This window comes from Pristiophorus japonicus, chromosome 2 (assembly GCF_044704955.1).
Source record: "Pristiophorus japonicus isolate sPriJap1 chromosome 2, sPriJap1.hap1, whole genome shotgun sequence".
NCBI lineage: Eukaryota > Metazoa > Chordata > Chondrichthyes > Pristiophoridae > Pristiophorus > Pristiophorus japonicus.
Window position 1 is genome coordinate 169,890,386 of NC_091978.1, and position 144,179 is coordinate 170,034,564.

Sequence of the window (144,179 nt, forward strand, 5' to 3'; positions counted from 1 at the left end):
ATCCACCCGCAGCTCCAGTGCCGCAATGCGATCCGTCAGGAGCTGCAGCCGGATGCGCTTCCCGCACACGTAGTCGTCAGGGACACCGGAAGTGTTCCTGACTTCCCACATGGTACAGGAGGAGCATAACACGTGTCCGAGCTGTCCTGCCATGAATTAACCCTTAGATAAACTTAATTTGGCAACAAGGCTAAAAGGTTACTTACTGATATAGAAAAGAAAAAGAAAAACTAATTACCAATCACCAGCCAATCACTTACCCCGTTGGCTGTGACATCACCTTTCGATTTCTTTCTACTTCTTTTTTGCCTTCTCACGCAGCTGCACCAGGACGTCTCTTGTAGGCCGCTCGTCTCCCGAACTCCCGCCTCTCACGAACTCCCGCTGCTCACTGACGAGCCTCTTGTCGGCTGCTTGAGTCCCGAACTCCCGCCTCTCATGAACTCACACTGCTACAATATACATCAATGATTTGGATGAAGGAATTGAGTGTAATATCTCCAAGTTTGCAGACGACATTAAACTGGGTGGCGGTGTGAGCTGTGAGGGAGACGCTAAGAGGCTGCAGGGTGAGTTGGACAGGTTACGTGAGTGGGAAAATGCATGGCAGATGCAGTATAATGTGGATAAATGTGAGGTTATCCACTTTGGGGGCGAAAACGTGAAGACAAAATATTATCTGAATGGCGGCAGATTAGGAAAAGGGGAGGTGCAACGAGACTTGTGTGTCATGGTACATCAGTCATTGAAAGTTGGCATGCAGGTACAGCAGGCGGTGAAGGCGGCAAATGGTATGTTGGCCTTCATAGCTAGGGGATTTGAGTATAGGATCAGGGAGGTCTTACTGCAGTTGTACAGGCCCTTGGTGAGGCCACACCTGGAGTATTGTGTACAGCTTTGGTCTCCTAACTTGAGGAAGGACATTCTTGCTATTGAGGGAGTGCAGCGAAGGTTCACCAGACTGATTCCCGGGATGGCGGGACTGACATATCAAGAAAGACTGGATCAACTGGGCTTGTATTCACTGGAGTTCAGAAGAATGAGAGGGGAGCTCATAGAAACGTTTAAAATTCTGATGGGTTCAGACAGGTTAGATGCAGGAAGAATGTTCCCAATGTTGGGGAAGTCCAGAACCAGGGGTCACAGTCTAAGGATAAGGGGTAAGCCATTTAGGACCGAGATGAGGAGAAACTTCTTCACCCAGAGAGTGGTGAACCTGTGGAATTCTCTACCACAGAAAGTTGTTGAGACCAATTCACTAAATATATTCAAAAAGGAGTTAGATGTAGTCCTTACTACTAGGGGGATCAAGGGGTATGGAGAGAAAGCAGGAATGGGGTACTGAAGTTGCATGTTCAGCCATGAACTCATTGAATGGCGGTGCAGGCTCGAAGGGCCGAATGGCCTACTCCTGCACCTATTTTCTATGTTTTCTAATGCCTGCTGTTGTTGATAAGAGACTCCCGAGGTATGGGAAGTGGTCCATGTTGTCCAGGGCCATGCCGTGGAACTTGATGACTGAGGGGCAATGCTGTGCGGCGAGGACAGGCTGGTGGAGGACCTTTGTCTTACGGATGTTTAGCGTAGGCCCATGCTTTCGTACGCCTCAGTAAACACATTAACTATGTCCTGGAGTTCAGCCTCTGTATGTGCGCAGACACAGGCATCGTCCGCGTACTGTAGCTCGACGACAGAGGTTGGGGTGGTCTTGGACCTGACCTGGCGACGGCGAAGGTTGAACAGGTATCCACTGGTTCTGTAGTTTAGTTCCACTCCAACGGGGCATTGCAGCAAGGAAGATTGAGAAGAGGGTCGGGGCGATAATAGTCTGTCTCTCTGTTTTTACCACCAAAGTGGATAACCTCACATTTATCCATATTATACTTCATCTGCCATGCATTTGACCACTCACCTAACCTATCCAAGTCACTCTGCAGCCTCATAGCATCCTCCTCACAGCTCATACTGCCATCCAACTTAGTGTCATCCACAAATTTGGAGATACTACATTTAATCCCCTCATCTAAATCATTAATGTACAATGTAAACAGCATTGACGACGAGATTCAACAGTGGAGCAGTGTACCTTCGGCTGCCTGAGGAAAAGTGTTTGAAGACCAGGCTCTCAAAAATGCCACCAAGCTCATGGTCTACAGAGTTGTAGTAATACCCGCCCTCCTGTATGGCTCAGAGACAGGGACCATGTACAGTAGACACCTCAAGTCGCCGGAGAAATACCACCAACGATATCTCCGCAAGATCCTACAAATCCCCTGGGAGGACAGACACAGCAACATTAGCATCCTAGACCAGGCCAACATCCCCAGCATTGAAGCACTGACCACACTTGATCAGCTCCGCTGGGCAGGCCACATAGTTTGCATGCCAGATACGAGACTCCCAAAGCAAGCGCTCTACTCGAAACTCCTTCACGGCAAACGAACCAAAGGTGGGCAGTTGGAAATGTTAAAAGGACACCCTCAAAGCCTCCCTGATAAAGTGCAACATCACCACTGACACCTGGGAGTCCAAGGCCAAAGACCGCCCTAAGTGGAGGAAGTGCATCCAGGAGGATGCTGAGCACCTCGAGTCTCATCATCGAGAGCACGCAGAAATCAAGCGCAGGCAGCAGAAAGAGCGTGTGGCAAACCAGTCCCACCCACCCCTTCCCTCAACGACTATCTGTCCCACCTGTGACAGAGTCAATGGATCTCGTATTGGACTGTTCAGCCACCTAAGAACTTATTTTAAGAGTGTAAGCAAGTCTTTGAAGGTATGAGGCGTGAATTGGCTAGGATAGATTGGCGAATGATACTTAGGGGGTTGACTGTGGATGGGCAATGGCAGACATTTAGAGACCGCATGGATGAATTACAACAATTGTACATTCCTGTCTGGCATAAAAATAAAAAAGGGAAGGTGGCTCAACCGTGGCTATCTAGGGAAATCAGGGATAGTATTAAAGCCAAGGAAGTGGCATACAAATTGGCCAGAAATAGCAGCGAACCTGGGGACTGGGAGAAATTTAGAACTCAGCAGAGGAGGACAAAGGGTTTGATTAGGGCAGGGAAAATGGAGTACGAGAAGAAGCTTGCAGGGAACATTAAGGCGGATTGCAAAAGTTTCTATAGGTATGTAAAGAGAAAAAGGTTGGTGAAGACAAACGTCGGTCCCCTGCAGTCAGAATCAGGGGAAGTCATAACGGGGAACAAAGAAATGGCAGACCAATTGAACAAGTACTTTGGTTCAGTATTCACTAAGGAGGATACAAACAACCTTCCGGATATAAAAGGGGTCAGAGGGTCCAGTAAGGAGGGGGAACTGAGGGAAATCTTTATTAGTCGGGAAATTGTGTTGGGGAAATTGATGGGATTGAAGGCCGATAAATCCCCAGGGCCTGATGGACTGCATCCTAGAGTACTTAAGGAGGTGGCGTTGGAAATAGCGGATGCATTGACAGTCATTTTCCAACATTCCATTGACTCTGGATCAGTTCCTATGGAGTGGAGGGTAGCCAATGTAACCCCACTTTTTAAAAAAGGAGGGAGAGAGAAAACAGGGAATTATAGACCGGTCAGCCTGACCTCAGTAGTGGGTAAAATGATGGAATCGATTATTAAGGATGTCATAGCAGTGCATCTGGAAAATGGTGACATGATAGGTCCAAGTCAGCATGGATTTGTGAAAGGGAAATCATGCTTGACAAATCTTCTGGAATTTTTTGAGGATGTTTCCAGTAAAGTGGACAAAGGAGAACCAGTTGATGTGGTATATTTGGACTTTCAGAAGGCTTTCGACAAGGTCCCACACAAGAGATTAATGTGCAAAGTTAAAGCACATGGGATTGGGGGTAGTGTGCTGACGTGGATTGAGAACTGGTTGTCAGACAGGAAGCAAAGAGTAGGAGTAAACGGGTACTTTTCAGAATGGCAGGCAGTGACTAGTGGAGTGCCGCAAGGTTCTGTGCTGGGGCCCCAGCTGTTTACATTGTACATTAATGATTTAGACGAGGGGATTAAATGCAGTATCTCCAAATTTGCGGATGATACTAAGTTGGGTGGCAGTGTGAGCTGCGAGGAGGATGCTATTAGGCTGCAGAGTGACTTGGATAGGTTAGGTGAGTGGGCAAATACATGGCAGATGAAGTATAATGTGGATAAATGTGAGGTTATCCACTTTGGTGGTAAAAACAGAGAGACAGACTATTATCTGAATGGTGACAAATTAGGAAAAGGGAAGGTGCAACGAGACCTGGGTGTCATGGTACATCAGTCATTGAAGGTTAGCATGCAGGTACAGCAGGCGGTTAAGAAAGCAAATGGCATGTTGGCCTTCATAGCGAGGGGATTTGAATACAGGGGCAGGGAGGTGTTGCTACAGTTGTACAGGGCCTTGGTGAGGCCACACCTGGAGGATTGTGTACAGTTTTGGTCTCCTAACTTGAGGAAGGACATTCTTGCTATTGAGGGAGTGCAGCGAAGGTTCACCAGACTGATTCCCGGGATGGCGGGACTGACCTATCAAGAAAGATTGGATCAACTGGGCTTGTATTCACTGGAGTTCAGAAGAATGAGAGGGGACCTCATAGAAACGTTTAAAATTCTGACGGGTTTAGACAGGTTAGATGCAGAAAGAATGTTCCCAATGTTGGGGAAGTCCAGAACCAGGGGTCACAGTCTGAGGATAAGGGGTAAGCCATTTAGGACCGAGATGAGGAGAAACTTCTTCACCCAGAGAGTGGTGAACCTGTGGAATTCTCTACCACAGAAAGTAGTTGAGGCCAATTCACTAAATATATTCAAAAGGGAGTTAGATGAAGTCCTTACTACTCGGGGGATCAAGGGTTATGGCGAGAAAGCAGGAAGGGGGTACTGAAGTTTCATGTTCAGCCATGAACTCATTGAATGGCGGTGCAGGCTAGAAGGGCTGAATGGCCTGCTCCTGCACCTATTTTCTATGTTTCTATGTTTCTATGTTTCCTCAATTCCGAGGGATTACCTATGATGATGACTGTCTTACCTTTTAATCTATTTTGCCAGTCCACTTTAGCCAACTCTATCTTCATACCTTTTTAATTGACTTTATTTATGTTTAAAATACTAGTTTCCGACCCAAGTTTCTCACCCTCAAACTGAATGAGAAATTTTATCATGTTATGATCACTCTTCCCTGGACGATCCCTCATGACAATGTGGAGGAAAGTGGTCCAAGAGGTCTTAGCCAGCAATGTGGTTGTCAGGAGCCTCACTCAGTACCACAAAAAGTTCAATGACCTCACTCGAATAGTCAAGGTGAGTACATGCTTAAGCAGGTCCTACATACCAGCATCTGAACCTCAGTCTGTATACACTGCACAAACCAACACACCCCCACCACTCACCCACCAAGCATCTCCACCTACTAAAACGCACAGCCACACCTCATGCCTTGCTTACAATTACAGCTATTCAACTACGGCAGGCACCTCTCCCAAACACATAGCTGCACTCTCATTCATACACTTTCCTTTCTCTTGAAGGCCAAGTTGGCCCACAATAGGAGGGAGCAGCAAAGGCGAGGGTCAAGTGGACATCCTGCATCTTATAGATCTGTTGGAGCGAGTACTCAGAATCAGTAGACACCAGGTGGCGGGTGCTGTGGCTGTTGGCGATGTTGACCCCCCGGTGGTAAACAATAGTATGTTCAGCCTCTCTCCTCTCATCCCACTTCCTCCTCACACCACAAGCCTTTCCCACTTTCCAGCTCCTGATACTGTCTCCATTTCTTGCTCCGTTCCTTTTCCCTGCTCTCATGTTAACGTGAGCTTTGTGCCTTTATGCTTTCAGATAAAGAGCAACCAGATGATGAGCTTTTCCCTGAGCCTCCCAGTGAGAGTGAGCCAGAAGAAGAGGAGGAGGAACAAAGCACCCTGTCACCGCATGTCTCACCCTCAGGCACCAGCTCAGATATATGCACTACGCAATCTTTAGAGGCATGTACAGGGGTCTACACTGGGTGGTGCAACAGAGATGAGTGGGCTGCAGCAAGGCCAGGGGGAAAAGGTAGCTTGGAAGCCAGTTCCCTGGAGTTTGTGTGCGAGTTCTGCTGTACAGGAAGCAGAGGAGGACCTCAATGGGGAGGAGTTCACAAGAAGGGTGATGGGCTTGCACATGGAGATCATAGGTGCAATGGCGAGAGGCTCTCGGCAATGGTAAGGAGCGTGGAGCTGTCCGCCACCAACATTGCCCAGAGCTCTGCAGATACCATGGAGCTCAGCATTTCCACTCTGCAAAGGATGGTGGACTCCCATAGAGACCATGGAGATCCAGACCTCATAACACGTGTTATGGGTGATATTGCAGCATCCATTGCAGTACAGGCGGAAGCCATGCGACGTTTTAGTGCTGTAATACAGACAATGGTTGGTGGCATTTAGTCTCAGCTTGATGTCACACAAGTTCTGACTGTTGACTTGCTGATTCCATCACAGTCAACAAGGGATCTCACGGTGTCACAGCAGATTGGTAGGGATGCTGAGGTGCTGTCCCGGGGGAGTGGCAGTGGGTCAATCAAGCAGGAACCTGCTGTCTTCTCTCAGAATGAAAGCATTCCTGATCCCACCACTGCCACTCGGCCATTGCCCTTATTGCTGCCCGTCATTCTGTCAGCCCAGGCTGATGCCACCCATCCCGAGGTGGTGCATCCTGAGTGTATAACCAGGCCTTTCAGGCCCAGAGCTGATTTAGGGAGTCCTGCAAGGCTATCTGTAGTCTCTGGCACCAACATTCAGCAGCCTTCCACTTGCCCTGCTGCAGCCACAGGGGACACACGTAGAAGCAGTAGATTAGGAAAAGCTGGTTAGTAAGGGTTTGCACACAGGTTGATTAGTTAATATTGCTGTTTTGTATAAGTCTTTACTGAATTTTGATAAATTTATAAATGGCATGTTGCAGATTTTGGGCTGTCTCTGATTTCAGCTGTGTTGTGATATGGCATGCACAATGGAAGGAATGATGGGGAAACGGTGAGCAACTGGGATGTGGGGGCGAATTTATTCGAACCATAGTCTGATGAGGCAGTCACAGACCACCCTGCAAGAAGGCCAATTGAGTGGTGGCCTCCTCCCTCACTGCTGTTCCTCCTCCTCTCCCTGAGTTGGTGGAGTTATGCCAGGTGGCAATGACTGCGCCCTCATGATGGCCAAGTTGTGCAACTTGCAGCAGACGATAACAAAAAGGGACACCTAATCAGAGGATTACCGGAGGGTTCCACCCGAGCAAGTCAAGGCAGCGGAACCATTGCTTGAGCACTCCGATGGTCTGCTCAATGATGTACCTGGTGGCAGCATGGCTTTCATTATAGGAGTGCTGGGCACGAGTGTTGGGGTTGTGGAGGGGCGTCATGATCTACGTGGACAGCGGTTAGCCCTTGTCTCCAACAAGCCAGCCGTGGAATACCTCAGGATGGTTATGAGGTGCCTACAAAGCGACATGGGTGCAGTCAATGGCGCCCTGCACCATGGGGAAACCCGTTATCCTGGCAAAGCCACATGCACACTCGTCTATCTTCTCTCTAGTGATGGGGAAGGAAATGTAGTCCCTTCTCCTCTGTAGAGAGTCTCTGTGACCTCTTGGATGCAGCAATGGATGGCAAACTGCGATATGTTAGATATGTCTCCTGTTGCAGACTGGAAGGATCCGCTGGCGTAGAAATTGAGGGCCACAGTGACCTTGACTGCTACTGAGAGAGCCGTGGTCACCCTAGTCTGAGGTTGAAGATCTGGTTGTAGGAGGTGGCAGAGCTCTGTGGCCACATCCTTGGTGAAGTGGAACCTTCTAAAGATACTGCTCCCGAGTTAAATTGATGTAAGAGAACTGCTTCCAGAATACCCTGGGAGGGTAAGACCTCCTCTTGAGAGCCTTGTTGGTCCTCCTCCCTCTGGTCACATTTTGCAATCTTTCTCTCTGCCTCCAATATTGATGCTCCAGTGCCAGTACAGCCCCCAGTAACGTATGCAAATGTAGGACTTTTGTGATGTCACACTTCACCACGTTGAACTCCATCTGCCACAGTTTTGCCCACTAACTTGTTGTTCTCACCCACATAATCTACTGTGCCACCAAACTTAGTGGCATCTGGAAACTTGGATACACAACTCTCTGGGGATAAACTTGCCCCGCGGAAGCGCTAATAGGTAGATTCCTTCATCCAAGTCATTAATAGATATGGTGAAAACCTGTGGCTCCAGTCCACCTACTGTGCCACCAAACTTAGTGTCATCTAGAAACATGGATGCCCAGAAGACCACTTGTCATAGCCTGCCAATCAGAGAATGCTCTTTTTCTACCTACTCTCTGCTTTAAAAAAAGGCAGACAAAAAGCAGAAAACTATAGACCAGTTAGCTGAACATCTGTCATTGGAAAAATGTTGGAGTCCATTATTAAGGAAGCAGTAGCGGAACATTTGGAAAAGCATGATTCAATGAAGCAGAGTCAGCATGGTTTTATGAAAGGGAAATCATGTTTGACAAATTTGCTGGAGTTCTTTGAGGATGTAACGAGCAGGGTGAATAAGGGGGAACCAGTGGATGTGGTCTATTTGGATTTACAGAAGGCATTCGATAAGGTGGCACATAAGAGGTTACTGCACAAGATAAAAGCTCACGGGGTTTTGGGTAATATATTAGCATGGATAGAGGATTGGCTAACAGAAAACAGAGAGTTGGGATAAATGGGTCATTTTCCAATTGGCAAACAGTGACTAGTGGGGTTCTGCAGGGTCCTCAACTATTTACAATCTTTATTAATGACTTGGATGAAGGGTAATGTAGTCAAGTTTGCTGATGATACAAAGATGGGTGGGAAAGCAAATTGTGAGGAGGACACAAATAATCTGCAAAGGGATGTAGACAGGCTAAGTGAGTGGGCAAAAGTTTTGCAGATGGACTATAATGTGGAAAACGTGAGGTTTGGCAGAAATAAGAGAGAAAAATTGCAAAGTGCTGTACAGAGGGACCTGGGGGTCCTTGTGCATGAAACACAAAAAATCAGTATGCAGGTACAGCAAGTAATCAGGAAGGCAAATGGAATGTTGGCCTTTATTGTAAAGGGGATGGAGTATAAAAGCAGAGAAGTTCTGCTACAACTGTATAGAGTATTGGTAAGGCCACACGTGGAGTATTGCATACAATTTTGGTCTCCATATTTAAGGAAGGATATACTTGCATTGGAGGCTGTACAAAGAAGGTTCACTAGGTTGATTCTGGAGATAAGGGGGTTGACTTATGAAGATAGGTTGAGTAGGTTGGGCCTATACACATTGGAGTTCAGAAGAATGAGAGGTGATCTTATTGAAACATATAAGATAATGAGGGGGCTCGACAAGGTGGCTGTAGAGAGGATATTTCCACTCACAGGGGGAAACTAAAACTAGGAGACATAGGGCTAGATTTTCCAATCTTTTTGCATGCATAACACCCACTTAACGTCCATTTTACCACTGAAATGAGGTATAATGCCCAGATATCGCCCATTTAGCCACAAAATGGAAACTGACGCCCATTTTTCGGACACTTATCGCCGAGTGTTACTTTCGCCATGTACTTAACGCTGGAAAAAAATAATACCGCCCGCCCACTTTTTTTGGGCGGAATGATCAGAATGGGCGAAACCAACGGCCATAATATTGCCCAGCATTACTTTCCACGCGTAATTAATGCCAAAATTCAATTATATCGATTGTCCACTTTTTTTTGTCGTAAAGATTACATTTGCCGAAACTAACGCCCAGGAGATCGCCCAGCATCACTTTCACCACCTCGCACACATCTCGGCCATAATATCGCTCGCCCAAAACACCGCTCTGAAAAAATGGAACTATTCTGAACTAATCACAGTGGTGCGGGCGCCATTTTTCACATCGCAGGTCGCTTCATTGAAAAAGCTGCTTCAACTTTGGGGCAGTTTGGATTGACTCTGGAGTTCGTCTCAGGTGAAGTGGCCATCTCAGCAGACATCTTTTCAGACTCTGGATGATTTGGGTTTTACTGTAGGTGTCTTTTAGTGTGGAAATTATTGCTTCTGATCAATCGCTATTATACTTTCATTGGAATGGGGCCAGCCATTTCTCAGCCTGCATCAACTAATACACAGATGCTGCAGAGTGCAAATGGCACAATGTCTAATGCACATCATTATGTGCCCAATCTAAGACGTGCCAGAATGTGGTCCAGATCATACCCACCCCACACTTACAGGGAGAAGAGGTCTTACCACGATTTATCCGAGAACACCTGCCTTCAGAGACTGCGCCTCCACAAGGTGGTGATCACTGAAATATGCAAACTCATCAGGCCAGATATGCAGCCTGCCATCAGGACATCACTGTTGATCGAGGTCAAGGTCACCGCGGCAATGTCTTTCTACGCATCCGGTTCCTTTTGGGTCTCTGCGGTTGAGATTTCCCCTCTCACCATGCCACACATCGCTGCATTAGACAGGTCACGGAGGCCCTGCATGGTCGTAGGATGGACTTTATCAGCTTCCCTATGACCACGGAGGCTCAGACTGACAGGGCTGGAGCATTTACCGCATTGCTAAGTTCCCCAGGGTGCAGGGAGCAATACAGTGCACTCACATCGCCATGCGGGCACCTTCTCAGGACCCAGAGCTTTTTCGTAACAGAAAAGGATTTCACTCTCTGAAGGTCCAACTAGTTGTCGACCAAAACCAGATCATAATAGAGTGCCAAATGTCTGGGCAGCTTCGATTAGGCTCACATCCTGCATGAGAGCGCTGTCTCTGACATGTTTAAGAATCAGCCACAAGGACAATGCTGGATGCTTGGTAACAACTGATATAGCCTAACCACTTGGCTGATGACCCCACTATGTGACATCCACACCGAGGCCGAGAAACGATACAGCCAGAGCCACAGAGACACATGCAATGTGGTCCAGAAAACAATAACAGTGCTTCAGCAGCGCTTTAGATGCCTGTAGCACTCAGGAGGGGAGCTACAATACAACCCTGAGCAAGTAGCCAAATTTGTGGTTCTGTGCTCCATGCTGCACAATCTGGCTATCAGGAGAGGACAAGAATTGCCAGAAGGGACTGGTGCTCCACCTCAGAAGAGAGAGGAAGAGGAAAACGAGGGCTGGACGCTGAGCTAGGGCCAGACAATCAGGCTGATTATGCAACCATGGCCACGACCCCCTCCAGATCGCAGGAAAGGGCCCATGGTGGCTACATAGCTGCAAGACTCTTACGTCAGGAGCTCATAATGAGCGATTTGCCTGAAAGAACATTGCTGTGATTGACAACGCTGACACACTGCTGTTTGTGTGCAGCTCAGACATCAATGGTGGGCATCACCCTGGTGCCAGTTAAAGTTTAAGTTGATTCAAGTTAAGTTTTACTTAACCCTTTCGTGTTAAGGAATCACCAGTGTGTAATGGTCCAGCTATCTGAGACAATGCGCAACAAGGTTATGTTGAATAAAAAAACATTTAATGCGACCATTGATCTGAAATCATAAGTATCAGGGGCAAAAACACCCCACCCCCACCCCACTTTTCCAACCATTGACATCAATCAAATGGTCAACATGTCCAGCAACACAGAATACAAATGCAAAGCAGGAAAGGTGGCCCCCTCCACCCATGCATTACAACAAATTGCATACACCCAGATGGAGATATAACACAGCCATCACCTGCGGACATGCCCTGCACTTTCCTTCCCCCCCTCCCCTTTTTCTTTCCACTCTACCCCTTCCCTTCCTCGCTCCATGCCGCCTGGCTGAAGAGTTCCTCGGGTGGTGCCTCATTGAGGGGGATGAAGGCAGAGGCAATGGTTGCACATGTACGGTACTGGGGGTGCCGAGGTGGGAACGTTCTCGGATCCAGAAGGAGGATCATGGTCCTGCCTCTCATGGGTCGTTGGCACTGGTTGCCGTTGGCAGAACCTAAGGGTGGAGTGCCGCACTCCGGGACCATTTGGAGGCCTGTGCCAGCAGTGTTCCTGGCTATCGCCTCCAGGGCCTACGCCATCCGCGGAACGTATTCAGTCATGGTGGTCAGCTGTCGGGATATGCCCCCCCAATGCATCGAGGATCTGGTCACCATGTCTACAGTCCTCCTGGACAACTGTACCATCTCTCTGCTCTCATGTGGCACTCGTGGACCTGATCTGCTGCGTCCACGAAACCTCCGCGGAGTCAGCGCCGTCCTGGGGACAAATGGGGTGCCCTGTGGGGAGGTGCTTGGGCCCGGTACCTCCAGAGTAGAGGCGGAAATGGCCGGAGGAGCACTAGATGGCATTGGGGTGGAATGCCTTCGAAAACCTGGCGATGCAGGTTCCTCGATGTCCGCACTCTCATCCGTAGAGAACAGATCCAGCGGATTGACGGGCGAGAATCGGAACTCCTCAGCACCAGATGTAGGATCGTCCGGCGAGTCCGGCCCCGCGCCCCCACCTTCTCGCCTCTGTGGTCTTGCCTGGGGCGGTGCTGCTGGCTGAGCTGCAAAACACAAATGAGGTTATTAGAGGAGAAGGGGGTGCTAGGATCACAAGGTGATTCCAGCGCCACACACAGCATATGCATGACAAAAGCACCACCGCGATCAAGATCATCACAGTCATCACATTTCATGACCATCAACACATTCTGCATTGCAATGATTTTCATTAGGCCAGCATTATTTATTGGACAATTTTAGAAATCATCCATCATATTATTGTTCGGATAGGAGTGGGTGTGGCATCTATTGACTTTATATCACACAATGGTGTATAATTTACTCACGTGGCATCACTTCAGGGTCTGCAGCTGCCTGCGTGGCCATCCGGGGGTTGCTCCCCACGAGTGCGAGCACTCGCTCCTCAATGTCAGTGATGTCGCTGGGGTCTGGTGGCCCTCCCACTTGTTCGCCTCTGCACGGACCTCATCGTCGATAGCTTCTTCTGTAAAAGGTAATAAGACGACATGGCATGAGATCATTGCGTGATATCATTGCTAGGTACTGTCACAGAGACTGATACAACACATAACCGTCAGATGTAATCATGATTATGATGATAATTATCATTCTTTACCTAAAGACGTGCACCGTGACCGTAGGCTTTGAGTAAAACATTCCCGGTAAAAGTGAAAGACCTCACATCTGATGATAGTCACCCATGACTCTTACAAATCAAATTATATAAATACATAAGTACATTTAAATAAATGTAATACTTACTCTTGCTGATCCGACAAGGTTGTTCCATCGTTTGCGGCATTGGTTGCCCTCACGCACCTCGTTGGTCGCTGACGAGACCACCTCTGCTATCTCGGCCCATATCTTCTGGTAGGCCTTTGGGGTGGGCTTCCCACGTCCTCCAGGTGTCAAATCACCCCAGCGTAACTCGACCTCCTGCAGGAGGAAGGCATTTGCCTCGTCTGAGAACCTCCTCGCTCTTTTGTGCCTTCCAATGTGCTCCTCTCCCAGCTCACTGCTCTCGCCAGCATCAGTCTCCACAGCGTGCTGTGTGGTCTCCTTCTCTCTCTCCATTATAGGCACCAAATTCAGGGAACAGCTAATTTTTTTTCCCCAATTTGCTCTAAACTCTCCCTCCTTCCTCCCAAAGCAGCCACACCACACCCACTTCACTCCCTCTCTCTCTGTCTCTCTATGCACATTTAATGATGACCCTGAATCGCGGGAATCATAGAAACATAGAAAACAGGTGCAAGAATAGGACATTCGGCCCTTCGAGCTTGCACCACCATTCAATATCATGGCTGATCATTCACCTCTACACCTTTCCTGCTTTCTCTCTATACCCCTTGATCCCTTTACCATAAGGGCCATATCTAACTCCCTCTTGAATATATCCAATGAACTGGCATCAACAACTCTCTGCGGTAGGGAATTCCACAGGTTAACAACTCTCTGAGTGAAGAAGTTTCTCCTCATCTCAGTCCTAAATGGCTTACCCCTCATCCTTCGAATGTGTCCTCTGGTTCTGGACTTCCCCAACATCGGGAACATTCTTCCTGAATCTAATCTGTCCAGTTCCGTCAGAATTTTATATGTTTGTATGAGATCCCCTCTTATCCTTCTAAATTCCAGTGAATGCAGGCCCAGTTGATCCAATCTCTCCTCATATGTCAGTCCAGCCATCCCAGGAATCAGTCTGGTGAATCTTCGCTGCACTCCCTTAATAGCAAGAATGTCCTTCCTCAGATTAGGAGAACAAAACTGAACACAATATTCCAGGTGAGGCCTCACCAAGGCCCTGTACAACTGCAGCAAGATCTCCCTGCTCTTATACTCAAATCCCCTAGCTATGAAGGCCAACATACCATTTGCCTTCTTCACCGCTGTACCTGTACCTGCATGCCAAATTTCAATGACTGATGTACCATGACACTCAGGTCTTGTTGCACCTCCCCTTTTCCTAATCTGTCGCCATTCAGATAATATTCTGCCTTCGTGTTTTTGCCCCCAGAGTGGATAACCGCACATTTATCCACATTATACTACATCTGCCATGCATTTGCCCACTCACCTAACCTGTCCAAGTCACCCTACAGCCTTTTAGTGTCCTCCTCACAGCTTACACCGTCACCCAGCTTAGTGTCATCTGCAAACTTGGAGATATTACACTCAATTCCTTTATCCAAATTATTGATGTATATTGTAAATAGCTGGGGTCCAAGCACTGAACCCTGCGGCACCCCACTAGTCACTACCTGCCATTCTGAAAAGGTCCCGTTTATCCCGACTCTCTGCTTCCTGTCTGCCAACCAGTTCTCTATCCATGTCAGTACATCACCTCCAATACCATGTGCTTTAATTTTGCACACCAATCTCTTGTGTAGGACCTTGTCAAAAGCCTTTTGAAAGTCCAAATACACCACATCCACTGGTTCTCCCTTGTCCACTCTACTAGTTACATCCTCAAAAATTTCCAGAAGACTTGTCAAGCATGATTTCCCTTTCATAAATCCATGCTGACTTGGACCGATCCTGTCACTGCTTTCCAAATGTGCTGCTATTTCATCTTTAATAATTGATTCCAACATTTTCCCCACCACTGATGTCAGGCTAACCGATCTATAATTACACGCTTTCTCGTTTTTTAAAAAGTGGTGTTATATTATCTACCCTCCAGTCCATAGGAAGCGATCCAGATTCGATAGACTGCTGGAAAATTATCACCAATGCATCCACTATTTCTAGGGCCACTTCCTTAAGTGCTCTGGGATGCAGATTATCAGGCCCAAGGAATTTATCAGCCTTCAATCCCATCAATTTCCCTAACACAATTTCCCACCTAATAAGGATTTCCTTCAGTTCCTCCTTCTCACTAGACCCTCAGTCCCCTAGTATTTCCGGAAGGTTATTTGTGTCTTCGTTCGTGAAGACAGAACCAAAGTATTTGTTCAACTAGTCTGCCATTTCTTTGTTCCCCATTATAAATTCACCTGAATCCGACTGCAAGGGACCTATGTTTGTCTTCACTGATCTTTTTCTCTTCATATATCTATAGAAGCTTTTGCAGTCAGTTTTTATGTTCCCGGCAAGCTTCCTCTCATACTCCATTTTCCCCCTTTTAATTAAACCCTTTGTCCTCCTCTGCTGTGATATAAATTTCTCCCAGTCCTCAGGTTTGCTGCTTTTTCTGGCCAATTTATATGCCACTTCCTTGCATTTAACACTATCCTTAATTTCCCTTGTTAGCCACGGTTGAGCCACTATCCCCGTTTTCTGTTTACCCCAGACAGAGATGTACAATTGTTGAAGTTCATCCATGTGATCTACAACATATTCATGATTCTGTAGGGGAAAATTTTGGAATTTCATGTCTTCCTTCAGAGCAAAGACAGATAAATGTATTTATGGTACAAATCAGCCATGACCTAATTAAATGGTGGAACAGGCTTGAGGGGCTGAATGGTCTACTACTGTTCCACTGCTCCTTTTCCAATGCAGGAGTGCTGCTGGAGCTGAGGAATTTCAGCTCCAATAATTGGCCATTTTTCTGGAGACCATTTTCAATACTGTAATCTGTGACTCTGTGACTGACTGGAATCAGTAAACTGGGGACTTTTAAAATGCAAGTGCCTCCGCCCTTGAACTCCAGAAAAGTGCAGATGTCTATTGCAACCAGTAACTGTGCATTATGTATCCACCCCCAAATGGGTCTGAAATTCTGAAGGGTAGAAAAGGGGTGAGAGCATTGTGGGTCTGGGTGTCTTTTTTCTGTTGGCCAATTAAAAGCCGTGAAGAAATGTACCAGGTATGGAAGTATTTGGCCTGGTAAAGAATTATTGCTAAAATAACAAGCAAATTTTCTGTTTGTCCCAATATCCATTAAAGTAGAATGTGAATTGCACCATCAAGCTGATGAGTGGTTCATGCCAGCAGCAGGTTGGTTGGTTAGAAAAGAACTGCGCTGTTTGTTTTCATTCTGAATTCCCATTGGTAAAATCAAATAACAGCGATGTGAGTGCAGAACAGCCCAAGTTTTCATCAATTTCACTGATTTCATTGATTACATTGATTGCTGGCTATGGGTGGGTGTCCACAGCACAGCCAGTGTTGGAGCAATGAATGACTGATCTCAACTTCACGATTTCCGTGTTTAGATGTGAATGCACTAAATCCTGAAGCTGCGGTCAGATTCAGAGAGGAACTGATGGCGAACACTGACAGTTCGTTATAATTATCCACCGCAAAATCCGGACCTCAAATGAGGACCAAGATGTTCAGTAATTGCAATAGTAGCAGCATCAGTCTGCCGCTCACAGACCTGTAGCTCCACAGGATGGGGGAACATGTAGGATGATGATTTTGTCCCGGATTAATTTGTAACGGGCAAGAACAATCAGTTAACACTACTTCTCAGAGTTCGACTCTTGGAAAATAATGATAAGACACCAATAAGTTTAGTTCCCACTGTGCGTGGCAGTCTTTACTGAATACTGATCAATCTGTTTTCAACATTACACCTATCCCTTGAGTTGCTAAGCTACGTTATAGTTACCAGTTCCTCAGTTCCCCGCGAGCTGACGATTGTCCCAGTGGTCCGCTGACATGTCGTGATGCGCATCTACTGATGTCTGACCGGGTCACCCTTCCTTGACGGCAGCCGTGTTCCCACTTGTCTTTACGGAGTCTCTGCCTCAATTTCCCTACACACTCACCGGTGATCAACCCAGTGATCTGACGGGTTCGTGGAGTACAACTTCTGATGACTGACCAGGTCATCCTTCTCTGACTACTGCGGGCTGTTTGTCCGTCTGTGAGATTTGTCCCTGTGTTTTCTCATGTGTTGTTTCCATGGCTACCTGCCACATCATCAAATTCTTCTTTTGATTCATCGATGATCTATATCTTCCTTGAGCACACATTAGCACTTCGGAAACTGGTCTATTGTCTATAGTCTGGCACTATCATGGACCTCACTGAGTCTCATTGATTTATAGTTACATAGTCAGTATCGGTGTTTACACTTCTACAAAAGATTTCTTACAGTCAGTATCACTTCTATTGTGTTGGGGTTTCTCTTAATCTTTGTGCTAATTACAGCCTTTTGTGCTTCGCATTAAGCATTTGAAACAGAAGTCTCCAGAAGTTCTTACAGATTACAGGAAGTCAGTATTACAACTTCCGTGTTTTTCATGTGCATTTATACAGAATGTTTAAAAAGATTAATCACAGAGTTCAGTTTCCTGGGCCTTACACTGGGTGCTTTATATAGAAGTTTCTTTTGAAAGTTATTACTGATTTTCAAGTCCTACAAGCAGCAGAGGGATGCAGCTCGCAGGAGGCCTTACCTAAACACAGATTCTACAAGCAGAGGATCAGCTTCCTCGACATGTATGAACACCAGTGTATTCGGAGGCTTAGAGTGTCGCGTGAGATGGTGGCAGACATTTGGAGCCTGCTGGAGAAAGACCTGCTGCCACTGATCCTGGTGGCCATGGTTTACCAGTGGCTGTCAAAATTACCACCTCCCTCAACATTTTTGCCTCTGGATCTTTCCAGGGCTCTGCTGGAGATATTTGCAGGATCTCACCGTCAGTGGCACACAAATACATAATTTAGGGGACTGATGGCTTATTTGCTAGGGCCACCAATTATGCCAACTTTGCCAGTGCTTATGCCAGAGGGAGTGGGTGCTCGGGTTTACAACTCTGGCTGGTTTCCCACAGGTGTAGGACATCATAGACTGCACATATGTGGCAATTAAATTACCCATAGATCACCCAAAAGTGTTTGTCAACAACAAGGGTTTCCCTCCATCAATGTGCAGCTGGTATGCAACCCCAAAAAGATCTTTATGGAAGTGTGCGTAAGATTTCTGGACAGCTGCCAAGATGCTTTTGTCCTGCGGTAGTGCACCTTCCCAGACGTCTCCATACCGGGAAGCAGAGTTACCAGCTGGCTGCTTGGAGACAAGGGCTACCCAATTAAAACATGGCTGATGACACCTTTCAGAATCCTATGGAATGAGGCCCGGGAGCGCGACAATGAATGCCATATGACCACCAGATGTATCACTGAACATGCCATCACTATGCTGAAGATACACTTCAGTGCTTGGACAGATCTAGAGGCGCCCTTCAGAACGCCAAGGTCTCCAGAATGGTCGTGGTGTGTTGCGCGCAGCACAACATTGCCCAGCAGCAAGGTTTGGAACTGCAAGAGGATTAAGACGCATAGCCCAGAGCCTCTTCGGAGCATTCTGAGGAGGAGGGGCAGGAAGACAAGGCAAAGGAGGAAGATGAGGAGAGGAAAGGTGTTGCGGGCAATGCATCACCAGCAGTGTACATTGCTGCCCGGGATGCCCTGACTATTGCGAGGTTCACTTAGGTTCCACCAGTGCACTGGTGCATGTACAAATCTTTACTCTTCCTTTCCTAGCGCTTCTATATGGTTCAACCACTGTGGCTTCAGCAGAGATAAAGGCAGTCTGCTCATGTCCCTACTCTGACTGTTGATTTGCTCTTGGCCAGTGTCCTCAGGGTTTTGGAACCTGTGAGGGCTCTGCCAAAGACTGCTCAACTGGCATCTGTGCAGGGGCAGTCTCTGCAATCGGGACACGTGGAAGCATGTCAGGTACTTACTGTGGGGGTGGGGGGGCCACCAACGGGTGAAAGGTGGAAACGCTTTGAGCGGAGTCTCCACTTCCATGTCCCCTTTCACCATCATCTCTCTCATGGCCCAGCTGCACTTCCCTGCTGCGCTGGAGAACACTTGGCTGCAGATTAGTGGGGCGCTGAAAGGCCAAGGCTAGGGTATTGTTCAGCCTATTTATGGTAGCATCCAGAGCGTGCAAACCCTTGTTGAAGGCCTGCATGCATTTGTTCGATTGCCGCATTTGATGCTCCATGCAGTTGGCCACCTTTCCATGGAAGACATCATCACAATGGCCTGTGACAGTTTGCACTCATGCTTGAGGCAGACTCCTTCAATCTCTCTTCAATCATGCACAGTGCACCTGGAACGCCTGTTAGTACATCACACATTCTCTTTTGCTGCTCAATAAGTATCCTCTTCATTGATGGCTCGTGGGATACAGCATCTATGCCCAGCTGAGCAGAGCTTGGAGCATCCTGTGCCCTCCGATGCGGACTCTCCACCGCTGTCCCTGACTCCACCATCTGCTCTTTCTCACTTGTGATGTGCGAGTCACCATGTGAAAACCCAACTATCTCTGTATCTACTGCCACTGAAGTGCGAGTATCTGAGCTGGTGCATGCTCTGCACAATTCCTGTGATGGTGCACCCGCAGAGGGAGTTGAAGTGGGACATTGCGTCCTTCAGGAATTAAGGGGTCAACAATGCAACCTGCACACTAGCTGAAACAGCATGTATGCATCCACTTCAGGAGTGACTCCTCTGAGGAGTTGTCATTGTCGTGGGCAACCTCGACCACCTCCTGTTGGATGCATGAAGGCCCTGTGGGAGATAAAAAACATGAATGAGTACTGTGAAGGTAAGAATGCTTGAAATTATCGCTGTGCACATGATCATATTTCACTCGTTGTAAACAAGTCAACATGATATGCCATGTGGTTGTATAATATTTAATTTTGTCACCAGCTGGCAGACCCCCATCTCCACCTCCGATGGCCAGGCATGCCGAGACTCCGCTCATCTCCAGTACCTTCTCTTCTGTAGCTGTTAATTGTGGGATCTGTGGTGGGCCCCCTTCGGTTATCTCCCTCTCCCTGGTGTTCTGTGCTCTCTTCTCCCACAAGCCGGGAAAGAAGGGACCATTGAGTGAGAGTAATGGCATGTGTTTACCTGATGAATGGAGAGTATTTGTTGAGGGTGACTATGAGGGTAGGCCTGGCAGTGCATAAGGATGAGGATGAACGTCAGTGGTGAATGGCTAGATGGGGATGTGAAGATATGCATAGACGGAGATAAATGAGTGCACCTGCAAGGTAAGTTGGTGTGAGGAGTGATGTGCTGGAATAAGCTTGAAAATGCAGAGTGAGGTTGTTGGGGTGATACACACATCAAGATGTAGGGCAATGTGTCATTGCTCTCACCTTTCCTGGCCTACTTACGTCATTGAAGTGCTTCCTGCATTGGATCCAGGAGCATAGCACCACAATCCTCCTGCTGATTGACCTCCTCAGCAACCTCCAACTACGCCTTCTTTCTCTCACCAGCAGGCTTCTTCCTCCCTTTGCTAGGGAAGAGTATTTCCCTCCAGGTACTCACAGCCACCAGCATCACACCCAGAAAGGCATTGATGAAGCATGGCACAGCCTTTGGCTGTCTTGACTCTATTGCAAAACTTCCACTTTTTTCCATGACATCTCCAACTGCTTCAGCTGGCATGATTGGAGTATTCCTTTAAATACTGGAGCGGAGATTGAGTCATATAGGTCGTCATCAGAATCGCTGATGCTAATTGGATGGGAAACCCGGAAATCAGATGTTAATGAAGCGGCTGCGTTAAAATGCCACTGAGACATGCTGCACATGTTCCCGGGTTACCCCTGTGCTATCGGTCTTCCCGTTCCCAGCGCTTCTGCGCATTAAAATCCAGCCACATGTAACCCAAATGATACAATGTTGTTTTGTACTAATTGTCAAATCAGACTTATCAAGATTGTGTTTAAGTCTACTGCCATGAACAAAGCAAATTCTTTATAATGCAATAGATGTTCCTAATATAGTTTATAGGACAATAGTACCTGAATAGACATCTTATAAGTACACTGTGCTGGAATTTCAGTGGGTACTTCATGAACCAGTCCCAATAATTGCTGAAATGTGACTGGTATTTTATTGAGCTCTGCTTTTGATACAAGGCTGCCTTTTCACCCATCACCCCTATGCTTTCTAACCTACATTGGCTCCCGGTTAAACAACGCCTCGATTTCAAAATTCTCATCCTTGTTTACAAATCGCTCCATGGACTTGCCCCTCCCTATCTCTGTAATCTTTTTCAGCTTCACAAGATGTCTGCGCTTCTCAAATTCTCTTGAACATCCCTCATTATAACTGCTCAACCATCGGTGGCCGTGCCTTCAGCTGTTTGGGCCCTAAGCTCTGGAACTCCCTCCCTATACCTCTCCGCCTCTCTTTCCTCCTTTAAGACGCTCCTTAAAACCTACCTCTTTAGCAAGCTTTCGATCATCTGCCTTAATTTCTTTTGTGGCTCGGTGTTAAATTTATCTGATTTGTCTTGTAACACTGCTGTGAAGCGCCTTGGGAGGTTTTACTACGTTAAAAGCGCTACAAAAATAAAAGTTATTATTAATTTTCCTAATCCTTTTTATTTGCCTGAACCTGACAATAAATGCTGAAAATATCCATCGTGGAATATCAACATATCCAGATTTATGGCATCTATTACAGTTTAGTCAACATACAACCTCCAAATATTTTATACAAACAATTGATATCGTGGAGGGATTTATCTTATTCTACGACACTTTATAAGAAATTGTCAATCTGATCCTAACTGCCTATTTAGATACTTGGCAAGAAACATTTATTTGATTATCGCACCTCATCCTTGTATAATATTTGAAATACTGATATTTATACAAAGCATTGATACTGTGTACTAACACAAACAAATACTACATAATGTATCAATGTATCCAAATCAATACTAAAGATACCAACTTATATAACAAGAACGGATCCTAACATATTGCTTCAACAATATATGAGCTTTTATCGGCCAATTGGGGATATTAATATAAGGACATAAGAAATAGGAGCAGGAGTAGGCCATTTGGCCCCTCGAGCCTGCTCCCCCATTCATTAAGATCTGATGGCTGATTTTGTGGCTTAATAGTTGGCATTCCAGTTTATTGACCAAGGTAAAATATATGCTAGGAAACTTGATCAATTGCAGTTATAGTCATCATCATAGGCAGTGCCTCGTAACGAGGATGACTTGCTTCCATGCGAAAAAGAGATGAGTTCAGAGGTGTTTCAATGAAGGACTTCATATTCCAGGTCCCGAACTACATGTTGAAGGGTGGAAGATGCCTGTGCGGTGGCCAGAAAAAGCAACAAACCTGAGAACTGGGAGAAATTTAGAATTCAGCAGAGGAGGACAGAGGGTTTAATTAAGAGGGGGAAAATAGAGTACGAGAAGAAGCTTGCCAGGAACATAAAAACTGACTGCAAAAGCTTCTATAGATATGTGAAGAGAAAAAGATTAGTGAAGACAAATGTAGGTCCCTTGCAGTCGGATTCAGGTGAATTTAGGGGAACAAAGAAATGGCAGACCAATTGAACAAATACTTTGGTTCTGTCTTCACGAAGGAAGACACAAATAACCTTCCGGAAATACTAGGGGACTGAGGGTCGATTGAGAAGGAGGAACTGAAGGATATCCTTATTAGGTGGGGAATTGTGTTAGGGAAATTGATGGGATTGAAGGCCGATAAATTCCCAGAGCCTGATAGTCTGCATCCCAGTGTACTTCAGGTCGTGGCCCTAGAAATAGTGGATGCATTGGTGATCATTTTCCAACTGTCTATCGACTCTGGATCAGTTCCTATGGACTGGAGGGTCGCTAATGTAACTCCACTTTTTAAAAAGGGAGGGAGAGAGAAAGCGGGTAATTATAGACCGGTTAGCCTGACATCAGTAGTGGGGATAATGTTGGAATCAATTATTAAGGATGAAATTGCAGCACATTTGGAAAGCAGTGACAGGATCGGTCCAAGTCAGCATGGATTTATGAAAGGGAAATCATGCTTGACAAATCTTCTGGAATATTTTGAGGATGTAACTAGTAGAGTGGACAAGAGAGAACCAGTGGATGTGGTGTATTTGGACTTTCAAAAGGCTTTTGACAAGGTCCCACAGGAGGCTGTAGGGTGACTTGGACAGGTTAGGTGAATGGGAAAATGCATGGCAGATGCAGTATAATGTGGATAAATGTGATGTTATCCACTTTGGGGGCAAAAACACGAAGATGGAATATTATCTGAATGGCGGCAGATTAGGAAAAGGGGAGGTGTCACGGTTCATCAGTCATTGAAAGTTGGCATACAGGTACAGCAGCTGGTGAAGGAGGCAAATGGTATGTTGGCCTTCATGGCTGATCATTCTCTCAGTACCCCTTTCCTGCTTTCTCTCCATATCCCTTGGTCACTTTAGCCGCAAGGGCCATATCTAACTCCCTCTTGAATATATCCAATGAACTGGCATCAACAACTGCCTGCGGCAGGGAATTCCACAGGTTAACAACTCTGAGTGAAGAAGTTTCTCCTCATCTCAGTCCTAAATATCTTATCACTTATCCTAAGACTGTGTCCCCTGGTTCTGGACTTCCCCAACATCGGGAACATTCTTCCCGCATCTAACCTGTCCAGTCCCGTCAGTATCTTATACATTTCTATGAGATCCCCTCTCATCCTTCTAAACTCCAGTGTATAAAGGCCCAGTTCATCTAGTCTCTCCTCATAAGTCAGTCCGGCCATCTCTGGAATCAGTCTGGTGACCCTTCGCTGCACTCCCTCAATAGCAAGAACATCCTTCCTCAGATTAGGAGAACAAAACTGAACACAATATTCCAGGTGGGGCCTCACCAAGGCCCTGTACAATTGCAGTAAGACCTCCCTGCTCCTATACTCAAATCCCCTAGCTATGAAGTCCAACATACCATTTGCCTTCTTCACCGCCTGCTGTACCTGCATGCCAACTTTCAATGACTGATGAACCATGACACCCAGGTCTCGTTGCACCACCCCTTTTCCTAATCTGCTGCCATTCAGATAATATTCTGCCTTCGTGTTTTTGCCACCAAAGTGGATAACCTCACATTTATCTACATTATACTACATCTGCCATGCATTTGCCCACTCATCTAACCTGTCCAAATCACCCTGCAGCCTCTTAGCATCCTCCTTACAGCTCACACTGCCACCCAGTTTAGTGTTATCTGCAAACTTGGAGATATTACACTCAATTCCTTCATCCAAATCATTAATGTATATTGTAAAGAGCTGGGGTCCCAGCACTGAGCCCTGCAGCACTCCACTAGTCACTGCCTCCCATTCCGAAAAAGACCCATTTATCCCGACTCTCTGCTTCCTGTCTTCCAACCAGTTCTCTATCCACATCAGTATATTACCCCCAATACCATGTGCTTTGATTTTGCACACAAATCTCTTATGTGGGACCTTGTCAAAGGCCTTTTGAAAGTCCAAATACACCACATCCACTGGTTCTCCCTTGTCCACTCTACTAGTTACATCCTCAAAAAATTCCAAAAGATTTGTCAAGCATGATTTCCCTTTCATAAATCCATGCTGACTTGGACTGATCCGGTCACTGCTTTCCAAATGCACTGCTATTTCATCCTTAATAATTTGCTTCCAACATTTTCCCCACTACTGATGTCAGGCTAACCGGTTTATAATTACCTGTTTTCTCTCTCCCTCCTTTTTTAAAAAGTGGTGTTACATTAGCTACCCTCCAGTCCATAGGAACTGATCCAGAGTCGATAGACTATTGGAAAATGATCACCAATGCATCCACTATTTCTACGGCCACTTCCTTAAGTACTCTGGGATGCAGACAATCAGGCCCTGGGGATTTATCAGCCTTCAATCTCATCAATTTCCCCCACACAATTCCCCACCTAATAAGGATATCCTTCAGTTCCTCCTTCTCACTAGACCCTCAGTCCCCTAGTACATCCGGAAGGTTATTTGTGTCTTCCTTCGTGAAGACAGAACCAAAGTATTTGTTCAATTCGTCTGCCATTTCTTTGTTCCCCATTATAAATTCACCTGAGTCCGACTGCAAGGGACCTACATTTGTCTTTACTAATCATTTTCTCTTCACATATCTATGGAAGCTTTTGCAGTCAATTTTTATGTTCCCGGTGAGCTTCCTCTCGAACTCTATTTTCCCCTTCCTAATTAAATCCTTTGTCCTCCTCTGCTGAATTCTAAATTTCTCCCAGTCCTCAGGTTTGCTGCTTTTTTTGGCCAATTTAGATGCCTCTTCCTTGGATCTAACACTATCCTTAATTTACCTTGTTAATCACGGTTGAGCCACCTTCCCTGTTTTATTTTTACTCCAGAGAGGGATGTATAATTTTTGAAGTTCATCCATGTGATCTTTAAATGTTTGCCATTGACTATCCACCGTCAGCCCTTTAAGTATCATTTGCCAGTCTATGCTAGCCAATTCACTCCTCATGCCGTCAAAGTTAGCTTCCCTCAAGTTCAGGACCCTAGTTTCTGAATTAACTGTGTCACTCTCCATCTTAATAAAGAATTCTACCATATTATGGTCACTTTTCCCCAAGGGGCCTCGCACAACAAGATTGCTAATTAGTCCCTTCTCATTACGTATCACCCAGTCTAGGATGGCCAGCTCTCTGGTTGGTTCCTCGACATATTGGTCAAGAAAACCATCCCTAATACACTCATTTAGCTTTATCTTGTTTAACCTTGTCCATTGTTTTGTCACACAGCTGTTGTCCAAGATATCACTGATTTCTTGCCAGACAAGCTATTGCCTGAGCTATTGTCTCTGTCTCCCTCGTGCTCCCCTTTCATAACAGACACAGCTTGCCACTTTGTCATATTTATATTTTTGGCAGAATTAATGTATCAGGTGATTGAAAATCTCACACCTGGAATTCGTTCAGCCTTGACAGGCTAATAACAATACTTGAGAAGTCCAAGTGACTAAACAGCTCTGTTATTAAAAGTCAAAGTTGAACATTTTTAAAATACTTTATCTGTGGCTTATAATTTATTATAAAAATTATGTTGCTCCTTTCATTTAGAGGACTAATCGAAGAGTATCCAGTTGCACAAGGTAATACAGTATAAGGAACGTGGCTGAAATTCAACACAGCAATAGGACAGTCCTGGGCTAGACTTTCCCTAAAGCCCCTCAACGTCGATTGCTGCCCAGAAAAACAGGTAACATTCTGCAACTAACATTGGCGAAAATTTCCATAACTAAGCTGAAAAATATTGCCCGGTGAGAAAAATGGATCTTGCACTAATATTCTCGGTGGTTTCACAGCAGTTAAAGGCGAAACTAGGTGAAACGGGCGGTTCTTAAAATGTTTTTAAAAATTTGCTCTGAGGCTGCGGTTGGGCCTTGGGAGGGGGGTAAACGTAAAAAAAAAATTCACTAAAAATAAAAAGTTAAAACACATTCCCAAGATAGTTTTGCAGTTAATCACCATTTTACAATTAAAAAAAAAACTTTAACTTACCTACTCACCTACCACCCTGTTTAAGCAGCTCCCACAGGGCAGTTCCCTCGGCGATCTGGACGGGCTTCTGTTGAGACCAAACTTACGCCCTGGCGATTCTCTCAGCAGTGCACGTTGGCGGTTTGGTCCCAGCGGTCGTTTGGAGATGTGGGCAGTTCCATTTAAAAAGTAATCAGGAAACTTTCGCAGGCGGTTTCTCTCACAAAAACAGGTGTACCGCCGAGAAAACCGCCGAAGATGAAGGCGAAAGTCTCCCCAGGGAGACCAATGTGAACTGGACAATAGAATCAAAGATGCATTATCAGGGTATTAATCATTTAAGTACTTTATAATTTGAATAAAAGATCCTTCATTTGACAGAGATTTTAAATATCAACTGCAAATGTATTGCTTTATATTTTTGTCTTAGAAGCTTAGTTTAAATGTCAAAGAAGTAGAACGACAATTATATTTAGAATATGTTATACAATCAGAGTTCTGCCTAAAACCAGTTAATGCTCAGCTTCAATTTAGAGGAGCTGCGAGACAATTATTTTCTAAATAGTGCAGTTGTGGTTTTCAGCAATGACGATTACACGGTTTCGGTGCTGTGTCCGCACAGGGAAGTATTTCCTGTCGCTGATTTCAAACACGCTGACATTTAACAAGAAGCAGAGTTTGAGATAAAATTAACTTTTTCAAGATTTTGCGAAATTTGCGTAAATCATCCATAGCTGTTCAGCTTTACTTTGCCGGTGTGAATGATCTTCTCCTAAGTCTCGCCCCCAGCCCTTTCCATCTGCACATATCTCGCACGTATGCGACAACGGTGGAAATTGAAAGCTGGCTGGTTATTATTTTTCTGGCATTCGTTTGAATATTGAAATAATACAATATACGCTTGTTTTGCGATTATTCTGAAATTGTTTGAAGAATACTTCTAAACAAGATGCGAAGAAAGACTGCCTGTGTGTGTCTGTCAGTGTTGAACTCTTGCTGACAGGCCATTGTGTGTCAGTTTCAACTCATTGTAAATTCACACAAAAAGAGACACTGACAGAGAGGGACACACACACAGACAGATAGACAATTACAGACAGAGAGAGACAGAGAGATACACGCTGAGACATTGAGACACATATACTGAGACAGACACTGGAACAAGTGTATTGACAGCAGCCCAAGCTGCAAGCAGAAGTCCCGCCCTTGGGTCTTTCTCATTGGGTCGCTCCGGGGGCTGCGTGCCTGTTTGCAGGGATGTCTCCTGGGTGTAGGTCAGCGGCGCTGCCAATCACCGGTGGCCCTTCCGACTGCAAGCTCGGCTGAGTGGAAGCGTCAAACCAGAAGGGTAAAAAAAATCGCCCCTCCCCCTCGCATAAGCGATCTGCAATGGAGGAAATGAACCAGGCGGAAGATGAAGGACTGCGATCGGGCACCATCTGCAAGCAGCGGAACCCCTACAGTGTCCTCAAACCATTCCCTGGGAAGAAGGTAATGGTCAGGAGGTACGAGAGACCCACCATGGTCCAGATGCCGCAACTGGCCATTGGGACTGGAGGAGGAGGAGAGGCTCATCACCAGAATCATCATCATCCGCCGCTTGCCATCAACACCGAGCAGCAGCACCAACAGCAACATCACTGCCACCATCAGCACCCCCAACAGCAGCATTACCCATACCAGAGTGTCTCTAACAGCAGGATAGCCCCGGGAGCAGCAGCAGCATCAACGGCTACCTTCGCTTCAGCATCCCAATCCCACCTTGAAGCAACGGCTCCAGACCATTCTTCTGTCAGGTACAACAATATATCCGCACACCAATCAGGAGCTGTAAACAGCAACATCAACCTCAGTGCAGGTATTGGTAAACTAGTATCCCCATTCACAGTATCGATGTGTTGTGTTATATTTAACTCACTAACAGCCCAAAGTTTCTCTTTGAATACAGTAATTTTGTTCTTGGCAAGTTTTCCCAAGAATGGCTGAACTCCAAGTTAGTTTTTTTTTTGCAACCTGTATCTAGCTTGTGGAAGTACCATGGGTACAATGCAGAAATAATTTTAATCAATGAGTTGATAAATCTGCATTGCAGCAGGAAGGTAGGATTTACTCTCAATTAAAATTGTATTACTTGTTGGTATAGTTTGAACATCAATTTTAGCTGCTAAATTCAGTTTTATTATGATGAGTGGCAACTAAGCATAGATACAAATTGAAACTGAATACTGGAAACCTGAAATAAAAAGCAAAAATGCTTGAAATATAAAGCAGATCTGTTGGCATCTGAAAGACAAGAGAGGTTAACATTTCAGTGGAGACACTTCATCAGACTGGCAGCCTATGCATTTTATATAAATGCTACAGAATTAATACTGTATCACTGTTGCTTTGTTACTGTTTTTGGAGTTGATACTTGTACAGCATATTACAGCATAATTATAAAATGTCTACTCTCTATATAAATATTATAGATGATATATTAAAATCTGAGCATTATGGTAAGATTAAAAACCAGGGTTCGTCTTTTGAACTGTATCAATAAAACTGACTGTGAAGTGGGAATTCATCATGAGAATTTCCTTACCTTATTATATTGTTTCTTTCAGTTATTGTCTGAAAGGTTGTAAACCAGATGCACTGCATTATCTGGCACTGATTTCCACATTATTACTGCAGAGATGATAGGGAATGCAGGACATTAACAGCAGGTCGACCATACCTGAAGAAGAAAGGTAGCTGAATGTTTTGAGCTTAACCCATAATCTGAACTGACACCATTTGGTTGGAGAAACCCCTCTTTGGACGAACCAAGACAAGTCATGACATGGCGAAGAATACAAAGAAGGGACAGAATGGTCGAGCTCAAGAGTCAAAATCTTTCAAAAAGCAGCTGATGGATTTAACAGCCTATTTGCTGTCTATTAGTGAAAGTAATTTGATCTTAACTCTTTACCTCTGCATGTTGCCCTTCTGTTCCCCTTTGATAAGTCAGAGTACACCCAGAATGCAATCAGTTTCATAAAAGGGACATCTCTAGCTTGACTGTGTCATGTCTGATGAAAGGTTACATCTGAAGCATTGACATCTTTCTCTGTTAGATGCCGGTCAACCTGTCACTCCTGGACTCTGGAGTGAAGTTGACCCATCTCACAAGGAGTTATACTGTCACTTTTTGATGAAAAATTGGCAGTATAATTGCATTCCTTATGTAATTCTGTATGTTTCACCTCAATTTAATTTCATTACACTGGACCAGCTTATCGTCTGCTATGATTACTTCATAACAAATGGTTATCATTGTCTTCAGCGCAGAGTTAAATTACTCTACCATTACACACTACTAGTAGTAATAAAGATAGTTTAAACTTCAGACTGGCTACAATATCCTGGATACTGGGAGCTTCACAGCTTAGTTTTCACTAAACTCTTTAATTTAGATCTCAGATTTGTTCATAAATTATGACTGGTCAGTTAGCCTCATCTCTTGTAATGGTGTGCAGCATGTTACCATTATATTAATTGAATTTTTTCCTCACAAACTGGTGAAGTTCACTCTGGACTGTCTTCTTCCAACATTTTGAGGAGAGTCGAGGAATATATATTTTGAAAATATGTGATTGTGATTCCAAATGTTTTAGCTGTATTTCCTTGAACTCTTTTTTTTCTGTTGCAAGTAACACCACACTTACAATTCCAGCCATGAAGGTTTGATAATGTCTGGACTACTTACTTCTCTATGATTGCCTTTATTTGGAATCATTGAGAGTTAAAATGAGGAAAGTTACATATATTGGGGTAAGAGGAGCAAAGCAATTAATCCCCGAGACAGTTCCCTTCCCTTCTGTAAAATGTACCATTTAGTGGGGTCGCCAAGAACTAGCAAAACTCATCCAATTGAGGAAAGCCAGTTTGATTGGCAGCTTGCCTTGGGATGAGAACTGACAAACAATTGGCCAAGAGTCAAAAACTCACCTGCATACACCAAATTTTAAAGGACAAAATAAATCCAACAGTTAAAAAGAATTTTGATGATCTTTGTTAATTTTATGGGGGAACTGCATTGGAGGAAAAATTGAACCCAATTGTATGAGATAGTTGAAGTTGTATCAGTAGAGGTTCAATTATTAAGCAAGGGTAATCAGGTGATATTATTGTTTCAATTGTGCTCAGTTATGTGCTAACTCAGTTACAATTCACTATTGGTAGGAATGTTCCTCAGTTCATCCAAAGATGTCATCAGTACTCACTGTTAAAAAATCCATAATGCATAAGAGTTTTTTAATCTTTTATTTTGAAATGGTACAGATGGTGAAAATGCTTTCAATTTATTCCATATACAGTTAATGGCAAGGATTTGGCATCACAATGTTTGTTAAGTGCTCCCTTTTAACCTTCATGGACCACATTCAAAGTAAAGTTCAGAGAATACTGTTCCTAAACTTTTGGTGATATTTTAGTTCCCAACTAAAATGAGCTGTGCAGCCTCCAACTTGTACAAGTGCGTCCAGAGTAAGGATAAGCAAAGCTACCCAAATTTGGCATCAGACATTCAGCATTTTTTCAATTTGAATTTAATCACAATCTGAGTAGATTTGTATCTTTACACCCCCAGGTCTCTGTTCCTGCACCCACTTTAAAATTGTGCCATTTAGTTTATATTGCCTTGCCTCATTCTTCCTACCAAAATGAATCACTTCACATTTCTCTGCGTTAAATTTTATCTGCCCGTGTCTGACCATTTCACCAGCCTGTCTATGTCCTCCTGAAGTCCGTTAATATCCTCCTCACTATTTACTATATTTTTGAGTTTCATGTCATCCACAAACTTTGAAATTATACTCTGTATACCTAAGTTCAGGTCATTAATGTATATCAGAAAGAGCAGTGGTCCTAACACCGATCCCTGGGGGACACCACTGTATACTTCCTTCTAGTCTGAAAAACAACCCTTCACCACTACTTTATTTCGGCTAGCCAATTTCTTATCCACGCAGCCACTGCCCCTTTAATCATAGGGGCTTCAATTTTGCTAACAAATCTATTATGCGGTACTTTATCAAAAGCCTTTTGAAAGTCCAATATACACAACATTAACTGCACTACCCTCTTAAATGCTCTCCATTACTTCATCAAAGAACTCAATCAAGTTAGTCAAACATGATTTGCCTTTAACAAATCCGTGCTGGCTTTCATTTGTTAACCCATATTTTTCAAAGTGGCAATTAATTTTTTTCCGGATTATTGTCTCTAAAAGTTTGCCCACTACTGACGTTAGGCTAAGTGGCCTGTAATTGCTGGGTTTATCCTTCTCCCATTTTTGGAACAGGAATGTAACATTTACAGTCCTCAATTCCTCTGACACCACTCCTTTATCTAATGAGAATTGGAAGATTGTGGCCAGAGCCTCAGCAATTTCCACCCAAAAGTCCTTCAGCAACTTAGAATGCATCTCATCCAGACCAGGTGACTTTTCTACTTTGAGTACTGCCAATCTTTTAAGTACCTCTTTATTTTTATCCTATCCCATTTTACTACTACTTCCTCCTTTATTATGACATTGACAGTATCCTCTTCTTTAGTGAAGACAGATGCAAACTACTCATTTAGTACCTTAGCCTTGCTCTCTGCTTCCATAAGAAGATCTCCTTTTCAACACCTAATTGACATGCCCTTCCTTTGACTATCCTTTTATTATTTATATGTTTATAAAAATTTTGGGTTCCCTCTTATGTACGCTCACTTTGTCCCTTTTACTTCTTTTCCAGTTCTCCCCTGTATTTTTTGTATTTAGCTTGGTTCTCTATTGAATTATGCACCTGACATTTATCATTTGCCTTTTTTATCTGTTTTATTTTAATCTCTATGGGGAGAAATTTGGTTGGATAGCACCCCTCGCGAGGGGCGCTACAGGGGTGCTAAAGGGTTTGCAGCTGTGAGTGCCGACATTAGTGCCACTCACAAATTCAGTGTGTTGGTACCAGAAGTGCTGAGGAGTATTGCCCGGCAGCGTCGCGCCGGTGTGCAACGCCTCTGGTATCGACACGGAAGCAAAATTTAGTTTGCGTTGCACCCATAGCGCCCCATAGTGATCCCGCCAGAGAAAGCTGGCATTCAGAGCTGTTCCAGGAGGCTAAGAGAAAGAAGGACTGCTTGAGGTAAGTGTGATTGATTTTATTTTTGCAATTTAACTTTATTTGGTGTGAGTAATGTATAGGGATGTGTTTTTCATTCCGATATAGTTTTTTGCAGGGAGGCCTCTGTTGGGTCGCTACGAAGCCGGTCTTTTAGAAGAGGATATTCAATTGCGCACCTGGCCTCGCGCCCTAAAAGAAGTGCGGAATGCTTCCCTTCGCGCTCCACTCCACTCTCGGGGTGCTAAAACTGGATTTTGCTGTTCCCTTTGCTAAAAGATTTCCGTCGCTAAATGTAGCGGCCGCCCAACATTAGCATCTTTCTGCAATTTGCCTGAAATTTGGTCCTCTGTCTCCTCTCCATTATTTGCTGGCCTATGGTATGGCACCCAGCAGCGTAATAGCTCCTCTATTGTTTTTTTAAAATTCTAACCAAATACATTCAGCCTTTGAACCCTCAAGCACATCATGTCTTTCTCGTACTGTAACAGTATCTTTGATCAATACTGCCACCACACACCCCTCCTTTTTTTCCTTCCCGATCTTTCCTGATTACATTGTAGCCAGGAATATTAAGTGTGCATGCCTCCCCTTGTTTCAAGCAGTTCTCTCTTCTTTAATGAATACAGATGAAAATACTCATTTATTATTTCAACCATGCCCTCTGCCTCCACAAGAAGATCTCTTTTTTGGTCCCAATCGGGCACACTCTTTGACTATCTTTTCGTTTATAAAAAAAACTTTGGCTTCCCTTTTATGTTACTAATCTACTCTCATGCTCCCTCTTTGCCCCGCTTATTTCCTTTCCCAGTTCTCCTTTGTACATTTTGTATTAAGCTTGCTTCTTTACTTCACATTCTCTGCACTAAACTACATCAGTTAACTATCTGCACCAATCCACTAACCAGTTTATTGCCTCCAGTATTCTCCCTTGCAGCTTTTCTTATGCCCTCTGATTTGATATCAGAAGCACCATCCAAATTATTTATACTCCATCATAGGCAGTCCCTCGAAACGAGGATGACTTCCGGATCCTGAACTACATCTTGAAGGGTGGAAGACGCCTGTGCGTGGATTTTTTTAATGTGTGGTGGCCGTTGCACCCCAGCTACCACACGGGCTTGACAGAGCTAGGTCTTGGTCCAGTGGCAAGGATCAACCAAGACATAGAAACATAGAAAATAGGTGCAGGAGTAGGCCATTCGGCCCTTCGAGCCTGCACCGCCATTCAATGAGTTCATGGCTGAACATGCAACTTCAGTACCCCATTCCTGCTTTCTCGCCATACCCCTTGATCCCCCTCGTAGTAAGGACTTCATCTAACTCCTTTTTGAATATATTTAGTGAATTGGCCTCAACAAATTTCTGTGGTAGAGAATTCCACAGGTTCACCACTCTCTGGGTGAAGAAGTTTCTCCTCATCTCGGTCCTAAATGGCTTACCCCTTATCCTTAGATTGTGTCCCCTGGTTCTGGACTTCCCCAACATTGGGAACATTCTTCCTGCATCTAACCTGTCTAACCCCGTCAGAATTCTAAACGTTTCTATGAGATCCCCTCTCATTCTTCTGAACTCCAGTGAATACAAGCCCAGTTGATCCAGTCTTTCTTGATAGGTCAGTCCCGCCATCCCGGGAATCAGTCTGGTGAACCTTCACTGCACTCCCTCAATAGCAAGAATGTCCTTCCTCAGGTTAGGAGACCAAAACTGTACACAATACTCCAGGTGTGGCCTCACCAAGGCCCTGTACAACTGTAGCAACACCTCCCTGCCCCTGTACTCAAATCCCCTCGCTATGAAGGCCAACATGCCATTTGCTTTCTTAATCGCCTGCTGTACCTGCATGCCAACCTTCAATGACTGATGTACCATGACACCCAGGTCTCGTTGCACTTCCCCTTTTCCTAATCTGTCACCATTCAGATAATAGTCTGTCTCTCTGTTTTTACCACCAAAGTGGATAACCTCACATTTATCCACATTATACTTCATTTGCCATGCATTTGCCCACTCACCTAACCTATCCAAGTCGCTCTGCAGCCTCATAGCATCCTCCTCGCAGCTCACACTGCCACCCAACTTAGTGTCATCCGCAAATTTGGAGATACTACATTTAATCCCCTCGTCTAAATCATTAATGTGCAGTGTAAACAGCTGGGGCCCCAGCACAGAACCTTGCGGTACCCCACTAGTCACTGCCTGCCATTCTGAAAAGTCCCCATTTACTCCTACTCTTTGCTTCCTATCTGACAACCAGTTCTCAATCCATGTCAGCACACTACCCCCAATCCCATGTGCTTTAACTTTGCACGTTAATCTCTTGTGTGGGACCTTGTCGAAAGCCTTCTGAAAGTCCAAATATACCACATCAACTGGTTCTCCCTTGTCCACTCTACTGGAAACATCCTCAAAAAATTCCAGAAGATTTGTCAAGCATGATTTCCCTTTCACAAATCCATGCTGACTTGGACCTATCATGTTGACCGGTCTATAATTCCCTGTTTTCTCTCCCTCCTTTTTAAAAAAGTGGGGTTACATTGGCTACTCTCCACTCCATAGGAACTGATCCAGAGTCAATGGAATGTTGGAAAATGACTGTCAATGCATCCGCTATTTCCAAGGCCACCTCCTTAAGTACTCTGGGATGCAGTCCATCAGGCCCTGGGGATTTATCGGCCTTCAATCCCATCAATTTCCCCAACACAATTTCCCGACTAATAAGGATTTCTCTCAGTTCCTCCTCCTTACTAGACCCTCTGACCCCTTTTATATCCGAAAGGTTGTTTGTGTCCTCCTTAGTGAATACCAAACCAAAGTACTTGTTCAATTGGTCCGCCATTTCTTTGTTCCCCGTTATGACGTCCCCTGATTCTGACTGCAGGGGACCTACGTTTGTCTTTACTAACCTTTTTCTCTTTACATATCTATAGAAACTTTTGCAATCCGTCTTAATGTTCCCTGCAAGCTTCTTCTCGTACTCCATTTTCCCTGCCCTAATCAAACCCTTTGTCCTCCTCTGCTGAGTTCTAAATTTCTCCCAGTCCCAGGGTTCGCTGCTATTTCTGGCCAATTTGTATGCCGCTTCCTTGGCTTTAATATTATCCCTGATTTCCCTTGATAGCCACGGTTGAGCCACCTTCCCTTTTTTATTTTTATACCAGACAGGAATGTACAATTGTTGTAGTTCATCTATCCGGTCTCTAAATGTCTGCCATTGCCCATCCACAGTCAACCCCTTAAGTATCATTCGCCAATCTATCCTAGCCAATTCACGCCTCATACCTTCAAAGTTCGCCTTCTTTAAGTTCTGGACCATGGTCTCTGAATTAACTGTTTTATTCTCCATCCTAATGCAGAATTCCACCATATTATGGTCACTCTTCCCCAAGGGGCCTCGCACAACGAGATTGCTAATTAATCCTCTCTCATTACACAACACCCAGTCTAAGATGGCCTCCCCCCCCCCTAATTGGTTCCTCGACATATTGGTCCAGAAAACCATCCCTTATGCACTCCAGGAAATCCTCCTCCACCATATTGCTTCCAGTTTGGTTAGCCCAATCTATGTGCATATTAAAGTCACCCATTATAATTGCTGCACCTTTATTGCATGCACCCCTAATTTCCTGTTTGATGCCCTCCCCAACATCACTACTACTGTTTGGAGGTCTGTACACAACTCCCACTACCATTTTTTGCCCTTTGGTGTTCTGCAGCTCTACCCATATAGATTCCACATCATCCAAGCTAATGTCCTTCCTAACTATTGCATTAATCTCCTCCTTAACCAGCAATGCTACTCCACCTCCTTTTCCTTTTATTCTGTCCTTCCTGAATGTTGAATACCCCTGGATGTTGAGTTCCCAGCCCTGATCATCCTGGAGCCACGTCTCTGTAATCCCAATCACATCATATTTGTTAACATCTATTTGCACAGTTAATTCATCCACCTTATTACGGATACTCCTTGCATTAAGACACAAAGCCTTCAGGCTTGTTTTTTTAACACCCTTTGTCCTTTTAGAATTTTGCTGTACAGTGGCCCTTTTTGTTCTTTGCCTTGGGTTTCTCTGCCCTCCACTTTTCATCATCTCCTTTCTGTCTTTTGCTTTTGTCTCCTTTTTGTTTCCCTCTGTCTCCCTGCATTGGTTCCCATCCCCCTGCCATATTAGTTTAACTCCTCCCCAACAGCACTAGCAAACACTCCCCCTAGGACATTGGTTCCGGTCCTGCCCAGGTGCAGACCGTCCGGTTTGTACTGGTCCCACCTCCCCCAGAACCGGTTCCAATGCCCCAGGAATTTGAATCCCTCCCTGCTGCACCACTGCTCAAGCCACGTATTCATCTGCGCTATCCTGCGATTCCTACTCTGACTAGCACGTGGCAGTGGTAGCAATCCCGAGATTACTACTTTTGAGGTCCTACTTTTTAATTTAGCTCCTAGCTCCTTAAATTCGTTTCGTAGGACCTCATCCCTTTTTTTTAACCTATGTCGTTGGTACCAATGTGCACCATGACAACTGGCTGTTCTTCCTCCCTTTTCAGAATGTCCTGCACCCGCTCCGAGACATCCTTGACCCTTGCACCAGGGAGGCAACATACCATCCTGGAGTCTCGGTTGCGGCCGCAGAAACGCCTATCTATTCCCCTCACCATTGAATCCCCTATCACTATAGCTCTCCCACTCTTTTTCCTGCCCTCCTGTGCAACAGAGCCAGCCACGGTGCCATGAACTTGGCTGCTGCTGCCCTCCCCTGATGAGTCATCCCCCCCAACAGTACCCAAAGCAGTGTATCTGTTTTGCAGGGGGATGACCACAGGGAACCCCTGCACTACCTTCCTTGCACTGCTCTTCCTGCTGGTCTTCCATTCCCTATCTGGCTGTGGACCCTTTACCTGCGGTATGACCAACTCGCTACACGTGCTACTCACGTCATTCTCAGCATCGTGGATGCTCCAGAGTGAATCCACCCTCAGCTCCAACTCCGCAACGCGGTCCGCCAGGAGCTGGAGGCGGATACACTTCCCGCACACGTAGTCGTCAGGAACACTGGTGTCGTCACTGAGTTCCAACATGGTACAGGAGGAGCATAACACGTGACCGAGCTGACCTGCCATGACTTAACCCTTAGATAAGCAACAACAATGCTAAAGTTTACTCACTGTTATGGAAGAGAAAAAAGAAAAACTACTCACCAATCACCAGCCAATCACTTACCCCCTTGGCTGTGACGTCACCTTTCTGTTTCTTTCTACTTTTTTGCCTTCTCCCTGTAGCTGCACCTGCTAGCCTTTTATAGGCCTCACCAACGCACCTCCTCGACGCTGCTCCCGACTGCCGTCGACGCTGGGCCCCGGACTCCCTGCTGTGCCTTTTATAGACCTCACCAACGGACCTCCTCGACGCTGGAGACCAGCTCTGCTACACAGACCTAGTGCGCACACATATCGCAGTGTGGGCTGGCCCGTGCGGCCCCGAACTCTCGCCTCTCCTGGGCCCCGATCACATCCCTCTACGAATGCTTGCTGCTCCTTCGTCCCAACCTCACCGCTCCTGCTGTATCGGCCTGCACTGCAATCAGCCATCGCCCTCCTGCAGCAGCATGTGTTGCTCCCTGAAGTGGCATGCCACCACATGCTGCTCCCTCTAATGGCCCCGGCCTGTTGATGGTCTTGCAGGCCGGGATGGTGCCGATTTCCGGGCCGGACCACCTCCAGCTGCTCCCTCTAAAGGCATCCTCCATCCTTGTGTTGATGGACTTCTTGTCCAACCTCCAGTCTTGGATGAGCCACAATTTCCCCCAGCTAAACATTGGAAAGACCAAAGCAATTGTCTTTAGCCCCCAGCACAAACTGTCTATTTTCTTGCCACTGATGCATGGCTCTCACCGCCACTATCTTAGGTTGAACCAGCCTGTTTGCAACCTCAGCATCCTATTTGACCCCAAGCTTGGCTTCTGACCCCAAATCCTCTTCATCACAAAGGATGTAACTTTTTTCTATCTAGTAATGAACTTTCTGTTGATGTTGCTACATTTCCTCTTATACCATGTGCCTGGATTTTTCTAATAAGCCTCTTGTGAGACAACTTATAATATCTTCTGAAAATCCAAATACACTACATCTATTAAAACGAATACTGAAGACATTATTCAAAATATGGGGCTCAATTTTCCCCAAAGCTTTTTTTTGGTGTACTTGAAGAATTACGCCAGTTTATTTTGGGCCCAAGTACGCCAAAAAAAAGGTTCTAAATTTCCCCATTTGATTTCTTCATTTTGGCGCAGCCTAACCTGTCCTTTAGTTTTGGGGGTGGAGCCTTGAGCTGTGCCAAAAAGATCGGGTTGCCATGGTAACCAGGGACACAATGCGGGCTGAGGCTGCAAAGAAACATACAGCCAGCTTGCAACACATTAAAATACATTGCAGCAACTTACCTCCAATTATTAAAGTGTCCCCCCCCCCCCCGCCTCACCTCCCCCCGCACCCCGGATGCCGATCCCCACCCCTATCCTGGACCACAGAGCCTCCCGTTCTGCTCCCCCGTCCCTAGCCTTGGCCGCGTGATCTGCCGGTCCACTCCCCCTGTCCCCTAACCAATTTACCTGCCATCTGCTCCTTCGCCCCTAGCCCTGGCCGAAGAGCCTCCCGGTCCGCTCCTGCTCCCCCGTCCCTAGTTCCTTGCCGGTCTCGCTCCCCCGCCCTTAGCCCTGGCTGGATGAGCTCCCTCCCTGTCCCCGCACCTAACTATACCCGAAAGGCTTCCACCACCCCCCGCCCCCCCGCCCCTCGCCCCTCTCTCTTACCTCCTGCTGCTGCTGTCCGGGCATCTGCTGCACTTACCTGTGCAGATTTCCTTATCTGCGCCGATTTTCTTAACTCACCAGCAGGTTTTTCTGCGGAGACCACATACGCTGGCCTAAGAAGAACCGGAGTAATTCTCGGCTGGCCAAACTTCCTTAAATGGTTAGAATGGACAACAGAAGAGGCCCCAGCACAGATCCCTAGGGCACACCATTAGAAACATAGGAACAAGAGTAGGCCGTTATGCCCCACGAGCCTGTCCTGCCATTCAGTTAGATCATGGCAGACCTGAACCTCAACTTCATTTACACGTCTTTGATCAATATCCCTTGATGTCCTTACCCAACAAAAATCTAGCAATTTCAGCCTAGAAAATTTCAATTGATCCAGCATCCACAGCCTTTTAGAGGAGCGAGTTCCAGTTTTCCACTACTCTTTTATGAAAAGGTGCTTTCTGATTTCACTCCGAAATGGCCTCTGTGCTGGATTATAGTTTCTCTACAACTACTCTATTGAATCCCTTAATCATTTTAAATACCTTGATTAGATCACCCCTCAATCATCTAAACTCAAAGGAATGCAAGCCAAATTTATGTAATCTGTCCTCATAATTTAACCTTTAAGCCCTGGTATCTTCTGATGAATCTGCACTGTGCTCCCTCCACTGAAGCATCACTTCCTAACATTTGTGTTCTCGATGAATTGAAATAAAGGTCAACATTCCAATTGATTACGTTTTGTACCGATGTACTAGGATTGTGATTTGTGTACATGGACACCCAAATCCCTTTGCTCATCCACAGCTCCTAGTATCTCACCATTAAGAAAATATTTCAAATTGTTTTTCTCAGATCCAAAATGGATTACCTCACACTTCCCCACATTGAACTCCAACTGCCACAGTTTTGCCCAAGCAGTTAGACTCTCTATGTTCCTTTGTAACTTCCTCCTTCCATCAACACAGCTTGCCGCGCTATCTAATTGTCAATGATTTTCAAAGTGTTCAGTAATTTCATCCTGTATTTTGGACTCCAGAGGTTTACCCACAACTAAGGCTTATCACCTTTGTTGAACAGGATGTTTTTTGAAAATTACGGTTAGTGGCTCTGCTATCTCCGCCCAAACTATGATGTCCTTTGAAATACTTATTCCCAGTAGTGGTTCTTCCACATGCTCCACTTGTACTCATATAGTCCTACTTTCAATTTACTCTATAAGAGCTGATGCAAAATACCTATTAAACATTGCTACCACTCCCTAACTTTCACCTCTAAGTGATTCCCCCCCACCTCCTTGACTATCCTTTTACTTCTAATATGCTTATAAAAGCCCTTGCTGTTTCCTTCTTTCATACACCCCCTTTGTCTTCCTAATCTCCCTTTGATTCCTTCTTTACTTAAAAAAAATGCAGTTTTCCTCTATATTACCTCCCTTTATTTCATATGCCTCTTTTAAAAAAAACTTTTGTTGCTCTAACCTCTCTATTTATCCATGGAATTCCCACCTTCAACATAGCACCTATACTCCGAGTCAGAATGTATTTAACTGGTGCCTTATCAATCTCTTATTTAAATATCTCCAACTGCTGGCCCACTGTTTGACCTGGACTTTTTCCAGCCAATTAATTTAGGTTAGGCTCTCTTTCATGCCACTGAAAAGAGCTCTTTTCCAGTCCAAAGCCTTTACCTTTATCTCTTTTTAAAACATCTATTTCCAATGTGAATCTAATTAGTTTACGATTTTCCAAGTGCTCCTCTCCTTTCTGGTAATCCACTAGTCCTGTTTCATTATTCATTACTCAGCATCCTTATTGGATGTGCAACATCCTGATTAAAGATCATTCTAAGACTACATTTCCCATTTTGACCACAAACTTTTATCTTATTCTTATTCTACTTTAGAATAATGGGATGAGATGACTGTCTGTTGGTTGTAAGGGTCCTAATTGGAATGAATTTGAGCAGTATCAGTCTAGTTCCTAATGGGCATGGATCCACTTCACTAAATTGTACCTAACATGGCACTAAATTGACAATCTCCCTCAGAGACGATGCTGGTGAAGGAAATGGAAAAATGTCACACTGGTGCGACATGAGATGATATCATATGGTTAGGACTGAGGCACATTATTGGAGCAGTGTATCTAATCATGCTAGACTTGCTGTGAGTGTACTTGATACTAACACTGAGTTCCCAAAATGGAAAGTGTTCCATCAGTGACATCCCTCACCTTGAGGCCTATAATAAGTCGCCCAAAAAGAACCAAACACAATTTTTTACCGTTGCTGCTGCAAATCTACGACACATAACCAGTCACTTAAAGGATATTGTGCGTGCGTACTCCTGACTCCTAATCTTCTGAATTTATTTAGAGCATCCGATTTTCAATTGAATTGTGTTTTTAATTTGGTTTGCTTCTCACTTTGGCACTGAATATGAATTCAACAGTGCTTCCTATGCAAAACAAAGGTAGAGAATGAAGTTTAGGACGGTGGTGATACTCGTCTGAGGCTACAGTTAAAACCATAATATTAGTTATTGTCAAACTGTTTTGTTCTGTTTCTGTCGCCATTTTTAACACTGGCAAGCAAACCGTGCAAACTGATGTTTAAACAGGTTGAAGTCCCATATTATCATGATTGTGTAGCAATTTTTATTGAGGTTTTATTAGTCTCATCTGTATGCAAATCTAGCACTAGTCTCAGACCTTTTGTATCATATCTATTTCAGCTGATGAAAGAATGTCAGACATGCCTGTACACTACCTTATACATATTTATGAATGCTCACATCAATGACAGCCAATCAGTTCTAAATGTTTAAAGCATAATAACTGTAGCCAGAATACTCTATGCAAAACTATCTATGGTGCTGTGTGTTTGGCAGAAAAAATGGTCTTTTTTCAATCAGATACCACAGCTAAAGAAGGAAAATAATTAACCATCCAAAAGGTTTATAGAAACATTTGTATGCTATTTAAAATGTGACAACAGTGAAATTGTTTTTTGTGGGTAGGAATCTTACTGACAATGAAATTTATTGTTTATTTTCTATGTACTTTGACATTGTGTAGTACATTTAAAGGGGCCTCCAACTCTATTTAAAGAATTATAAAATTGAATAGTTTGCTGATAATCAGAATAGTCTGGTCAGTGCTCTGAGCCTTGAGCAGTATTGTGTTGTGAGGAAATCCAGTCCATAACATGGTACTTTTAGCACAATGTAAGCAACAACATTTTCCTTCTTTATGGTTGTTCACATTGTGAAGAGGTTTCCCATGAAATAGACCCACATTATTTCCATTATCCAGAGTGTTTAGTTTTAAAACACTTACAATTAAGCAATAGGATTTATACTTTCACAGCTTGAGCTAGGCTTTATTGGAAAATCGAATCACAATTAAATCAACAGGGTTTGGGTGCTGCAATGGTTTAGATCAGTTAATTTTTCTAGGAACTGGGCTTGAACCAGCCCAGACTGATGGAATGGAATTTATTTCTTGCCAGTTGTAATAGCTTTACATTAAAATTCTAGCACAGAACTATCCATAATTTTAAGCCTTGAAGTGCCATCTTGGTTCAGTTAGTAGCACTTCCACCTCTGAGTCATAAGATTGTCTGTTCAAATCCAGGATTGACATAATCTAGCTGACAGAAAGAAAGAATTTTCATCCATAGAATGGATTTCCCATCCTCAGATTGGCCCAAGCACTTCACAGACAATGAATTATTTTTTTGAACTGTATTACTCTTATTATTTAGGGGAATGCAATAATCAGTATGCACACAATGAGATTCCACAAGCAGGAAATTAGTTGGTTAATTTGTTAATTGAGGGTCAAATTGATTGGAGCACTGGGCCCTGGGACATTGTGGGCCACCCCTGCGAGAGAACATCTCCGCAAGTTGGGGCTATAAAAAGAGCTGGAGGATGTTTCCAATAAAGTGGACAAAGGAGTACCAGTTGATGTGGTATATTTGGACTTTCAGAAGGCTTTCGACAAGGTCCCACACAGGAGATTAATGTGCAAAGTTAAAGCACATGGGATTGGGGGTAGTGTGCTGACGTGGATTGAGAACTGGTTGTCAGACAGGAAGCAAAGAGTAGGAGTAAATGGGGACTTTTCAGAATGGCAGGCAGTGACTAGTGGGGTACCGCAGGGTTCTGTGCTGGGGCCCCAGCTGTTTACATTGTACATTAATGATTTAGACGAGGGGATTAAATGTAGTATCTCCAAATTTGCGGATGACACTAAGTTGGGTGGCAGTGTGAGCTGCGAGGAGGATGCTATGAGGCTACAGAGTGACTTGGATAGGTTAAGTGAGTGGGCAAATACATGGCAGATGAAGTATAATGTGGATAAATGTGAGGTTATCCACTTTGGTGGTAAAAACAGAGAGACAGACTATTATCTGAATGGTGACAGATTAGGAAAAGGGAAGGTGCAACGAGACCTGGGTGTCATGGTACATCAGTCATTGAAGGTTGGCATGCAGGTACAGCAGGCGGTTAAGAAAGCAAATGGCATGTTGGCCTTCATAGCGAGGGGATTTGAGTACAGGGGCAGGGAGGTGTTGCTACAGTTGTACAGGGCCTTGGTGAGGCCACACCTGGAGTATTGTGTACAGTTTTGGTCTCCTAACTTGAGGAAGGACATACTTGCTGTTGAGGGAGTGCAGCGAAGATTCACCAGACTGATTCCCGGGATGGTGGGACTGACCTATCAAGAAAGACTGAATCAACTGGGCTTGTATTCACTGGAGTTCAGAAGAGTGAGAGGGGACCTCATAGAAACGTTTAAAATTCTGACGGGTTTGGACAGGTTGGATGCAGGAAGAATGTTCCCAATGTTGGGGAAGTCCAGAACCAGGGATCACAGTCTAAGGATAAGGGGTAAGCCATTTAGGACCGAGATAAGGAGAAACTTCTTCACCCAGAGAGTGGTGAACCTGTGGAATTCTCTACCACAGGAAGTAGTTGAGGCCAATTCACTAAATATATTCAAAAGGGATTTAGATGAAGTCCTTACTACTCGGGGGATCAAGGGGTATGGCGTGAAAGCAGGAAGTGGGTACTGAAGTTTCATGTTCAGCCATGAACTCGTTGAATGGCAGTGCAGGCTAGAAGGGCTGAATGGCCTGCTCCTGCACCTATTTTCTATGTTTCTATGCCACTGCAGCTTCCAGCGCGAGCTGACACAGATGTGCGACGGCTTTGAAGTGGGCGACTGGGTGACATCATTAGGACCCAGATCGGCGTTTGAAGCATGGGCAGGAGCATCGGTGGGGCCCTGATATAGCAGAGGAATGGAAGTGTCATGGTAGACTTGCGACGAGTGATCGGGGCGGAGGAGTGATGAGGGATCATGACTGAGATTTGGTAGGTGATCGTGATGGAGGTTCGGTGAATGTTTGGTGTGGAGGTGCGGCGGGAGATCACGGTGGAGGTGTGCCGAATGTTTGTGGCGGAGGAGCGGCAAGAGATCGTGGCGGAGGTATGGCGAATGAGGGTACGGGGCCCAGAAGAGCCGAGGGCCCAGGGGCAGCATGTGTGCACACTAGGTCCCTGCAGCAGAGCAGGCCTCCAGTCATCCTGGTTAACCCTTGCCACTGGATAAAGACCTAGCTCTGTCAAGCCGGTGTGGTGGCTGATGTGCAACGGTCACCACACGTTAAAAAAATCCACGCACAGGCATCTTCCACCCCCTCAATTGGAGTTCAGGATTGGAACATCAGGTCCTTCATTGAAACATCTGTGAACTCATGTGGAAGCAAGTCATCCTCGTTCGAGGGACCACCTATGTTGATGATGAGGGTCAAATCTTAAATTCAAACCTTACGTACTGAAAGAATGCTGCATTTTTGCAGGTGCCAGGATGAAACATTAAACCAAGGTCTGTCTTCTTCTTCACGTTTTCATTAAAGATTCCATGGCCTTGATATTAAAGACTTAAATATGAGGACTACGTCCCCATGCGCTTGCCGCCTTTTCTACAGCAGTAGATATTGGAGCGCATGAGTGTCCTGCCATGGAGATGCGAGAAACTTCATGAACATATTCAAATCGGGCTCCCACAATGCAATTGGGCGTCTGATTTAAAATTCACTGCTGCTGTCAGTGTTTCCCAGGGGTCAGGAAACCAGGCAGTAAAAAGGAGGCTAGGCCTGCTGGTGCTACAAGGTATGTGCCTTTTTCAGTCCTCCTTGTGGGCCAGGAGAAGCAGGAAAGCATCCTCCAGCCCCTCAAGGAAGTCTTTGGCCTCCCCCCCCCCCCATCTCGATCACTGACCTCGCCCCAGCCCCGTTTGGCTCTCTCTCCTCCCACTGTATTTGCCGACCGACCCTCCCCCAGCCCCAATTGTCGACTTTCCCCCTCCCGATTACTGGAAATCATCCCCTAGGGTCCCAGGCTATGGCCTCCTGCCACGTGTTTTCCCGGCCGCTGGCTGGGCTATATATATTTAGCTGACTTCCAGGTGGGAAACAAAACCAAAAACTAATAATGTGGTCCTGCCGTCAAGTTCAGCAGGACCTCCACTTCCCCGACCTTCCCGTGATCTTCGGCTGTTTTCGGCCTCCTCCGCACCCTTCCCACCTTCCTTTAAATATTGGGGGCCATAATACCACTAGAAGAGCAGGGAGTGCTCCTGGCTAGCATTTTTCACTCAACCAGCAACAGCAAAACATAGATTACCCATGTCATTGTTTTGTGCCTTGCTCTATGCAAAATCGCAGCCAAATTTGTTTATATAGCAAGAGTGAAATTGCACTTCAAAATTATTAATTTTCTGCAAAACACTTTGGGATGTCCTGAGAGATACGATAAGATGTTATATGGACACGAGTTCTTTCTTTCTAAGTTTTTTCCAAACACTTCTTCATTAAGTTGATGGCCCCTGTACAAAAATCCATTCACAATGACATTTTTGCAGCTACTAATCTACTCAACCATGGCCTGACAACCACCGTTGATGCCCTAGTCCCTATTAAAACCATTACTTTCTCTCACCCTGGCCATTCCCCCTGGTACAGCCCTCATCTTCACTCCATTAAGTCCAAGGGATGCAGACTTGAAACAATAGGGCGGGCAACTGGTTTAGCCATTCACCGCCAGATGTGGCTCGACCACATAAAGCATCTTCGGGTTCTGCTCTCATCTGCCAAAGATCATCTTGGAATGCAAAGATAACCACCGGCTTCTTTTTTCAACTCAAACCGTCTTCTTAAACCCCTCTCCCCTGTCCACTCCAACCTCACCTACAACAACAAGTGCTAAGAGCTCATGGACCTCTTTGTCTCTAAGGTTGAGCCTATCTGATCAGCTGCCTCTGCCACTTCCCTTCCTTCCCCTAGCCCACCGGGCTAAACTTTCTGTAAGGTTCCCCCTTGTCCTAGCCCTGAATTCACATCTTTCTCCAGTTTCTCTCCGATCTCCCCTCATGACGTCTGCGAGCTCCATGAGATCCACTTTCTGCTCCCTCGATCCTATTCCCACTAAACTGCTTACCACCCAACTTCCTTTTCTGGCTCCCGTGTTAGCTGACATTCTTAACGGTTCTCTCTCCTCAGGTAATGTCATCCTCTCCTCCAAATCTGTCGTCATCACCCCCTTCAAAAAAACAACCCTTGATGCCCCTCCATCCTTGCAAACTACCGTTCCATCTCTGACCTCCCTTTCCTCTCCAAAGTCCTTGAACATGTTGTCACCTCCCAAATCTGTGCCCATCTTCCCCGGAACTCCATGGTTGAGTCTCTCCAATCAGGTTTTCGCCCTTGCCACAGTACCATAATGGCTCTTATCAAAGCCACAAATGACATCCGATATGACTGTGACAAAGGTAAATTATCCCTCTTTGTCCTTTTTGACCTGTCTGCACGGTTGACCATGGTATCCTCCTCCAACGCCGCTCCACCATCATGCAGCTGGGTGGGACTGCACTCACCAGGTTCCATTCTTATCTATCGAATTGTAGCCAGAGAATCACCTGCAATGGTTTCTCTTCCAGCCTTCTGCATTGTTAACTCTGGAGTCCCCCCAATGATCTATCCTTGGCCCCCTCCTATTTCTCATCTACATGCTGCCCCTCAGCGACATCATCCGGAAACACAGCATCAGATTCCACATGTACACTGATGACACCCAGTTCTACCTCACCACCACTTCACTCAACCCCTCCACAGTCTCCAAATTGTCAGACTGCTTGTCCGACATACAGTGCTGGATGAGCAGAAATTTCCTCCAGTTAAATATTGAGAAGACCAAAGCCATTGTCTTCAGACCCCACCACAAACTCTGTTCCCTAGCCACCAACTCCATCCCTCTCCCGAACATCTGTCTGAGGCTGAACCAGACTGTTTGCAATCTTGGTGTCATATTTGACCTTAAAATGAGCTTCCATAACTAAGATCGTCTATTTAACCTTGTCCATCTCGGCCCCATCTCATCTCTTCTGCTTTTGAAACCCTCATCCATGCCTTTGTTATCTCTAGACTTGACAATTCCAACGCACTCCTGGCTGGCCTCCACGTACTACTCTACGTAAACTTGAAGTCATCCAGAACTCTGCTGCCTGTGTCCTAACTCACACCATGTCCCGCTCACCCGTCATCCCTATTCTCGTTGACCTACATTGGCTCCCGGTTAAGTAACACCTCGATTTCAAAATTCTCATCCATGTTTTCAAATCCCTCCATGGTCTTGCCCCTCCCTCTCTCTGTAATCTCCTCCAGCTCCACCATGCCCGGAGATATCTGCGCTCCACGAATTCTGGCCTCTTGAGCATCCCTGATTTTATTCGCTCAACTATCGGTGGACGTGCCTTCAGCTGCCTGGGCCCTAAGCCTTGGAATTCCCTCCCTTAAACCTCTCCGCCACTCTACCTCTCTTTCCTTCTTTAAGACGCTCCTTAAAACTTACCTCTTTGACCAAGCTTTTGGTCATCTGCCCTAATTTCTCCTTATGTGGCTCAGTGGTAAATTTTGTTTTAGACCACTCCTGTGAAGCGCTTTGGGACATTTTACCATGTTAAAGGCGCTATATAAATACAAGTTGTTGTTGTTGAAGTGTAACAATGTTAAACTTTGTTTGAAAGGAAATTAAAACCTTGTGGTGCTGGCACATAGGGCCGAAGACAAAGAACATAAAAATATTGCTAATTGGGCTGTCCTGAGATTAAAGATTAGGAACATTCTTGATAGAATTGCTAGAGAGCTGCCAATATTAAAGGCAGTGTCGAAATTATTCGGTTATCTCTTTCAGCATAAAATAGACAACATCTGGCACGGTGGAGCCTAAACTCTCTGGGTTTTTGAATTAATTCCTGCAAATGTCTTCGAACATAATAGAGCTGCTCTCTGAAACCAGTTAGTTCCAGAAACAGTTAGAATTGCAAACAGGAAATGATGATACAAGATAGAAAAAAAAAGAGAAATAAAAGTGCAATGACTTGAGAGAATACCACTCCCTAATGTGTTTTGGCTGTTTTCCTCCAGTTAGAATATTTGCATAATGTTCAGTGAAGAAAGGTTTCACTCCCTTATTTGCTAGCTGTATATTGAAACATGTTTGTGTTTAGTTCAGTTGCATGTAAGGAAATGTCTGTTTGCAGCTTTTGCTCTCATCCAAGTTTGGGCACTTGAAAACGAGTTAATATTGTGAGATGTAATGATCAAAGGTCCCAAAATGTTCTACTGTCTTACTCCTTTTCATATACTGATGGGCCTGCTGCATATTCCCACCACCTTCTGTTTTTATTGGAAATTTCCAGCACCTGCAGTTTCTCTTTATTTGTAAAGTTTACTTTCAAGTTTCAGCCAACTGAGGAGACGAGCAGAGCTTCTCCAAGCTGGCATTACTCACAGTGACAGTGAACCAAACAGTTATAGCAAATTAAACTCGAGACGTTTCCTCCTTTTGTCGTGTTCAGTTCCATTAAAGGGCACACTTATTTTCCATTTCAGCTCAGACAAAAGGGATTACACCAAATATATTAACTTGTCTTTTATCTTTACAAATATGGTTGAACCTGCTGTGTTTCCAACATTTCCTTTTTTTATTTTGAAAAGTATACTTGTGGGGAATGACTGAGGTCGTCAAGTTTACTTTCTGACTGCAGCTACAAGAATTGTGTAAGAGGAACCGGTGCCCCTCGATCAGGAACCGGTGTCTCTCCATCAGGAACCGGTGTCCCTCGATCAGGAACAGGCGTCCCTCAATCAGGAACAGGCGTCCCTCAATCAGGAACCGGTATCCCTCGATCAGGAACAGGCGTCCCTCGGTCAGGAACAGGCGTCCCTCGGTCAGGAACCGATGTCCCTCGATCAGGAACCGGTGTCCCTCGATCAGGAACCGGTGTCCCTCGATCAGGAACGGTTGTCCCTCGATCAGGAACCGTTGTCCCTCGATCAGGAACCGTTGTCAATCGATCAGGAACCATTGTCCCTCGATCAGGAACCGTTGTCCCTCGATCAGGAACCGTTGTCCCTCGATCAGGAACCGATGTCCCTCGATCACGAACCGGTGTCCATCGATCAGGAACCGATGTCGCTCGATCACGAACCGGTGTCCATCGATCAGGAACCAGTATCCCTCGATCAGGAACCGGTATCCCTTGATCAGGAACCATTGTCCCTCGATCAGGAACCGTTGTCCCTCGATCAGGAACCGATGTCCCTCGATCACGAACCAGTGTCCATCGATCAGGAACCGTTGTCCCTCGATCAGGAACAGGAGTCCCTCGATCAGGAACCATTGTCCCTCGATCAGGAACCGTTGTCCCTCAGGAACCGTTGTCCCTCGATCAGGAACCGGTGTCTCTCGATCAGGAATAGGTGTCTCTCGATCAGGAACCGGCGTCCCTCGATCAGGAACCTGTGTCCCTCGATCAGGAACCGTTGTCCCTCGATCAGGAACCATTGTCCCTCGATGAGGAACCGGTGTCTCTCGATCAGGAACCGTTGTCCCTCGATCAGACTCCGTTGTCCCTCGATCAGGAACTGATGTCTCTCGATCAGGAACCGGCGTCCCTCGATCAGGAACCATGTCAATCCATCAGGAACAGGCGTCCCTCGATCAGGAACAGACGTCCCTCGATCAGGAACTGGCGTCCCTCGATCAGGAACAGGCGTCCCTCGATCAGGAACAGGCGTCCCTCGATCAGGAACCGGCTTCCCTCGATCAGGAACAGGCGTCCCTCGATCAGGAACAGGCGCCCCTCGATCAGGAACCGGCGTCCCGTGATCAGGAACAGGCGTCCCTCGATCAGGAACCGATGTCCCTCGATCAGGAACAGGCGTCTCTCGTTCAGGAACAGGCGTCCCTCGATCAGGAACAGTCGTCCCTCGATCAGGAACCGGTGTCCCTCGATCAGGAACCGATGTCCCTCGATAAGGAACCGGCATCCCTCGATCAGGAACCGGCGTCCCTCGATCAGGAATAGGTGTCCCTCGATCAGGGACCGTTGTCCCTCGATCAGGAATAGGTGTCCCTCGATCAGGAATAGGTGTCCCTCGATCAGGGATCTTTGTCCCTCGATCAGGAATCGTTGTCCCTCGATCAGACTCCGTTGTCCCTCGATCAGGAACCGATGTCTCTCGATCAGGAACCGGTGTCCCTCGATCAGGAACCGTGACAATCCATCCGGAACAGGCGTCCCTCGATCAGGAACCGGCGACCCTCGATCAGGAACAGGCGTCCCTCGATCAGGAACAGACGTCCCTCGATCAGGAACCGGCGTCCCTCGATCAGGAACAGGCGTCCCTCGATCAGGAACAGGCGTCCCTCGATCAGGAACCTGTGTCCCTCGATCAGGAACCGTTGTCCCTCGATGAGGAACCGTTGTCCCTCGATGAGGAACCGGTGTCTCTCGATCAGGAACCGTTGTCCCTCGATCAGACTCCGTTGTCCTTCGCTCAGGAACCGATGTCTCTCGATCAGGAACCGGCGTCCCTCGATCAGGAACCGTGTCAATCCATCAGGAACAGGCGTCCCTCGATCAGGAACCGGCGTCCCTCGATCAGGAACAGGCATCCCTCGATCAGGAACAGACGTCCCTCGATCAGGAACCGGCGTCCCTCGATCAGGAACAGGCGTCCCTCGATCAGGAACTGGCGTCCCTCGATCAGGAACAGGCATCCCTCGATCAGGAACAGGCGTCCCTCGATCAGGAACCGGCGTCCCTCGATCAGGAACAGGCGTCCCTCGATCAGGAACAGGCGTCTCTCGATCAGGAACCGGCGTCCCTTGATCAGGAACAGGCATCCCTTGATCAGGAACCGATGTCCCTCGATCAGGAACAGGCGTCTCTCGTTCAGGAACAGGCGTCCCTCGATCAGGAACAGGTGTCCCTCAATCAGGAACCGGTGTCCCTCGATCAGGAACCGATGTCCCTCGATAAGGACCCGGCGTCCCTCGATCAGGAACCGGCGTCCCTCGATCAGGAATAGGTGTCCCTCGATCAGGAACAGGTGCCCCCCGATCAGGAACAGGCGTCCTTTGATCAGGAACAGGCGTCCTTTGATCAGGAACAGGTGCCCCTCGATCAGGAACCGGTGCCCTTCGATTAGGAACCGATGTCCCTCGATCAGGAACCGGTGCCCCTCGATCAGGAACAGGCGTCCTTTGATCAGGAACAGGCGTCCTTTGATCAGGAACAGGCGTCCCTCGATCAGGAACAGGCGTCCTTTGATCAGGAACAGGCGTCCTTTGATCAGGAACCGGTGCCCCTCGATCAGGAACAGGCGTCCTTTGATCAGGAACCGGCGTCCCTCGATCAGGAACAGGTATCCTTTGATCATGAACAAGTGTCCCTCGATCAGGAACCGGCGTCCCTCGATCAGGAACAGTTGTCCCTCGATCAGGAACCGTTGTCCCTCGATCAGGAACCGTTGTCCCTCGATCAGGAACCGATGTCCCTCGATCACGAACCGGTGTCCATCGATCAGGAACCGATGTCGCTCGATCACGAACCGGTGTCCATCGATCAGGAACCAGTATCCCTCGATCAGGAACCGGTATCCCTTGATCAGGAACCATTGTCCCTCGATCAGGAACCGTTGTCCCTCGATCAGGAACCGATGTCCCTCGATCACGAACCAGTGTCCATCGATCAGGAACCGTTGTCCCTCGATCAGGAACAGGAGTCCCTCGATCAGGAACCATTGTCCCTCGATCAGGAACCGTTGTCCCTCAGGAACCGTTGTCCCTCGATCAGGAACCGGTGTCTCTCGATCAGGAATAGGTGTCTCTCGATCAGGAACCGGCGTCCCTCGATCAGGAACCTGTGTCCCTCGATCAGGAACCGTTGTCCCTCGATCAGGAACCATTGTCCCTCGATGAGGAACCGGTGTCTCTCGATCAGGAACCGTTGTCCCTCGATCAGACTCCGTTGTCCCTCGATCAGGAACTGATGTCTCTCGATCAGGAACCGGCGTCCCTCGATCAGGAACCATGTCAATCCATCAGGAACAGGCGTCCCTCGATCAGGAACAGACGTCCCTCGATCAGGAACTGGCGTCCCTCGATCAGGAACAGGCGTCCCTCGATCAGGAACAGGCGTCCCTCGATCAGGAACCGGCTTCCCTCGATCAGGAACAGGCGTCCCTCGATCAGGAACAGGCGCCCCTCGATCAGGAACCGGCGTCCCGTGATCAGGAACAGGCGTCCCTCGATCAGGAACCGATGTCCCTCGATCAGGAACAGGCGTCTCTCGTTCAGGAACAGGCGTCCCTCGATCAGGAACAGTCGTCCCTCGATCAGGAACCGGTGTCCCTCGATCAGGAACCGATGTCCCTCGATAAGGAACCGGCATCCCTCGATCAGGAACCGGCGTCCCTCGATCAGGAATAGGTGTCCCTCGATCAGGGACCGTTGTCCCTCGATCAGGAATAGGTGTCCCTCGATCAGGAATAGGTGTCCCTCGATCAGGGATCTTTGTCCCTCGATCAGGAATCGTTGTCCCTCGATCAGACTCCGTTGTCCCTCGATCAGGAACCGATGTCTCTCGATCAGGAACCGGTGTCCCTCGATCAGGAACCGTGTCAATCCATCCGGAACAGGCGTCCCTCGATCAGGAACCGGCGACCCTCGATCAGGAACAGGCGTCCCTCGATCAGGAACAGACGTCCCTCGATCAGGAACCGGCGTCCCTCGATCAGGAACAGGCGTCCCTCGATCAGGAACAGGCGTCCCTCGATCAGGAACCTGTGTCCCTCGATCAGGAACCGTTGTCCCTCGATGAGGAACCGTTGTCCCTCGATGAGGAACCGGTGTCTCTCGATCAGGAACCGTTGTCCCTCGATCAGACTCCGTTGTCCTTCGCTCAGGAACCGATGTCTCTCGATCAGGAACCGGCGTCCCTCGATCAGGAACCGTGTCAATCCATCAGGAACAGGCGTCCCTCGATCAGGAACCGGCGTCCCTCGATCAGGAACAGGCATCCCTCGATCAGGAACAGACGTCCCTCGATCAGGAACCGGCGTCCCTCGATCAGGAACAGGCGTCCCTCGATCAGGAACTGGCGTCCCTCGATCAGGAACAGGCATCCCTCGATCAGGAACAGGCGTCCCTCGATCAGGAACCGGCGTCCCTCGATCAGGAACAGGCGTCCCTCGATCAGGAACAGGCATCCCTTGATCAGGAACCGATGTCCCTCGATCAGGAACAGGCGTCTCTCGTTCAGGAACAGGCGTCCCTCGATCAGGAACAGGTGTCCCTCAATCAGGAACCGGTGTCCCTCGATCAGGAACCGATGTCCCTCGATAAGGACCCGGCGTCCCTCGATCAGGAACCGGCGTCCCTCGATCAGGAATAGGTGTCCCTCGATCAGGAACAGGTGCCCCCCGATCAGGAACAGGCGTCCTTTGATCAGGAACAGGCGTCCTTTGATCAGGAACAGGTGCCCCTCGATCAGGAACCGGTGCCCTTCGATTAGGAACCGATGTCCCTCGATCAGGAACCGGTGCCCCTCGATCAGGAACAGGCGTCCTTTGATCAGGAACAGGCGTCCTTTGATCAGGAACAGGCGTCCCTCGATCAGGAACAGGCGTCCTTTGATCAGGAACAGGCGTCCTTTGATCAGGAACCGGTGCCCCTCGATCAGGAACAGGCGTCCTTTGATCAGGAACCGGCGTCCCTCGATCAGGAACAGGTATCCTTTGATCATGAACAAGTGTCCCTCGATCAGGAACCGGCGTCCCTCGATCAGGAACAGTTGTCCCTCGATCAGGAACCGTTGTCCCTCGATCAGGAACCGTTGTCCCTCGATCAGGAACCGTTGTCCCTCGATCAGGAACCGGTGTCTCTCGATCAGGAACCGGTGTCTCTCGATCAGGAATAGGCATCCCTCGATCAGGAACAGGCGCCCTTCGATCAGGAACCGGCGTCCCTCGACCAGGAACCGGCGTCCCTCGATCAGGAACCGGCGTCCCTCGATCAGGAACCGGCGTCCTTTGATCAGGAACAGGCGTCCCTCGATCAGGAACAGGCGCCCCTCGATCAGGAACAGGTGTCCTTTGATCAGGAACAGGCGTCCTTTGATCAGGAACAGGCGTCCTTTGATCAGGAACAGGTGTCCCTCGATCAGGAACAGGTATCCTTTGATCATGAACAGGCGTCCCTCGATCAGGAACAGGTATCCTTAGATCATGAACAGGTGTCCCTCGATCAGGAACCGGCGTCCCTCGATCAGGAACCGGCGTCCTTCGATCAGGAACAGGCGTCCCTCGATCAGGAACCGGCATCCCTCGATCAGGAACAGGTATCCTTTGATCATGAACAGTTGTCCCTCGATCAGGAACCGTTGTCCCTCGATCAGGAACCGTTGTCCCTCGATCAGGAACCGGTGTCTCTCGATCAGGAACCGGTGTCTCTCGATCAGGAACCGGTGTCTCTCGATCAGGAATAGGCATCCCTCGATCAGGAACAGGCGCCCTTCGATCAGGAACCGGCGTCCCTCGATCAGGAACTGGCGTCCCTCGATTAGGAACCGATGTCCCTCGATCAGGAACCGGTGTCCTTTGATCAGGAACCGGTGTCTCTCGATCAGGAACAGGCGTCCCTCGATCAGGAACAGGCGCCCCTCGATCAGGAACAGGCGCCCCTCGATCAGGAACAGGCGTCCTTTGATCAGGAACAGGCGTCCTTTGATCAGGAACAGGCGCCCCTCGATCAGGAACAGGCGCCCCTTGATCAGGAACAGGCGTCCTTTGATCAGGAATAGGCGTCCTTTGATCAGGAATAGGCGTCCTTTGATCAGGAACAGGCGTCCTTTGATCAGGAACAGGTGTCCCTCGATCAGGAACAGGTATCCTTTGATCATGAACAGGCGTCCCTCGATCAGGAACAGGTATCCTTTGATCATGAACAGGCGTCCTTTGATCAGGAACAGGCGTCCTTTGATCAGGAACAGGCACCCCTCGATCAGGAACAGGTGCCCCCCGATCAGGAACAGGCGTCCTTTGATCAGGAACAGGTGTCCTTTGATCAGGAACAGGTGTCCCTCGATCAGGAACCGGTGCCCCTCGATTAGGAACCGATGTCCCTCGATCAGGAACCGGTGCCCCTCGATCAGGAACCAGTGCCCCTCGATCAGGAACAGGCGTCCTTTGATCAGGAACAGGCGTCCTTTGATCAGGAACAGGCGTCCCTCGATCAGGAACAGGCACCCCTCGATCAGGAACAGGCGTCCTTTGATCAGGAACAGGCGTCCTTTGATCAGGAACAGGTGTCCCTCGATCAGGAACCGGTGCCCCTCGATCATGAACAGGCGTCCTTTGATCAGGAACCGGCGTCCCTCGATCAGGAACAGGTATCCTTTGATCATGAACAGGTGTCCCTCGATCAGGAACCGGCGTCCCTCGATCAGGAACAGTTGTCCCTCGATCAGGAACCGTTGTCCCTCGATCAGGAACCGTTGTCCCTCGATCAGGAACCGTTGTCCCTCGATCAGGAACCGGTGTCTCTCGATCCGGAACCGGCATCACTCGATCAGGAATAGGCGTCCCTCGTTCAGGAACCGGCGTCCCTCGATCAGGAACCGGCGTCCTTCGATCAGGAACAGGTGTCCCTCGATCAGGAACCGGTGTCCCTCGATCAGGAACAGGCGTCCCTCGATCAGGAACAGGCGTCCTTCGATCAGGAACAGGCGTCCCTCGGTCAGGAACAGGCGTCCTTCGATCAGGAACAGGCGCCCCTCGATCAGGAACAGGCGCCCCTCGATCAGGAACAGGCGCCCCTCGATCAGGAACAGGCGTCCTTTGATCAGGAACAGGCGTCCCTCGATCAGGAACAGGCGCCCCTTGATCAGGAACAGGCGTCCTTTGATCAGGAACAGGCGTCCTTTGATCAGGAACAGGTGTCCCTCGATCAGGAACAGGTATCCTTTGATCATGAACAGGCGTCCCTCGATCTGGAACAGGTATCCTTTGATCATGAACAGGCGTCCTTTGATCAGGAACAGGCGTCCCTCGATCAGGAACAGGTATCCTTTGATCATGAACAGGCGTCCTTTGATCAGGAACAGGCGTCCTTCGATCAGGAACAGGCGCCCCTCGATCAGGAACAGGTGCCCCTCGATCAGGAACAGGCGTCCTTTGATCAGGAACAGGCGTCCTTTGATCAGGAACAGGTGTCCCTCGATCATGAACCGGTGCCCCTCGATCAGGAACAGGCGTCCTTTGATCAGGAACAGGCGTCCTTTGATCAGGAACAGGCGTCCCTCGATCAGGAACAGGCGCCCCTCGATCAGGAACAGGCGTCCTTTGATCAGGAACAGGCGTCTTTGATCAGGAACAGGTGTCCCTTGATCAGGAACCGGTGCCCCTCGATCAGGAACAGGCGTCCTTTGATCAGGAACTGGCGTCCCTCGATCAGGAACAGGAATCCTTTGATCATGAACAGGTGTCCCTCGATCAGGAACCGGCGTCCCTCGATCAGGAACAGTTGTCCCTCGATCAGGAACCGTTGTCCCTCGATCAGGAACCGTTGTCCCTCGATCAGGAACCGGTGTCTCTCGATCAGGAACCGGTGTCTCTCGATCAGGAATAGGCATCCCTCGATCATGAACAGGCGCCCTTCGATCAGGAACCGGCGTCCCTCGATCAGGAACCGGCGTCCCTCGATCAGGAACCGGCGTCCCTCGATCAGGAACCGGAGTCCTTTGATCAGGAACAGGCGTCCCTCGATCAGGAACAGGCGCCCCTCGATCAGGAACAGGTGTCCTTTGATCAGGAACAGGCGTCCTTTGATCAGGAACAGGCGTCCTTTGATCAGGAACAGGTGTCCCTCGATCAGGAACAGGTATCCTTTGATCATGAACAGGCGTCCCTCGATCAGGAACAGGTATCCTTAGATCATGAACAGGTGTCCCTCGATCAGGAACCGGCGTCCCTCGATCAGGAACAGGTATCCTTTGATCATGAACAGGTGTCCCTCGATCAGGAACCGGCGTCCCTCGATCAGGAACCGGCGTCCCTCGATCAGGAACAGGCGTCCCTCGATCAGGAACCGGCATCCCTCGATCAGGAACAGGTATCCTTTGATCATGAACAGTTGTCCCTCGATCAGGAACCGTTGTCCCTCGATCAGGAACCGTTGTCCCTCGATCAGGAACCGGTGTCTCTCGATCAGGAACCGGTGTCTCTCGATCAGGAATAGGCGTCCCTCGATCAGGAACAGGCGTCCTTTGATCAGGAACAGGTGTCCCTCGATCAGGAACAGGTATCCTTTGATCATGAACAGGCGTCCCTCGATCTGGAACAGGCGTCCTTTGATCAGGAACAGGCGTCCCTCGATCAGGAACAGGTATCCTTTGATCATGAACAGGCGTCCTTTGATCAGGAACAGGCGTCCTTCGATCAGGAACAGGCGCCCCTCGATCAGGAACAGGTGCCCCTCGATCAGGAACAGGCGTCCTTTGATCAGGAACAGGCGTCCTTTGATCAGGAACAGGTGTCCCTCGATCAGGAACCGGTGCCCCTCGATCAGGAACAGGCGTCCTTTGATCAGGAACAGGCGTCCTTTGATCAGGAACAGGCGCCCCTCGATCAGGAACAGGCGCCCCTCGATCAGGAACAGGCGTCCTTTGATCAGGAACAGGCGTCTTTGATCAGGAATAGGTGTCCCTTGATCAGGAACCGATGCCCCTCGATCAGGAACAGGCGTCCTTTGATCAGGAACTGGCGTCCCTCGATCAGGAACAGGAATCCTTTGATCATGAACAGGTGTCCCTCGATCAGGAACCGGCGTCCCTCGATCAGGAACAGTTGTCCCTCGATCAGGAACCGTTGTCCCTCGATCAGGAACCGTTGTCCCTCGATCAGGAACCGGTGTCTCTCGATCAGGAACCGGTGTCTCTCGATCAGGAATAGGCATCCCTCGATCAGGAACAGGCGCCCTTCGATCAGGAACCGGCGTCCCTCGATCAGGAACCGGCGTCCCTCGATCAGGAACCGGCATCCCTCGATCAGGAACCGGCGTCCTTTGATCAGGAACAGGCGTCCCTCGATCAGGAACAGGCGCCCCTCGATCAGGAACAGGTGTCCTTTGATCAGGAACAGGCGTCCTTTGATCAGGAACAGGCGTCCTTTGATCAGGAACAGGTGTCCCTCGATCAGGAACAGGTATCCTTTGATCATGAACAGGCGTCCCTCGATCAGGAACAGGTATCCTTAGATCATGAACAGGTGTCCCTCGATCAGGAACCGGCGTCCCTCGATCAGGAACAGGTATCCTTTGATCATGAACAGGTGTCCCTCGATCAGGAACCGGCGTCCCTCGATCAGGAACCGGCGTCCCTCGATCAGGAACAGGCGTCCCTCGATCAGGAACCGGCATCCCTCGATCAGGAACAGGTATCCTTTGATCATGAACAGTTGTCCCTCGATCAGGAACCGTTGTCCCTCGATCAGGAACCGTTGTCCCTCGATCAGGAACCGGTGTCTCTCGATCAGGAACCGGTGTCTCTCGATCAGGAATAGGCGTCCCTCGATCAGGAACAGGCGCCCTTCGATTAGGAACCGGTGTCCCTCGATCAGGAACAGGCGCCCCTCGATCAGGAACAGGCGCCCCTCGATCAGGAACAGGCGTCCTTTGATCAGGAACAGGCGTCCCTCGATCAGGAACTGACGTCCCTCGATCAGGAACAGGTATCCTTTGATCATGAACAGATGTCCCTCGATCAGGAACCGTTGTCCCTCGATCAGGAACCATTGTCCCTCGATCAGGAACCGTTGTCCCTCGATCAGGAACCGTTGTCCCTCGATCAGGAACCGTTGTCCCTCGATCAGGAACCGGTGTCTCTCGATCAGGAACCGGTGTCTCTCGATCAGGAACTGGCGTCCCTCGATTAGGAACCGATGTCCCTCGATCAGGAACCGGTGTCCCTCGATCAGGAACTGGCGTCCCTCGATTAGGAACCGATGTCCCTCGATCAGGAACCGGTGTCCCTCGATCAGGAACCGGTGTCTCTCGATCAGGAACAGGTGTCCCTCGATCAGGAACAGGCGCCCCTCGATCAGGAACAGGCGCCCCTCGATCAGGAACAGGCGTCCTTTGATCAGGAACAGGCGTCCTTAGATCAGGAACAGGCGTCCCTCGATCAGGAACGGGCGTCCTTTGATCAGGAACAGGCGTCCTTTGATCAGGAACAGGCGTCCCTCGATCAGGAACAGGCATCCTTTGATCAGGAACAGGCGTCCTTTGATCAGGAACAGGCGTCCTTTGATCAGGAACCGCTGCCCCTCGATCAGGAACAGGTATCCTTTGATCATGAACAGGTGTCCCTCGATCAGGAACAGGTATCCTTTGATCATGAACAGGTATCCTTTGATCATGAACAGATGTCCCTCGATCAGGAACCGGTGTCTCTCGATCAGGAACCGGTGTCTCTCGATCAGGAACTGGCGTCCCTCGATTAGGAACCGATGTCCCTCGATCAGGAACCGGTGTCCCTCGATCAGGAACCGGTGTCTCTCGATCAGGAACAGGTGTCCCTCGATCAGGAACAGGCGCCCCTCGATCAGGAACAGGCGCCCCTCGATCAGGAACAGGCGTCCTTTGATCAGGAACAGGCGTCCTTAGATCAGGAACAGGCGTCCCTCGATCAGGAACGGGCGTCCTTTGATCAGGAACAGGCATCCTTTGATCAGGAACAGGCGTCCTTTGATCAGGAACAGGCGTCCTTTGATCAGGAACCGGTGCCCCTCGATCAGGAACAGGTATCCTTTGATTATGAACAGGTATCCTTTGATCATGAACAGATGTCCCTCGATCAGGAACCGTTGTCCCTCGATCAGGAACCGTTGTCCCTCGATCAGGAACCGGTGTCTCTCGATCAGGAACCGGTGTCTCTCGATCAGGAACTGGTGTCCCTCGATCGGGAACCGGCGTCCCTCGATCAGGAACTGGCGTCCCTCGATTAGGAACCGATGTCCCTCGATCAGGAACCGGTGTCCCTCGATCAGGAACCGGTGTCTCTCGATCAGGAACAGGTGTCCCTCGATCAGGAACAGGCGCCCCTCGATCAGGAACAGGCGCCCCTCGATCAGGAACAGGCGTCCTTTGATCAGGAACAGGCGTCCTTAGATCAGGAACAGGCGTCCCTCGATCAGGAACGGGCATCCTTTGATCAGGAACAGGCGTCCTTTGATCAGGAACCGGTGCCCCTCGATCAGGAACAGGTATCCTTTGATCATGAACAGGTGTCCCTCGATCAGGAACAGGTATCCTTTGATCATGAACAGGTGTCCCTCGATCAGGAACTGACGTCCCTCGATCAGGAACAGGTATCCTTTGATCATGAACAGATGTCCCTCGATCAGGAACCGGCATCCCTCGATCAGGAACAGGCGTCCCTCGATCAGGAACCGGCGTCCCTCGATCAGGAACAGGTATCCTTTGATCATGAACAGGTGTCCCTCGATCAGGAACCGGCGTTCCTCGATCAGGAACCGTTGTCCCTCGATCAGGAACCATTGTCCCTCGATCAGGAACCGGTGTCTCTCGATCAGGAACCGGTGTCTCTCGATCAGGAACCGGTGTCCCTCGATCAGGAACAGGCGCCCTTCGATCAGGAACCGCCGTCCCTCGATCAGGAACCGGCGTCCCTCGATCAGGAACCGGCGTCCCTCGATCAGGAACAGGCGCCCCTCGATCAGGAACAGGCGCCCCTCGATCAGGAACAGGCATCCCTTGATCAGGAACAGACGTCCTTTGATCAGGAACAGGTGTCCCTCGATCAGGAACCGGTGCCCCTCGATCAGGAACAGGTATCCTTTGATATAAAAGGGGTCGGAGAGTCTAGTAAGGAGGAGGAACTGAGGGAAATCCTTATTAGTCGGGAAATTGTGTTGGGGAAATTGATGGGATTGAAGGCCGATAAATCCCCAGGGCCTGATGGACTGCATCCCAGAGTACTTAAGGAGGTGGCCTTGGAAATAGTGGATGCATTGGCAGTCATTTTCCAACATTCCATTGACTCTGGATCAGTTCCTATGGAGTGGAGGGTAGCCAATGTAACCCCACTTTTTAAAAAAGGAGGGAGAGAGAAAACAGGGAATTACAGACCGGTCAGCCTGACATCGGTAGTGGGTAAAATGATGGAATCAATTATTAAGGATGTCATAGCAGTGCATTTGGAAAGAGGTAATATGATAGGTCCAAGTCAGCATGGATTTGTGAAAGGGAAATCATGCTTGACAAATCTTCTGGAATTTTTTGAGGATGTTTCCAGTAGAGTGGACAAGGGAAAATCCAGTTGATGTGGTATATTTGGACTTTCAGAAGGCTTTCGACAAGGTCCCACACAAGAGATTAATGTGCAAAGTTAAAGCACATGGGATTGGGGGTAGTGTGCTGACATGGATTGAGAACTGGTTGTCAGACAGGAAGCAAAGAGTAGGAGTAAATGGGAACTTTTCAGAATGGCAGGCAGTGACTAGTGGGGTACCGCAAGGTTCTGTGCTGGGGCCCCAGCTGTTTACACTGTACATTAATGATTTAGACGAGGGGATTAAATGTAGTATCTCCAAATTTGCGGATGACACTAAGTTGGGTGGCAGTGTGAGCTGCAAGGAGGATTCTATGAGGCTGCAGAGCGACTTGGATAGGTTAGGTGAGTGGGCAAATGCATGGCAGATGAAGTATAATGTGGATAAATGTGAGGTTATCCACTTTGGTGGTAAAAACAGAGAGACAGACTATTATCTGAATGGTGACAGATTAGGAAAAGGGGAGGTGCAAAGAGACCTGGGTGTCATGGCACATCAGTCATTGAAGGTTGGCATGCAGGTACAGCAGGCGGTTAAGAAAGCAAATGGCATGTTGGCCTTCATAGCGAGGGGATTTGAGTACAAGGGCAGGGAGGTGTTGCTACAATTGTACAGGGCCTTGGTGAGGCCACACCTGGAGTATTGTGTACAGTTTTGGTCTCCTAACCTGAGGAAGGACATTCTTGCTATTGAGGGAGTGCAGCGAAGGTTCACCAGACTGATTCCCGGGATGGCGGGACTGACCTATCAAGAAAGACTGGATCAACTGGGCTTGTATTCACTGGAGTTCAGAAGAATGAGAGGGGACCTCATAGAAACGTTTAAAATTCTGACGGGGTTAGACAGGTTAGATGCAGGAAGAATGTTCCCAATGTTGGGGAAGTCCAGAACCAGGGGACACAGTCTAAGGATAAGGGGGAAGCCATTTAGGACCGAGATGAGGAGGAACTTCTTCACCCAGAGAGTGGTGAACCTGTGGAATTCTCTACCACAGAAAGTTGTTGAGGCCAATTCACTAAATATATTCAAAAAGGAGTTAGATGAAGTCCTTACTACTAGGGGAATCAAGGGGTATGGTGAGAAAGCAGGAATGGGGTACTGAAGTTGCATGTTCAGCCATGAACTCATTGAATGGCGGTGCAGGCTAGAAGGGCCGAATGGCCTACTCCTGCACCTATTTTCTATGTTTCTATGTTTCTATGATCATGAACAGGCGTCCCTCGATCAGGAACCGGCGTCCCTCGATCAGGAACAGGCGTCCCTCGATCAGGAACCGGTGTCCCTCGATCAGGAACCGGCGTCCCTCGATCAGGAACCGGTGTCACTCGCATAAGTCTTAATGCAATATAAAAGTGGATAAAGTTCTTGCTTAGCAACAAATTTATAATTTAAGGAGAATATTTCCATTTTTGCATATGCAGTTAGCAAAAATAAGACTGAAACCTTTATTTATTATACATTATGGAAATAGTCTAGCCAGAACTCAGGAGGCTGGCCTGTCCGTACTGAGCTCTACTTGCGTAAAATACTAATTAAGTGCGATATAAATTACCACTCCTCCTGGTAATTTAACGTTATTTTTATCACTAAAAATGAATTATCCCAAAGTTTTCATTAAGCCACTTTGAATTCGGAGGAGTGGACTGTATAGGTGATTCTAAATGACACAATTACAGTAAATACGGTAATCAGTCAAAAAATTATATTTGCTTTATCACAGCAAAGGAAACAAAGCAGTGAGTTAGACACTTATAGGCCTCTGACATGTATACAGGTATCAATTTTCAACAGCAAGTGTGCTCTGTGAGTGTTTTAAAATCTATTCTGACTAATCTGACAGCTGTTGACGTTTGGAGTGCTGCAACATAATTTTTATGTGTTTGTCCGGTTTCACTAAGGGGGAGGCAGGAATTACATTAGCAAAGCATTTCGCCTTGGGAGAGTGGAATATCTATCTTTTCTATCAATTGTGAAGTGGTATTGATGATCGTGCCACGCCTCTAAACTCTACCACTTCACCCTGTGAGGTGAAGAAAGCTGCATCAAGGCAGTTAACCATGTGGAGAAAGTGGTGTTGTTGGGGGAAGGTGAGCTGACTGATTATGAGACACAATTCTTGTTCACTTGTACAGTATTATGTGTTTTTCTGCTCCATCACAGAGAGCCGCTTAATACTTGATGCCTTTGCACAGCAATGCAGTCGAGTCCTGACTCTCTTAAAGGACAATGGAAAACTTTTGGACACCAACCAACCTCAAGTCATTTCTTGTGTAAAAAAAGAGAGTGGATGTTACGATGAGCGCACAGGACAGTGCCAGCTAGTCAAAGACGCCCCAATGCAGCCACGGACATCAGACAATCCAGAGTTGGAATTACAGTATGTGCAAAAGAGACATCAAACCTCAGCCTTGCTTCGTGTGTTTACTGATTCTCTTCAAAGTTACCTACTGGCCGGGGGGCGGCCTTCACAGAGTACTGTAGGAATGAGTGAGTGCAATCATGTGACAGAAATGGATTCACTTTCCACATCTCCTACACATACTTTGGGAGGGTGGACATCCCCAGCAACATCAGAATCTCATGTCCATCCATCGTCTACATTTCCTGAGGAGGAAGAAGAGGATGGCTACTGTCAGAGGTGCCAAGAGTTGGAACAGGAAGTAGTTTTACTCCAACAGGAAAATGAGGAGCTAAGGAAAACCTTGGATAGCATTCCAGGTGCGTGAAATCTGACTTAGTTATTCTAATACTGTTCCCTCATACCCTTAGTACTAGAGCTCAACTGATATTCATATTTATGCTGAATATTTTAGCGTCAGGATGGAAATTTTGGTATTGGACAACTCTATATTCTTGAACCAAGCTTTAGTCCTCATATTTATTAAAGCTGCATACATACAGAAGCAATTCCTACAATCCTCAGTGAAAGGTCCTTAGTTGTAACAAAGGAAAATTTCAGGATTGTGATTACAGGATTTTTTTCTTGGCTAGAAACACTTAAACTAACACTTAGATTTATGAACACAGTGGTCAAGCACACACTCTATTTACCTTATCTCTCTCTCTCTTAGGCGGTCCCTCGTATCGAGGATGACTTGCTTCCACGCCAAAAAGGGATGAGTTCACAGGTGTTTCAATGTAGGACCTAATATTCCAGGTCCCATACTACATGTTGAAGGGTGGAACATGCCTGTGCGTGGATTTTTTTAACGTGTGGTAGCCATTGCATACCAGCCACCACACGGACTTGACAGAGCTAGGTCTTGGTCCAGTGGCAAGGATTAACCAAGACGACTGGAGACTAGCTCTGCTGCGCAGTAGCACTATTTTGTTGACCTTCAATAGCGCAAGACAAAATCAGGTTACGACTACCCTGATAATAGGGTAATTATTTAACTACATGGCTTAGCGTGGGCCTGATCTCTCCTTCCCCTCTATCAGCAAGTAATGCAACTGTAAATGATGGCAGAACACAATATTTGCTGACTGAATTCTGATGAGTCTAGCCAACAGTGCATATATACTCTCACCAGTCTTATGATAACCTGTTATGCAGAGATTTTTCTTTGCTGAGAATTCAATGTTTTTGGAATTCACAGTGAGAGTGAGGAGATTTTTATGGTTGCCATACTATAATTATTGAGGTGAAAGGCCCATAAAATGACTTTTGATCTTCATAAGAACCCTGTTCCTGAATGCTGAATAGTGGCACATTCTATTCTGATGCATATTATGATTGAATTAGATGCTTATCTGAAATTATTTTCTTTCATGCAGCGCCCTGCCAGACTGTTCTTGATTATTACAAGACTGTACTCCAGCATCACAATCAACTTGTTCAACCAGCCTCAGAGGAGCAGCCAACAGAGGTACCTTTGGATGGAAGGGGTCCTTAATGATTAGCAGTTCTTGTGCTTTAGAGAGATGCAGCTCATTTTGACATTGCTGCCTAGCATTGAGATTACATCATTAGCATTTCCTCTCTGTTGATCTTAAGTTCCTTTTCCCTCAGCATTGTTTAACCCAGTGTAAGCTTTGTGGGCCTTTGTGGGCCTGTGTTTCTAGATTTTAGTTAGAAGCTTAAATTATGGTTATGAATATCGTAATTCTCAGATACATCATTAAGGACTAAAAAGGTGTAGCATTTGACAGTAAAGTTTTGATTTTCTGAAGATTGCAGGACTGTACAAATCGTCATTTTTTGGTGCAATATTTTGTGCACTGGCATTAATTTATGTCATTTGTTTTACACTGTACTTGGTAGCAACTTAACCTAGCAGTAATTATGAGAAACTCTGGTTTCACATCCAATCAAACAGTTGGAATCAAAAATCTCATTTTTTACTTGGACATGATGACATAAATTTCAGGTTTAATTGTTACAGGGTAGAATGGAAAACACTGAAACATTTGAAGTGCGAAACTTGAACATTTTATCTTAAAGATACAACACATTCAGCTTTTATATGGTCATGTTTGATTTATGATCAAAACAGACATACAAAATTGACGGGCAGGAAAAGACCAGCCTGCTCCACACCATGATGGCCGGAGCATCATGATAAACACTTCCTCCCTCCTTCCCCTGCAACAACCCCCCCCACCACCAACCCACCCCCTCGCAGTCATGTAATCTGGGAGAGGCAAAAAAACAGATAAAACCCAGGGCAAGAGAAAAAATACTCTGGAAAATTCCTCTCTGAATCCCTCAGGCAATCAAAACTAGCTCACAGGAACCAAATGTTAGCTATAAAGTCATTTGCCTTCTATCTGATGCGATCTCTGCCGCAGTCAGGAACCGGTCCAACCCCCTCTTGAAGGCATGCAGAGAATCAGCACCCACCACACCAGCCTATTAAGTAATTCCAGAGGCTCACTGGGAAAAGAAGGACCGCTTAACATCCAGTCTATTTCTACTCTTACATAGTTTAAACTTATGTCCCCTGATCCTTCCTAATCTGTTCAACTGGAATAATCTATCAATAGACACGCTCTACAGTCCTTTAATTATTTTATAGACCTCCTATCAAGTTATCTCTAAGTCTGCACTGCTCTAAAGTAACTAGACCAAGGTCCTTGAGCTTATCTGAGTCCCTGAGGTTCTTTAAACTGAGAATCATTCTTGTAGCTCTCCTCTGGACCTTTTCCAAGTACACTATATCACCTACCATGTGGGGGGACCAAAACTGGTCACAGTATTCCAGACGTGGTCTGACCAGCGACCTGTCAAATGGTCTGCTTTGACTTACACTGGATGATTTTATTAATACAACATTGCACCTCTGACAGTAGCCATCCTCTTCCTCCTGCTCTGGGAATGTAAATGATGGATGGCCGTGAACATAAAGCACTCCAAGATGTAACTGATTGAGTTATAAATGCATCACAACTTGAGAGAACTAAGTACCCTCGATATGATGTGTTTCTCTGTGATTCTTTTATGAACTCAATACTTCAACAATAAGTGCTTCTGAAATAAAAAATAAAAAAATGATGGTGTAATGTGCCATCAACTGGTTATATATATATATATATATATATATATGTTTCATATATTTAATCTTTTACTTTTTAAAATTCTCATCTAGTTATTCTATATTCTATATTAAATAGAGAATAGTAGCAGTAGTTATAAGAAACTCTGGTCGATCTCAGTTAGATTTTCACATCCAATCAACAGTTGGAACAGTTGGGAGTGAGTGGGAAGACTAACATCTGAGTAAATGGTTCAAATAAGGTCACAAACTGTGGAACTCAAAGTTTTAAATGCAAGACCTGATTCCGGTCCCTCAATAGGTGTGGCATGTGCAGGGAGTGTGTGGCAGAAAATATCGTTGCATATTATTTGTGAGTGTTTATTCCATTTTTAAATTCTGTTTTTGTTGGCAGCGTAGATTATGTCTGTCATGCCATATCAAACATAACATTGTTTACAGGAAAGGATTTTAATGCCTGATGATAGTGACAAAAGGGTGAAGCAATTTTGAATCTACTGTTGATTATCCATGTTTACCACAGTGGCTATATGTTAAAATTAAATGCAGTGAATCTTTACTCTAATACTTCACCAAGGAGCCAAATGAGGCAGTTTTGTGCACATTTTTTACGTATCAAGGAACTGTAGCTGATCCCCAATAGTGCATTATATTCAAGGCAGTGATGCTGAATACAGAGCTCCATCAATGAGTTGTTCAGTATAAAATGTAAATCTTAAATGAGATGAACAAAATTGTGAGCTGTAAAGCGTCTGAACACTATTATGCAGATTCATATTTAATCACATTTATTTTGATTAAACTGTCTTTGTCTATTCAAATGTTTCTCATCTTCAATTTTCAGGGAAACAAACAGTTGTTGAACAACTATCCGGTCTATATCACTAGTAAGCAGTGGGATGAGGCTGTCAATTCATCTAAAAAGGATGGCCGTCGACTTCTCCGTTACCTCATAAGATTTGTGTTTACAACAGATGAACTGAAGTATTCATGTGGACTGGGGAAAAGGAAACGATCAATGCCACTAGGGGAGCCAGGCCCTGAGCGGCGTCCTCTCGATCCAGTCAAAGTGACCTGTCTCCGAGGTATGAATCAAAGTTACAGTGTTCGTAGGACAATATGTACGTAGTTACAGGGTACATGTAAAAACAAAGGCAGTACGATTGATCCAGTTGGTAATTTTAGGTGCCTACCATGGTTCAGTTGATAGCACTGTCAATTTTGTGTCAGCAGGTTGTGGATTCAAGTCCCACTCCAGAGACTTAAGTACATAATCTTCAGTGAAGTACTGAGGGAGTGCTGCACTGTTGGAGGTGCTGTCTTTCAGATGAGATGTTAAACTGAGGCCCAGTCTGCCCTCTCAGGTGAATGTAAAAGATCCCATGACAGTATTTCTAAGAAGAGCAGGGTGTTCTGGCCAATATTTATCCCTCATCTAGCACCACTTAAAAAAACATAATATCAAGTCTTTCTTTTCTTTAAATGTAAGGTCTGGTGTGTTACTGAGTCATACAGACTAGGAAGCTCAGTTCTTATCTGTGGTGAGTTAGCTGATTCAATGAAGCCAGCAGCTGAGTATAAAGTTAGCCTTCGTGACCCTGAGTGCTGGGCAGGAAAAACACAGCTAATGCTCCCACTCCTGTGACTGCTGCTGGAAAGGGCATGTAGAAACACTGGATGAGGATAGGATTGCATTCTATTCTGATGCCACTTACAATGAAATAGCCTGGCAACACTTGCATGGGCTCACACATGAAGAACTGCGACTAGGGCAAAATACTGGAGGGGAACTGTACACAAAGAAGAGTCAGTGCCTGCAGAAAAAGAAAAAAGTGTTCTAATAAGGGAAGGATAGTATTTCTTTAGAAACATAAATATATGCTGTCTTCAATTGGCTTTCATTCTGCCAATCACACTTTGGTCTCGAAGGCTCTCTCAGCTGAGTCCTGCACTGTTATTTCAAAAGACTATGTCAAGCCTTTGAGTTCTGTGCTGGTTAAGCACACAGCTGCTAATGGCATCTAATGTACATTTTACTCAAAATTGCCCAGGAGTTGCTCCGTTTTTTTTGGAGCAACTTGTTTTTCTGGAGTATCTTAAAAATTCTCATTTTGCACAGTCAATTTGCGCCAGTGTAAATGAGTTAGTTACGATTTTTTTAGTTTAGTTTAGTTTTTCTCAAAAGGGGGCGTTACCAGCCACCTACGCAAGTTTTGGCCATTTAGGCCACTTTGGCCAGCTAATAGTTACTCCAAATCTACTTGGCCAGCGTATATGGCCACTTGTGAAAACCCTTGTGGAGAGTTAAGAAATCAGTGCAGGTAGGTATATCGGAGGCCAGCAGGACTTAATGACTTGACTAAAGAATGTGAATAGGATCAAGCAGCTATACAGGACATCACATGACAAACTTCGCAAAGTTAATTTACTATACAACAGAAGCAGTCATGGAAGCTTAAACTACAACAATAAAAAAAGTAAAAGATAGTTGAATTAAATTGCCCTAATCTCTCAACTAATTTAAACAATTATTTGTTTGCTATGATTATACTGGGCCAAAATTGAGCCCATATAATCTAAATAAAGTCTACTTCAATAAATAAGATATTCTTTCAGTGTTCCTCCGTCACTTATGTTCTTCTTTCACAATAGCACCAGGTGAATGGGCTTGACAAATGGTCACCACTATTCACAAGAGACAAAACATATTTACATAATTTTTTCAAAATATCTAAATAAAAAATAGAAGTAAGTCCTACCCTACCTTCATCTTCAGCCCGGGAAAGCAGCGGGCCAGCCTGTGCGGTAGCCACTCGGCCTGGGATAGGGGCGGGACGCACCAGCAGCTGGTAGGATGAAAATGATGATGATCGGGTCCCACGCTGCCACGAGAGGCTGGGGGCGAGGAGCTACTGCGCATGCGCGCACACTCCAACATGCATGTGCATACGTCCTGGCACTGTTTTCAGCGCAGGATGCTGGCTCCGCCCCCGACCCGACTGACCATGCTGCGCGAAGACCCGGGAAAGGCCGGACAGCGACCAAAGTGGGGAGCGATTTTTTTTCGGAGCACTTTTCAACGCAGAAAAGCACCGCATCTCTGGTGAGTGCGCCAAAAAAAGGGGTGGGCCAATTTTGAGCCCATAAGGTCTAATTAAGCCATAGTAGTGTTCTAATCAGTCTGGCCTGGCCCATGTGCATTTACCTGCTATGTGTCAGGCTGAACAGCCTTTTTTAAGACTTACTAAAAGTATAAAACAGAAAACACTGGTAAAAATCAGCGTCAGGCAGCATCTGTGAAGAGAATAGATAAGTTGAAGTTTCAGGTGTGGTCCCTCCTTGAGAACTGGAAGATATTGCAGTATTTAAAAATGAACTGAAAAGGGAAGAGGGTGGGAAAACACACACATAGGCCATAACCTTATTGCTCTGCAAGTGCGAGTTTGGTGGTGGGCCCGCTGTCAAAATGGCCGTGATTGAAAGCGGGCGGAAGTTATTTAAGCAGCATTTTACCAAGTCCAGAAGATTTTTCCAAGTTTTTTACGAAGTTCATCTCCCTCAGGCATCACGACAGGCAAGTGTGTTGGGTTCTCAACAACTCTGGATTGGTTTGACTAGTTGACAGCTGCAGAAGTGGTGTAAAAGCTACCATTTCACAGCTGTTCAATTTCCAATCAAAGAAGCTGGAGCCTTCAGGAATTGGAATACACTTTTCAGTTTTATGGAAGTTTGAAGTGTTTGGACTATACTCTCTATCCAGTGTCACCTCCTTGGAGCATCCTCTCTCACCATTGACAGATCGCTTCTGTCATCTCAACTTCACCTCCATCTATTCCAGCAGCATAGGTGCCCTTGAAAAAATCCCACTTTGGTCCGCAGAGCCCACCACGATCAGCCCCAACACCAACATCACTAAACACACCAGCATCACCAACAACAACAACAACCTTCTCCGCAATCACCTGGTGCTGCACAAGACGCAGGGCATCAGCACCCGACCACATTTCTGCCCGGAACACCAGGGATGGCCTCAAAATGACCACATTTACTTCACATGATGCTGTGCATCCTGACTGTCGCAGGATGCGTCAGGTTGGCACCACCCCACACCAACACCCTGAAGCGTCCCTACAATGCCCAAGCCATTCCTTTCACACTCATCATCATTACAAGGTGTACCGTTATGTCTCAACATTCACTGCATCTCACTAAGCCACTTGCAAAGGTGCACACAGATCTGTCCAAGAATACAAAGTGTTGCAAATATGGATTTAAATATTTGACAACACATTAGCAGAAACTTTAAGAACATAAGAAATAGGAGCAGGAGTAGGCCATACGACTCTTCGAGCCTGCTCCGCCATTCAATAAGATCATGGCTGATCATTGACCTCAACTCCAATTTCATGCCCAATCTACATATTCCTTGATTCCCCTACACTCCCAAAATCTATCTATCTCAGCCTTGAATATACTCACGGATTTTCGGCTAATTTGCGCCTCGTTTAGCGCCCCGAGGGGGTGTTAAATGCTGTTGTTCAGCGTGATGCCGGGTATCCAGGATTTAGCTCCCAGCCGTAAGATTCGGCTATTAGTTTGCATGGCACAAAAACTTACAGCCCCGCCCTCTGTTTTCAATGTGATTATGACGTCAATCATCGTGCAAGGCTGCGCTAGCGCCCTGGATGGAACTTGTGGCCCTAACACCTCATTTAATGCCTGCCCCAGGAAACGCCTGGTAAAAAAACAGTTGGTCCCAGGTTGCAACAGGCGCTATTGGCGGCATATTTAAACAGAGCTGGAGGATCTTATATCGCAGTTGTCAGTGACTGTTACGGTTGTGCGCAGAACGAGTTGCAAATGGCACTTTTATGTGCCATGACATTTTGCTTACAAGGTCAGTGAGAGATTTCAATGGGGGCAATACTAGTTCATCAGCGTGCCATGCTGGTTGCTATTGGCAGGTGGCTCCAAACTGGAAGAAAGGTTCTTGGCCATGTTGGACCACGGATTCGAAGAGTATGGGGAGGAGGCCTTATCCCCCCCAGGTTTACAGGGAACATCGCTCATACCTCCACATCTCTGAGGTGCAGTGTGTTAGAAGGTTGTGCTTCAGAAAAGAATTGCTGACAGAGATATACCAGCTCCTACAGGCAGACCTACAGCCTATCAGCGCCACCAGGACTGCGCTGCCCGCCGAGGTGAAGGTGACTGTGGCGCTGGCCTTCTATGCCTCTGGCTCCTTCCAGGCAGCAGCAGGGGACATATGCAACATCTCTCAGCACATTGCTGCATTCACCAGGTTACAAGGGCTCTGTACGCACTCAGAATGGACTTCATAAAGTCCTCAATGAGCAGGGACAGCCAGAATGAGAGGGCTCTAGGGTTTGGATGATTTGCAGCCTTCCCCAAGGTTCAAGGAGCCATTGACTATACACACATCGCCTTGCAATCACCATTACACAGCTCAGATGTCTTTAGAAACCGAAAGGGATACCACTCCCTAAACATACAGCTAGTCTGCGACCACACACAACGCATCCTCACAGTGAATACCCGCTATCCAGGGAGCACACATGATGCTTTCATCTTGCGTGAGAGCAAAGTCTCACAAATGTTTCAGCGACAAAGACAAGGGCAGGGCTAGCTAATCGGGGACAAAGGATATGGCCTGGCCACCTGGCTCATGACCCCCCTCCGGAACCCGCCACAGAAGCTGAGCAGCACTATAGTGACAGCCATGCAGCCACCCACAACATAATTGAACAGACAATTGGCGTACTGAAGCAGCGCTTCCGATGCCTAGACCACTCTGGAGGCAGCCTTCAATACTCCCCTCAACAGGTATCCGAATTCATTGTCATGTGCTGCATGCTACACAACTTAGCCATCATGAGGGGCCAGGCATTGCCAGTGGGGACTGCAGGACCACTTCAGGAGGATGAGGAAGAGGAGCAAAAGCCTTACATCAGCAGCTCATCATGGAGCTTCAAAACATAGAAACATAGAAATTTACAGCGCAGAAGGAGGCCATTTCAGCCCATCTTGTCTGCGCCAGCCGACAAAGAGACACACGACCCTCGGTCAGCAGCCCTGAAGGTTACATATAAACCAAGAACAATGGCGGACAGGTAAAGAGCATCCGGCCCAACCCGTCCGCCCCAGAAAACTGCGATACCCCATGTATCGCAACATTTTACACTCTCCCCACCCAGAGCCATGCGATCTCCTGGGAGAGGCAAAAAAACAGATTAAAAACTCAAGCCAATTGAGGAAAAGAATGTGGGAAAATTCCTCTCCCACCCATCCAGGTGATCGAAACTAGTCCAGGAGACCACTCTGGCTCTATTAGATTCCCTGAAGTATTTACCATCGTATCTGCACCAGCCAATAAAAGGTTATCCAGTCTAGTCCCACTTACTAGCTCTAGGTCCGTATCCCTGCAGGTTACGGCACTTCAAGTGTCCAATCAAGCACCTTTAAATGTGGTAAGGGTTTCTGCCTCTACCACCCTTCCAGGCAGTGAGTTCCAGACCCCCACAACCCTCTGCGTGAAGAAGTTTCCCCTCAAATCCCCTCTAAACTTTCTACCAACCACCTTAAACCTGTGCCCCCTCGTAACTGACCCCTCCACCAAGGGAAATAGACCATTGTCAGGAACTATATCCAGGCCCCTCAAAATTTTACACACCTCAATGAGGTCTCCCCTCAGCCGCCTCCATTCCAAGGAGAATAAACCCAGCCTATACAATCTGTTCTCATAGCCAAGATTCTTCATTCCAGGCAGCATCCTCGTAAATCTCCTGTGCACCCTCTCTAGTGCAATCACGTCCTTCCTATAATATGGTGACCAGAACTGCACGCAATATTCCAGCTGTGTCCTAACCGGTGTATTATGCAATTTAAGCATAACCTCCCTGCTCTTGAATTCTATGCCTCGGCCAATAAAGGCAAGCATTCCATATGCCTTCTTAACTATCTTATCCACCTGGCCTGCTACTTTCAGGGATCTGTGGACAAGCACTCCAAGGTCCCTTTGTTCATCTACACTTCTAAGTGGCCTACCACTTAGTGTGTATACCATTTCCTTATTTGCCCTCCCCAAGTGCATCACCTCACTCTTCTCCGAATTACATTCCATTTGCCACTTCTCTGCCCACCTGACCAATAGATAGATATGCAGTCCATGACTTTCCTCTTCATTATCAACCACACAGCCAATTTTAGTGTCATCTGCAAACTTTTTAATCCTACCCCCTATATTCAAATCTAGATCATTGATGTATACCACAAAAATCAAGGGACCCAGTACTGAGCCCTGCGGAACCCCACTGGAAGCATCCTTCCAGTCACAAAATCATCCACCAACCATTACCCTTTGCTTCCTACCTCTAAGCCAATTCTGGATCCAACTTGCTACTTTGCCCTGGACCCCATGGGCTTTTACCTTCGTGACCAGTCTACCATGTGGGACCTTATCAAAAGCTTTGCTAAAGTCGATATACACTACATCGTATGCACTGCCCTCATCGACCCTCCTGGTTATCTCCTCGAAAAATTCAATCATGTTAATCAAACACGATCTTCCCTTAACAAATCCGTGATGACTGTTCCTGATTAATCCTTGCCTTTCCAAATGTAGATTTATCCTGTCATTCAGGATTTTTTCCAATAATTTTTCCATCACTGAAGTTAGGCTGACAAACCTGTAATTACTCGGCCTATCCCTTTCTCCCTTCTTAAACAAGAGTACCACATTAGCAGTCCTCCAGTCCTCTGGCACCATGCCTAAATCCAAAGAGGATTGGAAAATGATGGTCTAGGACTCTGCTATTTCCTCTTTTGCTACGCTCAAAAGCCTCGGAAGTATTTCATCTGGGCCTGGGGACTTATCCACTTTCAAAGCTGCTAAACCCCTTAATACTTCCTCTCACTTGGTTTATTTCATCCAGAATTTCACACTCCTCATCGATAGCAGGTTCTGCATTGCCCCTTTCCTTTGTGAAAACAGACGCAAAGTAATCATTAAGAACCATACCCACATCTTCCGCCTCCACACACAAATTACCCTCGTGGTCTCTAATAAGCCCTATCCTTTCTTTAGTTATCCTCTTGCTCTTAGTATATAGAACATCTTTGGGTTTTCCTTTATTTTACTAGCCAAGAGTTTTTCAAGCTCTCTCTTAGCATTCCTAATATCCTTTTTAATTTCAGCTCTGAACTTTGTATATTCCTCCAGAGATTCTACAGTATTTAGCCGTCAGTGTATGACATAAGTTTCCCTTTTTTTCTTTATCCTCCCGTGTAAGTCCCTAGACATCCAGGGGGCTCTATAATTGTTATTCCCACCCTTTTTCTTTAAGGACACATGTTTGGCCTGAGCCCTCCGGATCTTCTCCTTGAATACCTCCCGCTGTTCCGACACTGATTTACCTTCCAGTAGCTGTTTCCAGTCCACTGTGGCCAAATCACTTCTCAACTTAGCAAAGTTAGGTTTTCCACAATTTGGGACTTTTACTCCTAGTCTGTCCTTGTCCTTATCAGTAACTACCTTGAATCTGACTGCATTATGGTCACTGGCACCCAAGTGCTCTCTCACTGATCACTGATACCCCTTCCACCTGCCCAGCTTCATTCCCCAAAACTAAATCCAGAACCACCCCCTCCCGTGTTGGGCTTGTTTCATACTGACTAAAAAAGTTCTCTTGGATGCATTTTAGGAATTCCGCACCCTCTATACCCTTCACACTATATTTGTCCCAATCAATATTCGGATAGTTGAAATCCTCTACTATTGCTGCCCTATGGTTTTTGGACTTTGCCTACATATTTGCTCTTCTATCTCCCTCCCACTGTTTGGGGGTTTATAATACACGTCCAGCAGTGTGATCGTCCCTTTTTTATTTTTCAGTTCTATGTACATCCATACGCACAAACTTGTGCCAGCCTTTAATGGCTCTTAGCCACACTACTTCCTCCACCCCCCCCCCTCTTCAGCCTGCTCCCACGCCTGCTGCTCCTTCTCAATGAGGCCTCAGTGCCTACAGCAAGGCTGCTAGAGGGCTACTGTATTGAGGGGCCAGACAATGAAAGCGGCGTATGAGGACGCCCTAGATCCCAACTCTTGGCCTGGAAGGCCCGGCTACGGACTGCTATGCCTCATCATCGGCGGAAGCATTCACTGGTGGCTGGGGTGTCAACCGTGTATGCTGCATGGTTGGCGAGTCAGTGGTGGGAGCCGGAATGCCATCATCCTGAGGAAGGACAGCATCTTTCATTTCCTGGGAGTCACTGACTCTCCGACAGGGCTGGGCCTCAGCATCTAGAATGGGATGTGTCTCCACAACTTTCTGGTCTGCTTCGGCACTGTTCCTTCCACGTTGGACAGTGGGGAATGCAGTGAGTATGGTAGCAGATATCAACTTTATCACTTGACTTAGCTGAGGCATAGCTTGTGCCTACGATGTGCACGAGTCTGCGATGTGATCAGTGGCACGCGCCACACAGCCTGGAATGCCACTGTCACTGCTCGAGGCCACCAGCCTCTGTGTGTGGGCAATGGTGGCCTCGCTGGACTCCAGGATAGCAGCGACAATCTGTGACGTTGTCTGCGCAACAGTTGCAGTGAGCTTGTCGATGCTCTCTGGGATCCATCCCAATGCATCCATAAGCTCATGGGGCATTCCTGTGGTTTCCCTGGACATTTCCACCAAGTCCATCTCCATGTCTGCCTGTCGTTGAGCAGGCCGACTTTGCCGACTCACCCTCCGGAGAGCTGGCCCGCGAGATTCCCTTTTTGCACTGTGTTGCTGTAGGCGACTAGGGCCAGGAGCCTCCGACTCCTCAAACCCCAGGAAATCTGCGTCATCGCCAGATGTAGTGAGGCCAGGCGGGGCAATTGGTCGGCTCTGAGGCTCAGGCAGAACACTCTCTTCCCCTCCCTCATCGTCTGCCCCATGGCCAGATGTAGATGGCTCCCTTGAAGGATGTTGCACTGATGGCTGGTCATCTGCAAGCAGAAAATAACAGATGTGTGGTTAGCAGCAGGGGAGGGGGCAGCATGTTGGAGGAAGGTTGCATTGCACATGTTCATTTGCTGGCCCACCGCCACTTCATTATATGTTGTAATGCAGTCTCTTCAGTCGGTCTGTCCATTTACATACCCTCAGTACCCGAAGGGAGCTCAGCATTGCCTCTGGCAGCTCCCCAAGCTGGTACACCTATGAGGGTCCTCACCCGTTCCTAGACATCAGTACGTTGTAGTATTTGAGGTGGCTCCATGCATGTGCGCTTGTGGGAATGCTTCGATTGCGAAGAGAAAAGTAGGAAGGGTTCAGAAAGGTTACTCTCCTGTTGCGGCACATATGCCTATTGCAGCGTATGGAGAAAGAGTCAGACTGAACACTGTGAGCTCAAAGTAAAGTGTGACCGTAGTCTTTTATTGCATGTCTCCAGAGTGCCTCTCCAACCTGTGAAGCCTTCTTAAATACCTGTGATCCCAAGGGATTATGGGATCCCTTGGGACTCTGGGGAATGAGCCCTCTGGTGGCTGTACAGAGTAAATACTAGTCCACATATATAACAACATCCCCCCCCCCCCAAAGTCAATAGTGTAACTATTTACAATGTGAGTCGATCTGGGGCCCTTCTTGCCCTGGTTGATCATCTCGGTATTGTTAAATCATTTGTTGGGCCCTCGCTGGGCTGCTGTGCAGCTGGCCTTGCTGGGCTGCCTGGTGTGTTGGACACTGCAGGGCTGCTGTGGATGATGGGTTCTGCTTCGTGGTCAAACGTGGTGTTGGTTGCCACTGGTGTGTGTGTTGGTGTGTTGGGGGATCAAAAAAGGTAGGGTCCAAGGTGGGTTGCTCAGGATAGTCCAAGAATCTGAGTTTGATTTGGTCCAAGTGTTTCCGGTGAATGAGTCCATTTGAAAGTTTGACCCAAAACACCCTGCTCCCCTCTTTGGCCACGACAGTGCCGTGAAGCCACTTGGGACATTGTCCATAATTTAATACAAATTCAGGATCATTGATTTCAATCTCGCATGACACATTTGCGCTATCATGGTATGCAGTTTGTTGAAGCCGCCTGCTCTCTACCTGTTCATGTAGATCAGGGTGAACTAATGAGAGCCTTGTCTTAAGTGCTCTTTTCATGAGCAGTTCAGCAGCTGGGATCCCAGTGAGTGAGTGTGGTCTCGTGCGGTAGTTAAGCAGGACTCGGGATAGGCGAGTCTGCAGTGAGCCTTCAGTTACCCTCTTCAAGCCTTGCTGATGATTTGCACTGTTCTCTCTGCCTGACCATTGGATGCTGGTTTAAACAGGGCAGATGTGACATGTTTGATCCTGTTACGGGTCATGAATTCTTTGAATTCAGCACTGGTAAAACATGGCCCGTTGTCGCTCACCAGGACATCGGGTAAGCCATGAGTGGCAAACATGGCCCGCAGGCTTTCAGTGGTGGCAGCGGACGTGCTAGCCGACATTATCTCACATTCAATCCACTTGGAGTACGCGTCTACAACCACAAGGAACATTTTACCCAAGAAGGGGCCTGCATAGTCGACGTGTACCCTAGACCACGGTTTGTAGGGCCAAGTCCATAAACTTACCGGCGCCTCCCTGGGTGCATTGCTTAACTGCGAGCATGTATTACATCTGTGAACGCAGGACTCTAAGTCCGCATCGATACCGGGCCACCACACCACATGGGATCTGGCTATCACCTTCATTATTACGATGCCTGGGTGGGTACTGTGGAGGTCTTTGATGAAGGTGTCTCTGCCCTTCTTGGAGACCACTACTCGATTGCCCCACAGAAGGCAGTCTGCCTGTATAGACATTTCATCTTTGCGCCGCTGGAACGGCTTTATCTCTTCCTGCATTTCCACTGGGACACTGGACCAGCTCCCATGAAGCATACAGCTTTTGACTAGAGATAATAAGGGGTCTTGGCTTGTCCAGGTTTTGATCTGCCGGGCAGTGACGGGTGATTGCTCACTCTCAAATGCTTTCATAACCATGGCTAGATCTGCGGGCTGCGCCATTTCCACCCCCGTGGTGGGCAATGGCAGCCTACTGAGAGCATCGGCGCAGTTTTCTGTGCCTGGTCTGTGGTGGATGGTGTAGTTGTATGCGGACAACGTGAGCGCCGATGTCTGGATGTGGGCCAATGCGTTGGCATTTATTCCTTTACTCTCGGAGAACAGGGATATAAGTGGCTTATGGTCCATTTCCAATTCGAATTTTAGCCCGATGCATTATCTTTACCCCATAGACACACGCTGATACTTCTTTTTCAATCATGCTGTAGGCTCTCTCAGCCTTAGACAGACTCCTGGATGCATAAGCAACCGGTTGCAGTTTCACGAAATCATTAGCTTGTTGCAATACACACCTGACGCCATATGATGACGCATCACTTGTTGGTACAAACGCTTACATGGATCATACAACACAAGCAATTTGTTTGAGCATAACAATTTTCTCGCTTTTGCAAAGGCATTTTCTTGGCTTTTGCCCCAAATCCATTCGCCCCCTTTTCGTAGTAAGACGTGCAGTGGTTCTAGCCATGTGCTGAGACCCGGTAAGAAGTTACCAAAGTGGTTCAAGAGTCCCAGAAACGACCACAGCTCCATCACGTTCTATGGCCTCAGTGCATTCTCGATTGCCTCTGTCTTCGCGTTGGTGGCCTTGATGCCGTCCGCTGCAATCCTCTTTCCCAGGAACTCCACTTCAGGCGCCAGGAAAACGCATTTCGAGCAGTTTAACCTGAGTCCCACATGGTTGAGTTGACTAAGAACCTCCTCCAGATTCTGCAGGTGCTCGACTGTGTTCCTACCTTGACCAAAATGTTGTCCTGGAAGACCACGGTGTGCGGGACTGACTTTATTAAACTTTCCATGTTTCTCTGGAATATCGGTACCGCCGATCGGATTCCAAACGGGCATCTGTTATACACAAAAAGACCTTTGTGCATGTTGATACAGGTGAGGGCCTTCGATGATTCCTCCAGTTCTTGTGTCATGTATGCTGAAGTCAGATCCAGCTTCATAAACGTTTTTCCTCCCGCCAGCGTTGCAAAGAGGTCGTTGGCTTTTGGTAGTGGGTATTGGTCCTGCAGGGAGGAATGATTGATAGTTACATTGTAATCGCCACAGTTTCTGACGGTGCCGTCTCCGTTGAGGACTGGGGCAATAGGACTGGCCCGCTCGCTGAACTCGATCGGTGAAATGATGCTCTTTTGTTGCAGCCGGTCTAGTTCGATCTCTACCCTTTCTCTCATCATGTACGGTACTGCTCTTGCCTTTTGATGGATGGGTCGCGCCCCCGGAATTACGTGGATCTGCACTTTTGCTCCTTGGAATTTCCCGATGCCTGGTTCGAACAGCGAAGGAAATTTGTTTAAGACCTGGGCATACGAAGTGTCGTCAGCAGGCGATAGCGCTCGGATATCATCCCAATTCCAGCGTATCTTTCCCAGCCAGCTCCTGCCGAGCAGCATGGGACCATCGCCTGGTACCACCCAGAGTGGTAGCTTGTACATCGCTCCATCGTAGGAGACTTTTACGGTAGCACTGCCGATTACAGGAATCAGTTCTTTTGTGTAAGTTCTTAGTCTCGTGTGAACTGGAGTTAAGACTGGCCTTGAGACCTTGTTGCACTACAACCTTTCGAAAGTCTTTTTGCCCATGATGGACTGGCTCGCGCCTGTGTCCAGCTCCATTGACACTGAGAGTCCATTTAGATCAACATTCAGCATTATCGGGGGACAATTCCTGGTGAATGTGTGCAACCCATGTACCTCTGCCTCCTCTATCTGAGGCTCTGGTTCGTAGTGATCCTCCATGGATCTGTCCTCCTCTGCAGCATGGTGCTTTGAAGGTTTAACAGGCTTAGCAGCTTGCCTGCACACTCGTTGGAGGTGTCACATTGTTCCACTGCCCTTTCAAACGTATTCTTTGAATCGGCTTGAATGGAAACGATGATCACCCCCGCAGCGCCAACAAAGTGTTAATGGCCTTGCATTCATCACCCTTGATGGTGAACTCTGAGACATCTGTGGACGTGTAGCTGCAGGTATGTGTGACCTTTCCTGTACGTTACAATTTGAAAACAACAACACTTTGTTCGCAGTACTTGTAGCAGTGCTGAGAGATTTGCTTCGTATTGTCACTGGTGGTAATGAACGCCTGGGCTATCGCTATGGCCTTACTCAAAGTTGGGGTCTCTACAGTCAAAAGCTTGTGAAGTATGGTTTCGTGGCCAATGCCAAGTACGAAAAAGTCTCTGAGCATGTGCTCCAAATGTCCTTCAAATTCTCAATGTCCTGCAAGGCTTCTCAGCTTGGTGACATAACTCGCCACTTCCTGACCTTCAGACCTTCTGTAGGTGTTGAACCGGTACCGCGCCATCAGAACGCTTTCCTTCGGGTTCAAATGCTCTCGGACCAGTGTGCACAAATCGTCGTACGATTTCTCTGTGGGTTTCGCTGGAGTGAGCAGATTCTTCATGAGGCCATACATTGGTGCCCCACAGACAGTGAGGAGGATCGCTCTACATTTGGCAGTGCTCTCTTCCCCATCTAGCTCGTTGGTCACGAAGTATTGGTCGAGTCGCTCCACAAAAGTTTCCCAATCATCTCCCCCCGAAAATTTCTCCAGGATGCCCACTGTTCTCTGAATCTTTGGGTTTGTTATCTGTATCTCGTCGCCAGTTGTAGTGTATGGAAAAAGAGTCAGACTGAACACTGTGAGCTCAAAATAAAGTGTGAACTTAGTCTTTTATTGCAGGTCTCCAGAGTGCCTCTCCAACCTGTGAAGCCTTCTTAAATACCTGTGCTCCCAAGGGGTTATAGGATCCCTTGGGACTCCAGGGTATGAGCCCTCTGGTGGCTATACTGAGTAAATACAAGTCCACATATATAACACCTATCATTGTACAATAAATGATACTATGTAAATGTTCGAGTGGCTTCTGTTCAATCTGTTTCAATGTTGCATGTGCTTCATGAGTGATTGTTTGGAGGTTAGTGGGATGTAACATGGGGGCTGTAGGTTGTCTTTCTGAAAGGCATAGCAGAAGTGGGAGTGTATTGTGAGGAAGGATATAAATTATTGGGTTTATATATCATTAGAAGCCAATGGATGCAGAAGTAAGCCTTCATCTTTCTTAAGCATTGTGAAATCCACCCCACAGACCGTTGAGAGGGACCATATGCATGAAAAACTTCACATAGTGTGTGACATTTATGTTAGAAGTCTTGGAGCCATACATAAATGCAAATGTTACTCACCCTGACCAGTATGGTAAGGTCGTTGAACTTTTTTCAACATTGTGTGATGGTTCCAGGCACAGTGTCTGCAACAGACACCTCTTGTGCAAAGTCACTCCACAGTCTCTTAAAAACAGGTGGGAGTAGTCTGGCTCCCCCAGCAAGATGTAGTGAGGACCATCTCCTCTCCACTGCGTTGACTAAGGCCTCACTCGCCTCATTGCTGAAGCGCCTGACCCGCTGCCTTCCCCCCTGCTCCTCCATCTCTGCAGAAGTGGCTAAAGTGGGGCAGTTTATATGCACATGTGCACAGGAAGCTGCCGCGTCCTGCATTAGCGTTTGCGATCGCGGGGGAAAAAAATTGCGCATGTGCAAAATGACCGCCTCCTTTAATGACACAAGTTTCGGCTCAGGTACACAAAGTCTGTTGTGCAATGCCTGATTTAACGTCAACGCTCCTCCAACTTTTCGACGAAACTTGCAGTCGAAGGTGCATACTATTTTCAGGCGCTAACTTTAACACCCCACCACGATTAACACCCCAAAATCCAGCCCTCAGAAACTCAACATCCGCAGCCCTCTGGGCAGAGAATTCCAAAGATTCACAATCGTCTGAGTGAAGAATTTCCTCTGCATCGCTGTCTTAAATGGGCTTCCCCTTATCCTGAGACTGTGCCCCCTAGTTCTAGACACTCCAGCCAGGGGAAACAATCCCTCAGCATCTACCCTGTCAATCCCCTTCAGAATCTTGAATGTTTCAATGAGATCACCTCTCATTCTTCTAAACTCCAGAGAGTATAGACCCATTCTACACAATCTCTCATCATAAGACAACCCTCTTAATTCAGGAATCAATCAAGTGAACCTTTGTTACACTGTCTCCAAGACAAGTATATCCATTCTTAGAGAAGGAGACCAAAACTGTGCACGGTACTCCAAGTGTGGTCAATTTGTAGCAAGACTTCCTTACTTCCTTCCTACCAGTGCCACGTGCTAGTCAGAGTAGGAATCGCAGGATAGCACAGATGAATACGGGGCTTGAGCAGTGGTGCGGCAGGGAGAGATTCAAATTCGTGGGGCATTGGAATAGGTTCGGGGGGAGGTGGGACCAGTACAAATCGGACGGTCTGCACTTGGGCAGGAACAGAACCAATGTCCTAGGGGGAGTGTTTGCTAGTGCTGTTGGTGAGGAGTTAAACTAATATGGCAGGGGGATGTGAACCAATACAGGGAGACAGAGGGAAACAAAAAGGAGACAAAAACAAAAGACAGAAAAGAGATGAGTAAAAGTGGAGGGCAGAGAAACCAAAGGCAAGAAACAAAAAGGGCCACTGAATATAAAAGGGCTGCAGGAGGGGTAAAAACTAAAAATCATGGTTTAAAAACTAGGATGAAAACACTCTACCTAAATGCACGCAGCATTAGAAATAAAGTAAATGAGTTGATGGCACAAATCATTACAAATAGGTATGATTTGATGGCCATTACAGAAACGTGGTTGCAAGGTGGCCAAGACTGGGAATTAAACATACAGGGGTATCTGACGATTCAGAAAGATAGGCAAGAAGGGAAAGGAGGTGGGGTAGCTCTGTTAATAAAGGATGATATCAGGGCAGTTGTGAGGGATGATATTGGCTCCAATGAACAAAATGTTGAATCATTGTGGGTGGAGATTAGAGATAGTAAGGGGAAAAAGTCACTGATCGGCGTAGTTTATAGGCCCCCAAATAATAACTTCACGGTGGGGCGGGCAATAATCAAGGGAATAATGGAGGCATGTGAAAAAGGAACAGCAGTAGTTATGGGGGATTTTAACCTACATATCGATTGGTCAAATCAAATCGCAGGGGGTAGCCTGGAGGAGGAATTCATAGAATGCATACGGGATTGTTTCTTAGAACAGTATGTAACAGAGCCTACAAGGGAGCAAGCCATTTTGGATCTGGTCCTGTGTAACGAGACAGGAAAAATAAACGATCTCCTCGTAAAAGATCCTCTCGGAATGAGTGATCACAATATGGTTGAATTTGTAATACAGATTGAGGATGAGGATGTTGTGTCAGAAACGAGCATACTATGCTTAAACAAAGGGGACTACAGTGGGATGAGGGCAGAGTTGGCTAAAGTAGACTGGAAACAAGGACTAAACGGTGGCACAGTGGAGGACTTTTAAGGAGCTCTTTCATAATGCGCAACAAAAATATATTCCAGTGAAAAAGAAGGGCGGCAAGAGAAGAGATAACCAGCCGTGGATAACCAAGGAAATAAAGGAAAGTATCAAATCAAAGACCAATGCGTATAAGGTGGCCAAGGTTAGTGGGAAACTAGAGGATTGGGAAAATTTTAAGCAACAGCAAAGAATGACTAAAAAAGCAATAAAGAAAGGGAAGATAGATTACGAAGGTAAACTTGCGCAAAACATAAAAACAGATAGTAAAAGCTTTTACAGATAAAAAAAACGGAAAAGAGTGACTAAAGTAAATGTTGGTCCCTTAGAAGATGAAAAGGGGGATTTAATAATGGGAAATGTGGAAATGGCTGAGACCTTAAACAATTATTTTGCTTCCGTCTTCACAGTGGAAGACACAAAAACCATGCCAAAAATTGCCGGTTATAGGAATGTGGGAAGGGAGGACCTTGAGATGATCACTATCACTAGGGAGGTAGTGCTGGACAGACTAATGGGACTGAAGGTAGACAAGTCCCCTGGTCCTGATGAAATGCATCCCAGGGTATTAAAAGAGATAGCGGAAGTTATAGCAGATGCATTTGTTATAATCTACCAAAATTCTCTGGACTCTGGGGAGGTACCAGCGGATTGGAGAGCAGCTAATGTAACGCCTCTGTTTAAAAAAAGGGGGCAGACAAAAGGCAGGTAACTATAGACCGGTTAGTTTAACATCTGTAGTGGGGAAAATGCTTGAAACTATCATTAAGGAAGAAATAGCGGGACATCTAGATAGGAATAGTTTAATCAAGCAGACACAGCATGGATTCATGAAAGGGAAATCATGTTTAACTAACTTACTGGAATTCTTTGAGGATATAACGAGCATGGAGGATAGAGGTGTACCGATGGATGTGGTGTATTTAGATTTCCAAAAGACAATCGATAAGGTGCCACACAAAAGGTTACTGCAGAAGATAAAGGTACGCGGAGTCAGAGGAAATGTATTAGCATGGATAGAGAATTGGCTGGTGAACAGAAAGCAGAGAGTCGGGATAAATGGGTCCTTTTCCGGTTGGACATCAGTGGTTATTGGTGTGCCACAGGGATCAGTACTGGGACCACAACTGTTTACAATATATATAGATGACCTAGAAGAGGGGACAGAGTGTAGTGCAACAAAATTTGCAGATGACACAAAGATTAGTGGGAAAGCGGGTTGTGTAGAGGACTCAGAGAGGCTGCAAGGAGATTTGGATAGGTTAAGCGAATGGGCTAAGGTTTGGCAGATGGAATACAATGTCGGAAAGTGTGAGGTTATCCACCTTGGGAAAAAAAACAGTAAACGGGAATATTATTTGAATGGGGAGAAATTACAACATGCTGTGGTGCAGAGGGACCTGGGGGTCCTTGTGCATGAATCCCAAAAGGTTAGTTTGCAGGTGCAGCAGGTAATCAGGAAGGCGAATGGAATGTTGGCCTTCATTGCGAAAGGGATGGAGTACAAAAGCAGGGAGGTGTTGCTGCAACTGTATACGGTATTGGTAAGGCCGCACCTGGAGTACTGCGTGCAGTTTTGGTCACCTTACTTAAGGAAGGATATACTAGCTTTGGAAGGGGTACAGAGACAATTCACTAGGCTGATTCGAGAAATGAGGGGGTTACCTTATGATGATAGATTGAGTAGACTGGGTCTTTACTCGTTGGAGTTCAGAAGGATGAGGGATGATCTTATAGAAACATTTAAAATCATGAAAGGGATAGACAAGATAGAGGCAGAGAGGTTGTTTCCATTGGTGGGGGAGACTAGAACTCGGGGACACAGCCTCAAAATACGGAGGAGCCAATTTAAAACCGAGTTGTGAAAGAATTTCTTCTCCCAGAGGGTTGTGAATCTGTGGAATTCTCTGCCCAAGGAAGCAGTTGAGGCTAGCTCATTGAATGTTTTCAAGTCAAAGATAGATAGATTTTTAAGCAATAAGGGAATTAAGGGTTACGGGGAGAGAGCGGGTAAGTGGAGCTGAGTCCACGACCAGATCAGCCAAGATCTTATTGAATGGCGGAGCAGGCTCGAGGGGCTAGATGGCCTACTCCTGTTCCTAATTCTTATGTTCTTAAGTTCTCTTATACTCCAAACCCTTTACAATAAAGGACAACATGCCATTTGCCTTCCTTATTGCTTGCTGTACCTGTATGCTAGCTTTCTGTGTTTCTTGCACGAAGTCACCCAAATCTCTCTGAACACAAATATTTAAAGGTTTCTCACCATTTAAAAAATATTCTGTTTTTCTATTCTTCCTACCAAAGTGAATAACCTCACATTTCTCTACATTATACTCCATCTGCCACCTTACTGCCCACTCACTTAGTATATCTATATCCTTTTGCAGACTCTTTGTGTTCTCCTCACAGCTTACTGTCCCACCTAGGTTTGTATCATCAGCAAACTTGTATACGTTATACGTGGTCCCTTCATCTAGATCATTAATATAGATTGTAAATAACTGAGGCCCCAGCACTGATCCTTGCGGCACCCCACTAGTTACAGCCTGCCAGCCTGAATATGACTTGTTTATCCCTACTTTCTGTTTTCTGTCCGTTAACCAATACACTATCCATGCTAATACATTGGCTTGGAAATCCCAGCCTCCCCGGGTCCATACGGAGTGTGTACGGACCCGGGAAGGCATCGCAAAAGCCAATTTTCAGTGCACAATGCGCATGCGCTGAAAATTGGCATTTCTAATCTGTCAAGCTCCAGCTTGACAGATCCTCTGTATCGCGGGAGCGAGGACATTTGCAAGGGCAAGATTGTGGTATTTACCATATCTTACCCAGCAAATGTCCTCAAAACTCTTGTGCCTGATAAAATCAGGCGCATAGCCTACTTTTACAGGTATAAGAGTTTTAAGACATACAAAAACATAAAAAATTAAATTCAAAAAACACATTTTATTGTTAAAAGCCCTGCCCACTACAGTAAGTTTATTTTAAACCAAAATTAAAAAAACTTGTTTAAAAAATCGGAATTTTTTTTTCTCTAAGGCAATTAATTTTAATTGTGTGAGGTGTGTTTTTTATTTTTTATTATGGTGTTTAGTGTGTTTGTTTTTTTCTTCTCATTAATAGCAATGAGAACTCGTAGATACGGAGTTCTCATTGCTATTAATGAGAATGCTGTGGAATACAGTACCTGATTGGCTGAGCAGTCACATGTAACTGCACCTTCTGCGTGGGAACCTGGAGGACGGGAGCGCACTTCGCAGCGCGGGAAGAGAAGGCCTCCCCACCGGAATCGCACGCTCCTCCCGGACCACCAGGTAAATTCGTTAAAATTCTCTGGTCAGAGGCATTCGTCCGAAAGAAGCCTCCAACCGGAATTTCAGAGCCATTACCTCCAATCTCATGAGCCCTTATCTTGTGTAATAACCTTTTATGTGGCACCTTATCGAATGGCATTTGAAAATCCAAATATATTACATATGAAGGTTAAAATCCTCCACGATTATTGCATTACTTTTGTTTCAAGCTCCTACTATTTTTTGATTAATATTCTGTCCAACGGTATAGCTACTGTTAGGGGGCCTTTATACTATTCCCACCAGTGTTTTCTGCCACCCATACTGATTCTACTTCCTGATCTGCTGAACCGTGATCCTTTCTCTCTACTGTCCTTATGTCATCCTTTATTATCAGGGCTATCCCCCCACCCCCACTCCTTTTCCATTCTGCTTGTCTTTTTGAAACTTCAAGTACCTTGGAACATTTAGGCCTAGACTTTCCTCTTTTTTTGCATCGATACCAACCACTTAACGTCCATTTTAATGCTGAGGTGAGATAACGCCCAGATAGCGCCCATTTAGCAACAAAATGGAAACGAACGCCCATGTATCGCTCACTTGTCGCCCAGCGTTACTTTCGGCATGTACTTAACGCCGAGAATTACTAATACCGCCTGCCCACTTTTTTTTGCCGTAAAGTTCAGAATGGGCGAAACTAACGCCCATGATAGCGGCGAGCGTTACTTTCGGCACCTCGCCCACATATTGCCAAAAATATCTCTCGCCGAAAAACCCGCTGAGAAAAAGTTGCTCTCACCTAAACTAAACCTAGCGGTATGGACACCATGTTGTAAGTCGGAGATCGGTTCATATAAAAGGCTGCTTCAACTTCTGGGGAGTTTTGATGTACTGTGCAGTTCTTTTAAGGTGATTTGAGTATCTGAACAAACATGTTATCATACTGTGGACTATTTGAATTTATTTTAGGTGTTTTAGTAGGTAAATTTATTGTTTGTGAACAATAGGTATAATACATTGTGATTGTAATGGGGCCTGCCATTTCTCAGCCTGTCTTGATGACTACGCACATGCTGCAGACTAGAGATGGCAGAAGGTATATTCAAGAGAATTATGTGCCCAATCAAAGAGGTGGCAGACTGAGGAGGAGGACGAGAACTTACACCCCACGCACTTACAGGGAGAAGCAGTCTTATCTGAGACAATGCGCAACAAGGTTATGTGAAATAAAAAACATTTAATGAGAACATTTGTATAAAATTATAATTATAACTAAAAAACACCCCACCCCACAAAAAATGTATGAAATTTATATCACTCATATAAAAGTGTTCACATTTCAAACAAAACTTAATAATCAAAGAACACAAATGCAAAAAAACAAGGTACCCCCTTCCCCCCTTCCCCCAAACCTCCCAACAAAATAGCAACAACAACAACATCAAATCACTGTGACCAATACAACTCCTGTGGCCTTGCACTTCACTTTCCTCCCCCCCCCCCGCTTCTCCTCCCCACCTCTACCCCTTCCCCTTTCCCTCCTTACTCCAAGCCACCTTGCTGAGGAGCTCCTCAGGCGCTGCTTCATTGGGGTTGATGATATCAGAATCGCTGGTTGGCCGGATATGGGAGAGGATGGTCTCGAGGTGGGAATGTGCTCCGAGCCAGAAGCATGATCTTCCTCCTGGCTCTCGTGTCGTTGGCAATGGGGGTGTGGCACCTTGGGGTGCAGTGCCATGCTCTGGGAACACTGGGAGCCTTCTGCCACCAGAATTCCTGGCTATCACCTACAGGGCCTCCGCCATCTGCAGCACGTACTCTGTCATGGTGGCGGACATGCTGGCCAGCTGTTGGGATATGTCCCCCGGATTGTCTGGAGGATCTGCTGACCTATCTCAACACTCCTCCTGGACAAGTGTACCATGACCCTGCTCAGATCTGCCGCACGTGGAGCAGTCCTGCTGCGTCGAACCAACCTCCGCATGGTTGGCGCCGTCGTGGAGACACCTCGGGTGCCCTGCAGCAAGGTGCTTGGGCCCGCTACCTTCACGGTGGAGGAGGGCATGGCCGTAGGAGCACGAGATGTAATCGGTCTTGACTGCATTATGGAGCTTGGCGATGCACTCTCCTTAAAGTCCGCACTGTTATCTGTGGAGAAGACACCATGGGCGATAATCGGGGTTCCTCAGCACCAGATGGAGGATCGTCCTTCGAGTCCGGCCCCGCGCCCCCAGCTTCTGGGCTCGGTGGTCTTGCATGGGGCTGTGCTGCTGACTGAGCTACAAAACATACATGAGGTTATTAAAGGAGAAGGGGGTGCTAGGGTCACAAGGTGATTTAAACACTACACTCAGCATATGCACGACAAAAGCACGGCCGCTATCAAAATCATCACAGACATCACATTTCATGACCATCAACACATTCTGCATTGCAATGATTCTCATGAGGCCATCATTATTTAGAGATCACTTTTATCAATCATCTATCTTATATTATTGGTCGGATATGAGTGGGTGTGGAATCTATTGACTTTACATCATGGAGTGGTGTATACTTTACTTATGTGGCATCACATCAGGTTCTGCTGCTGCATGTGTGGCCGACCGGGTGTGGCTCCCCACTAGTGGCCAGCACCCGCTCCTCGATGTCGGTGAGCTCGCTGATGACTGGTGGCCCGCCACCCGTTCGCCTCTGCTCGGCTCTATTCTTCGAAAGCTTCTCTGTAAAAGGTAACACCAGCACGACATGGCATGAGATCATTGCATGAGATCATTGCTAGGTACTGTCACAGTGACTGATACAACACATAACCGACAGATTTAATCATGATTATTACAAAAATTGTCATTATTTACCTAAAGACGTACACCGTCTATGCAGGCTTTGAGTAAAACATTCCCGGTATAAGTGTAAGATGTCACATCTGATTTTAATCACTCATTACACTTACAATTCAATTTATATAAATATATAAGTAAATGTAAATATAAGTAATACTTACTCTGGTGGATACGACAAGGTCGTTCCAGCGCTTGCGGCACCGGTTGCCCTCACGCAACTCGTTCGTCATCGACAAGACCACCTCGGCTATGTCGGCCCATATCTTCTGGTAGACATTTGGGGTGTGCTTCCCATGCACACCCTGGGTCAATTGACTCCAGCATGACTCTACCTCCTGCAGGAGGGAGGCATTTGCCTCATCGGAGAATCTTCAAGCTCGTTTTCGTCCTACCAATAGTTCCTCTCCCACCTCACTGCTTTCATCAGTTTCCTCAGTCTCCACAGCATGCTGTGTCGCTTCCTTCCATTTTAAATATATTTTTTTGCCCAAAAACTCCGTGAGAACAACGTTATTTGTTCTCACAAATCTTTTTGCTGCTGGTAAATCTCCCTCCTACCTCCCACAACAGCCAAACAGCCCCAGTTATTCGATTTAGAAACATACATAGAAACATAGAAAATAGGTGCAGGAGTAGGCCATTCGGCCCTTCTAGCCTGCACCGCCATTCAATGAGTTCATGGCTGAACATTCAACTTCAGTACCCCATTCCTGCTTTCTCGCCATACCCCTTGATCCCCCTAGCAGTAAGGACCTCATCTAACTCCTTTTTGAATATATTTAGTGAATTGGCCTCAACAACTTTCTGTGGTAGAGAATTCCACAGGTTCACCACTCTCTGGGTGAAGAAGTTCCTCCGCATCTCGGTCCTAAATGGCTTACCCCTTATCCTTAGACTGTGACCCCTGGTTCTGGACTTCCCCAACATTGGGAACATTCTTCCTGCATCTAACCTGTCTAACCCCGTCAGAATTTTATATGTTTCTATGAGGTCCCCTCTCATTCTTCTGAACTCCAGTGAATACAAGCCCAGTTGATCCAGTCTTTCTTGATAGGTCAGTCCCGCCATCCCGGGAATCAGTCTGGTGAACCTTCGCTGCACTCCCTCAATAGCAAGAATGTCCTTCCTCAGGTTAGGAGACCAAAACTGTACACAATACTCCAGGTGTGGCCTCACCAATGCCCTGTACAACTGTAGCAACACCTCCCTGCCCCTGTACTCAAATCCCCTTGCTATGAAGGCCAACATGCCATTTGCTTTCTTAACCGCCTGCTGCACCTGCATGCCAACCTTCAATGACTGATGTACCATGACACCCAGGTCTCTTTGCACCTCCCCTTTTCCTAATCTGTCACCATTCAGATAATAGTCTGTCTCTCTGTTTTTACCACCAAAGTGGATAACCTCACATTTATCCACATTATACTTCATCTGCCATGCATTTGCCCACTCACCTAACCTATCCAAGTCGCTCTGCAGCCTCACAGCATCCTCCTCGCAGCTCACACTGCCACCCAACTTAGTGTCATCCGCAAATTTGGAGATACTACATTTAATCCCCTCATCTAAATCATTAATGTACAGTGTAAACAGCTGGGGCCCCAGCACAGAACCTTGCGGTACCCCACTAGTCACTGCCTGCCATTCTGAAAAGTACCCATTTACTCCTACTCTTTGCTTCCTGTCTGACAACCAGTTCTCAATCCATGTCAGTACACTACCCCCAATCCCATGTGCTCTAACTTTGCACATCAATCTCTTGTGTGGGACCTTGTCGAACGCCTTCTGAAAGTCCAAATATACCACATCAACTGGTTCTCCCTTATCCACTCTACTGGAAACATCCTCAAAAAATTCCAGAAGATTTGTCAAGCATGATTTCCCTTTCACAAATCCATGCTGACTTGGACCTATCATGTCACCTCTTTCCAAATGCACTGCTATGACATCCTTAATAATTGATTCCATCATTTTACCCACTACCGATGTCAGGCTGACCGGTCTATAATTCCCTGTTTTCTCTCTCCCTCCTTTTTTAAAAAGTGGGGTTACATTGGCTACCCTCCACTCCATAGGAACTGATCCAGAGTCAATGGAATGTTGTAAAATGACTGTCAACGCATCCACTATTTCCAAGGCCACCTCCTTAAGTACTCTGGGATGCAGTCCATCAGGCCCTGGGGATTTATCGGCCTTTAATCCCATCAATTTCCCCAACACAATTTCCCGGCTAATAAGGATTTCCCTCAGTTCCTCCTCCTTACTAGACCCCCCGACCCCTTTTATAACCGGAAGGTTGTTCGTGTCCTCCTTCGTGAATACCGAACCAAAGTACTTGTTCAATTGGTCCGCCATTTCTTTGTTCCCCGTTATGACTTCCCCTGATTCTGACTGCAGGGGACCTACATTTGTCTTTACTAACCTTTTTCTCTTTACATATCTATAGAAACTTTTGCAATCCGTCTTAATGTTCCCTGCAAGCTTCTTCTCGTACTCCATTTTCCCTGCCCTAATCAAACCCTTTGTCCTCCTCTGCTGAGTTCTAAATTTCTCCCAGTCCCCAGGTTCGCTGCTATTTCTGGCCAATTTGTATGCCACTTCCTTGGCTTTAATACTATCCCTGATTTCCCTAGATAGCCACAGTTGAGCCACCTTCCCTTTTTTATTTCTATGCCAGACAGGAATGTACAATTGTTGTAATTCATCCATGCGGTCTCTAAATGTCTGCCATTGCCCATCCACAGTCAACCCCTTAAGTATCATTCGCCAATCCATCTCAGCCAATTCACGCCTCATACCTTCAAAGTTAGCCTTCTTTAAGTTCTGGACCATGGTCTCTGAATTAACTGTTTCATTCTCCATCCTAATGCAGAATTCCACGATATTATGGTCACTCTTCCCCAAGGGGCCTCGCACAACGAGATTGCTAATTAATCCTTTCTCATTACATAACACCCAGTCTAAGATGGCCTCCCCCCTAGTTGGTTCCTCGACATATTGGTCTAAAAAACCATCCCTTATGCACTCCAGAAAATCCTCCTCCACCGTATTGCTTCCAGTTTGGTTAGCCCAATCTATGTGCATATTAAAGTCACCCATTATAACTGCTGCACCTTTATTGCACGCACCCCTAATTTCCTGTTTGATGTCCTCCCCAACATCACTACTACTGTTTGGAGGTCTGTACACAACTCCCACTAACGTTTTTTGCCCTTTGGTGTTCTGCAGCTCTACCCATATAGATTCCACATCATCCAAGCTAATGTCCTTCCTAACTATTGCCTTAATCTCCTCCTTAACCAGCAATGCTACCCCACCTCCTTTTCTTTTTATTCTATCCTTCCTGAATGTTGAATACCCCTGGATGTTGAGTTCCCAGCCCTGCTCATCCTGGAGCCACGTCTCCGTAATCCCAATCACATCATATTTGTTAACATCTATTTGCACAGTTAATTCATCCACCTTATTGCGGATACTCCTTGCATTAAGACACAAAGCCTTTAGGCTTGTTTTTTTAACACCCTCTGTCCTTTTAGAATTTTGCTGTACAATGGCCCTTTTTGTTCTTTGCCTTGGGTTTCTCTGCCCTCCACTTTTCCTCATCTCCTTTCTGTCTTTTGTTTTTGCCTCCTTTTTGTTTCCCTCTATCTCCCTGCATTGGTTCCCATCCCCCTGCCATATTAGTTTAACTCCTCCCCAACAGCACTAGCAAACACTCCCCCGAGGACATTGGTTCCGATTCTGCCCAGGTGCAGACCGTCCGGATTGTACTGGTCCCACCTCCCCCAGAACCGGTTCCAATGCCCCAGGAATTTGAATCCCTCCCTGCTGCACCATTGCTCAAGCCACGTATTCATCTGAGCTATCCTGCGATTCCTACTCTGACTAGCACGTGGCACTGGTAGCAATCCCGAGATTACTACTTTTGAGGTCCTACTTTTTAATTTAGCTCCTAGCTCCTTAAATTCATTTCGTAGGAACTCATCCCTTTTTTTACCTATGTCATTGGTACCAACGTGCACCACGACAACTGGCTGTTCTCCCTCCCTTTTTAGAATGTCCTCCACCCGCTCCGAGACATCCTTGACCCTTGCACCAGGGAGGCAACATACCATCCTGGAGTCTCGGTTGCGGCCGCAGAAACGCCTATCTATTCCCCTTACAATTGAATCCCCTATCACTATCGCTCGCCCACTCTTTTTCCTGCCCTCCTGTGCAACAGAGCCAGCCACGGTGCCATGAACTTGGCTGCTGCTGCCCACTCCTGATGAGTCATCCCCCTCAACAGCACTCAAAGCAGTGTATCTGTTTTGCAGTGGGATGACCACAGGGGACCCCTGCACTACCTTCCTTGCACTGCTCTTCCTGCTGGTCTTCCATTCCCTATCTGGCTGTGGACCCTTCTCCTGCGGTAAGACCAACTCGCTACACGTGCTACTCACGTCATTCTCAGCATCGTGGATGCTCCAGAGTGAATCCACCTTCAGCTCCAACTCCGCAACGCGGACCGTCAGTAGCCGGAGGTGGACACACTTCCCGCACATGTAGTCGTCAGGGACACTGGTGTTGTCCCCGTGTTCCCACATGGTACAGGAGGAGCATATCACGTGACCGAGCTGTCCTGCCATGACTTAACCCTTAGATACACTTAAATTGCCAACAACAATGTTAAAAGTTACTGACTAATAAAGAAAAAGAAAAACTACCAGGACGCTGATCCCAGCCCGATTTAAGTGGAGCCAATCCCGACAGAACAGCTCCCTCTTTCCCCAATACTGGTGCCAGTGCCCCATGAATTGAAACCCCTTCTTCCCACACCACTCTTTGAGCCACACATTTAACTCTCTGATTTGTTTTACCCGATGCCAGTTTGCACATGGCTCAGGTAGTAATCCAGAGATTATTACCTTTGAGGTTCTGCTTATTAATTTAGACCCTATCTCCTCAAACTGCCTCAGCAGAACCTTATTCTTAATTCTACCTATGTCATTGGTTCCTACATGGACTACGACAACTGGATCCTTCCCCTCCCTCTCCAGCCGCGAGCAGATATCCTTAACCGTGGCACCAGGCAGGCAACACAACCTCTGGAACTCTCTGTTGCAGCTGCAGAGAACAGTATCTATCCACCTGACTATATTGTCCCCTACCACTACCACATTCCTTACTTCTCCCCCCCACTTGGATTGCCCCCTGTACCACGGTGCTGTGGTCAGTTTGCCCATCCTCCCTGCAATCCTTTTCCTCATCCATATAGCTGGCAAGTACCTCATAACTGTTGGACAGGGTCAAGGGCTGTGGCTCCTCTATCGCTGCATCCTGCGTCCCCATACATTCCTGACTCACAGTCACACCTGTCCCTAACCATTGACTAACTCTAAAGTACAATTTAACCTTAAGGGTGTGACTACCTCCTGAGGCAAAGTGTCCAGGTAACTCTCCCCCTCCCTGATGCATCGCTATGTCTGCAGCTCGTTCTCCCGAAGTCGCCCACCTTGCTTATGACCCAGTAGGAAAAATCGTGGTCATACATTCACATACACATACGAGCAAATAGCAAGAAATAGAATGGCTTGTAAAATGTGGTTACTTTAAAATGCAAACAGGACACTGAAGAATTTCTAACCATTAGCTAATTTTATATAAATGATCAAAATTGTGCATGTTATGCAAAATTATTATTGATTGCTATGCGTTAAATTTTGTTCAGGTTTAAAGCCAGTACTACTGGATTAGGAAACATAGAGGAAAATTTACTGGGAAGGAGTTGAGGCAACGCAACACAACGGCCCGGAATTTGCACTCCAGATGACAGTGAACAGGCAGCATTCGTCCTCATTCCGGCTTTGAAACTGACCGCAATTTCGGGGTTTAGCGCATGCACAGGCGCATGTGGAAATCCTGAAGTTGCGGTATGTCATTCACTGCTTCTCGACAGGCTGCACTGTGCCAGAGCTAGCAAGCAGTAAAATCATTCAAATCAGGGAAACTGCCAAGAACGTCAGCACTTCTGCAGTAATTATGCTGTTAAATTCCCCACTAAAAGTTAGACCCAAAGGGATTAGAGGTAGCTGGGGTTTTAACAGCGTATTAACTGCTTAACAAAGGTAACAGCACTGAACAACAAATTTTTATTTTGTGCATTGTCAAATTTATCAATTTTAATAAAAATAAAATTTTTAAGGAACTTTTTTCGGGTTTGCTTTTTCCCCCATGTGAGAGCCCCAGAGAAGTAGGCAATATGAGAACATAAGAAATAGGAGCAGGAGGGGTAGGCCATTTGGCCCCTCGAGCCTGCTCTGCCATTCAATAAGATCATGGCTGATCTGATCTTGGCCTCAACTCTACTTCCCTGCCCGCTCCCCATAACTCTCTTATCGTTCAAAAATCTGTCTATCTCCACCTTAAATATATTCAATGACCCAGTCTCCACAGCTCTATGAGGTAGAGATTTCCAAAGATTCACGACCCCCTGAGAGAAGAAATTCCTCCTCATCTCCGTTTTAAATAGGTGGCCCCTTATTCTGAAACTATGCCTCCTGGTTCTAGATTCCCCCACGAGGGGAAACATCCTCTTTGCATTTACTCTGTCAAGCCCCCTCAGAATCTTATATGTTTCAATACGATCACCTCTCATTCTTCTAAACTCCAATGAGTATAGGTCCAACCTAATCAACCTTTCTTCATAAATCAACCCCTTCATCTCAGGAATCAAACTCATGAACCTTCTCTGAACTGCCTCTAATGCAAGTATATCCTTCTTTAAATAAGGAGACCAAAACTGTACGCAGTCCTCCAGGTGTGGTCTCACCAACGCCCTGTACAGATGTAGCAGGACTTCCCTACTTTTAAACTCCACCCCCCTTGCAATCAAGGTCAACATTCCATTTGACTTCCTAATTACTTGCTGTAGCTGCATGCTAACTTTTTGTGTTTCATTTACAGATCCCTCTGTACCACAGCATTTTGTCATCTCTCTCCATTTAAATAATAATTTGCTTTTTTATTTTTCCTACCAAAGTGGATAACCTCACATTTTTCCACACTATACTCCATCTGCCAATTTTTTGCCCACTCACTTAACCTGTCTATATCTCTTTGCAGATTTTTTGCATCCTCTTCACAACTTGCTTTCCCACCTGTCTTTGTATCATCAGCAAATGTGGCTACATTACACTCGGTCCCTTCATCCAAGTCATTAATATGGATTATAAATAGTTGAGCCCCCAGCACTGATCCCTGTAGCACCCCCAATAGTTACAGTTTGCCAATCTGAAAATGACTCATTTTTCCCGACTCTCTGTTTACTGTCAGTTAGCCAATCTTCTATCCATGCTAATATATCACCCCCAACCCTGTGAGCTCTTATCTTGTGCAGTAATCTTTTATGTGGCAACTTATCGAATGCCTTCTGGACATCCAAATACATGACATCTGCTGCTTCCCTTTTATCCACCCTGCTCGTTACATCCTCAAAGAACTCCAGCAACTTTGTCAAACATGATTTCCCTTTCATAAATCCATGCTGACTCTGCTTGACTGCATTATGATTTTCTTAATGTCCTGCTACTACTTCCTTAATAATGGACTCTAACATTTTCCCAATGACAGATGTTAGGCTAACTGGTCTATAGTTTCCTGCTTTCTCCTTTCTTAAATTTACGGTTTTCCAATCTGCTGGGACCTCTTCAGAATCCAGGGATTTTGGTAGATTACAACCAATACATCCACTATCTCTGCAGCCACTTCTTTTAAGACCCTCGGATGCAGATCATCAGGTCCAGGGGACTTGTCCACCTTTAGTCCCATTAGTTTGAGTAGTACTTTTTCTCTAGTGATAGTGATTGTCTTAAGTTTCCCCCTTCCAATAGCTCCTTGATTATCAATTATTGGGATGCTTTTAGTGTCTTCTACCGTGAATCATGGACCAATATAATGGAGAGCTGTTTGCCTCCAGACATGATTACTAACTTGCACATGAGGGCAGATGTGCTCCCATCAAGGAATGAACACTGAAAAGGTTTTCTTATTGTAATGCACATCATTTCATATGTTAATCACATTGTTACCTCTGCAGCTTCTTTAAGAGTAGTGCTGCCATACTGAACTGTCTTCTGAGAGATTTTGCCTTATTTATAAACCGTGTAGTACATAATTCATCGTTGACAAAGGTACTTTGTCACCAATAATCTGCTCACCTGCATGGTATAAGGCAAAATCTCTCAGAAGAGTGACTTGCAGGGTGACTTGGATAGGTTAGGTGAGTGGGCAAATGCATGGCAGATGCAGTATAATGTGGATAAATGTGAGGTTATCCATTTTGGGGGCAAAAACACGAAGGCAGAATATTATCTGGATGGTGGCAGATTAGGAAAAGGGGAGGTGCAACGAGACCTGGGTGTCATGGATCATCAGTCACTGAAAGTGGGCATGCAGGTACAGCAGGCAGTGAAGAAGGCAAATGGTATGTTGGCCTTCATAGCTAGGGATTTGAGTATAGGAGCAGGGAGGTCTTACTGCAGTTGTACAGGGCCTTAGTGAGGCCTCACCTGAAATATTGTGTTCAGTTTTTGGTCTCCTAATCTGAGGAAGGACGTTCTTGCTATTGAGAGAGTGCAGCGAAGGTTCACCAGACTGATTCCAGGGATGGCTGGACTGTCATATGAGGAGAGGCTGGATCAACTGGGCCTTTATTCATTGGAGTTTAGAAGGATGAGAGGGAATCTCATAGAAACGTATAAGATTCTGACGGGACTGGACAGGTTAGATGCGGGAAGAATGTTCCCGATGTTGGGGAAGTCCAGAAACAGGGGACATAGTCTTAGGATAAGGGGTAGGCCATTTAGGACTGAGATGAGGAGAAACTCCTTCACTCAGAGAGTTGTTAACCTATGGAATTCCCTGCCGCAGAGAGTTGTTGATGCCAGTTCATTGGATATATTCAAGAGGGAGTTAGATATGGCCTTTACGGCTAAGGGAATCAAGGGGTATGGAGAGAATGCAGGAAAGGGGTACTGAAGGAATGATCAGCCATGATCTTATTGAATGGCGGTGCAAGCTCGAAGGGCCGAATGGCCTACTCCTGCACCTATTTTCTATGTTTCTATGTTTCTATGCTCAGTTTAAGTTCTGCCAGGACCACTTGGCTCCAGATCTCATTATAGCCTTGAGCCAAACATGGACAAAACAGCTGAAATTCAGAGGTGAGGTGAGAGTGACTGCACTTGACATCAAGGCAACAGTGTGGCATCAAGGAGCCCTAGTAAAATTGAAGTCAATGGGAACCGGGGCAGGGGGCAGGGGGGAATCTCCACTGGCTGGAGTCATACCTAGCACAAATGATGATGGTTGTGGCTATTGGTGGCCAATCATCTCAGCCCCAGGAGTTCCTCAGGGCAGTGCCCTGGGCCCAACCATCTTCAGCTGCTTCATCAATGACCTTCCCTCCATCAGAATGTCAGAAGTGAGGATGTTTGGTGATTGTACAGTGTTCAGTTACATTCACAACATCTCAGATAGTTAAATAGTCCATGCTGGCATGCAGCAAGACCTGGGACTCTGGAAGTGTCCGAGGACACCATGCAGGCCCTATTCTCGAGGGACCTAAACCTTTATCCGCTTACGTGAGCAGCCGGATTCATCTACAGGGCGATGAGAAACTTGCAATGAAGCTGGAGGATCGGATCAAGAATGTGCAGCATCTATGATGCAACAGAGACGCAGTTGGAGACACACAGTCACACACCCACCTCGGACACAGACTCCCGGGTTTCACGTCTTGTATTTTATTTACATTTCAGTTATTTTCTCAAAGAAAATGCTGTACTAACGTATTGTTAATAGTTTTGTGGACCAATAATCCATTCCTAAGAAATAAATACATTTGTAATAAATAAATAAATAAAACATTCAGGCTTGGGTTTTTGCAGGTGGGGCCAGAGTGCAACAACTCTCCTTTTATTCTCATGTAAATCAAAATCTTAGGTAACAAACCTTAAGGGAAAGAAGGAAGCTACATTTATATAGCACCTTATCATGTCATTAGGGTGTCCCAAAGCACTCACAACCAATGGATAACTTCAGACATGCAGCTGCTGTTGTTTTGTAGGCAAATGTGTATAGCAAAGGTCTACAAACAGAAAATGAAATGAACGAGCATTTAATCTGCATTTTGGTGATGTTGTTTGAATGAAGAATCTTGACCAGGATATCAGGAGAACTCTTAGCTCTTCGTCAAAAAGGCCTTTCAGATGTTTTATGTCTGCCTAAGCAGCCAGACAGGATTCAGTTTAACATCTCATCCAAAAGACAGCAGTCCATTGTGCTGCACTAAGTATCAGCCTAAATTATGTGCTAAAGTGAGGCTTGAACCTATGATCTTCTAACTTAGAGTGCTACCACTGAGCCAAGGTTGACAATTGAAATAGTGACATCTTATTGATTATTTCAATAATGAACTCATTGGTGGTTGCATTATTAGTATGCACAACCATAATTGATACCACTTTCAGAGGGATGACACAAAATTAATTTCCTATTATGATATGGTAACCATGGAAATAAAACATGTGAATGTGCTTTTAATTCCTGCAAAAATGTAGGATGTCGCCAGTAAAATGAGAAGCTGCAAAAATAATTCCATATTGCTGCCAGCACTCGGACTGCATTCCAGAGGGAAAAAAAATCTTGATCATTCTTGATAAGGCTGTTAACAAAGCATATGGGATTATTGGCTTTATAAATAGAAGCATAGATTACAAAAGCAATGAGGTTATGGTAAACCTTTATAAATCACTGGTTAGTTCTCAGCTAGACTCTGAGCCCCACACTTCAGGAAGGATGTTAAGGCCTTGGAGAAGATGCAGAGGAGATTTACTAGAATGGTTCCAGGGATGAGGGACTTCAGTTAAATGGAGAGACTAGAGAAGCTGGGGTTGTTCTCCTTAGAGCAGAGATGGTTAAAGGGAGATTTGATTCCGTATTCAAAATTATGAGGGGTTTTGACAGAGTAGATCGAGAGGAACCTTTTCATTGGCAGCTTGGTCAGTAACCAGTGGACACAGATTGAAGATAATTAGCAAAAAATCAAGTGGGAAATGAGGAGAAAAGTTTTTAATGTAGCGAGGTGTTATGATCTGGAATTCATTGCCTGAAAAGGTGGCAGAAGCAGATTCAATATTAACTTTTAAAAGGGAATTGGACATATACTTGAAAAGGAGGAATTTGCAGGACAAAGAACAGGAAAGTGGAAATGATTGAACAGCTCTTTCAAAGAACTGGCACAGAAATGTGCTGTATGATTCTATATATTTTCAAGCCTATTGCAAAATATTTGTGCTGCAGACATTATGGTGAAATATATAGGTACTCATTTTACAGCTGGGAATTACTATCCTGGAGGTTAATATACGTTAGATTAAATGTCTCTAACTTGACATTTGCACTGATTTGCAAAATTTCTTTGCAACTTTTTTTGGTTTCTGTAATTGGTGTGTGTCATTTACAGAGTTCATTCGGATGCATTGCACCTCCAACCCAGATTGGTGGATGCCTTCAGAAGAACAAATTAACAAAGTGTTCAGTGATGCTGTTGGGCATGCTCGCCAAGGACGTGCTGTGGGAACTTTCCTTGGTTGCAGTGGTGGCTCCTATTATGAAAGCTTTGACCAACAGATGTCGCAAGATGATGTGTTTAACAAGGGCTGTCATGAGGGATCTGGAGACTAAAGGACAACAGTGTCCATACACTATGACATAACTGCCATGTTGGTGTAAAAATGAATGTATATTAATCTATGGTTGTATTGGTGTTGACACCAACTAGTTATGATGCAAATCAATTTTAAATTAGAACATGTAATTAAAATAACATTTCCTACAGAAGATATACCAAAAGTGACCTCAGAGGTTAACCTGCTATGACTGTGATTAATTTGGTTAATATCCAGTTTCCTGACTACCTGAAGTGCTATCCCAGGCCTGGGACTGAGGAATTTTAATTCATCTGTCCAAATTAAAACAAAATATATATTACATTCAAAATGTTCAGCCCAGGTAAGGCAAAAGCGACCTTTGAATTTAAATTCTAAACTATTTTACTTTACATCTTTGTCTACAAGGATAAAAACAATACTGTATTAACATAAAATCCAAAACGATTATAGTGTTGAAATTCATCACAGCCTGACCCTGTGCATCTGGACTTCAGTCAACTCATAGAATAATAGAAAAGCATTGCCATTAAAATCTGGAGCCGTCCTTTTACCTGTTCCAAATGGATTGTATTACTGACAATATCGAAGAGATACCAAAACAGGAATTAGGCCTGTAGTCACAAAGACATCTTGGTTATGCGGTAATATCGTTTATTGAATATAGAACTTTACCCAATATACCACTGTTTCAGTTATGAACTCTATTGTGTAGCGGTTAACTGGTAGCACTTCAGAAATGTAGCACTCATGTCAAGTGAATCAGGAAGAAATATGATTGTCTTCTGTCAATTGTATGGATTGATGAAAAGAAATGGAGGGCAGGTAAGTAGCATTCCCTTCAAAACTGCTGATCTGCCAAGTATCTCAGACGCAGGCCATGGTTATATTGCACTTTGCTTGAATACCTTCTGTCCACGTATACAAGTGCATTAATGATGAATGTTGTAGTATTTGTATTACTTGTATGAAGAGTAATTTTAGCAAGGAAATGAATTTTAAAAATATTAATTATTTTATCCCATAGGAGGTGTTTCTTATCCACTTACAAATTGACTGCTATAGTGGCAAATGACCCCATTTCATGTTCAGATAAAGTCAGTTGCACTTGCTGATTAGTATGACTTAATCAATATCCTGTTCTTATCAATAAACTTTAATAAATTGCTAACTCACAAAATTTTGCATACATAAATAAATCTGAAAGCAGTTGGTCATGAACTAAGAGGGTGCATCGTTCTGGCTGGAATAATTTACAGTTTAAAGTGAAAAGAAAAAAAAAAAACAGGTTGTGAAGATCAGAAATATTTGCACAGATGCTTTTCTCAGCGACAACCAACACAGAGTATACCACCTGTTTGACATTCAAAAGGCCCTTATATTTTTATACTTTAAAAACGTGGTGATTTTCAAAAAACATGTTATTTTCTAGCATTATATTGTTTCCCTATAACGAGGTCACAATGAAAGGGTGGTAAATATATTAGTTTGGTTAAAGATGTAGAGCTTTGTGTTACTATTTATGACATCATAAATGATCAACAAAAAGATGGTGAATGCTGGAAATCTGTAAGAGAAACACAATACTGGAAAAGCACAACAGGTTCATCTCTACCTGAAGGTGAAAGATAGGTCTATGCTCTGGATGCAACCCTTCATCAGAACTGGCACAATAAAGTTGGAGAAATCTGTTTATAGGACTGACCAAAACGAAGAAGGGAGAACAGGTGACCGTTGAGTTCAATTCTATTAAGTGCTTTCACAAAGAGGCAGCTAATTAATTTAATAATCTTCTAACACATTGTAAAATGCTGGAAAGTGATGCAAAGTGCTGTACACCATAAGATCATTTCTCAGAAACATAGAAACATAGAAAATAGGTGCAGGAGTAGGCCATTCGGCCCTTCGAGCCTGCGCCACCATTCAACAAGATCATGGCTGATCATTCCCTCAGTACCCCTTTCCTGCTTTCTCTCCATACCCCTTGATCCCTTTAGCCGTAAGGGCCATATCTAACTCCCTCTTGAATATATCCAATGAACTGGCATCAACAACTCTCTGCGGCAGGGAATTCCACAGGTTAACAACTCTCTGAGTGAAGATGTTTCTCCTCATCTCAGTCCTAAATGGCCTAATCCTTATCCTTAGATTGTGTTAACTGGTTCTGGACTTTCCCAACATTGGGAACAATCTACCCGCATCTAACCTGTCCCGTCCTGTCAGAATCTTGTATGTTTCTATGAGATTCCCTCTCATCCTTCTAAACTCCAATGTATAAAGGCCAAGTTGATCCAGTCTCTCCTCATATGTCAGTCCGGCCATCCCGGGAATCAGTCTGGTGAACCTTCGCTGCACTCCCTCAATAGCAAAAATGTCCTTCCTCAGATTAGGAGATCAAAATTCAACACAATATTCCAGGTAAGGCCTCACCAAGGCCCTGTACAACTGCAGTAAGACCCCCCTGCTCCTATACTCAAATCCCTTAGCTATGAAGGCCAACATACCATTTGCCTTCTTTACCGCCTGCTGCACCTGTATGCCAACTTTCAATGACTGATGAACCATGACACCCAGGTCTCGTTGCACCTCCCCTTTTCCTAATCTGCCACCATCCAGATAATATCCTGTCTTCGCGTTTTTGCCCCCAAAGTGGATAACCTCACATTTATCCACATTATACTGCATCTGCCATGCATTTGCCCACTCACCTAACCTGTCTAAGTCACCCTGCAGCCTCTTAGCGTCCCACTCACAGCTCACACCGCCACCCAGTTTAGTGTCATCTGCAAACTTGGAGATATTACACTCAATTCATTCATCCAAATCATTGATGTATATTGTAAAGAGTTGGGATCCCAGCACTGAGCCCTGCAGCACTCCACTAGTCACTGCCTGCCATTCTGAAAAGGACCAATTTATCCCGACTCTCTGCTTCCTGTCTGCCAACCAGTTCTCTATCCACGTCAGTATATTAGCCCAATACCATGTGCTTTGATTTTGCACTAATCTCTTGTGTGGGACCTTGTCAAAAGCCTTTTGAAAGTCCAAATGCACCACATCCACTGGTTCTCCCTTGTCCACTCTGCTAGTTACATCCTCAAAAATTCCAGAAGATTTGTCAAGGATGATTTCCCCTTCATAAATCCATGCTGACTTGGACCGATCCTGTCACTGCTTTCCAAATGCACTGCTATTTTATCCTTAATAATTGATTCCAACATTTTCCCGACCACTGATGTCAGGCTAACCCATCTATAATTACCCGCTTTCTCTCCCCCTCTCTTTTTAAAACGTGGTGTCACATTAGCTACCCTCCAGTCCATAGGAACTGATCCCGAGTCAATAGACTGTTGGAAAATGATCACCAATGCATCCACTATTTCTAGGACCACTTCCTTAAGTACTCTGGGATGCAGACTATCAGGCCCCGGGGATTTATCGGCCTTCAATCCCATCAATTTCCCGCCTAATAAGGATATCCTTCAGTTCCTCCTTCTCACTAGATCCTCAGTCCCCTAGTACTTTCGGAAGGTTATTTGTGACTTCCTTCTTGAAGACAGAACCAAAATATTTGTTCAATTGGTCTGCCATTTCTTTGTTCCCCATTATAAATTCACCTGAATCCGACTGCAAGGGACCTACGTTTGTCTTCACTAATCTTTTTCTCTTCACATAGCTATAGAAGTTTTTGCAGTCAGTTTTTATGTTCCCGGCAAGCTTCTTCTCATACTCTATTTTCCCCCTCTTAATTAAACCTTTTCTCTTCCTCTGCTGAATTCTAAATTCCTCCCAGTCCTCAAGTTTGCTGCTTTTTCTGGCCAATTTATATGCCTCTTCCTTCGATTTAACACTATCCTTAATTTCCCTTGTTAGCCACGGTTGAGCCACCTTCTCAGTTTTATTTTTACTCCACCGTGTGCTTGAGATGACCTTATAGCATACAGCAAGGTGTTAGCCATATCTCAGTGGTAGCATTCTTGCCTCTGAATCAGAAAGCTCTGGGTTCAAGTCCAACACCAGAGACTTGGGCATAGAAACCTAGGCTGGCACTCCAGTGCAGTATTGATGTGGAGTGTTGCACTGTCAGAGGTGTGTCTTTCAGATGAAATGCTAAACTGAGACCCCCATGGCATTATTTTGAAGAAGAGCAGGGTAGTTCTCCTCAGTGTCGTGACCAATTTTATCATTCAAGCAACATCACTAAATCAGATTATTTGGTCATTATCTCATTGCTGTTTGTAGGACCTTGCTGTGCACAATTTGACTGCTGCGTTTCCTACATTACAACAATGACCACACTTTGAAAGTACTTTACCTAAATGCTTTGGGACGTCCTAAGGTGGTGAAGGATGCTACATAAATGCAAGTCTTTCTATTGCACTTCAATTGCAGATGACCTTTTATGGGCAACAGTACTTTACTGCAATAGTCTATTTTAAATTCATTCTCTGTCTCTGAAAATAGTTAACACATTCCCTTTTGTTCTGAAAAAGGGTCAGCAACCTGAAATGTTAACTCGGTTTCTCTCCACAGATGCTGCCTGACCCACTGAGATTTCCAGCATTTTCTGTTTTTATTTCAGATTCCAGCATCGCAGTATTTTGTTTTTGTGTTTGCCCTTTTGTTCCCTTTACATTTTGGTCAGTTTTACAGAGACTTCTTCAACCTAGCTGTGCCAGATTTGCAGACTGAATTGCTATGCATTTCCAGCATTGTCTGTTAAAATGAATAGAAATATTGACCAAGGCCACAGGACGCTGATGCCAGAGCAGTACAACACTATGACAATTTTACACAGTGAAGATAGTGTAGTCATAAATAAAAACTTAACTATACCACTGCAGTGTGAGTGGCAATAACTCAAATTACTTACAATATTCCTATAATTAGCTCATTGACTGTTTAACTCCGTTCCTAGATATTTTTTCTCAATGAGCTAATCGTATAAATACTATAAGCAATTTTTCTCCCATAGAAACGTCACTGTTTGCAAGAGGCCAATCTTTCTGTGTGAACTTAGACAGTGAGTGTTGGTAGGCTATTTGGCTATGGCTTCAGTGAAGCCTGATATTTACATAGTGCACCTTCAGCTGGGATCACTGTATAGTAATTAAGGGTGGGAACTCTGGACAATTTTGTCTCCATCCTATTCCTATTCCAAAGCAAATTGTAGCACTTCTGTTGGGATCCCAACAGAGATCAACTAATTCAGCACAGACCAAGGATTGAACGCAGACTTCAATACATTATACAGTGTGTATAAACATTAAAGTACATTTACTGATGGCATGTTTTCAGTGGAGAGTCACACTCAAAGGGAGCATGGGTCAGAGAATCGGGACAAAAGTGCTAAAGGTTTCTGACTCACACACTCTTCGAGTGGGGCTCCCTGCTGGGAACATGGAATCAGTGAACTTATTCTAAGAAATGAAATCAAAAAGGCAATGTTTACATTCTTAATTTAAAACTGCTTCAATTTATCGTATTAGCTTTATTCTGCTCCCAATCTATGATAGTTTGTTTAGTACCAATGCCAGGATTCATTCTGATGGGGTTGAGTGTCAACACAATATTGATCCCCCACCCTCTCATATCACCAGAAAATGCCGCATACATATCCATGAAATATTATCACTTTTTCTGTCTCAGAGTGAGACATATTCGCTCTTCAATCCTCAGTTGATGAGAAATATCATCCATGGGATAATTTCTAAGCATTGAGGTTGAGCACTTTTTCTTGTAATTTTTGCGTTGTTAGAGTGACTGGTCGGTGCAGTGAAAAGTAAACGTATATACTCATTTTGTTAATTGTGAAGGATTAGTAATGTTAGCATTCTCACAAGTGTACTTCTCTCTGTCTTAATTAAAAGTGTGCACTGATTTGGAACAGAGACTTTTTGTTACATGTTGACTATCTTGTTTTTTATTTTGATAATGTGCGTAGGTCCCAATGTAGCTTCTACTTTGTCAAGTTGTTGGTTTTGACACCAGCAACACACAATAAATGGTGTACCTACAGGAACATTACTGCATGGTCTCAGATCTCTGCATTTCATTTGACATTTTAGAATCTTCCAGTTTTGTAGTTATGACCATTTTTTTAAGTGAACAGCAGGGGGAAGAAATTGTACACATTTGTGATTTTGTATGTAGCGGTTTAATCAGTAGTGTGTGCTCGGGCAACATCTGCCTTAGTAACAACTGTGACATTTCAAAAGGCAGGCATTTGGAGTGACTTCATTACGAAGTTTTGACCAATAAAGACATTGAAAACAATAAGTTTTGTTTTCTATTTTTTGTTGTGGCCATCCTCATTGTTTTCCACATTTTTTCTGTCTTAAGAAATTTAATAATTCGCGTGATCTTGTACAGGTGGCTCAGGGAAGTGGTAGTACATTGTCAGTACCATTCAGTGCCTCTGCTTACACAAAACAACGCATTTTCAAACCCAATTAGAAACTCATTGCACTATCTTGTTAAGTAATTAGACACTTTAAACATGGCTTTTAAAACTTACATTTTAGACTTTTAATCAAAATACTTTTAAACATCTATTATTGATCTACACCCTTGACTTTTTAACAATCTTTAGAAACTTTTTAAACTGGGGAAACTTTTATAACCTATTATTGATTTACATCTTAGACTTTTTAACAACTCTTAGAAACTTTTAAAATAAATTGGGAATCTTTATCAACTTTTAACTTTTAAAATAACTTTGGAAGTCACCTCCCTAATGCCTGCCCCCCAACCAAGCCTCGGGCCATCTACCATCAATGGCGCTACTTGGCACCGAGCTTGCGGCCAACACTTCACCGTAGGCAATTAGGCTGACAGAGCTGTGCCTGGTCTCCAGTTGTCTTGGGCCCCCTTGCCACTGGACCAAGACCTTGTTCAGCTAAGCCTGTGTGGTTGCTGGTGTGCAGCGGCCACCCCACGTTAAAAAAACTCACGCACAGACATCTTCCACTCCGTCAGTATGAAGTTTGGGACCTGGAACATCAGGACCCTCATGGACAATCCCAACAGCAACAGGCCAGAATGCCGCACCACCATATTTGCCCGGGAACTCAGACGTTTTGACATTGACATCTCCGCCCTAAGCAAGACCCGGTGGGCAGGGGAAGGCCAGTTGAACGAACATGGTGGAGGTTACACGTTTTTCTGGAAAGGAAAACCAGAGGCAGAACGCCGTCTTCATGGAATCGGCTTTGCAGTCAAGAATGAGCTGGTCGACCGCCTCAAAGACTCCCCCTGTGGGGTTAACGAATGCCTCATGACTCTTCGTATTACCCTATCCCGGAACCAATGTGCCATAGTCATCAGTGCGTACGCCCCTACACTCGATGCAATGGATGAGGCTAAAGAGGGTTTTTATTCCAACCTTGAGATACCCTTGTCCCGTGTCCCCATGGGCGACAAATTGATCCTCCAGTGTGATTTTAATGCCAGGGTCAGCAAAGACACAGCCCTCTGGGGAGGCATGATTGGCAGAGAGGGGATAGGGAAAACCAACTCCAGCGGTACCCTACTCCTGACAAAATGTCTAAAACATGAACTCCTTATCACCAACACCCTGTTCCGCCAGAGGAACAAATATAAGGCATCGTGGCAACAACCTCGCTCCAACCACTGGCACCTGCTTGACTATGTCACCATCCGAGCCAGGATCGCAAGGATGTGCGCATCACCCGCGCCATGACAGGAGCTGACGACTGCTGGATGGACCACCACCTAATCTGATCCATCATCAATATAAACATAGTCCCAAAGCAGAGGGAACAGCAGAAGTAGTTCCGTAAAAAAGTTAATTCTGGGGCACTTAGAGACCCAGCTAAGAGAGCCCTATACAGCCAGCGCCTCACAGCCAATCTGGTGTGCCATGATGACCCTGAGATGCTGAATGCCCATAACGCTTGGTCTGCCCTCCAGGCCTCTATAACCAGTACCTGTGAAGAGACACTTGGTCACTCAACCAGAAAACATCAGGACTGGTTTGATGAAAATGATCAGGAGATCGAAGAACTAATAGATCGCAAGCGCAAAGCATTTCTGAGCCTCAAGCAACAATCAACTCGGGAGTTGCAAACCAACATTACAGACGGCTCAAGGCTCAGGTCCAACAAAAAACCCGGGACTTAAAGAACAGATGGTGGATGGAGAAAGCATAGGAGATACAACAACTGGCCGACAGCCACGATATACGAGAATTCTTCACTGCAGTCAAGGCCACCTACAGTCCAAACTCCCAAGACCCCACCCCACTCCTGGCCAAGAACGGGGAAACACTCATCAAGGACACCGAGGCTGTCAGGGCCCGATGGAAGGAGCACTTTGAAGATTTCCTCAATCGAGACTCTGCCTTCGACTCGAGTGTCCTCGACTCCATCCCGCACATGCGACCCGCCACCAACTCAGTGAAACTCCAACATTGCACGAGGTAGGCAAAGCCATAAAACAACTCAAGAATAACAAGGCGACGGGTGCGGATGGAATCCCTGCTGAGGCGCTAAAGTATGGCGGAGAGGCGCTGTTGGCGCGGATACATGACCTCATCTCTCATTTGGAGGGAGGAGAGCATGCCAGAAGATCTAAGAGATGCAGTGATTGTGACCATTTTTTAAAAAGGGGACAAGTCCGACTGCGGCAACTACAGAGGAATCTCCCTGCTATCAGCCATTGGGAAAGTTGTCGCTCGAGTTCTCCTCAATCATCTTCTCCCTGTGGCCGAGGAGCTCTTCCTGGAATCACAATGCGGATTTTGTTCCCTGCGGGGCACAGTAGACGTGATATTTGCAGTGCGACACTTGCAGGAAAAATGCAGGGAGCAGCACCAGCACCAGCTTTTTTCGATCTTACAAAGGTCATTGACACTGTCAAACGTGAGGGTCTATGGAGAGTCCTCCTCCATTTTGGATGCCCCCAAAAGTTTGTCAACATCCTTCGCCATTCTCCACGATGACATGCAGGCCATGATTCTTAGCAACAGATCCATTACAGACCCAATCCACGTCCAGACCGGGGTCAAACAGGGCTGCGTCATCGCTCCAACCCTCTTCCCAATCTTCCTCGCTGCCATGCTCCACCTCACAATCAACAAGCTCCCCGCTGGAGTGGAACTAAACTACAGAACCAGTGGGAAGCTGTTTAACCTACGCCGCCTCCAGGCCAGGTCCAAGATCACCCCAACCTCTGTCGTTGAGCTGCAGTACGCAGACGACGCCTGTGACTGTGCACATTCTGAGGCTGAATATCCAGGATATAGTCAATGTATTCACCGAGGCATATGAAAGCATGGGCCTTACGCTTAACATCCGTAAGACAAAGGTCCTCCACCAGCCTATCCTTGCCGCACAGCACTGCCCTCCAATCATCAACATTCACGGCGCGGTCCTCCACAACGTGGACCATTTCCCATATCTCGGGAGTCTTTTAGCAACAAAGGCAGACATTGAGGCGAAGATTCAACATCGCCTCCAGTGCACCAGTGCAGCCTTTGGCCGCCTGAGGAAAAGAGTGTTCGAAGACTAGGCACTCAATTCTACCACCAAGCTCATGGTCTACAGGGTAGTAGTAATACCCGCCCTCCTGTATGGATCAGAGGCATGGACGATGTACAGAAGACACCTCAAGTCGCTGGAGATATATCACCAATGATATCTGTGCAAGATCCTACAAATCCCCTGGAAGGACAGGCACATCAATATCAGTGTCCACGACCAGGCTAACATCCCCAGCATTGAAGCACTGACCACACTTGATCAGCTTCGCTGGGCAGGCCACATAATTCGCATGCCAGACACAAGGCTCCCTAAGCAATTGCTGTATGCGGGGCTCCTTCACGGCAAACGAGCCAAAGGTGGGCAGCGGAAACATTACAAAAACACCCTCAAAGCCTCCTTGGTAAACTGCAACATCACCACTGACACCTGGGAGTCCCTGGCCGAAGACCGCCCAAGGTGGAGAAAGTGCATCCGGGAGGGCGTTGAGCTCTTCGAATCTCAACACCGCAAGCGTGAAGAGGTCAGGCGCAGGCAGCGAAAGGAGCGTGCGACAAATCAGTCCCACCCCCTCCTTCCCCCGGCGAATGTCTGTCCCACCTGTGAGAGGGTCTGTGGCTCTCGCATTGGACTGTTCAGCCACCAAAGGACTCACTTTATGTGTGGAAGCAAGTCTTCCTCGATTCCAAGGATCTGCCTATGATGATGAATCTTTCGTAGCCATCCCCAGTTGTCCTGAAGGCATTGACTCAAGAGTTTGAAATTTGTTGGCGTTCTTTGAGGATGTAATGAGCAGGGTGGATAAGGGGGAACCAGTGGATTTGGTGCATTTGGATTTACAGAAGGCATTCGATAAGGTGCCACATAAGAGGTTGCCGCACAAGATAAAAGCTCACGGGGTTGGGGGTAATATATTAGCATGGATAGAGGATTGGCTAACTAACAGAAAACAGAGAGTCGGGATAAATGGGTCATTTTCCGTTTGGCAAACAATGACTAGTGGAGTGCCTCAGGGATCGGTGCTGGATCCTCAACTATTTACAATCTATATTAATGACTTGGATGAAGGGACCAAGTGTAATGTAGCCAAGTTTGCTGATGATACAAAGCTGGGTAGGAAAGCAAATTGCGAGAAGGACACAAAAAATCTGCAAAGGGATATAGACAGGCTAAGTGAGTGGTCAAAAATTTGGCAGATGGAGTATAATGTGGGAAAATGTGAGGTTACCCACTTTGGCAGAAATAATAGAAAAGCAAATTATAATTGAAATGGAGAAAAATTGCAAAGTGCTGCAGTACAGAGAGACCTGGGGGTCCTTGTGCATGAAATGCAAAAGGTTAGTATGCAGGTACAGCAAGTAATCAGGAAGGCAAATGGAATGTTGACCTTTATTGCAAGGAAGATAGAATATAAAAATAGAGAAGTCTTGCTGCAACTGTGCAGGGTATAGGTGAGGCCACACTTGGAGTACTGCGTACAGTTTTGGTTCCGTATTTAAGGAAGGATATCCTTGCACTGGAGGCTGCTCAGAGAAGGTTCACTAGATTGATTCCGGAGATGAGGGGGTTGACTTATGAGGATAGGTTGAGTAGGTTGGCCCTATACACATTGGAGTTCAGAAGAATGAGAGGTGATCTTATTGAAACATAAGATAATGAGGGGGCTCGACAAGGTGGAAGCAGAGAGGATATTTCCACTCATAGGAGAAACTAAAACTAGGGGACATAGTCTTAGAATAAGGGGCCGCCTATTTAAAGCTGGGATGAGGAGAAATTTCTTCTCTCAGAGGGTTGTAAATCTGTGGAATTCTCTGCCCCAGAAAACTGTGGAGGCTGGGTCATTGAATATATTTAAGGCAGAGGTAGAGAGATTTTTGAGCGATAAGGGGAAAGGGGTTATCGGGAGCGGGCAGGGAAGTGGAGCTGAGCCCATGATCAAATCAGTCATGATCTTATTGAACGGAGGAGCAGGCTCGAGGGGCCAAATGGTCTAATCCTGCTCCTAGTTCTTATGTTTTTAATGTTCCCTCTAATTTTTTGGCGCCTTGCGGCTCCTTCAAAAGACTACACAAGCCTTTCAAAATACCATGCCTGTGCAGTTTTTGCATTGAAAACTGGCTGTGCAGCGTATAGGGAATAATGCCTACCTCCCTCTGAACTTGCAGCACTCCATTCTCGCAGATCCATCCCATACCTTGTAATTTAACTTGCTGACGAGGATGGCGCTGTTGTTTGGCGAACCGACCTCTACCTTGCAGAGGCTGAATCCCAACTGTCTGACACCTCCTTCCACCTTGCCCTGATCATGACACTATCACTGAACATCAAGCCGTTTCCAAGACTGTCATTGACCTCCTCTCCTCCGGAGATCTTCCATCCATGGCCTCCAACCTCATAGTCCACCAACCACACACAGTCCACTTCTATCTCCTTCCCAAGATCCACAAACTGGACTGCCCTGGTAGATCCATCGCTTCAGCCTGTTCCTCCCCCATGGAACTGATTTCTTCCTATCTCGACTCTATTTTTTTCTCCCCTGCCCAGTCTCTTCCTACCTATATTCACGACTCTTCCGATGCCCTCCGCCACAGTTTCCAGTTTCCTGGCCCTAACCGTCTCCCTTGCAGCATGGACAGCCAATCCCTCTTACACCTACATCCCCACCAGGACAGCCTGGTTATTGTAATCAGAATTGATGCGCTCGTGCATATGCTGAAAATGACATCAGCGGTGGAGGACCCAGTGGGCACCAATGATTTGATCCCCTCACATTGGAGTGAAGGCAGGCTACTAGAGCACTAGTGCCTCGATTTCATCCCCTTACCTAAATTAATTTTGAGCTCTGCACAATGCTGAGCTCTTCTTCTGTCGCTTTCACTTCTGTACCCACTTCTTGACTACCTCAGGAAGTGGGTGCAGAATGTTAATAGTTGCCCAGGTTAATAAATGTAATAAATTGTGGGCTAGCACCAGATAAAATGCCCATGAATGCTGCCGGAGTGACATAAAAACCCAACTGGTCACTGATGACCTTCAGGGAAGGGACATGCTAGTCCTGTCCAGTCAGAGTTACCCGACTCCAGTCCAACACTATGTGGTTGACCCTTATTGGCGCAGATTTTCTGGTCAGCAGGGAAAAAAACAGCACTTGCCGTTTGTTCCGCTTACAGCTACCCATTTCGTGGGCGTGTGAGTGGCAACTTGCGGTCATCGGGTGTCTGAAACAGCACGGTGCCCTCGACCTGTGTGAACAGTACAGAGTCTCTCCTCAACCAATCAGATTGAAGAATCTTCACTGAGCCAATCAGGGGTAATTTTAACCCCCAAAAATGGGTAGGTTGGGGTTGGGTGAGATGTAAAACTTTTTAAATTCTCAAACCCACCTCTTCCGCCCACGTCCAGGTTTGATGGAGTGGGCAGCCAACCTGATCCCGGGAGGCAGGTTGGTTATTTCAATAATATAAATGAGGCTGGGAGCCTCACATTAAACCCAACAGCTCAAGGGAGGCGAGGACAGCTTCAGGGAAAAGGTAAGTGCCTTTACAGGCACTATGTGGGCCAGGGGGAGCCAGATTACAGCCCCCCCGCCCCCCCCAACCCCTCCCTTGCAGCCAGCCTAAGGTATGTTCGCTGCTCCTGCAGCTCCGGCCTCCTCTGGAGCATTCCCCGCCCGACTGGGAGCCAATCAGGCTGACTTCCGGGCGGGGATCCTGTTCTTACAAAATCTCCACAGCATGTGGAGAAACCCGGACATCAGTGTTTCCCAACCGAAACTCTGCCCCCCGCACTTGGAAAACCTGTCCCTGTCAATATCGGGCACAGAGTCTAAAACAAGTGTAAGTTCAAATAATTAATTCAATGTAAATGTGAAAGGAAAATAGAGGAAAAAGAAAAAAAAAGTTTTTAAAAAGTTTTACATTTTTTTTAATCTTCTAACAATAATTCAAACCTGAAGGAATGAGAGTCCATACTTTTAGAAGTTAATTTTCAGTGCCAGAGAGGTTGTTTGGCAGTAACTAAGACTTATTACACTGTTAAAAAGTCACTTGCACTTGAATGGACCGGCCCTAACTTTTTCTAGCATTTTTAGTGGTAAGTACAGAAACTTCATGCCCTTGCATGTATTTCAATGCCGAGTCTCTTGGCAAGGTACCGGTGTAGCAAAGGTTGTAGAGGAGCAGGGCAAATCAGACAGCAAATTCTGGATTTCCACGTTTTATTGCACATGTGTGGACGTCATTAGTTGCTGCTCAATTTACTCCATAAGGACGGTGAGTACTGATAGCCTCATCATTATTAATTCTGCAAATAAGAATGTAAGAACATAAGAAATAGGAACAGGAGTAGGCCATTTGGCCCCTCGAGCCTGCTCCGCCATTCAATAAGATCATGGCTGATCTGATCATGGACTCAGCTCCACTTCGCTGCCTGCTCCCCATAACCCTTTACTCCCTTATTACTCAAAAATCTGTCTATCTCTGCCTTAAATATATTCAATGACCCAGCCTCCACAGCTCTCTGGGGCAGAGAATTCCATAGATTTACAACCCTCTGAGAAAAAAAGTTTCTCCTCATCCCAGTTTTAAATGGGCGGCCCTTATTCTGAGACTATGTCCCCTAGTTTTAGTTTCCCCTATGAGTGGAAATATCCTTTCTACATCCACCTAGTCGAGCCCCCTCATTATCTTATAAATTTCAATGCGATCACCTCTCATTCTTCTAAACTCCAATGAGTATAGGCCTAGCCCACTCAACCTATCTTCATAAGTCAACCTCCTCATCTCCGGAATCAACCTAATGGACCTTCTCTGAACAGCCTCCAATGCAAGTATATCCTTCCTTAAATACGGAGACCAAAACCTTACGCAGTACTCCAGGTGTGGCCTCACCAATACCCTATGTAAGGGTTAAAAATAATAAACAGTTAAAACTGTAGCAGCAGCTGAGCTCATGGGAAAGGGACAGTTCTGGCTGATAAGGGAACCAAGGGCAGAACTCAAGGGAGTGAACAACACCTACTAATAAAATATCCATGGACAGTAGTTGACTGGAAACATCGACAGGATGCCTGACAGCTGCATTTGAAATGACTTGTAAGGTTGCTAAATAATGCTATATATAAACGTTGTTGATTTGTGGATTGATGAAGTCCCTCTTGAGAGTGATCGAGAAGGGCTCTTCCCCTGCATATACTTGAATAAAGATAATTTCGAACCTATCTCTGGTGTCTGTCAATCAATCGGGCGTCGATCCTCGATCTCAGTGGGCCCGCTCGGGAGACAGGAAAATTTCTCCACAACAATTGGTATAGTTGGCAAGATACTGCAGCCCTTGAGTGTGGCCAGCAGAGACGAACCAAAAGGGGTGAGTATTTTTTTAAGTTACCATCCCATAGTTAGGGTTCAACCCAATGCTGGTCGCCCGGTAAGACCGCAGTATCCGAACAAATTTGAGACAGATCCAGGAGAAGCTGCGATTGGATCGGAATGTACTTGTAAAGCTGCGTCACCATAGAGTGAACCACAGAGTCAGATGTATTAAAGAGCAGAAAAACAAGCCACGCAAGAAATACCCGAAAACAGTGGTAGGGAGAAACCTACTAGGCTTACGATTTTAAAGGGAGGACCGAAACAACTATGGATTCGGGACCCAAGGGGTCGATTACTAAGTTCTTAGCCAAGAGAGATAAGAAACTGATAGAGAAAATGGCCATAAAGGGCTGGAGACCCACTGACACATCAGACCAGCAAAGAGCGTGGTGGGCCGGCCAGACCCACAGTAAAGAAGAAAAGGGATATTTGATAGTGCTGGCCTGTTACATTGGACAAAAAAGGGTTATGTAAAAATATATTGCCAAGATGGTGGCTGTGAAAGCAGCAGATGTCAAGTTGATGGGACAAGGTCCAAAGGGACGATTTGGGGATGGTGGGGAAGGACCCGCCAAACCCAGTATCTCTGGATGGGGACGATGATGACATAGACTGAGAACAGCTCCAGAGCAAGGCGGACGAATACAAACAACAGAGGGAGGGAAGGGATCCACCACCCTTCCAAGACGAGGGACCTACTGCCCCCCCCTCTAGAGGATGAACAAAAGGTAGCCCTGTTACGGGTGATCCATAGACAGATCGGACAAGGGGCCTTGACGACAACGACAACCCACATCCCTTTTACCCCGGCTGAGAAACAAATGATGTTGGGTGAGTTACCCGCCCCTAAATTGAACCATGCCAAATTAACGTTAGAAGACGCGCATGGCCTAATAAAAGCCAAACTTACATGATAAACATGGGATCTGACCCCCCAGAATATTCGTGAGAAGCGATGGCTGAATGCTCAGGGCCAAACAAACAATCAGAGATATCAAACCTTTAAGGCCGCCATTAAGAGAACATTGGGGAATCCGAAATGTAATTGGGCTTTAGTGGTAGGAATTAAGCAAAAGGAAGGAGAAACTCTGAGTGAATACGCTGAGAGAAAATGGGTAGCCTATAAGGTCTACTCAGGAATACTGGGCGCAGATAAGGACGATGCCATATTTTTGAGGATGTTGAAAGAAGGGCTAAGTCCGGAGCATGTGCAGATATTTAAAATGGGGGTCCCAGTGGGGAACGATTTTAAAGAGGCGATCGAGTGGGCAGAGGAGACGGAGGGGAATAAACAATTACCCAACCCAAAGAAATCGCAGCGAATGGCTGCAGTACAAAGGGAGACCACCATACCCACTTGTTTCAAATGTGACAAAGAGGGACATTTTGCGAGGAATTGCAAGAATCCAGGAACATCGGATAGAGGCAGGTGTTTGAACAGTCGAAGGCCCAGAACCAGAAGAAGGATTGTTGGGCTAAAGGGCGGGGGGGAAGAGGGACACGGACCCAGATAATTGCAAGAGACCTTGACCCGAGAGGAAGTTATGAAACTAATACAGGATAACCCGGGCTGGGGCGGGGTGGGGGGGATGCTGTATCACAACCAGTGCCCAGTACAAAGGTAGCATCAGGTAAATAGGATGCACTGGCCCCCGGTGAGGAAGGCACGGGGGACCCACGAATGTTTATTAGCGTGGTGTTAGGGGGCCGGCAGTGCCACATGCTAATAGACATATGAGCCTCTATATCACTCACCAATTTATCTCTCTCTGTAACTAAACATAGTATAAATATTTCTGGGTTGGAAGGAAAGGGCCTCTGGGCATATAAGAGTGAAACAGTCCTGTTAGAAGTGGGGGGTCTTATGATACCTACCCACTTATGGGTATGCGAGAATCCCGAGGGAACAATCATGGGAATAGATTTGCTGAGCCAGTTGGGGGCTTTAATAACCCCCGGGAGGATACAATCACCTGTCCGGAAATACGTAAGCGAGATAGAGTTTATTACCCGCCAGGAGAGAGGACACAATGGGTGGGAGCCACAAGACGCATAGAGCCCAAATGGAAGGGAAGCGGAGTGTGGGAAGTGATATGCCAACAGTACCCCAATGTATGGGCCACCCATAAACAGGACTGCGGATTAGTGAAAACAGATGACATAAAAATCCCAGGACCCCTCCATAAACTCCACAAACAATATCCTATAAAAGTCGAGGCCAGGAAAGCAGTGAAAGATATAGTGGAGGAACTAAAGGCACAGGGAATAGTTAAGAGGACAATATCAAGCACCAATTCACGTCTAGCCGGTAAGGAAGCCGGACGCATCTTATTGCCTGACAATAGATTTTACAGCCCTGAATAAAGTAACACCCAAGGAGTACCCGATAGTGGCCAGCCCAGCCACCATATTTAATCATTTAAAACCTGAATTCGAAGTATTTACGGTCTTAGATATAGCCAATGGATTCTGGTCCATCCCATTGGACGTCGAGTCACAGGAGAAATTTGCTTTTAGTATAGAAGGGAAACAGTATACTTGGACCAGAGTACCTCAAGGATTCCATAATAGTCCAGCCATATTTCATCAGCATATGGCCAAGGCCCTTGAGGATGTACGGTTGGATGAATACGACAGTACTCTAATACAGTATGTGGATGATTTGTTAATCGCTTCTTCCATGGCAAAGGGACATGTAGGAGCCCTAATGACAGGTCTGGAGTGTCATGTATTAAACCAGCATTGTAACCCATGTATAAACTGACCTAAGTTGTACACCGTGAGAACACTGACCACTAGGTGGGAGACACTCCTAACCTGGACCTTCAGGTATAAAAGGGGAAGCTCCACCCACCTTCATCACTTGAGTGCTAAGGAATAAAGGACAGGTCACAGACTGACCTTCTCTCAAGCATGGGCCTCGTGTGCATTTATACTGTGTAGTAAGGACGTATCAATGGCGACAAGAAACTGGGATTTAAACCACGCGAGCATGGCCACTAGCAGAACAGACGAGAGGTACTGTGTTAAGGAATGGTTGGGACAGAGATTCAACATTGTTAAAGCAGCACACAGTTCTCCAGGCAGACAAGGGCAGTCAGGCATGCCCCAACATGTAGTCGAACCCAGAGGGGGAGTTCGACAGAGACAATGGCAAGCTGAACAGCGATTCACGCCATTGCAAGGGACAATGCGGCCAGTAATGGGGCCATCAACACCTGTTAATGGTGCACTCAAGGACAATAACAGGGGCAGTCAGGGACGATCGACTGGCAAGGGACCTTTTGTTTCAAACCGCAACTCATGCTGGAAGCGTGGAGGCATACATTCAGTCGGAGTTTGCAGAGATGAGCAAAATACCTGCAGAAATTGCAGAAATGGACACTGGGGGAAATCGCTGGAAGCTGAAGTTCAGCGAGTTCATGTGGAGCACGTATACAGTTCATACACTAGGACGCCACCGATAATGATGAAAGTGCTCCTCAATGGCATCCCAGTATCAATGGAGTTAGACACGGGTGCCAGCCAGTCCCTGATGGGTATCAAACAGTTCGAAAAGTTGTGGGCATCCAAGGCCAGGAGGCCAAAATTATCGCCGATTGACGCACAGCTACGGACTTACACAAAGCAGATCATTCCGGTGCTAGGCAGCGCCACGGTAGTCGTGACCCACAAAGATTCGGAGAACAGGTTGCCACTCTGGATTGTCCCAGGGGACGGTCCCGCACTACTGGGGAGGAGTTGGCTTGCTGTCATGAAATGGGAATGGGGCGATGTCAATGCAATTTCCTCTGTGGAGCGAGTATCATGCTCACAGGTCCTGGACAAATTTGACTCATTATTTCAACCCGGCATTGGCACTTTCATGGGGGCCAAGGTAGTGATTCACATAAACCTGGACGCCAGGCCAGTACACCACAAGGCCAGAGCGGTGCCGTACGTGATGGGGGAAAAGATAGAAGGCGAATTGGACCGCCTGTTGAGGGAAGGCATCATCTCGCCAGTCGAATTCAGTGACTGGGCAAGCCCGATTGTGCCGGTGCTCAAGGCAGATGGGTCGGTCAGGATATGTGGCGATCACAAGGCCACCATCAATCGGGTGTCACTCCAAGACCAGTACCCGCTACCGAGAGTGGAGGACCTCTTTGCGACGCTATCCGGTGGCAAACTTTTTTCAAAATTGGACCTGACCTCAGCTTACATGACCCAGGAGCTGGCGAGTGAGTCGAAGAAGCTGACCACCATCACGACACACAAGGGGTTGTTTGAGTACAACAGATGTCCATTCGGGATTCGCTCGGCCGCCGCGATCTTCCAACGAAATATGGAAAGCCTCCTCAAGTCGATTCCAGGGACGGTGGTTTTTCAGGACGACATCCTCATTACGGGTTACGATACTGAAGAGCACCTCCACAACCTGGAGGAGGTGCTACGCAGACTGGACCGGGTAGGTCTGCGACTGAAAAAGGCGAAGTGCGTCTTCCTAGCTCCAGAGAGCACCCAGACCCCGTAACATGACGGAGCTGCGTTCGTTCCTGGGGCTCCTGAACTATTTTGGTAACTTTCTTCCCAAATTGAGCACGCTGCTAGAGTCGCTACACGTGCTCCTACGCAAAGGTCGCGAATGGGTCTGGGGGGACAGCCAGGAAAGGGCTTTTAATAGAGCACGCAATTTGTTATGTTCCAACAATCTGTTAACGCTATATGACCCATGTAAGAAACTTGTGTTAACGTGCGATGCGTCGTCCTATGGTGTCGGGTGTGTGCTGCAGCATGTCAATGCCAAGGGTCAGTTACAGCCGGTAGCTTATGCCTCCAGGAGTCTGTCCCAGGCAGAAAGAGGCTACGGGATGGTAGAAAAGGAGGCGGTAAAGAAAATGCACCAGTACCTGTTTGGCAGGAAATTTGAGCTGGAGACAGATCACAAACCCCTAACGTCCCTTTTGGCCGACAACAAGGCCATAAATGCAAACGCATCGGCCCGCATACAGAGGTGGCCACTCACGTTAGCTGCCTATGACTTCACAATTCGGCACAGACTGGGCACCGAAAACTGTGCCGTTGCACTCAGCAGGCTCCCACTAGCCACCACTGAGGGGGCTACCGAGCATGGTGCTGAGATGGTCATGGCTGTTGAAGCGTTCGGAAGTGAAGGCTCACCCGTGACAGCCCATCAGGTTAAAGTCTGGACAAATAGAAACCCGCTATTGTCTCTAGTCAAGAAATGTGTCCTGAATGGGGACTGGGCAGCCACGTACAGGGCATGCCCTGAGAAATTTAAACCATTTCACAGGCGCAAGGATGAACTCTCGATTCAGGCCGATTGCCTACTGTGGGGAAACCACGTAGTCATGCCCCAGATGGGCAGAGAGGTGTTCATCAGAGAACTCCACAATAGGCACCCGGGCATTGTCACGATGAAGGCAATTGCCAGGTCACACGTTTGGTGGCCAGGGATAGACGCAGATCTGGAACTTTGTGTTCGCAGGTGCAACACGTGTGCCCAGATGGGCCATGCGCCCAGGGAAGCCCCCCTTAGCCCCTGGCCATGGTCTGCCAAGCCTTGGTCACGCATCCATGTGGACTACGCAGGTCCTTTCATGGGGAAAATATTTTTGGTTGTAGTAGACGCCTACTCCAAATGGCTCGAGTGTGACATTTTAAATTCAAGCACATCCTCTGCCACGGTAGAAAGTCTACGGGCAATGTTCGCCGCCCACGGTCTACCGGACATCTTGGTCAGCGACAATGGCCCGTGCTTCACAAGCACTGAATTCCAGGACTTCATGGCAGGCAATGGAATTAACCATGTTAGAACGGCACCATTCAAGCCGGCCTCAAACGGCCAGGCAGAACGAGCAGTGCAGATAATCAATCAGGGGATGCTCAGATTCCAAGGGGGTTCCCTACAAACCCGCTTATCACGCCTCCTGTTGGCCTATAGATCCCGACCACACTCGCTCACAGGGGTTCCACCCGCAGAGCTACTAATGAAAAGGATGCTCAAAACCCGATTATCCCTTATGCACCCCACCATGAAAGAAATTGTCGAGAGCAGGCACCAGTCACAATATCACTAACATGACAGGAATGCGAGGGCGTGATGTATTGATGTAAATTATCCTGTTTTTGTCCTCAACTACGCTGCAGGGCCCAAATGGCTCGCAGGCACTGTGGTTGCCAAAAGGGAAATAGGATTCTGGTAGTTAAACTTACCAATGGACAAATCTGCCGCAAACATGTGGATCAAACAAAAAGGAGGTTCAGCAACCCCATAGAAGAAGCAGAGGAAGAACACGATGTAGAGTTCACTCCACCACAGGTGACCGAGCACCGGAACCAAAGGGAGGAGAGCCCAGTCACTGTGGGCAGTCTGGACAGGCCTGAGGCACTGCAAACAGCAGACACTCAGGCCAGCGCCCAACAACCGGAGCCCCAACTCAGGCGCTCTACAAGGGAGCGTAAACCACCAGAGAGACTCAACCTGTGATTGGACGTATTATACTACACACACAACACACCCTAGTGGAATTACTGAATATTGGACAGCTGAGGACGGTTTCAGATAGCTGCCATGCAGCCTGGGAAGCGGTACTCCTTCCCCGGGATAAATCAATACAGATAGTACGAGATGTAAATAATAATCCAGCTGCCATGATGGAAAATGAACAGACGAAACATCAGTGTAAGGATGAGGAGGATCAAGAGGATGTAGATAGAATGGAAAAGTCCCCTTGGAAAACATAGACCTAGAACTCTTTGTAGATGGATCTCGGAGGTACATTAGAGGGGAAACTAGGACTGAATGTCATGTATTTAACTGTCATTGTAACCCATGTAGAAACTGACCTAAGTTGTACACTGAGAGAACATTGGTCACTAGGTGGTGAACTTGTGGGAGACACGCCTAACCTGGACTTTCAGGTATAAAAGGGGAAGCTCCACCCACCTTCATCACTTCAGTGCTGGCTAATAAAGGTTACTAGTCACAGAGTGACCATCTCTCAAGTATGGGCCTCGTGTGCATTTATACTGTATCATAAGGACATATCATTGGCGACGAGAAACTGGGATTTAAACCATCCGAGCATGACCACTAGCAGCACAGACGAGAGGTACTGTGTTGGTGATTGGGACGATTTTATTGAGAGACTGCAGCAAAGTTTCATCACAAAGGAATGGCTGGGACAGGATTTGGCTGACAAAGGCAGGGCTCATCTCCTGACTGTTTGTGGATCCAGAATGTACTCCCTGATGAAAGACCTTCTAGTGCCAGAGAAGCCAGCGGACAAGACTTTTGAAGAGCTCAGTAAGTTGATCGGGGAACACTTTAAACCGACGAGCAGCATGCACATGGCGAGACACCGGTTTTACACGCACCGGCGGCGAGAAGGGCAAAGCGTTCCAGACTTCGTGGCAGACCTCTGGCGACTGGCGAGCCTATGTAAGTTCCCAAATGCATGCAGAATGGAGATGTTGCGAGACTTTTTTATTGAGGGCATCGGGCACGTTGGGGTTTTCAGGAAACTGATTGAGACCAAAGACTTGACCCTGGAAATGGCGGCTTTGATGGCCCAGACATTTATCTCAGGGGAGGAAGAGACCAGAATTATGTTTGACAAAAATCTCGGTTTAAATGCAGCAAATGGACAGGGAGTCAACATTGTTAACGTAGCACACAGTTCTCCAGGCAGACGGGCAATCGGACATGCCCGAGCATGTAGTTGAACCCAAAGGGGGAATTCAACAGAGACAATGGCTAGCTGAACAGCGATTCATGCCATCGCAAGGGACAATGCGGCCAGTAATGGGGCTATCAACACCTGTCAATGGTGTGCTTAAGGACACTTACAGAGACAGTCAGAGACGATCGACTGGTAATGGACCTTTTGTTTCCAAAAATGGCTCATGTTGGAGGTGTGGAGGCAAACACACAGCCAGAGCTTGCAGATATCAGCAATATATCTGCAGAAACTGCAACGTCAGCGGTCACTTGGCGCATATGTGCAGGAAGTCTGCAGCCAGGTTGATGTACGAGGAGGACGGGGACGATGTACGCCCTACGAGGCCAAATGGACACTGGGGGAAATTTCTGGAAGCTGAAGTTCAGTGAGTTCATGTGGAGCACATATACAGTTCATACACCAGGACGTCACCGATAATGATGAAAGTGCTCCTCAATAGCATCCCAGTATCAATGGAGCTAGACACAGGGCCAGCCAGTTCCTGATGAGTATCAAACAGTTCGACAAGTTGTGGGCGTCCAAGGCCAGGAGGCCAAAATTATTGCCAATTGACGAACAGCTACGGACATATACAAAGGAGATCATTCCGGTGCTAGGCAGCGCCACAGTAGTCGTGGCCCATGTAAGGGGTTTTCTCAGGGAGTGTTGTTGTGCCTTGGGTGTCTCTCTCTGGGCTGCTGCCCTCACAGCTTATGCCTGGCCTGTGAGGTACCCTGAGTGCTGCAGAGCACCCCTGGAGAGACTGTCTCCACAGCTTATGAAGGGGGTTTTGAGACTCGTGCGTCCCCACAGCTTATGCCTAGCCTGTGAGGCACCTGTGAGTGTCAAACACTCCTCACCCCTTCTTCCCTAGCCTGTGACACACAGTTGAGCATTTTCGAGGCGCTTCTAGCTTTCCTTACACTGTTCTGACATAAGACTCACGATCAGGAGATGTAATACAATGGAACTGAGACAAGGTGATTCCAAGAGGAACTTTAGGCTTCCAATTTATTTGACAAGGTGTATCTCAACAAACAGCAATACACCAACAAAACAATCCCCCTAAATCCCACTAAACGGATACAACGAAAATCTTTACACAAGTTTAGCAGTACAATGACCAACCTCCCACCTTTCCTGGCCTAACTGAGTTGGGAGTTCCGGGGACCAGAGGTTATACTCACTACTGTGCCTTCTGCAGTCTGGTGGTTTGTTTCTTCTATCTTCAGTATCTTCGGACACTGGTTTTCCTTCAGTGTCGAGAATCTTGCTGGTTGTGGTTGTTGGATGACGAGGGCAGGGAAAATCATCTTCCACCCTACGTCAGAAACCCTTTTTTTATAGCCAGATTATCCAGTCCACCTCTCCTGCTGAAGTCGATTCTTCTCATTGGTGGACTTTGTGATTTTGAAAATTGCAGCAGTTTTAGATTATTGCGGGTTTTTTCCACTGATGTTAACATACTCAAGGTTTGAGTGGGTGTTGATTGCATTGCCTTCCTGTAGCCATTGTATAGGCCCTTGGGTTGTTTTGGGTTCCCTGGTTTCGAAATGTCTGCATAATTATCCTTCAATTCAGATTTCCTAACCTACTCAAGGTTTGAGTAGGTGTTAATTGGGTTGGCCTCCTGTAGCCATTTCCCTCCATAGTGTAAACATGGGGAAGACAATAGTCCGATAATGGCTGTGAGTCAGTCCCAGTTTTCGAGCAAGTGCTCTCCCATTGGCTTGAAAGCCCCATGCTTCGGGCTGACTCTGTCTCACCATTGGTCCCCCCGGTGTCCTCCCCCGTCCAATCACTGCTCTGCCAAGGTCAAACTGTTATCAGTTTCAATTCACAGCACAGACTGATCCCACAGCCCTTTTCCTTCTGGGTAAAATGAGGGGGTTTTCGTCCTCCCCTACACCCACAAAGATTCGGAGAACAGATTGCCACTCTGGATTGTCCCGGAGGACGGTCCCGCACTGCTAGGGAGGAGTTGGCTTGCTGTCATGAGCTGGAAATGGGGCGATGTCAATGCAATTTCTTCTGTGGAGCGAATATCATGCTCACAGGTCCTAGACAAATTTGACTCACGATTTCAACCCGGCATTGGCACTTTCATGAGGACCAAGGTAGTGATTCACATACACCCGGATGCCAGGCCTGTACACCACAAGGCCAGAGCGGTGCCGTACGTGATGCGGGAAAAGATAGAAGGTGAATTGGACCACCTGCTGAGGAAAGGCATCATCTCGCCAGTCGAATTCAGTGACTGGGCAATCCCTATTGTGCCGGTGCTCAAGGTTGATGGGTCGGTCAGGATATGTGGTGATTACAAGCCCACCATCAATCGGGTGTCACTCCAAGACCAGTACCCGCTACCGAGAGCGGAGGACCCCTTTGCGATGCTATCCGGTGACAAACTTTTTTCAAAATTGGACCTGACCTCAGCTTACATGACCCAGGAGCTGGCGAGTGAGTCGAAGAAGCTGACCACCATCACGACACACAAGGGGTTGTTTGAGTACAACAGATGTCCGTTTGGGATTCGCTCAGCCGCTGTAATCTTTCAACGAAATATGGAAAGCCTCCTCAAATCGATTCCAAGGACAGTGGTTTTTCAAGACGACATCCTCATCATGGGTTATGATACTGAAGAACACCTCCACAACCTGGAGGAGGTACTATGCAGACTGGACCGGGTAGGTCTGCGACTGAAAAAGACGAGGTGCGTCTTCCTAGCTCCAGAGGTAGAATTCCTGGGGATGAGGGTAGCACCAGACGGGATCAGACTTACTGCGTACAAAACAGAAGTGATCCAGAGAGCAGCCAGACCCCGTAACACGACGGAGCTGTGATCGTTCCTTGTGCTCCTGAACTATTTTGGTAACTTTCTTCCCAATTTGAGCATGCTGTTAGAGCCGCTACACGTGCTCCTATGCAAAGGTTGCGAATGAGTCTGGGGGAACAGCCAGGAAAGAGCTTTTGATAGAGCACGAAATTTGTTGTGCTCCAACAATCTGTTAATGCTATATGACCCATGTAAGAAACTTGTGTTAACGTGCGATGCGTCGTCCTATGGTGACGGGTGTGTGTTGCAGCATGTTAATGCCAAGGGTCAGTTACAGCCGGTAGCTTATGCCTCCAGAAGTCTGTCCCAGGCTGAACGGGGCTACGGGATGGTAGAAAAGGAAGCGCTTGCATGTGTATATGCAGTAAAAAAAATGCACCAGTACCTGTTTGGCAGGAAATTTGAGCTGGAGACAGATCACAAACCCCCAACGTCCCTTTTGGCCAACAACAAGGCCATAAATGCAAATGCATCGGCCCGCATACAGAGGTGGGCACTCACGTTAGCCGCCTATGGCTATACAATTCGGCACAGACCGGGCACTGAAAACTGCGCCGATGCACTCAGCAGGCTCCCAATAGCCACCACCGAGGGGGCAACCGAGTATGCTGCTGAGATGGTCATGGCTGTGGAAGCTGTTGAAAGCGAAGGCTCACCGGTGACGGATTAAAGTTTGAACGAATAGAGACCCGCTACTGTCTTTAGTCAAGAAATGTGTCCTGAATGGGGACTGGGCAGCCACGTATGGGGCATGCCCTGAGGAATTCAAACCATTTCACAGGCGCAAGGATGAACTCTCGATTCAGGCCGAATACCTACTATGGGGAAACCGAGTAGTCATGCCCCAGATGGGCAGAGAGATGTTCATCAGAGAACTCCACAATGAGCACCCGGGCATTGTCATGATGAAGGCAATTGCCAGGTCACACGTTTGGTGGCCAGGGATAGATGCAGACCTGGAACTTTGTGTTCGCAGGTGCAACACGTGTGCCCAGATGGGCAATGAGCCCAGGGGAGCCCGCCTTAGCCCCTGGTCCTGGCCCGCCAAGCCATGGACACGCATCCATCTGGACTACGCAGGTCCTTTCATGGGGAAAATGTTTTTGGTTGTAGTAGACGCCTACTCCAAATGGATCGAGTGTGACATTCTCAATTCAAGCACATTCTCTGCCACGGTAGAAAGTCTACGGGCAATGTTCGCCGCCCATGGTCTACCGGATGTCTTGGTCAGCGACAATGGCCAGTGCTTTACAAGCATTGAATTCCAGGACATCATGGCAGGAAATGGTATCAACCATGTCAGAACGGCACCGTTCAAGCCGGCCTCAAATGGCCAGGCAGAACGAGCAGTGCAGATAATCAAACAGAGGATGCTCAGAATCCAAGGGGGTTCTCTACAAAGCCACTTATCATGCCTCCTGTTGGCCAATAGATCCCGACCACACTCGCTGACAGGGGTTCCACCCGCAGAGCTGCTAATGAAAAGGATGCTCAAAACCAGGTTATCCCTTATACACCCCACCATGAAAGAAATTGTTGAGAGCAAGCGCCAGTCACAATGTGACTACCATGACGGGAATGCGAGGGCGCGATGTATTGATGTCAATGACCCTGTCTTCGTCCTCAACTACGCTGCAGGGCCCAAATGGCTCACAGGCACCATGATTGCCAAAGAGGGGAATAGGATTCTGGTAGTTAAACTTACCAATGGACAAATCTGCCGCAAACATGTAGATCAAACAAAAAGGAGATTCAGCAACCCCATAGAAGAAGCAGAGGAAGAACACGATGTGGAGTTCACTCCTCCACAGGTGACCGAACACCAGAACCAAGCGGAGGAGAGCCCAGTCACTATGGGCAGTCTGGACAGGCCTAAGGCACCGCAAACAGCAGACACTCAGGCCAGCGCCCAACAACCGGAGCCCCAACTCAGGCGCTCTACAAGGGAGCGTAAACTACCAGAGAGACTTAACCTGTGATCCCAGTAAGACTTTGGGGGGAGGTGATGTCATGTATTTAACTGTCATTGTAACTCATGTATAAACTAACCTAAGTTGTGCACTGTGAGAACATTGACCATAGGTGGTGAACTTGTGGGAGATACTCCTAACCTGGACTTTCGTGTATAAAAGGGGAAGCTCCACCCACCTTCTTCACTTCAGTGCTGGCTAATGAAGGTTACTGGTCACAGAGTGACCTTCTCTCAAGTATGGGCCTCGTGTGCATTTATACTGTATAGTAAGAACATATCAGGATGGGCAGTAGTAGATAGTGAAGGAAAGGTTTGTGCTGAAGGGCCGTTGCCAGGAGAATGCTCGGCACAGGTGGCCGAGCTTACAGTTCTAATGGAAGCCCTAAAAATAGCAAGGAAATAGAGAGTAAATATTTATACGGACAGTCGCTATGCCTTTGGTATAGTACACAATTATATGGCTGCCTGGAACAGGAGAGGATATATTACATTCTCTGGAGGACATATACAGCATGAGGAATTATTTAGAGGATTGGTAGAGGCTGCAGTAATAAAATTAAAACCGCACCGCAAGGTAGAACCCCCAGAACAGTTAGGGAATCAAAGAGCCGATGAAGCTGCCAAATTGACGGCTGAATCAGAGGGGTTAGAAGAAACAGTTCCCACAGCCAGTTGTGCCGTCGGGCTGGAGGAAGTAAATATAATAGAATTGCACAAGGAAACACCCAGGAAAGAAGTACAGAAATGGGAAGATAAAGGTGCAACAATCTCTAGTGATGGGGAGACCGGGTGGCTGCCCCGAAATTTATACAACACAGCCTGCTAGGAATATATCACGGCCGAGCACATACTGGCCGATCCAACATGATAGAGAATATGGGAAGATGCTGGTGGTGATCAGGGATGGAGAAAGATGTAGCCAACCATTGCCGGAGATGTGTTATATGCACCCAGTATAATGCCGGGAAGCCCGTAAAGGTACGAATGGGACACCAGTTAAGGCCCACAGGACCGTGGGAAAACCTACAGCTAGATTTTACTGGACCCCTCCCGAATGCTAGGGGTAAAACATATTGTCGAGTGGTAATTGATTTACATGATGGGTGGAAGCCTTTGCCACAAGGGATTGCACCATCACCGTAGCAAGAATATTTGCAGAAGAAATAATCCCTCGTTGGGGTATTCCCCTCCAGTTAGACTCCAATCGGGGACACTCTTCATCGGGAAAGTAATCTAACATACATGCGCTTTGCTAGGGATTAAGCAATGATTCCACATCCCATACCACCCGCAAAGCTCAGGGATGGTGGAAAGAATGAACCAAACTCTTAAATTGTCCTTAGCTAAAGCTATAGAGGAGACCGGGAAGGGATGGGCAGATTTGCTTCCCGGTATTCTATTGAGACTTAGGTCCACCCCGAATAGAACGACAGGACTGACTCCCTGCGAATTGGTGACGGTTAGAGCTATGAGATTACCGGAGGGAATAATGGCAGGAGGGGAGTGTTGTGTATGGAGAAGGAGTCAGACTGAACACTAAGCTCAAAGTAAAGTGTGACCTTAGTCTTTTATTGCAGGTCTCCAGAGCGCCTCTCCAACCTGTGAAGCCTCCTTAAATACCTGTGCTCCCAAGGGATTATGGGATCCCTTGGGACTCCAGGGGATGAGCCCTCTGGTGGCTGTACAGAGTAAATACAAGTCCACATATATAACACCACCACCACCACCACCCACCCCCCCCAAAGTCAATTGTGTAACTATTTACAATGTGAGTCGATCTGGGGCCCTTCTTGTCCTGTTTGATCGTCTCGGTGTGAAAGCTGGCGTTGTTGAATCATTTGTTGGGCCCTCGCTGGGTTGCTGTGCAGCTATCCTTGTTGGGCTGCCTGGTGTGTTGGGCCCTGCAGGGCTGCTGTGGTTGATGGGTTCTGCTTCGTGGTCAACCGTGGTGCCAGTTGCCACTGGTGTGTGTGTTGGGGGATCAAAAAAGGTAGGGACCAAGGTGGGTTGCTCAGGGTAGTCCGTGAATCTGAGTTTGATTCGATCCAAGTGGTTCCGGTGAATTAGTTTATTTGAAAGTTTGACCCGAAACACCCTGCTCTCCTCTTTGGCCACGACAGTGCCGGGAAGCCACTTGGGACCTTGTCCATAATTTAATATAAATACAGGATCATTGATTTCAATCTCGCGTGATATATTTGCTCTAGAGTACTTAAGGAGGTGGCCTTGGAAATAGCGGATGCATTGACAGTCATTTTCCAACATTCCATTGACTCTGGATCAGTTCCTATGGAGTGGAGGGTAGCCAATGTAACCCCACTTTTTAAAAAAGGAGGGAGAGAGAAAACAGGGAATTATAGACCGGTCAGCCTGACCTCAGTAGTGGGTAAAATGATGGAATCAATTATTAAGGATGTCATAGCAGTGCATCTGGAAAATGGTGACATGATAGGTCCAAGTCAGCATGGATTTGTGAAAGGGAAATCATGCTTGACAAATCTTCTGGAATTTTTTGAGGATGTTTCCAGTAAAGTGGACAAAGGAGAACCAGTTGATGTGGTATATTTGGACTTTCAGAAGGCTTTCGACAAGGTCCCACACAAGAGATTAATGTGCAAAGTTAAAGCACATGGGATTGGGGGTAGTGTGCTGACGTGGATTGAGAACTGGTTGTCAGACAGGAAGCAAAGAGTAGGAGTAAACGGGTACTTTTCAGAATGGCAGGCAGTGACTAGTGGAGTGCCGCAAGGTTCTGTGCTGGGGCCCCAGCTGTTTACATTGTACATTAATGATTTAGACGAGGGGATTAAATGCAGTATCTCCAAATTTGCGGATGATACTAAGTTGGGTGGCAGTGTGAGCTGCGAGGAGGATGCTATTAGGCTGCAGAGTGACTTGGATAGGTTAGGTGAGTGGGCAAATGCATGGCAGATGAAGTATAATGTGGATAAATGTGAGGTTATCCACTTTGGTGGTAAAAACAGAGAGACAGACTATTATCTGAATGGTGACAGATTAGGAAAAGGGAAGGTGCAACGAGACCTGGGTGTCATGGTACATCAGTCATTGAAGGTTGGCATGCAGGTACAGCAGGCGGTTAAGAAAGCAAATGGCATGTTGGCCTTCATAGCGAGGGGATTTGAATACAGGGGCAGGGAGGTGTTGCTACAGTTGTACAGGGCCTTGGTGAGGCCACACCTGGAGTATTGTGTACAGTTTTGGTCTCCTAACTTGAGGAAGGACATTCTTGCTATTGAGGGAGTGCAGCGAAGGTTCACCAGACTGATTCCCGGGATGGCGGGACTGACCTATCAAGAAAGATTGGATCAATTGGGCTTGTATTCACTGGAGTTCAGAAGAATGAGAGGGGACCTCATAGAGACGTTTAAAATTCTGACGGGTTTAGACAGGTTAGATGCAGAAAGAATGTTCCCAATGTTGGGGAAGTCCAGAACCAGGGGTCACAGTCTGAGGATAAGGGGTAAGCCATTTAGGACCGAGATGAGGAGAAACTTCTTCACCCAGAGAGTGGTGAACCTGTGGAATTCTCTACCACAGAAAGTAGTTGAGGCCAATTCACTAAATATATTCAAAAGGGAGTTAGATGAAGTCCTTACTACTCGGGGGATCAAGGGTTATGGCGAGAAAGCAGGAAGGGGGTACTGAAGTTTCATGTTCAGCCATGAACTCATTGAATGGCGGTGCAGGCTAGAAGGGCTGAATGGCCTGCTCCTGCACCTATTTTCTATGTTTCTATGTTTCTATCATGGTATGCACTTTGTTGAAGCCACCTGCTTTCTACCTGTTCATGTAGATCAGGGTGAACTAACGAGAGCCTTGTCTTAAGTGCTCTTTTCAGGAGCAGTTCAACAGGTGGGATCCCAGTGAGTGAGTGTGGTCTCGTGCGGTAGCTAAGCAGGACTCGGGATAGGCGAGTCTGCAGTGAGCCTTCAGTTACCCTCTTCAAGCCTTGCTTGATGGTTTGCACTGCTTTCTCTGCCTGACCATTGGACGTTGGTTTAAATGGGGCGGATGTGACATGTTTGATGCCGTTATGGGTCATGAATTCTTTGAATTCAGCACTGGTAAAACATGGCCCTTGGTCACTCACCAGGACATTGGGTCGACCATGAGTGGCAAACATGGCCCGTAGGCTTTCAATAGTGGCAGCAGACGTGCTAGCCGACATTATCTCACATTCACTTGGAGTACGCGTCTACAACCACAAGAAACATTTTACCCAAGAACTGGCCTGCATAGTCAACGTGTACCCTAGACCATGGTTTGGAGGGCCAAGACCACAAACTTAGCGGCGCCTCCCTGGATACATTGCTTAATTGCGATCATGTATTACATCTGTGAATGCAGGACTCTAAGTCCGCATCAATACCGGGCCACCACACGTAGGATCTGGCTAGCGCTTTCATCATCACGATGCCTGGGTGGATACTGTGGAGGTCACTGATGAAGGTGGCTCTGCCCTTCTTGGGGACTACTACTCGATTGCCCCACAGAAGGCAGTCTTGCCTGCATAGACATTTCATTTTTGCGCCGCTGGAATGGCTTTATCTCTTCCTGCATTTCCACTGGGACACTGGACCAGCTCCCGTGAAGCACACAGCTTTTGACTAGAAATAATAAGGGGTCCTGGCTTGTCCAGGTTTTGATCTGCCTGGAAGTGACAGGTGATTGCTCACTCTCAAATGCTTCCATAACCATGGCTAGATCTGTGGGCTGCGCCATTTCCACCCCCATGGTGGGCAATGGCAGTCTACTGAGAGCATTGGTGCAGTTTTCTGTGCCTGGCCTGTGGCGAATGGCGTAGTTGTATGCGGACAACATGAGCGCCCATCTCTGGATGCGGGCCGATGTATTGGTATTTATCCCTTTTCTCTCGGAAAACAGAGATATAGGTGGCTTATGGCCCAGACAGGTATTGATTCATTTTCTTTACCCCATAGACACACGCTAACGCTTCTTTTTCAATCATGCTGTAGGCTCTCTCAGCCTTAGACAGACTCCTGGATGCATAAGCAACCAATTGCAGTTTACCAAAATCATTAGCTTGTTGCAATACACACCCGACGCCATATGATGACGGATCACATGCTAGTACCAAACGCTTACATGGATCATACAACACAAGCAATTTGTTTGAGCATAACAATTTTCTTGCTTTTACAAAGGCATTTTCTTGGCCTTTGCCCCAAACCCATTCGCCCCCTTTTCGTACTAAGACATGTAGTGGTTCTAGCAGTGTACTGAGACCCGGTAAGAAGTTACCAAAGTAGCTCAAGAGTCCCAGAAACGACCGCAGATCCATCATGTTCTGTGGCCTCGGTGCATTCTCGATTGCCTCCGTCTTCTCGTTGGTGGGCCTGATGCCGTCCACCGCAATCCTCCTTCCCAAGTACTCTACTTCAGGCGCCAGGAAAACACACTTCGAGCGTTTTAACCTGAGCCCCACGCGGTTGAGTCGACTAAGAACCTCCTCCAGGTTCTCGACTGTGTTCCGACCTGTGACCAAGATGTTGTCCTGGAAGACCACAGTGTGTGGGACTGACTTCAGAAAACTTTTCGTGTTTCTCTGGAATATCGCTGCCGCTGATCGGATTCCAAACGGGCATCTGTTATAAACAAAAAGACCTTTGTGCATGTTGATGCAGGTGAGGACCTTCGATGATTCCTCCAGTTTCTGCGTCATGTAGGCTGAAGTCAGATCCAGCTTCATGAACGTCTTTCCACCCGCCAGCGTTGCAAAGAGGTCGTCGGCCTTTGGTAGTGGGTATTGGTCTTGCAGGGAGAAACGATTGATAGTTACTTTGTAATTGCCATAGATTCTGATGGTGTCATCTCCCTTGTTACTGGGAGAATAGGACTGGCCCACTCGCTGAACTCGATCGGTGAAATGATGCCCTCTCTTTGCAGCCGGTCTAGCTCGATCTCTACCCTCTCATCATGTACGGTACTGCTCTCGCCTTGTGATGGATGGGTCGCGCCCCCGGAATTAGGTGGATCTGCACTTTTGCTCCTTGGAATTTCCCGATGCCTGGTTTGAACAGCGAAGGAAATTTGTTTAATACCTGGGCACACGATAGTGCTCGGACGTCGTCCCAGTTCCAGTGTCTTTCCCAGTGAGCTCATGCCAAGCAGCGCGGGACCATTGCCCGGTACCACCCGGAGTAGTAGCTCGTGCACCGCTCCATCGTAGGAAACTTTTACGGTAGCACTGCCGATTACAGGAATCAGTTCTTTTGTGTAAGTTCTTATTTTCATGTGAACTGGAGTTAAGACTGGCCTTGAGGCCTTGTTGCACCACAACCTTTTGAACGTCTTTTTGCCCATGATGGACTGGCTCGTGCCTGTGTCGAGCTCCATTGACAGAGGGAGTCCATTTAGTTCAATATTCAGCATTATCAGGGGACAATTTGTGATGAATGTGTGCATCCATGTGTTGTGTATCTGTAAAGCATGCAGTCCCATGTTCTGCCACAGGGAGCTCATCCCCTGAAGTCCCAAGGGATCCCAGCATCCCTTGGGAGCACTGTATATAAGCCGGCCCCTAAGGCCTGTTCCTCACTCTGGAGTGTCTTATTAAAGATTAAGGTCACTGTTACTTTAACCTCCCTGTGTGCAGCCTCATCTGTGTTAGGATACCATGTACCTCTGCCTCCTCGACCCGAGGCTCTGGTTCGTTATGATCCTCCGTGGATCTATCCTCCTCTGCAACGTGGTGGTTTGCAGGTTTAACAGGCTTAGCAGTTCGCCTGCACTTGTTGGAGGTGTCCCATTATTCCACAGCCCTTGCAAACATACTCTTTGAATCGGCATGAATGGAAACGATGATCACCCCCGCCGCGCCAACAAGGTGTTAATGGCCTTGCATTCATCACCCTGATGGTGGACAGTGAGTCATCTGCAGACGTGCAGCTACAGTTATATATGACCTGCCCTGTACGTTACGATTCGAAAACAACTTCACTTTGTTCACAGTACTTGTAGCAGCACGTGTGTGCTGAGAGATTTGCTTCATATTGTCACTGGTGGCAATGAACGCCTGGACTATCGCTATGGTCTTACTCAAGGTTGGGGCCTCTAGAGTCAAACGTGTGCGCAGTATGGTTTCATGGATAATGTCAAGTCGTGGATAATGTAATGTCTCTGAGCATGTGCTCCAAATGTCCTTTAAATTCGCAATGTCCTGCAAGGCGTCTTAGCTCGGCGGCATAACTCACCACTTCCTGTCCTTCAGATCTTTTGTAGGTGTAGAACCGGTACTTCGCCATCAGAACGCTTTCCTTTGGGTTCAAATGCTCTCGGACCAGTGTGCACAAATCATCGTACGATTTCTCCATGGGTTTCGCTGGAGTGAGCAGATTCTTCATAAGGCCATACGTTGGTTCCTACCACAGACGGTGAGGAGGATCGCATTTCGTTTGGCAATGTTCTCTTCCCCATCTAGCTCATTGGCCATGAAGTATTGGTCGAGTCGCTCTGCAAAAATTTCCCAATCATCTCCATCCGAAAATTTCTCCAGGATGCCCACTGTTCTCTGCATCTTTGGGTTCGCTATCTGTATCTCATCGCCAGTTGTTGTGTATGGAGAAAGAGTCAGGCTGAACACTGTAAGCTCAAAGTAAAGTGTGACCTTAGTCTTTTATTGCAGGTCTCCAGAGTGCCTCTCCAACCTGTAAAGCCTTCTTAAATACCTGTGCTCCCAAGGGATTATGGGATCCCTTGGGACTCCAGGGGATGAGCCCTCTGGTGGCTGTACAGAGAAAATACAAGTCCACATATATAACAGGGAGGATGTAAGACCAGCAAGAGATAGAGTCAGGAGGTTTATTAAACAATTATGCGAGCAATTGCATACCTTAAAGCAAGAAGCGCGGGATCAACAAATAATTAAGGATATTAAACAGGATGCAAAAAAGCAACAGGGAAACATCCCTGGGCTGAGGGAGAAGGTGATGGTTAAGATAACCCCTGATAAACCAAGATTTGCACCAAAGTGGCAGGACCCATATGAGGTGCTTATGACCAGTGACACCTGCGCATGTGTAGACATGAGAGGAAAGGGAAGATGGAAGCATTGGACACAGCTAGAACCGTACAAATAATTAACCGGTGACGACCAGATTATCTTTTCTAACAGATGAGTGGCGATACTGCCTCCATTGCACATGACAAAACTGAGGAGTACTATATAAGACACTGGGACTGAGAAAATAAACTCATTGACGGAACGATATGGTCAATAGTGGGGACCATAACAATAGCTGTAACAATTGTGCTGTTTTGGAAAGTCTGGATAGCAAGACGACAGTGGAGAGGCATCAACCACCAGCAGGAGTTAGAGCTGGTGAGAGTATAAAATGCAGTTAATGATAACATTGGTGATTGGGATCCTCCGGGGGAGCATGGGTACCAGTTTGGAGATATACTATACCCCCGATGTTGGGAGCTGTATCAATGATATTACCATATCCGTGCCAGCTGATACTGGACTTCGGCTGACATGTGAAGGCCCAATAACCCTATATTCAAGGAAAGATCTGTCTCACGGCCTCTTCCTCCACACCAATGGGAATCCATTGTGGTGAGGTGGAAGAAGGCTGGCAGCCAAATGACCTACAGCACGATGGATAGTAGTCACCCGCAGACAGCACAGACTCGTCAGGTCCAGGTGAAATACGAACTTAAGACCACAATGGGACGGGGTAAAAGGAATTCAGCTTCGGGCTCTTCGTCCTGTGTTAACCCACAAGGGAAGTACACATTGATGCTGGCACAAGGGGCGAATGTGCCATGGGAAACTATATATTATAACACGCCCGTTAACACATATAATAGCCAAACGATATGGCAAGAGACGACCGTAAGAAACTGTACCAAGAGACATAGAGGTGTTGGGATAGAATGGCGGAGAAATAGTAAGAAAACGGAATGTGTAACATGTTCAGGGACATCTGTTCTAGTGATGATGGCATATGATACCAAACAGCAGCAAGGAACAAGCCAGGGGGAGTGTGGCCCTGGAACGCCAAAGCGAGAAACATCTGATTGCCCAGACAATGCAGATCCCCCGACTAAGACATCAACCAAGTTTAAAATAACCAGAATGACACTGTCAAGAACGTCACAAGGGTGCATACAAAAGGGGAAAGAGGGAATTGTCCTATGCATAAAGCAGGAACAGTGCCCACAACCACCAGGCATAATGGTGGTAACAAGGGACAAGCCGACTACCCCATCCCCAACAACCACATCACAGGCAGCTGAACTAGATACACCGTCAGTGCCCGATAGGCAGGTTCAGTGCCCAGAACACACACCTGCGCCAGAGAATGGATTACTGTTAGTAAAACGAAGAGATATTATATGATAATGTACAGCATGATTGGTACCCATTGTGTTGAATTTGACTAATCTGGAACTCCCTCAATGATGTTCTAAAAGAACGCAGCAGTTAATTCAGAGACTAGAACCCTGAACTTAAAGAGAGGAAACTTCGATGGTATGAGATGTGAATTGGCCAGGATAGAATGGCGAGTGATACTTAAAGGGTTGACGGTGGATAGGCAATGGCAGACATTTAAAGATCACATGAATGAACTTCAACAATTGTACATCCCTGTCTGGCGTAAAAATAAAATGGGGAAGGTGGCTCAACCGTGGCTAACAAGGGAAATTAGGGATAGTGTTAAATCCAAGGAAGAGGCATATAAATTGGCCAGAAAAAACAGCAAACCTGAGGACGAGGAGAAATTTAGAATTCAGCAGTGGAGGGCAAAGGTTTTAATTAGGAGGGGGAAAATAGAGTGTGAGAGTAAGCTTGCAGGGAACATAAAAACGGACTGCAAAAGCTTCTATAGATATGTGAAGAGAAAAAGATTAGTGAAGACAAATGTAGGTCCCTTGCAGTCAGATTAAAGTGAACTTATAATGGAGAAACAAAGAAATGGCAGACCAATTGAACAAATGCTTTGTTCTGTCTGCACTAAGGAAGACACAAATAACCTGCCGTAAATAGAGGGTCTAGCGAGGAGGAGAAACTGAAGGAAATCCTTATTAGTCAGGAAATTGTGTTAGGGAAATTGATGGGATTGAAGGCCGATAAATCCGCAGGGCCTGATAGTCTGCATCCCAGAGTACAGAAGGAAGTGGCCCTAGGAATAGTGGACGCATTGGTGATCATTTTCCAACAGTCTATCGACTCTGGATCAGTTCCTATGAACTGGAGGGTAGCTAATGTAATCCCACTTTTAAAAAAGGGAGGGAAAGAGAAAGCAGCTATTGATAGACTTCATCTAACTCCTTTTTGAATATATTTAGTGAATTGGCCTCAACAACTTTCTGTGGTAGAGAATTCCACAGGTTCACCACTCTCTGGGTGAAGAAGTTTCTCCTCATTTCGGTCTTAAATGGCTTACCCCTTATCCTTCGACTGTGACCCCTGGTTCTGGACTTCCCCAACATTGGGAACATTCTTCCTGCATCTAACCTGTCTAAACCCATCAGAATTTTAAACGTTTCTATGAGGTCCCCTCTCATTCTTCTGAACTCCAGTGAATACAAGCCCAGTTGATCCAGTCTTTCTTGATAGATCAGTCCCACCATCCCAGGAATCAGTCTGGTGAACCTTCGCTGCACTCCCTCAATAGCAAGAATGTCCTTCCTCAGGTTAGGAGACCAAAACTGTAGACAAACCTCCAGGTGTGGCCTCACCAAGGCCCTGTACAACTGTAGCAACACCTCCCTGCCCCTGTACTCAAATCCCCTCGCTATGAAGGCCAACATGCCATTTGCTTTCTTAACCGCCTGCTGTACCTGCATGCCAACCTTCAATGACTGATGTACCATGACACCCAGGTCTCGTTGCACCTCTCCTTTTCCTAATCTGTCACCATTCAGATAATAGTCTGCCTCTCTGTTTTTACCACCAAAGTGGATAACCTCACATTTATCCACATTATACTTCATCTGCCATGTATTTGCCCACTCACCTAACCTATCCAAGTCGCTCTGCAGCCTCATAGCATCCTCCTTGCAGCTCACACTGCCACCAACTTAGTGTCATCTGCAAATTTGGAGATACTACATTTAATCCCCTCGTCTAAATCATTAATGTACAGTGTAAACAGCTGGGGCCCCAGCACAGAACCTTGCGGTACCCCACTAGCCACTGCCTGCCATTCTGAAAAGTACCCATTTAATCCTACTCTTTGCTTCCTGTCTGACAACCAGTTCTCAATCCATGTCAGCACACTACCCCCAATCCCATGTGCTTTAACTTTGCACATTAATCTCTTGTGTGGGACCTTGTCGAAAGCCTTCTGAAAGTCCAAATATACCACATCAACTGGTTCTCCCTTGTCCACTCTACTGGAAACATCCTCAAAAAATTCAAGATTTGTCAAGCATGATTTCCCTTTCACAAATCCATGCTGACTTGGACATATTATGTCACCTCTTTCCAAATGCGCTGATATGACATCCTTAATAATTGATTCCATCATTTTACCCACTACCGATGTCAGGCTGACCGGTCTATAATTCCGTTTTCTCTCTCCCTCCTTTTTTAAAAAGTGGGGTTACATTGGCTACCCTCCACTCGATAGGAACTGATCCAGAGTCAATGGAATGTTGGAAAATGACTGTCAATGCATCCGCTATTTCCAAGGCCACCTCCTTAAGTACTCTGGGATGCAGTCCATCAGGCTCTGGGGATTTATCGGCCTTCAATCCCATCAATTTCCCCAACACAATTTCCCGACTAATAAGGATTTCCCTTAGTTCCTCCTCCTTACTTGACCTTCTGACCCCTTTTATATCCGGAAAGTTGCTTGTGTCCTCCTTAGTGAATACCAAACCAAAGTACTTGTTCAATTGGTCCGCCATTTCTTTGTTCCCCGTTATGACTTCCCCTGATTCTGACTGCAGGGGACCTACGTTTGTCTTTACTAACCTTTTTCTCTTTACATATCTATAGAAACTTTTGCAATCCGTCTTAATGTTCTCTGCAAGCTTCTTCTCGTACTCCATTTTCCCTGCCTTAATCAAACCCTTTGTCCTCCTCTGCTGAGTTCTAAATTTCTCCCAGTCCCCGGGTTTGCTGCTATTTCTGGCCAATTTGTATGCCACTTCCTTGGCTTTAATACTATCCCTGATTTCCCTTGATAGCCACGGTTGAGCCACCTTCCCTTTTTTATTTTTATGCCAGAAAGGAATGTACAATTGTTGTAGTTCATCCATGCGGTCTCTAAATGTCTGCCATTGCCCATCCACAGTCAACCCCTTAAGTATCATTTGCCAATCTATCCTAGCCAATTCACGCCTCATAACTTCAAAGTTACCCTTCTTTAAGTTCTGGACCATGGTCTCTGAATTAACTGTTTCATTCTCCATCCTAATGTAGAATTCCACCATATTATGGTCACTCTTCCCCAAGGGGCCTCGCACAATGAGATTGCTAATTAATCCTCTCTCATTGCACAACACCCAGTCTAAAATGGCCTCCCCCCTAGTTGGTTCCTCGACATATTGGTCTAGAAAACCATCCCTTATGCACTCCAGGAAATCCTCCTCCACCGTATTGCTTCCAGTTTGGTTAACCCAATCTATGTGCATATTAAAGTCACCCATTATAACTGCTGCATCCTTATTTCATACACCCCTAATTTCCTGTTTGATGCCCTCCCCAACATCACTACTACTGTTTGGGGTCTGTACACAACTCCCACTAACGTTTTTTGCCCTTTGGTGTTCTGCAGCTCTACCCTTATAGATTCCACATCATCCAAGCTAATGTCCTTCTTAACTATTGCATTAATCTCCTCTTTAATCAGCAATGCTACCCCACCTCCTTTTCCTTTTATTCTATCCTTCCTGAATGTTGAATACCCCTGGATGTTGAGTTCCCAGCCTTGATCATCCTGGAGCCACGTCTCTGTAATCCCAATCACATCATATTTGTTAACATCTATTTGCACAGTTAATTCATCCACTTTATTACAGATACTCCTTGCATTAAGACACAAAGCCTTCAGGCTTGTTTTTTTAACACCCTTTGTCCTTTTAGAATTTTGCTGTACAGTGGCTCTTTTTGTTCTTTGCCTTGGGTTTCTCTGCTCTCCACTTTTCCTCATCTCCTTTCTGTCTTTTGCTTTTGTCTCCTTTTTGTTTCCCTCTGTCTCCCTGCATTGGCTCCCATCGCCCTGCCATATTAGTTTAACTCCTCCCCAACAGCACTAGCAAACATTCCCCCTAGGACATTGGTTCCGGTCCTGCCCAGGTGCAGACCGTCCGATTTGTACTGGTCCCATCTCCCCCAGAACCAGTTCCAATGCCCCAGGAATTTGAATCCCTCTCTGCTGCACCACTGCTCAAGCCACGTATTCATCTGCGCTATCCTGCGATTCCTACTCTGACTAGCACGTGGCACTGGTAGCAATCCCGAGATTACTACTTTTGAGGTCCTACTTTTTAAATTTAGCTCCTAGCTCCTTAAATTTGTTTCGTAGGATCTCATCCCTTGTTTTACCTATGTCGTGGTACCAATGTGCACCACAATAACTGGCTGTTCTCCCTCCCTTTTCAGAATG

The 144,179-nt window shown here is 46.5% G+C and overlaps 1 protein-coding gene across 1 annotated transcript; it reads left to right on the forward strand.

Moving 5' to 3' along the window:
• Window positions 1-28,077: 28,077 nt before the first annotated feature.
• On the forward strand, window positions 28,078-103,288 carry LOC139229057 (BEN domain-containing protein 4). The gene is made up of 5 exons (XM_070860718.1): window positions 28,078-28,546; window positions 64,547-65,104; window positions 66,164-66,255; window positions 68,726-68,966; window positions 102,970-103,288. The coding sequence occupies exons 1-5, from the start codon at window positions 28,078-28,080 to the stop codon at window positions 103,188-103,190; spliced, it is 1,581 nt and encodes a 526-aa protein (XP_070716819.1). The 3' UTR covers window positions 103,191-103,288.
• The last annotated feature ends 40,891 nt before the right edge of the window (window positions 103,289-144,179 follow it).

Excerpts from the sequence above, each read along its gene's own strand:
- LOC139229057 (XM_070860718.1), top strand. The coding sequence starts at position 28,078 with ATGGAGGAAATGAACCAGGCGGAAGATGAAGGACTGCGATCGGGCACC. Across the intron at positions 28,547-64,546 it reads CAACATCAACCTCAGTGCAG|AGAGCCGCTTAATACTTGAT; the intron begins GTATTGGTAAAC and ends GCTCCATCACAG. Across the intron at positions 65,105-66,163 it reads AACCTTGGATAGCATTCCAG|CGCCCTGCCAGACTGTTCTT; the intron begins GTGCGTGAAATC and ends TCTTTCATGCAG.